This window comes from Nicrophorus vespilloides, unplaced genomic scaffold (genome assembly GCF_001412225.1).
Source record: "Nicrophorus vespilloides isolate i.1.1-1 unplaced genomic scaffold, Nicve_v1.0, whole genome shotgun sequence".
In the NCBI taxonomy this organism is placed as follows: domain Eukaryota; kingdom Metazoa; phylum Arthropoda; class Insecta; order Coleoptera; family Silphidae; genus Nicrophorus; species Nicrophorus vespilloides.
The window spans coordinates 44677-185612 of record NW_017099654.1 but is presented as its reverse complement, the minus strand read 5'-3'; the positions used below and the strand labels follow the sequence as shown (position 1 = coordinate 185612).

At 31.4% G+C, this 140936-nt stretch overlaps 6 protein-coding genes and 1 non-coding gene across 33 annotated transcripts in view; 5 read left to right on the top strand and 2 right to left on the bottom strand.

The window, feature by feature from the left end:
* Positions 1-5314: 5314 nt before the first annotated feature.
* On the top strand, positions 5315-5386 carry Trnap-ugg. Its single transcript has one exon. It is a non-coding gene; the product is annotated as a tRNA-Pro (tRNA).
* A 13859-nt stretch (positions 5387-19245) lies between these two features.
* LOC108565017 (fatty acid-binding protein-like) lies at positions 19246-19960 on the bottom strand. Its single transcript, XM_017924241.1, has 4 exons — positions 19853-19960; positions 19617-19789; positions 19456-19560; positions 19246-19388 (listed from the first exon to the last, which is right to left on the bottom strand). The coding sequence occupies exons 1-4, from the start codon at positions 19920-19922 to the stop codon at positions 19332-19334; spliced, it is 405 nt and encodes a 134-aa protein (XP_017779730.1). The 5' UTR covers positions 19923-19960; the 3' UTR covers positions 19246-19331.
* Positions 19961-23966: 4006 nt separating this feature from the next.
* Positions 23967-90521, bottom strand: LOC108565020 (fatty acid-binding protein-like). Of its 2 annotated transcripts, XM_017924254.1 has the most exons (5): positions 90118-90521; positions 89982-90063; positions 24486-24600; positions 24143-24423; positions 23967-24077 (listed from the first exon to the last, which is right to left on the bottom strand). In XM_017924254.1, exons 3-5 carry the CDS (start codon positions 24550-24552, stop codon positions 24021-24023), a joined length of 405 nt encoding a protein of 134 aa, XP_017779743.1. In that variant the 5' UTR covers positions 24553-24600; positions 89982-90063; positions 90118-90521; the 3' UTR covers positions 23967-24020. The 2 variants fall into 2 exon arrangements, with proteins under 2 accessions (XP_017779743.1, XP_017779742.1); XM_017924253.1 differs by lacking the exons at positions 89982-90063; positions 90118-90521 and adding an exon at positions 52116-52300 and having other exon boundaries at positions 23968-24077; positions 24486-24650.
* LOC108565018 (poly(rC)-binding protein 3) lies at positions 39165-91038 on the top strand. 9 transcript variants are annotated; one of them, XM_017924249.1, is made up of 10 exons: positions 39165-39567; positions 57564-57653; positions 81747-81860; positions 82472-82528; positions 82587-82703; positions 82804-83073; positions 83140-83262; positions 85263-85356; positions 85438-85714; positions 86841-87267. In XM_017924249.1, exons 3-10 carry the CDS (start codon positions 81789-81791, stop codon positions 87163-87165), a joined length of 1335 nt encoding a protein of 444 aa, XP_017779738.1. In that variant the 5' UTR covers positions 39165-39567; positions 57564-57653; positions 81747-81788; the 3' UTR covers positions 87166-87267. The 9 variants fall into 9 exon arrangements, with proteins under 9 accessions (XP_017779738.1, XP_017779737.1, XP_017779731.1 ...); XM_017924248.1 differs by having other exon boundaries at positions 85239-85356; XM_017924242.1 differs by having other exon boundaries at positions 83140-83394.
* LOC108565019 lies at positions 59841-60944 on the top strand. The gene is made up of 2 exons (XM_017924252.1): positions 59841-59917; positions 59987-60944. The coding sequence occupies exon 2, from the start codon at positions 59993-59995 to the stop codon at positions 60872-60874; it is 882 nt and encodes a 293-aa protein (XP_017779741.1). The 5' UTR covers positions 59841-59917; positions 59987-59992; the 3' UTR covers positions 60875-60944.
* Positions 91039-98862: 7824 nt separating the features above from the next.
* Positions 98863-106747, top strand: LOC108565026 (fatty acid synthase-like). Of its 2 annotated transcripts, XM_017924275.1 has the most exons (20): positions 98863-99020; positions 99080-99400; positions 99585-99785; positions 99908-100146; positions 100208-100627; positions 100688-101243; positions 101305-101839; positions 101906-102164; positions 102219-102579; positions 102629-102793; positions 102852-103159; positions 103211-103824; positions 103875-103898; positions 103946-104198; positions 104261-104440; positions 104546-105605; positions 105665-105924; positions 105984-106211; positions 106265-106498; positions 106564-106747. In XM_017924275.1, the coding sequence occupies exons 1-20, from the start codon at positions 98885-98887 to the stop codon at positions 106669-106671; spliced, it is 6462 nt and encodes a 2153-aa protein (XP_017779764.1). In that variant the 5' UTR covers positions 98863-98884; the 3' UTR covers positions 106672-106747. The 2 variants fall into 2 exon arrangements, with proteins under 2 accessions (XP_017779764.1, XP_017779765.1); XM_017924276.1 differs by lacking the exon at positions 103875-103898.
* Positions 106748-110434: 3687 nt separating this feature from the next.
* Positions 110435-140936, top strand: part of LOC108565022 (glutamate-gated chloride channel) — a 44078-nt gene continuing 13576 nt past the window's right edge. For 9 of the 17 annotated variants that reach the window (XM_017924270.1, XM_017924271.1, XM_017924265.1 and 6 more), the window contains exons 1-2: positions 110436-110728; positions 139580-139671. The gene's annotated coding sequence lies outside the window, so the exon portion shown is untranslated. Of the gene's footprint in view, positions 110729-139579; positions 139672-140936 lie in introns of all 17 variants that reach the window. The other 8 variants (XM_017924272.1, XM_017924261.1, XM_017924259.1 and 5 more) reach the window with 4 other exon arrangements.

The following is a 140936-nucleotide window of genomic DNA, read 5'->3' as shown; positions in this document are numbered from 1 at the left end:
CTCTCGAAGGAGACTATGTTCATGAATAAAGTAGAATATTAGCCAAAATTTGTTATATAATTAGTCATCCTACGAACTTAATGAGGTGTCACTTATATAAAAATAATTTCTAAAAAATACTACACACAATTTTTTTGTATAAATATTATTATAACTAATCGTTTTATTTTCTTTTATACAGTCAATGTGTGGTATTAATTTGTATCCGGTTTTAAAGTCCACTTTCAAATAGATTGAGATATTGGCGAAACCATTGATGTATTGCAAACATTAAGTTCCAAGTTTTTATAATAAAGTGTGTTAATAATAATAAGTTGAGTATTTAATTTGTGAATTTGTTATTTAAAAAATATAACATAATTAATTATAATTTTATAATTCTCGCTCAATTTCATATTTTTCATACATCAAATACTTGCACTAAACACAAGGCAAAAACGCGCGCTCCGCTTTTTGCAAAAACACTCATTCCGCAAACTACAAAGGCTGTATTATTCATAAACAAAGTAGGAAACAATTTCATCCGCCTCTCAGTAAAAAAAAACAGAAATGATCATCAAATTATATTAAAGAGCATCATATAAAAGTCCGTAAACAAAACAACAGTCGCCACATAAAAGCACAACATTAAAAAGAATAACAGCAGCAACAAAAACATATTACACTAAAAAACAACAATTGCTATATTGATGAAATACATCGCATATTAAGTTTTAATACATCAAACACTAACTGCTAAAACATAAATTTGTACCACAACAGCAGTATTAACAACGCTGTTATCTCTGCTTTGTTTCAAGAAGTTTATATAATTGGAATACCTGGATTTTCAAGTGAAAAAACGGTTTATGAAACTAAACTTAAAATAGAAAAATGAATTAATTATTAGAATTATTTGATTATAAATACAAACATTTTGATACAACATAGTCTCTGGCATATAACGGGAATATTATTCATGATAGAAACAGAAAATAAGAAAGGAATTAAGTCTTATTTTTAACTGTCAAACGAAATGAAATAATTTAGAGTTCGTGGTTCTCTCATGTGAAATGAAGCAGAGTATTGTAAAATGTTCCTTAATGTTTGAGTATCTATTAAACGTATTAGATTTATGACGACAAGATGAGTTTATTAACAAGTGAGCACATATTTGAATTTTTGTTACTTGAATTAAAAAAAAACTAAAATGAGTTCTCAAATATTATTACATGCTGTAACAGGAATTCAAGAGAGAATACAAAGAGGACTTGCGTATTTCTTCAATTTAATTCAATTTAATTAATTCAATTTCTTTCAATTTAAAGCTAATTTTGTGATATCATTAAGTTATCTGAACAAATATTATGAACATTGAAGTGACTTTGTCTTTTTAATTATTTATTGTTTTAAAGACTATTAAACCCAGTTAGATAGCATGTGAAAGTTTTTTTCTATTTCTATAAATTTTGTATGAAATACAAGGATCTGATTAGATATTCTTTCCCTTTTTTTAACTATAAAATAATATTTATTTCTTTTTTTATTTTTTATTTATTTCTCTGAAAATATCATTTAAATAAAGAAAATAACTCATTTATTGTTATTTGTTTTGTCTATAATCTATTTATTTTACTATCGAGTAAATTTTGTTATTTTATACATTATATTCTAGAATTTTAAATTTTTTTTTTGATATATATTTACAATTGACATTTTAAATCGAAAGGCAGATCTGCTAATACTCTTTTTAATTTCTTTTAATAACTAATTTAACATTAAGTAAGGTATTTAGAAAAATATTGTTTATCTATTATTAAAGTTTTTTTTCCAAATATTTTTAATGGGCCTAATCCATTTTCAGTAGCTATGTTAATGATATACGTGGGTAGTCTTAGAAGTATCTGACCTAACATATAAAACACAAAAAATGGAAATAAATATCTTAATATAGTCTTCTTTTAGATCGACAGACTTTTCTAGCGTTGTTCAATAGTTTGGATACTCTGTTTATAGTGAGAACTGTCGAGTTCTTCAAAATAGCCAGCAATTATCAGTCAATATGCGATGTATAGCACTTTTTGAAATGCCTACCATGTCCGCTATCTCACGCAATTTCAGTTGAGGGTCATCCAATACTATTTTGTAGATTTTCTTCACCATTTCTAAACCACTGTGATGTTTGTTTTGGCAGGTCGTACGATCTCGTTTAAACTCTGCCACTCTATTGTAAACGCATGTCGCATAACGATGGCTAATTTTTTCTACTTTTTTTTTACTTATCAACGGGGTCTAACAGCCGAATGGTTAAGTCGTCCTACCCATATGCCAGTGGTCGCTAGTTCAAGCCAGGCCCTTTGTAGGGCTCACAAAGGCTCACTCGATGCTTGTAGCAATAGGGCCATCCATCGTTTACCACAGATGGACAGTGAAATGAATGAGGTTCAGCATATGGATCTTCTTCAGACAAGTCGATGGACAATGACAGTGTTAAGGATAGCAGCAGATTCACAGTCAAAAGAAATCGCAGAGCATCAATATACTACTGAAGTTAACCTACAAGACGACAGCCAACCTACAAATTAAAAATCATCATAATGGTAACTATCCATCGGGAAAGATTACCTATCTAATGTCAATAAAATATTTGGACAAATTCAAATTTCGTTACATATTTTTTAGAAGAAAAAATATCAATATCCTATTTATACGCATTTGTTTGTAAATATTTGTAAAATTTGATTGTTATTACTATTCTAATTATATATATTTCATAATATTCTGTTATTTTATTATAAATACAATGGGTTTCTATATGATGTATTGTGTATCTACATATAAATGCCTATTGATTATTTACGGAATTTTCAATAAAATATTTATGACTTTTTTAACTCTATCAAGTGAATTGAATTATCATAGAGATGAATTGATTTTGTTTGTAATAGTATTAAAGCGAATGCGAAATAAAATTTGAAAAAACGCGAATCAATGAACAAAATGGACGTTCGAATATAATGCAATTCACAATTTCATTTATTTGCCAGAAAAACGTTTGATGAACTGAATGCAACCTTTAAACTATGTACTCGACGTTTCAATTAATCATTATCGAAAAGCACACTTTAATTGGAACGTTACCTAGCAACGCCAAAAGGGCCGAAACAGTGAGCCGCAGTTTGCAAAGCAGTTGAGCGCGGTAAATTTAAATCACCTCCCATTTTAAATCACAATTAGGGAAGCGAATTTGCGTTCGCCGACCGACGGTCGAATGTTTCCCAATTTTGCTTCTGGTTTTGTTGGTATTATTGGTTGGGAAAATATTGTGCGGGCGTTTTAAAAAGTTGTTAAAGCACACCGTGAAAGCAAAACCGTGTTGTATCATTTACCGACATGATATATACGTGCATCGGTAGCTGTGGCGCTGGTATAGGTCGTCCATTGATTTTCCGATCCTCCTGCAACTCCGACCAATCACTCCTATCCATATTCAATTTCTGCAATAAAATTGAATTCCAAATGCGACATCCCTCGCTGCTGCCTGTGCAGAAACAAAGAATTTGTTGAACAGAAGTTCTCTTCGAATGGAGTGTTCATACTCATTAAACAATGTAACATATAGAAGCAATTTGAAATGGCGACAAAAGATACTTTTATCGTTACCTTTACACTTTAAAAGTATATAGAGTGGAAGCAGACGTGTGAAAAGAGAGCGGGACGTAAGGGGAATTCGTATTTATATTTATAGCGTAGTCTGTATCTTATCTGTAGTCTAATCTTGTAAAATGTGTTACTCGTAAATGGATGATACTGATTTAACGGATTACCAAATAAAACACTTGTCAGGTGGTTCTAAAAAGATTACAAACAAAAAAAACGACAACAACAGCACATTTCCAATGATTCTGAGTGGATTGAATTGCGCAATACCTTTTACGACGCACTGAAACATCAATTATCAAATATATAATTCTTTAAATATCTTCCAATCCAATTTCTATCAATATAATAATAATTTTTATTGCAACATTAAAAGTATATGAATTTTACGTTTTTTAAATCTTTTTTTAAATTTTATGCGTTTATAATGTATTCCAATACATTTTATTTAGTATTGAAAATTACATCCTTTAAATAGCCATCATTTTGCTCTTTATAATGGCGCGCTGTTTCTAATGTATCTCTTGTCGTCACGTTTCTTGGCTTATTCCGTCAATTTCTTCACGGATGGCTTTCAATTGTCGAATTATCCAAAGATGTTTCTATTAAATACCCTCACTGGAAGAAGTCTGGAGTGCTTAAGTCAGGTGAACATGATGGCAAATACCTTTTTAGTAACCCGATGAAAACAATTCTTAATATACGCGACACGTGACCGAACCTAAGGCCGAAAAAGGAACACACACAAATAATGATAATCCATTTTAACTTATGTAATTTTTTATATAGATAAAATAAAGTACACTATTAAATCGTTATCCTAGTGTGATCAGTACCTTGTTGCCACTATATTTATTCTGTCCTCCTCGAATAGGTTCAAAATTCTTCATTATTTCTCGATATCTTTATCTGGTAACGTATAGTGCGTTGCCTGCCTCATCTTCAAAATAGTGAGGACCAAGAACTCCCGTATTTATACTACACCAAACTCTTACGGGTTGCAGCGCATATTATTCTAGGGTTTTCCGTTCCCTAAAATCGGATATTTTGCGTTAGTACAAATTGATTTTATAGATAAAATTCGATTATTTTCACATGTTGCTCAATCGTGAATTTCTTATATTTAATTTCCAAGAGCTACGCTTTATAGTTTATTGATTTGGTCATCCTACTATGTAAATTTACATAGCAGAGTTATCAATAATAAATATTTTACAAACATAGTGTACCAACTATTTATTAATAAGAAAATTCTGGATGAAAATACTAGTGAACATATATGAAATAAAGTATGTTTACAATTATTAATATTAATAAAAAGGAAATTCACACTAATTCAATTTATGTTCTACTCTTAATACTACTGATTGCAATCAAAGTGTTTAAGGAAAACTATTGCTTAGCATTGCATCTAACTCCAATCATCATGACCTATTTAATTGAATTAAGGATTAGAAAGTTAAATATGAGATTCAGAGATACATGCGAATTTGCATATCACTATTCTAACTATTTACTTCTCAGACTGAAGTGGTAAATATATATTAAAATGTTGTATGAGAGTTTAATTATCAATTTTACTTAAATAGCATGTGATATGATTCTTGTTTCGTCTTTTTCATGAAAGGGGAGTGGGGTCCGGGGGGGTTCAAAATTTGACGATGATATCATCACAGGCTCAATGGTCTAGGGGTATGATTCTCGCTTTGGGTGCGAGAGGTCCCGGGTTCAAATCCCGGTTGAGCCCTTCTTTTAATATTTATATTAAAGAGTGGACTTTCTAAAAGGTTGCTGTTATTAAACCAAATTTTAGGCGCATAGTTAATAAAATAATATTTTTTCATTAAGAATTAATCAAATAATCTCGGCATAATGGAATCTACTATTAACTAAAAATAAGTTTTATTATGAATTGCCTCTCGAAATCTATGTGTTTCTTTTACTCAATACTTCAAATTCAAGAAAGTTATTTATTGTAATACGTATTTTTGTGTTTGTGTTAAAAAATCAGACTTATGTTTTTTTTTTAAGTAAAATTAAAATTATATTGTTTTGTATCGATTTATTTGATATTTTTTTTATCTTTTAATGCTTATTCACAACCTGCCAACCGTGGAATATTTTCGGCCATAAGACAAAACAAAGAAACTAACAAAACAAAATAAGCGTGGAGCGAAACGATTTCCCATCGGAAACCTTCCAACAAACTCATTTATAATTTAACTATAATTTAGTGTGATAAAACAACTCAAATAAAAATTAATTCTGACGACATCAAAAAAAAATAGATTCACAATAATTCACGAATAAAAGGAACTTTTAGTTTCTAAAGAGGAGGTCGAGGGTGTTGTGTCGCTTTAGTCTGTGGGGGGTGTTACTATTGTCTAGGAGGGATACTGTTGCGATGGTTTTCCAATCTGTTATGGTAACGGGCACTGAACTTGGGGATTATTTGAAATTTGAATTGTATAATGTAAATGAAACAACAAACAATTAATTCAAATTAAAAAAAAAAGTAACTATAGTTGATATTACTGTTAGAACATAAAACGTGTAATGGTAAGTTTCTATATTTTTCTAGGATTTTCGTGTCTATTGTCAATCATTATGAGATTATAGTAAAAGTGAACTATTTTCCTCTATATTTTACTAACCAAGATATAAGCCTGTTTACGTTATATATTTAGTTTTTGGTTTCATATGGGTTCTGACGCACGAACGTGAGGACTGACATGATTTATTTGATTTATTTTCATAATAAAATGTATAAAGGTATTTGTTTACCTTCATTCTTATTTTTGAAAACAAATAAATTTAAAATATATTGGGTTGACAACAAAGCAATTGTCAATTTTCTTATACAAACGGTACATGATTTTTTTTTTATATAATGTTAAAACTTTATTTTTATCAATGACCTTTTGCTATCTTTCCGTCAATTACACCTAAATTTCAGTGTTATGATCATTGAAGGTTTTAACGTTAATTATATAAGACTCTGCAAGAAAATGGTAATTCCATGGTGCTATATGGCGAATGTGACATAACTTTCCAACCAATTGTCGATAATTTTTGTCTTAGTAATAAATGATGTGTCTTTCTTAGCGTTGTCATCCGTGGAGCTCCTTAATATAATTAGCAACAACAAACTCCACCTCTTCATTGTTGATTATATATTACCAACGAGTTTTTAAAGTTTGGAAAACTTAATTAATCCTAGGGTCTAATAGCGTAAGTTAGGTAGCAAAAAAAAAACTGCATTACACAACGGATGTAGAAACTGGTACATTGTCTTGATTGTGAGCAAATTTTCAGTCAATATGTAAGTACATCAAATACAATTTTGTGCATTTTCATCACCATTTCTGGCGTGATTACTTCATTTGATGATGTTCATCTTGGCAGCTCGTGTGACCGCATTTAAACTCTGCCACCTAATGCTTCATTATTGTAAACGAGAGTGCAAACTTCCCCAGAGTAGAATCTAGCTCCACTTTGATATTGGTTGGACTGACACTTTTCAAATGAAAGTATTGAATCACATAACGATGTTTGTCAATGTTTACAAATTCACTGACACAGTTCACTACTGGTGGTCGTCAAACAAATAGTAAAGAACGTAGCGTCTTTAAAATTCAAACTTAAGCTTTATAAGTTTTATACTTTTCATCAAGGTAGTTAAAAAAAACCTTCATCTATACTTGAGGTAATTGTAAAAAAGAACTATACAACTAAACATTATATTATTTATTGTTGAGTGTAAAACTTATTTAAAACATTAACAATTTAAAATTATTTTTTATATACATTAATAAACATTAACATCAAGGAGCAGACATTTCCCTCACCTAGACCCAAACAACAACAAATTCCGTTAACTCCAGCAACTACACCCGCTAACCCAACGACACCACGGAAATCTTATGGCCAAGCAGCGAAAAACCAAGTCGAAGCGATACCCGTACATGATGTACAGCCATCCGCATCCAACCAATCAGAGAAGCTATATGATATGATGTTTCAACTCATGGGACGGATGGACACTATGTTCGCTCTCATCACTGAACTTGTCAGGAAGTTGAAATGAACTACCAGGAATTTAAAATCGTAGCCTGGAATGCAAACGGGTTGGTCAAGCACACCCAGGAGGTAATACATTTTATAAAGTCCCTGAAGTTGAACGTGATGCTGGTCTCAGAGACCCGATTCACTGTCCAAAGCTACATTAACATCCCAGGGTATACCATCTACGAGACAAACCATCCTGACGGCACAGCACATGCGGGTACTGCTCTGATCATCAAGAACACAATTAAGCACTATGAACTACCAAAGTTTCGGAGAGAGCACCTTCAAGCAACGAGCGTTGTAGTTGAGGACTGGAGAGGCCCATTTACCTATCAAGTGTGTACTGTCCTCCGAAACACAAAAATAAGATGGTCCATTTTGTGGAATTCTTCGAAACCTTAGGCAATCGCTTCATTGCTGTGGGTGACTATAATGCAAAACACACAAATTGGGCCTCAAGATTAATTACTACCAAAGGGCGTAAACACCAGTATCGATATAATACAGAGATTCCAGTCGAAAACGCTGAGGAAAATCACCAATGCCCCATGGTTCTTCACAAACGATGACATCTATAAGCAAGCTAACATCAGTTTTGTCAAGGAATAAATAGCTAAGGCTAGCACAAGACACCATAATCGGCTAGAGAATCACCCAAACCAACTGGCTACGGAGCTGATGCATACTGCAGAGCATCGTCGAAGATTGAAGAGATTTAAACCACAAGATTTACCAAACCGATTTTAATTATTGATTATTAATGTGTCCAAGTGCATAAAAAAAATATCGTATATGTGAAGTGGGGTTGCTGGATCTTAACTTCATTAATTATTATTATTATAGTGTCCTTTTTTAACTTACTTTTACCACATTCATAAGGCTAGATATCAATGTCAGATGATTAATAGCAGTCTTCAATTTCCTAATTTCTTAGATTCACATGCGCTGTTTACTGAAAAATAATAATAAGTATAAGTATGAAATTTGAAAAATTCCTAAAAAAAAGTAATACTTACATTGATTTATTGATTCCAAAAACAATTTGATCAACTTTTTCATTTTCAATTTGGTCATTTTTAAAATGTCACTATTTTTCATAATTATCGTTAGGAAATTATTTATGTCCATACGGGTTTGTATTTTTTTTAGATTGTCGTGTACCGATGAAGACACGTCGCCCGATAAATCTTCTATCAGAATGAACTGCCTTCGAAACTTATTTTTTTTACACACACATATATCATCAGTATCCCGAATATATATAATCAGAATTTTATACATGTCTCGAATACATTCCAGAGACTTAAAAACCTTATGCCAATAACTTCTTTCTTTTGAATTAACAGTTTTGCACCACTGTTCTCTTCGATTGTGGACAAAAGAACATACAGTGCCGTTTCTTCCCTGCAGCTTCGCATAATCTCTCGCAGCTATCTCTTTTTCTTGGCGATGGTTGTAATCTTTATGTCGTCTCTTTGTTTCCTTCTCAAAAAACTGTACAAGAAACTTCATACTATTAAGAATTTCTATAGAATTCTTTTTTAGTGTGTCGATGCTCATCGAGCAAAAAATGTTTAACTAATTCAAAGTTTGGAATATAAAATGTAGTTAAACGAATGTTTGAAGCAACTAAACCATTGCACTGTCTATTAATTAATAATAATTTAATATTATTTTTAACATTATATTTGTTAATATAAGGAATTCTTTGTCTGAACTTTAAACATAATTTCAAGAAATTGTAATGTATTATTAAGTGCTACCATCAAAAATATTATTTGAGGAAATATTTTAATTGACTGCAATAAAGTCACTTTTATTGTGCCAGAAATTATTTTTAAATATACCGGTATAATTCTTAGAAAGGATCCGACCCTTCAACTAAAACATAGACAATTTTATAGCAGAAAAACAAATTAACCTTATACTTTGAATTTCCCTGCTCCTTATCCCCACTCCTTTTTTTTTTAAATATTGCATTACAAATTGAAAATGAGTAAGTTGATAAAATTGATTTCGGAATCAATAAACCAATGTAAGTATTACTTTATTTGCAAATTTTCAAATATAATATTTATTTTTATTTTTCAGTAAACAGCGCATGAAGATTGTTGTGAATGTATTGATTAAGAAATTGCAGACTACTATTAATGTGCATAAAAGTAATATTAAATTGTAAATGTTTTAAATAACCGTAAACATTGTATACATTTTTTGAAAATACAGGTTTTCAAACCCTAATTAACAACCAATTAACGCCTGTAGTAGCTAGTTCTCATTAGAGTCGTCGTTTTCATTTGACTTTTTTGAAGTTTCATCTGGTCATGTATTCTCTTAAAAAAGTCCAATATCTTATTAACAAAATCTTTGTTCTTCATTTCCAAAACCAAGCTTTCTATATTCCTTATCGTAAAAGTATCCTTTTCTTGTTTTGTATTACACCATAAGTATCAAGAAAAAAAAGCAGCACCAAAATAACACTAAAATATGAGTAGTCACATAATTAACAATGAATTTTCAATTATTCATAAATTGTTCATTTTTGATCTTTTGTATTCTATATTTTCAAGTTACAGTCAATTCCGTAAATATTAAAATGTATACGTATAGAGACTAGCCTTTTATTGTGGTTTTCTATTCGAGAGAAAGGACATTTTTATGTCAGAGTATCTTCTAGCTAAAAATAATGGTTTTTCAGATTTTGGTCGTACTGAGAATCCTAGGAAATTATTATTATTAGCATCAGTTGCATTCCCAAATGTTAGGCTGAAAAAGTTATCGCTCTCTATTTCTTTCAAAACGAAGTGACACCTTTACGATTCACCAAGTCTGTTTTTCTTGAATTGCAGAGTTTAATCTGGCATCTGACATTTAACCTTTTTGCAATCTCTCGAAGAGGAATATGATGATTCAAATCAAATATGGTTTTGATTGATCATCACCAATTTCATTTGACCACCAGATCGCAGTTCATCTTTGAGTAAAAAATCACCAAAAAGAAATTTATCAAATCAGTCACCATACATATCGCTTTACTTTTTGACAGCTTGTGTAGCATTATTTCCTTTTCGGGAATAATAAAGCAAAATACGACGAAAATGAACGCTCTTGTTCTTCATGTTAAACCCATGTAAACAAATCTCACAAAAAATATACTTAATTCGCTAATTTTCACAGCTAATAAATGCCAAAACTATATAATTTTAACATTAACAGAAATCATTAAAAAGAATGGAAAGATCGATTTTTTCGCGTAATAACTTTTATTAAAATAGGAATAAATTTATTTTATTCTACGAAAAAGGAGTGTATGAAAATTTTGTTGTTTTTGATATATTCTGCAATTTTCCTAGCAAGTAACGAATTTACCAGTAACACACGTCACATATTTGTGCAATATTTTGATAGTTCACCGTCTATTATGTCAATTTATATATTTTTTTAGTATCTGGCGAGCATAATTCTATGTTCAATTTTCCTTGTGAATTGTTGATCGCTGCAATTTTGGAGTTAGTTAACTTCGCTTAATTGCGTATCATAAATTGGCTCTACAGAAAACTGTGCCCCGTAAATGGAGAGTGATTAATCCTGAACCCCTCTCTAACATCTCATATACACATATCACCCACACACACACGCATGCATGCAACAACAACAGCAAAAAAAGCGTAGCACGGAGAAGCGTGTACATGCAGGGAGCGAGTACGTAGTATGAATTCAATTAAATTTTCACGCGATGGCGCTTTTCCATTATTAAATATATTGGCCCAAACGTGTAATGGACGACCGGCGATTCCTCACACCCATCGCACAGACACTACTCCGATTTTAAAATCGTATATGCCGGTATGCATGGGGTCGTACATCTGTATGTTTGTGTGTATGTATATATGTTATGCATGTATGTGTACGACTGCTAGTAGGTATTACACATGTTCCATTTATTTTATCATCTATGGATCCGCTGATTCCGGTGAAAACAAAACGCGCCAGGCCCGAAATCCCGAAACGAATCGAATTGTTCCACGATCACAATGGATCTCCCTCCCATCCGAATTTGACTCTTGTTCAGAGTGCAGACTTTAATTAATAATTAAAATTATAAATATAAACACGATATTATTTTGAGCGCATATTATTCCAATCATTGTTCGCTTCCATTATCGAATTTATAAATAACGCTGCGAGCTTTCGAACTGACATCCATCAGTTACAAATACTGCTGCTGCTTTTTTTTGTTGATTTGATATCGTCGATGTCGTCCGGTCCATACAATTGAAAATATTTCTAGCTACGTTATTAGTAAATCATATTTATGTTGTTTATTCAAGTCTACATACCTAAATACTTAATCTGATAATCGAGGAAATGTTCAAACAATTATATTCTTTTGATATTATTGGTATTTAGAAGATAAACATAACAATGTTTTATTATTTATTTTGTGAACATGATCCTTATTTAGGTAAAAGTGTCATTGTTGAGCAATCAATGTTAGATGTAATTACTCCATATACGCAATTAATAAATTAAAGAGTAAAGAAAATCCACGCACCTGTTGGAAACTTGATTTTGTGTTTTGATTCTACTATTATTATTAAAGTAATTAATTATTTAAAAACTAGAAGGCGGTAGTGATCTATAAAGTTATAAAATCAGGCAATGATGTAATACAGATTGTGAACAAGAACATCTCACCTTAATAATTATGTAACACGATAGCGCTCGTGTACAAAAAAAAACAAGATTATACAAATCTTCTGCTGGCTTGGACGTGAGTCCGTGACGTGGGAAGGTTCAGGGCGCCACTTGCTTTTCCTCAGAGGAAGAACTCTTACAACTGCTTCCTCAGATCAGCACACTTCTTCTCCGACGGTGGGCCTTAGCTCGTCTAGAGTACCAACACCGTCATCTTGGAGCTTATGAATATATATCAATATCTTCTTAACTGGAGACCTCAGCCGTCTTCTTTCGCGGTTCGCTGCGGTCTCCTCGAATTTTGGAAACATAGTTGCAACGTAGAGCGCACTTGCAGCGTTGTCTATTTTACCATGTTACAATGTTTTTGTCGTTTTTATTATAAAATTGTGTCTGTTACGTGAATTGAAAACAAAATGAAAACTGTTCTAATGTTTAAATAATGCTATTAGTTAATTTACAAAATCTACAGAACTAGCTATTTCTTTGACTAGCTTCAAAAAGTGAGATCATTAAGTTTGGAAAAATATTATTAAGATTGTATCCAAATTATTAAAAATCAAAAAGAAATCATAGTTTTGCTTTGAAAAAATCAATTAATAAATATCTTGTAACACGACAGGTGAGGTCGTGCACTAAAGCAATTTAACAAAATCTTCTACGCCCGACTGGGCGTGAATCCCTGACGTGGGAAGGTTCTGGGCGCTGCTTCCATTTTTTGAGAGGAAGAACTAAAACTTTCTGCTCTCCTCAGAGCAACAAACTTCTTCTCCGACGGTTGGCCTTGGCTCCTCTAGAGCAACGGTCCCCAACCTTTTTGACCTCACGGAACTCCAAATATTGTATCTCGCGGACAACTAAACTCAAAATTTTTAATCCCGCGGACCACTACAAGGACTTTTTTTTAAAATAATATTCTAAATATCAAATAGTATTTACATTGGGCCTTTTATAAAAACGAAACTTAATAATGCGAAAATTGCAACAAAAAAAAATGGATTCAGTATATAATAAAAACATAAATAACCTCTTGTTCATGGAAAGTCCATTTGATCTGCGGACCGGTACCAGTCTGCGGACCACTGCTTTAGAGCACCAACACCGTCCTCTTGGAGCACACAAATATTTAACCTACCGGAGTCCTAACCCGTCACAAACCAAACAAATTATACAAAACTTAATCGATAATGACCGCTGAAAACGATGATGTGGAATACGATAGACTGATACTTCTTTTTTGAGTGAGAAAACTCTTTCACAAGATGTGCCAGGTAAAATCGAAGCAAATATACGTCGTCCAGACTTTCTATTAAATAAGGCCTACAAAACGTGGTGAACGTTGATGAAATTGTGGAGTATTTTGTTTACTTATATATTGTACATCCCATGGCATTACCGACTACAACTCTGTAATGTTTTTTTGAGAATTTGTTTTGATCGACCTTGCTAAATCGCATAATGTATACGGATTTATCTTTACAATTCTTTACTTTGTTCAGTATGTCGCAAGAAATAACAATAAAAAATATTTTTATTTTGGGCGTTAATAAGTTGAAATGCGATTTCACCTTCTATGTAAGTTGACTGTTTATTTAAATAGAACTTTTATTTGTCCGAAAAAAGCTTTTCGGAGTCCCGCTTAACGAAGTAATTTCTTGGAACGCATTTGTTAATCGAGGTATGACTGTATATACAATCGATAAATTAATAATAAAAAAGTTTTTATGCATTCAAAAATATTTGAAAATATTTGCATACTTTTGTTAACATTTTAGATTATTGTTGGATGAATTCGCCTTGAATCCTATTTTGCGTGAATGTCAATCATATGGACAAGCGTTGTTGCATAAACAAATATAGTTCGATGTCATGTATTGTTGGTGTGAATGTATATAAAAAAAGATGGTATCAATATTCACAAACCTTCATCCGAAAATAGATTGTCAATATTTTCAGCTGATCCACTGATAAACATGTAACATACAAATGAAATAAAAGTATTTTGAAGCTCAATTTCAACAATTTTATAATATTTACATCAAAAAGCATAAATACATAATATACACAATAGGTAAACTTAATATACAATATTTTATAATACAATTTTAAAATAGTACAATTTTTAAAATCTCAAAATATTCAATATTAATTTAATAAAATAGTTAGCAAAACTACGATAGAAATCTATATTATTTATAGGAAGTATCAACCTTCAGACAACGCCTGTCGAAATTCCATGGCAATCTGACGTTTAGTTCACAAGTTACAATGGTTTTAGTGACACTACTTTTGTAATTTTCAAAATAATTGAAAAATCTAAATTTAGTGTGTTGATGCTTTTTGATGAGAAAAAAATATGGTTCTAGCAAAGCAATGGCTTGATAAGTGTTATGCGGACTCTTCTCCGTCAAGTCAAATGGTAAAGAAATCATTTGCTGATTTTAAACGCGGTCGATTAGACATAAATGATTCTGAACGCTCTGGTCGCCCAAATCAAATTCACCAGATTATGTCATACAAGCAATTCAGAGATTTGAGTGATTGAGATTTTGCTTACTTTTGGGAATGGCGATAACTATTTCTGTCGCCATTGATTCAAAAACTTTTGTGATCTGTGTTACTGTGTTCCTTAAAACTTGCCCTAGCTCCGGAAAGATGTTATGTTAGGTGAAATTGGTAGGTTTTCTTTTTTACATACATAGAAGCAATTTGGTAATATGGCACTCTACTAGGAGAAATCTTAAAATATTCACGGATTCACTTCTGCAATAATCTCAAACCACTCAAATTAGATTGCTGGTTTGAAAGTTACGTCCGGGGAATACACTTCTTCCCTGAAGTCTCCGAAGATGTAATGCCCCGGTCATGCATAGATACACCTTGCTCCTCGACGAACTGCGGGTCTATGTCGAGGTCCTCCGTGTCGAAGTCCCTGCAGTGCAAGAGGTGCCTGCTTTTCCACAGCCAGGATGTGAGATGCTTGAAGAGACAATTTTGTGGCCTGTGCTCCCGCACTCACCCAACCAACTTCTGTTGCCAAGTCGGAAGCAGAGACGAAGTGCGCTGGAAATCATCCAGCCCTCTGTTTCAGCACAGGAATTTGCAGCCCCTCCTACACTCACAGTCGTCCAGTCGACTCCATAGTGGAATGGATCAGCGGATTAGTCAGCGCCCTCCACAACGGCTTCTCGCAAGCACGAGAGCACCTCTATAGGACCATCCCGGAGGCCATCTTCCACTCGACGGGCAGGAGGATGCACATCTCCAGCAGCGGCCAGTACATCCATATCGTACTGGATGCATATCCTGGTCCCCCGCTGCCACAAACAACTTTACCTTGGCAAAAATAAACATCGCCACAATTAATGTCAACGGATGGCGAAACAAAAAGGCGCTGCTGCCATTTTGTGTATACAAAGATCTACTTCATGTCTACTTCTTCAGGTATGCTGCCAATAACTCTCCAGTTGTCATCCTCGAAGATCTGAATGCTCGTCACGTTGACCTCGAAGAAACGAGAACTAATCCAAAAGGCAAAATCCTTGTCAAACTAATTGACGAATGTCCTCTGATCCGGATTCGCTGCCCAAATCCCATATATATCTCCACCATGGGAAAGTCTATTATTGACGACATCATCGTCACCTAGAACCTAGTTGGCGACTTCGAATAAAGAGGATAGGCGATGCTACAGATAGTGAGAAAACTCTCAGACCCTGCACTTCATTTACAACGCCTGCAGATTGGATACTTTCCTGGAGACTGGAAGCATGCCAACATCCTTATGATCCCGAAACCAGGAAAAGATCTTACCTCACCTGAGTCATATTGACCCATCTCTCTACTCCCTGTGTTGGGAATAATCCTCGAAAATCTGATCCATAGAATCACTCTATCATTGTGCAGAACATCAAATTATACCGGAACATCCATATGGCTTTATAAAACGCACCTCAACCCAACATGCACTGATAAACATGTCGATACTGTCTGACACAAAGGCCTGCTGCTGAAGATGGAGAGAAACAGCTTCTCCCAATATCTAATATATCTACTATAGAGCTACCTGAAGGAAAGAACGGATGCAGTCAGCAGTGAACATCGATGCTGATGTCCCATATGGCGCAATCATTTCTCATATTCTCTTCAACATATACTGTGCCGACATACCTACCCCTGAGGATGACTCCACTAACCTTCAACAGTGCTGATTACATGGCCATTTGATCAACCCTGCCAATGTAATAGAATCTCTACGAGAGTCCTGCCGGTAACTGGAGTCTTGGATGAGAAGATGGAGAATCAAGTCAAACCCCACCAAAACACAACTAATTGGTTTCCGACATACCCGCTGCAACAGAAAATTCCGAGATTTCGTATCTTGCTTCACCGTAATCTAAATCTAACTTCACTTATCAAAAACATACTCAAAATTGTAAATCGTCGATTCTACTTAATAGCCAATTTTAGATCCAAACTGGAAGGATGTTCTACCAAAACTCTATTCCACATTTACAAACTATATATGTCATCACTTATTCCATCGCAATTCTCACCCTCATTCCACCACATCTATCAAAAAGACTACATCAATTCGAAAGTAATCAGAAAAATCCTAAAGCTTCACTACAGATATCCGTCGACTCAACTCTATGAGCACATTTCATTCCCCAACATCATGGAATTAATCAAATCACTACAAGGAAAATTTGCCCAGTGAATCCAATTGCAAAATTATCAGACCCTTTCATTATCTAAACAAAATAAAAATTCTGAACGATCGGAGTCTGACGATCCCATTTTCACTCATTTAATTGAAAATATCAATCCATGTTTTATCTAAAATTACTTGCCTATTATATATATAAATGTAACATGTGCTATGTACAAAATAAAAAAAAAAATGAAACTCTCTAGTCGCCCAAATTATTTCAGACAACATAAAAAAAAGTCCAGAAAATGGGGTTGGCCGATCGTAAATTCAAGTTGCGTATTATAGCTGACACCTTGAAGATATCAGAAGGCAGTGTATTCACCATTTTGCATGAACATTTGATCTTGAGAAAGCTCTGTCCGTGAGCTCACAGTTGACCAAAACCAACGAGCAGATGATTCCGAGCGCCGTTAGAAGCTGTTCAATAAAAGGATTTTTTCATGCGGTGTGCAACAATAGATGAAACCTGAATCTTTGGTCAAATCGGTCGTCAGCTGAGTGAATAATTTGTCCAGTTATTTCTATAGTTCTATAATTTTAAAGCGCACAAATTTTGTTAATTACTCATTTGACAAATATTTTTTTATTTGTGCTAAATTATGAATAAAATCGATACTATAAATTAAATTTAATACATAGAAAATTATATTTGTAGTAAAACGACAATGTTTCATTTTCTGAGAAAAGAGTCAAAACGACGTACGTAAAAAGCGTATATTTTTTTAAAGTATTATAGTATAGCCGCTAGTTTCGCTTTTATGGGTAGATTCAGTTTGAAATACATGTGCCACTGAATATTCAGGATTAGAAACCATTGAAGCGAATCGAAACCATTCAAGTGCATTTTACGCAGAACAGGCAATCGTCGTTTTACGGTTTTATTTTCTTGTGTATGTGCATGTAGGTTTTTGTGTAATAATGTCACTTATTGGATTTATATGAACTTTTTTTGCAAAAAAAATATTTTAAAAACTGCTATTATATATTAGTGATCATTGTATAGTCAACACAGCGTTGTATATTATTAATTTGTTACATTCATTTTTTTCGATATAACGTGTAATTAATATATTATAATAAGAATTTGATCTTATATATAGTTTTAGTATAAATAAAAATTACTATAAAATACAAATAAAAATATATATTAGTAATAGTTCTCTTTAACATTAAATCAAAATATATTAAGTGTAATATAATTTCAAATTTATTAATAAACTCAGACTTATTAGTTATCAATATAACAAAATTATATATAAAAAAGAACATTAGAAGGTATAAATACATATTTCTGAAAATGTTTACCGTACAAGATCGATAAATGTACACATTTACCGGGAAATGTATACAATTACTTCAACAAATCGTACTCATAAAACTATAAATAATATTATCAGATAAGCTTCATGTTTACATGCAGGTTTTCAATGCGTTATCAAATAGTTTCTTTTATATTTACATTTTTGTAACCGGAATTAATTAATTATTAATGCAGTACATCCTTTATCTAAATATAGCAAATCGGTTCCGCTAATATTCAGAACTGCTTCAAACCGTACTAATCGAGGACTTTAGCTAATATTAAGTGAATTTTTACAAATAGACATGCTCAAAATTTTAAAACTTAAATACTAAAGATCATTTTCAACGCGGACAAGAAGAATATATTTAACTCTTTGAGGGCGGTGGAACACGCATTGTCACACCTTTTAAACATGCCTAGATGGGAATTATTACAACTTTCTATAAAATGTACAAGAAATAGGAATTACCATGTAATTTGGTTGGTAAGTGAAGAAATGTATTTTGATAGGCCTATGTTGATTCAGTTGTCTAAAAATTTGTCTAGCAATTTAGAAATTTCTGGCCCCTCAAAGAGTTAAACACATATTTGTTATTATTTTTGCAGTATGAAAAATATTAAATGGGAAAGAAACTCTATTAGAAAAAAAAAACTCTATATAATTCTGACGTTGTTTACTGTATTTTGTAGTGAATATTTCTTTTAAAAACATATGAACGGCCTAAAAATATTAAAAAACTGCAATGTTCTGCAAACTTTTTCTAATTTTGTTGGTCATACATTAATCTTATCATTAAAGGATTATAATTAACAAAAAAGCAAAAGGTTTTAAATGAATTTGTTCATTGTTTTAATGAAATATATTTGTATAATTGTTAAAAAGTTATAACGAGAGAGATTTGCAACATTTTATTGCCTGCTGTAGATGCGCTTGGCAACGTGTGTGGTGGCTGTGGCTCCCATGGTCTAAAATTAAAATATGAAGAAGTTACGTAACGCAGTTTCATTTCAGTGAGAAGTTTTTTTGACTTACGATAACGCAACCGGAGTCGGAGAAGTCGTAGTTACGGTAACCGATTTGAGCGCCATTGAGGAAGGTCTTGACGGCGATGGTGTTACCGTTCAAAGTGGCAACGCTCTGCAAAAAGTTTAAAATGTAGTTGATAATTTGTAAATTTGATAAAATTTGTTTACCTTGAAACTTATACCAGTTGGCATTGGATCGTCGAATTCCGCTCCCAAAGTGAAGCTGAAGGTGACGGTCTTGTCTGGGTAGACGTTCTTGACGGTGTAGTTGTCACCGCTGACGACGAACTCCATGGAGGAGGTGGCGGCGTCGGCCTTGGTGGCGAACTCGGCATTCTCGCCTAAAAAAATATTTAAAAAAATGATATATACAGCACCAAACAAATACAAATTAAATTACTCACCAATGGCCATGACGAATTCCTTCAGGTTTTCATTCTTCTGATGTTGGTAGACTCCGGCGATTTGGACCATGGTGGAAGATATTTTTGATGGTCGTCGTGCGAATTTAGACACTGTTTTGCGACCATCGCACTCCTTCTTATATAGTAGTTCTCCCCAGTAGGAATACACTAACGTTATCTACCCGACTTATATAGATTACCGAAAACGCACTTCGATAATGAATGCAGCATATTTTATTGAAGGTATTCTCAAAATTTTCCATTAACATGCACTCAATTTTCGTAGAGTTATTACAATTAGAATAATATTATTAAAAAGAAAACGTACTTCAAAAATTATAACATTAAGAAACATTTAAAAACAAATATTATTTACATAATATATTTTATAGAAATATGAATAAATTAAAATAACTTACTGCACTATCAGCTAAATATAGTTATTAGTTTATTTATGAAAACTAAAAATATCCATTTGAAAAATGCTTCTTATTTGATCTAATGCTAATTAAGAGGAATCATGAGATAATGATTACATGTATTAAGACTGCATAATAACTGATAACTTATGATAAGACAAGATGGGTGTGTTTCGATCATCGCGACTTCAAAGCATGTTGTTTATTTAAATAATTACACATATAATCTAATTGTATATTATTATTGTGAGGTTCACACATGAGTGAGTATAAGATTAGAATAAGTTTAGAATAAACCGAATGTTATAAAATCTATTTCTATTCATATTAAATCTCACTTCTATACTTTTCAGTGTAATTGAAGTCTGTGCGTTCCTAATTCGTGCATATCATGCAATAATTTAATTTTTTATGAAAGGCACTAGAATAAATTTGTATTTCTATTATATTGTAAAAAAAAAGAACTTTTACAAAATAATGTAATAAGAAACTTTTCCGTAATATTAAAATAATATTATGAATAAAAACAAAAAACTAAATAAAATTACTATTTAATAAACCACAACAACTTTTTTCTGTAAAAAGATATAATTGAATTCTGTTATAATATAGACTTTAATATTTAATTAATGATAGTGCCCAACCATGTTAAGAAGTGTACATCTAACCCCAAATAAGGTCAGACGGACTTATAACCAAATACCAACTAATTGAAATAAAGCAATGACATCTAATTGACACATAATTATACTCTTATCTAAGACAGACTGGCGAGTAAACAAAAACCATTGAGATTCAATAGAGCTGCAACTAACGTGTGAATGCCCTATTAACATAATTAGAAATGAAGCCCTACTTCAGAAACTGAGCCACTACCTAGTAATCACCTTTGCAATAGTATTTTAAATGTTAAATTAGAGTTAATCTCAGACGGAAGAACACTCATTTAGTTTGTGTCTGTTAAGTAATACTGCATAGTTAAAAAACATGTTAAAAACGGAATTTCAATAATCCTATTCACTTTGATCAGTACTTCCCAACCTTCTTCACGTCACGGTATACCTCACAATCATATATAACTTCATGGCACATTGCTATAGCATAAATAAGCCCTCCGGTGCCATAATCAAGACATTGCTGGTAACATCAGTACGGAAATAGTAGCTGTTCGTTATAATACCTAATTAATTGATAGATTTTTCGCTACTGCAATATAAAATTAACTAGACTTTTACTTCATCGAAATGAATAATCGTTGTTTTTGTAAAATATTATATCAAATTCTATTTTCACATATAATGTTCCTAATGCAGAATTGTTAAAATGTATAACTGAGTATTATTTTTCTGTATAAATTTGGATATTTTTTTAAATTTATAATAATTAACTGATCTTAAGTTTTACTTCATTAATAATCATTATTTTTGGAAAATGTCACATCACATTCTATTTTCACATATATTTTTTTTATTAATTAAATGCAGAATGTATATTCGCTCAAATTTGGAACTCAGTGTTTACTTTTATAATTAATTTAGATATTTTTTACTGACTTTTCTTTTTATAGATAATTTTAGATCAATTGAAATTAAATTACTCATTAGCTAGCTTAGTTTACTTTATCTCTTAGTTCTCTTTATCTTTATTTGTAATATACAATATGTAAATTAATTATATATTTACTGCATCGAAATTAATAATATTTGTTTTTTTTTTAATTTTCAGATAAATTTAGGTAATTAATAAATATCGAACTCACTGTTTATTTCTGTATATAATTTTGATATTTCTTCTAGAAACTTTTGATTATATCGTTTATTTTATGAAATATAGTTATATTTTATATTTTTACAAAATTTATTAATCACGGCTGAATTGAAATTGCATTGCTACTAGATAATTTAGTATACTTTATTTCTTTTGAATACTATGCAATAATTCTATATTTTTAATAATACATATTCGTTAAAATGTATGATAAAAAGTGTTAAATTTTATATTTAATTTATTTTTTTTCGACAAAGTAATCTTAATACAAACCAATTGGAAGGTTTGGAGCAAAACTTTGAGAATATGGTAAAATTGTGATATTTGTGTCTTTATACAGTAATTAATTAGAACTTAGATTATGTATTGGATCATTAAGTGGTAGTCTTCGACAGATAAAATGTAGAATTGAGATGTGATTGCTTTTTAACGTTGAAATCCCGAACTTTATTTTTTATGTATACATCAATAAAACTTATATTAATTATACGTTAAAAAATACGTTAAAATTTATTTAATGAATCGAAATAAACACCTTCAAAAGAAAAACAACTCTAAATATAAATAAATAACAAAATGAAAATTATTACTTAAAATAAACAATTCGATAAAATTAAAGAAAATGCAGCTGGTCATCGACCTACGTTTTTCCGTCCAATTTCCCAATTGATCACAATTCAATTGAAATTAGATTACTCACTAGATATATTTAGTTTACTTTTCCTCTTTTAAAATACTAGAATGAAAATATACTTCAAATACTTCAACATAAATATAATAAGTTAATAATCAGATCATTTTCATAATTAATTTCATATGTTTAATAATAAACTAATAAATAATTTAAATAAAACTACTATTTGTCAGTTTTCGTTTAATTTATATAATTCTGTATAATTAGTGATATTTTCATAATTTATTAATCATAGTTCCATTGAAATGTTATTACTCACTACATAACTTAGTGTATTATTATATAGAAATTTAATGTGTAATATCACTTGTTGGATAAGGTAGCAATAAACGAATTTCACTTGCTCGATCATTAAACTGTGAAATGCAATTATAATTAATTTTACCCTAATAACACTATATAATATAATTTTGGGATATTATCTATATTTTATATTTTACTTTTTTCAAAAATACTGATGAGATTCATAAATATATATATATAAATTGTATGATGTTAATTGCTTAACAGAACGAATTTGTTAGAATTGGTTTAAAAAAATCCGTACTGAAGATTATTCATGCAAAGTCGACAAATTTTCTGGTGGATCGAGAAATTGCACAGATGTATACACATAAAAATTGAAAATCTACTTAAAATATTGTGGACTCGATAAGAAGCTCGATAATTGAGTTCTGCATAAATTGAAAGAAAGTCACTTAACACAACGAATTTTTGCTATATGCATGTGTTTGAACAATGAAATCGTTTCTTTCTTGAAACGAATTATCATTATTAGCAATGAAAAATGAAAATTGACCATCTGAAATTTTGTTTTCCTTATTGTAGCTGATATTTTTAGTTATTTTTTTGAGGTTATAGATAATATACTGAACCCTGATCAAATCATTTGAAAATAGAGATTAGTACTATAAGTTTTAATAGTAATATTTGCTAAATAATTCCAAATTCGTAATTAATGTGTTGATATTTTTAATATTAATAAAAAAGATTTTAAAAGTACAGTTTAATAACGTCTACTAACTAAACTTGTAGTTTGTAGTAGATATAATCGTGATCATATAAAGAACATGTCATTAGGAATATATTCAATGTCGAAATCACAAACGATTTGTATTGTCACGATTGTTATCAAAAAAACTTATAAATTTCAATACCAAGGAAAGCAACAATGCCGGAAATAGGGTTTGATCAGCAAAGCCGAAATAAAGTCAGTAATTGCGAATAATAAAATGTAATTAAGTCATATTAAGTCTTTACAGTGATAAATTATTTGGTGATGAATGGTTTAGATTCTCTTGAACCAACGCTTGGCGACAATTGGAGTGGACTTGGCACCCATGGTCTAAAGAGGAAACGAGAGTCATTTTAGAGAAGGAACAACGAGACGTAGAGCTATGTTGAACTTACCATGAAGCATTCGGTTTCAGAGAATTCGTAGGTACGGAAACCGACCTCAGCGCCATCCTTGTGGGTCTTGATGGTGAGTACTGGTCCAGCGGAGGAAGCAACGCTCTTGTACATCTGGCCGTTTGGCATGGGGTCATCGAATTCAGCGCCCAAGGTGAACTTGAGGTTGATGGTGTTGTCTGGGTAGACGGTGGACATGGTGAAGTTGTCTCCGTCGCAGGTGACCTCCATGGTGCAAGTCATGGAGTCGGACTTGGTGGCGAAGTCGGTGAGTTCTCCTCCTGCGATTAGCAAAGTGTAAATAAAAGATCTTTCTAATACTCGTGGAACACCTGGAACTTACCGAAAGCCATGATGAATTCCTTGAGGTTTTCATTCTTGACGTGTTGGTATTTGCCGGTGAGAACCATGGTTGATGATGTTGCTTGTAGTTTCCGTGGAAGCTGAATGCACTGAATCTGTTTGGGATGGTCTGCTTTTTATATTCGAGTTGTATCTTTGGCCCGGGCTATTATCAGTCGCCAATTCAAACAACGATTATCAGAAATGATTTACAATTTAATTAATCTAAAAGCATAGACGTGTATATATATCTATGGGCATGTACGACTTCGTGAGTGTATGTGTTCTGTCTATGTTAGTGTGCGTGTGGGCGTTGTTAAACAGAGACGTATTTCTCGATTGTAAATTTAATAGAATCTCAATCAAATTTTGGAGCAGTTATCGCATCAGAAAAATCTTATTTCAACAATAGAAAAAAAACATGCGCGCATCATCACCTAAATGCATTTATTTTATCAATACCTTGAATAAACAGGGACTTCAATTTATCAGATTCATCTTCAACGCTAATTGCATCAGATCCATTAAAGTTTTATCAAAGCAATTTAGTCTCACCATATAAGATAAACAATTTAATGTGTTATCTTTTAACATCTTCAGTCGCATAATTTTTGTTATATAATTATGAAAATTTTAAACAATAAATTTTAATAAATAAAAATAAACACGCTTAGATCGATTTCATCAAATATTAAATAACAATTTGTGTTATTAAAAACATATTTGTTAATTATTCAAGAATTCATCATTATATTTATTAATCCAATAAGCTGTATCTAATAATGCGTTACTTCATTATATTTTATTTGTTATTTTTTAATTTAATATGTTTCTGAAGATTTTTTTATGTATTTTAATTTAATTTACAATATTCTTACAATTAATATTTAGAAAACGGCGTTTTCTTTTAAGTACCAGCAATCCCACAAAAAGCAACAAAACTAATTAAATTCAATTCAAAATTAATTAAATAGTCAGCAAACTGATTTTTTTTTATCGATAAATTTATTATTTACAATCTGCCAAATGCTGGCAACGAGTAAATAAATTTGAAAATATAACAATGAGCGGAATAGTTTCCTATTGGAAACATTCCAAAATATAACATAAATAAATATTAATTTTAACAAAAAAAATAACTAAAAATGTTCTTTTAATTATACAATCTATAAGGGACATAAAGGGTATTATGAGTTTTTAATCAATGGGGAATTTCACTATTGTGTAATAAATTCATTGCTAGAGTATTGGAGTGGTTTTCTAACTTGTTTTAGTATCGCTCACTAAACATAGAGATTTCACTTTTTACTGTATTTATTTCGAGGTCATTGCGGATAACTTCGTTTGGCACATACCAGGAATCTTGTACCAGGGTACGCAGACACTTCGATTGGAAATAATGTCAATGTTTGAGTTGCTAGCTGTTCCCTAAAACTGGATACCATATGTCCACACTGCATTATATATTATCCATTCGATATGATTCAGACCCTCCTTTACGATTTTTGCGGTTTTTGGGCGCACATTTTTGTGAAGAAGGATGACTTGACCACGTGGATCGGCCCTTTTCTACAGTATTGTTTCATTTCACGCAATGAAATTGGGTATTTCACAGTAGATTACAGCTCTCCAGACGCAGATAATTGTCTTCCTGGGAAGGAGCAGATGCTATAGCGTTACAAATTTTATACTACATTTATAACATATATAAGATTGGGTAGAAAGTCTTCGGTCGAAAGGAAAGCTACTAGTGGCAATTTGTTTAGTAGGGATGTTTCTATTTTGCAGCGAAATTAATTGTGTTACATACTTCCCATGAATACGTTTTTTTTTGCGGTTTTAACGATTTCTAGTGCGCTGGAAATTTCATTTGTTTTTCCTCATTTCTCCTTTACTTAACAGCCAAATGCAATCTCTTTTTATAGGTAGCAATATAAATATTATCGTGTTAATAATATTAATTTCATGTCCTAAAATCTTTTTCTGGCACCTTATTTCATTTATTAGAACCGTTCAACTCTAATAGTATGCCATGTCGTTCTGTTATCTAAAATAAAAGAGATTTCCTTTCTAAATTCATTTATGTGGGTATTAATAAAATATTTTTTCTACTCGTCGAATTTTACATCTTCATGTGCAATATCACTACCAATTTTCGACTCCAATCAAAATATATTCATATTGACCGGTAAAACCGGTTAATCGTCAATGGAACCCCTAATTGCATTAACTAGGCGGAAAAACCTTTATAACAGATAATTATTTGTTTTCATTTTGTTATGATTAAATAAATACAGCCATACCTCGGTTAACCTTCTGACAACGAAGTGCGCAATTGTCTGAAAAATTGATAGTGCTTATAAAAGAAGTCACTAAGAAATGCTTAAATGGAGTTTGGATCAAAGTGTGATCAGAAGTTGTTATGTAAGAAGAAGAATAACAAGTTGTTATATAAGAAGAAAATAACATTTAATAAATTAGAAACGAAGTTATCCACGTGGCTCAATCAATAGATTTATAATACTTTATTTGCTTTGAAAGAAATTCTTTTTGAAAAATGTGAACAGCCAAAGATTTTAAACATGTTTTATAAAGACATCAACAACGATTTTTTTTAGTGAAAACGATTCTAATTTAGGTATATGTGTACATATTATTATTAATATTTCAGATTTAACTAAATCACGAACTTAATTACAATGTACATATTTACCCAAATAATGCCAACAAAATGATATTTAACAATTCATTTTAGCACGAAATCGAAGCATTATTTTCATTTTCTGTTCTATATTCTATCGAATTTGTCATTCCAACTTCATTTCTACTTCAGGTATAAATCAAATTTTGACTTCATTTGAAAGAATCTGATCAAGTGTCAAGTGTTCTTCCAAGTTAATAGGAACAAGTCATAATTGTGTCTGTTCATGTTAGTCTCGATAACTTAGCTGGAATATTTTTTTTACAAAAGAATATTTTTTATTACTCTGTCATAAACTAAAATTGATAAAAATATACATCAGAATGGGCAATAAATTGTACAAGTCGAGACATAAATTTCTATATCCAGCCCAAAAATACTCAATTTGATAAATTTGCAGCTCTAAACATAAATAAACCACCCTATACTAATTGTATAAGGACAAGCGCTTGTTGTGCAAATTTTACATATTAAGTCAGATATTGAACTAGGAAACAAGCCTGAAGGATTTAATAGTTTCTGGTATGAAATTCCCATTATCGTAGGTAAATATATAGTCATTTCAATGAAATTTTTTATTTAAAATAATTGATTATATATTTGGTAATGTTGCAATGTTGTCATCCCCCGAAGATTACAAGCAATTACTGCAAATTCAGCTTCTTTTCTTGATTTCATGGTTAAGTGAGGAATTAATTTTTGAAGAGGCATTGAAAGCTTTTCATTTACTTCAAAGCGTTTAACAGCTTAAGCTACCTTGAGCATTCCCCCAAATACAAAGCATGCTCTCCGCAGACAGGATCTTTATGTAATAGTAGTAGAACATCTTCACGATGCACTAAAAGTTTTAAGCAGCTTTAACGTTGGCGCGTAAAGATGTCGTGTATAAAATTTTCATTACGGCCGCTTAATAAATGACGACTTTGACATTAACCAAATCGGAATCCCGACGAAAAGGGGACCGAAGAGTAAAAGAAAATATCGTGACGATGTGAAGCAGGAGGAGGTATAAGAGGAGAAACGACGATCGAAGATGCACCTTCGTCGGAGCAGTTACGCAACGATGTTTTGGCTTAAGATCGAGCGTCTGCAATCAAAAATAGATATCGCTTGGCAAACAAATAAATACCGAGGATTTCGCAACGCGATTTGTGCGAACGCTCGCTTCAATTAAAGCAATATCACCTGTTCTTCGCACATTATTATTTGATTTTCGTCGTTGTTTGTCCCGTGATTTCTTGCAGATCACCAATAGAGAGTAGGATTACAAATGGTTCATCAAGTTTGGTCCATTCGTCTCAATTAAAAATAAAAGAGATTACCCGAAAACCGCAGCAATTTTTCATACTTAACGCCTAATGAATACTTTATATAAATACAAAACATCGTTTATCTCGTAACTCGCCTAGCTGTACCGGCACGGTCTTCTATTTCTCTTTATTAGTTTCGTTCGCCAATTACATTTCTTGAAAAGAAAAAAGTAAAAAAAAAGAGACTATATAATGAGTGAACGATGAAACGCACATAACTACTCCATCGGGGATTAAGAGGATTAAACTGGGGGGAGAGAGCAGACCAAAAGGACTGAAGAACAAAAGAAAACACAACAGAGGGGCAGGATTTAAACCCTCTTAATTGTCCCCGCTAATATTCATGTGCTCCCTTCTCCGATGATTTATTTATTTGCCCTTATTGATCGGCACACTTGATTGATATAAATAGAAAGGGAACGAGAGAGAAAAAAGTACACGTAATTTCAATTATATCACAGACTGAGAGAGTTTTCACCGACAGGAAATCGATAATCACTATCGCCGCCAATTAGTGATTGATTTTTATCGGGAGCCGAGTCATTTTGAAGCCGTTTATGAGGGGGTTTATATCGAATTATCTCTTTGGATGCTGTAGAGGACGACGAAGAGGAGGAGGAGAACGATGTCGCACACCACACACGCAAATTGGATTCAAATTGCCGCTAATCGTCTTAAAATTGCCACCGACCACCTTTTATTAGCCAATTTATTAAGCAGTACGCGATCAATTTGCAATTCGTGTCATTGATTATATCCTACAATTCGTTTAACTCAATTACCACGGTAATTAATTGAAATTACTAATCTGCATCATTCGATATAATTCATTTTTTATTGTTTATGATACTCTGCATTATATTGAATTGAATAAAAGCATGTCTATAAAAAATCGGTTCTGCTAACATCCCGAAACAGTACTAATCGAGAACTGTGAAAAAGTATAAAAATAAACCGCATAAAAAGAGTCTTGATTGTATAGAGAGCATCGTTCATTTATAGATTTTTTAATGATAATAATTATAATATTTATTAGTCATAATTCGACCAAAGGGCTAACGACCTAAGTCTTTCCTCCAGATTTTTTTTATTTTACTAAATTAAATGTAATATCTTTAATAATAAAATAAAACACTTTCATTCACAACAACAATAATAGTAAAAAAAAAGATTAACTGTTACAAAGGGCTATTGGCCATTGGTCTTTCTGCCCTTTAATATCTTTTGAAATGGATAATGAAGTCGCACTATGCGAAGTATTGCAGTATATACAAACTTAGCTGCTGTATTATATAAATAATTTGGAAATATGAGCCATTTATGTACTTAGATCACTAAGTCCATTAATATTTAAATTTAGAATTTAAGAGTTTTTGTTACAAAACAACTAAAAATATACTTATATTACTGCTTAAGTGTTTCTAAGAGAGTTAAATTTATAAATTTTATTAAAATAATAGTAAATAAAAATAACAATCAGATTTTTTATAAAATTTAAAACGGCATGTCCATTCGACTTTTTTCCAACTTTTCAAAAATACAATTTAGGAATTCTTCTAAATATATAAAGTACACAATTTTCAACTCATTTATATTTTTTGTATGTCCTTGTATTTCGATGTTGTAATTCTTCTGATGTTTCTATAAAAAGTTGTCAATTTTCTTTGTCTACCTCGACGTGGTAATAATTCGAGTATTATAAACTCTGCATTCTCGTCCGTTGATATCTTAAAAAATGCAACATTTCTAATGTAATAAATCCGGCTTATTTTTAATCAATTTATTGTTTCTCCGTTAGAATTCTTTAACCTTTTCTAAACTGCGATCTCCAAAAATCTTGTTGATATAATATCATCTTGTTCCATTTCATTTACAATAAATTTATTACCTTTCCGGTAATATTAATTACTACAAAATAATTAAAATTACCTTCATCACTGCCCTCAGAAATTTGAAGATGAAAACTTTCAAACATTTTCAATAATTAAGTGGACTTAGGACACTTTCAAAATAATGTTATTAATTATTGAACTAAGTTTAAAAATGTATATGTTCAAAATTATCATATACTTTGAATATACTTAACCGCTAATTAATGTTTATGATAGCAAACTGCAAATTATAAACTATAGTAAAGAACAAAAAATTGACAAAATAATTCAAAATAAACGTCTCATATAAGTATTTCTGAACTATAGTCTCTCACTATTTTATAATTAATTCTAAAATTAGTAGAAATGATAATGAAATTAGTAGAATTAGTAGAAATCATAAAGTATAGCTAACACTAAACAACCGACATTAATATTTTTGATACCTTATTATAAAATATTACTATTATATGAATATAAAAAACATGTTAACTCACTGACCTAAGTATAAAAAAATAATGTTGGATCCAATCAATATGAGATAAAGTGCTTGATATTTGTCGTAGATGCAATCTCTAAGTAGCGACAACATCTTGCCAATGTCATGAGAGCTCTCAGTACAAAATATTACATTGATAAGAAAAAAATAAAATGGAAATGAAATAAAATATATGGGGAAAAGACAAATCGCTCTACATGCAAAAATAAAAAAATAACGAAATACTAATATCCATCCTAAATATGAACATCCTACCTGTACACTTTTCCAATAATTAACTTCCCTTTCAGCGTGACTTCCTCTGTTCTACTTTATCCTGTTTATTTTATTTTATGTTTCAACTCTTATTTTATGTATATTCTATTTGTTTTAAATAAAAATATATTTTTATAAACTATTTCTTTTGGTTATATTTAATTTAACTCATCATGTACTTTATCGTTAAATATTTCAATTAGTCAAATCCGCCATAGATGAATTAAAAAAGAAAATGTTTCTTTGTTAACAATTTAAAAACAGAAATAAACTAATTTACACAGCAGGCTTTTTCAACTCAGACGCACATGAACCTATAGTTAAATTTCTGCGAGACACGTTAAGTTTGAAATCAAAAAGGAGCAAATTAAGTTATTTTTCATACATTATAAACTAAAATATATCCAAAAAATACTAATTAATGATTATATTAAAATAATAATTTGATTACTCTCCATATGTTTTGTGATTAATATCCTTTTATCTATATTTTTTTCTAGAAAACATTTCGTTACATAAGATGTAAGTTTGTATAGTTATATTTTTAATAATATTGATATCATTGTGTAAAAGCTTAATGCTTACTACTATAATAATTAAATCGACACAAAATATTATAGAAGCATATAAAAGAAATAGGAGTGAAAGATTAATACGTTGAAATACTTTATGGAAATACAAATTGTTATATAAAAGCGTATAATGTCAAACCAGCGAAGTGTAAAATCAGATTGCATGGAAAGTGCGAATAAAGAAGAATTATTTCACTTTCGACCTTTTTACGTTGAAAAGTACATTCTTTGTTGAATTTTGTTGTCACAATTTTAATAACAGTTATTTATTAGCACAATAAATTATAACAAAACATAAAAAATATAAATAAAAAATCCAAAAATAATAATGATAATATTTATCCAAAGATCTATAGACTCTGAACTTTTATTATTGCATCCAGGGCTATTCAACATAATAGTCATACCTCAATTAACGAATTTGATGCTTTCTACACAATTATTTTGTTATAAAATTTAACACTGGTTTGAAATATAATATATCAAGATCATTTCCGCTTAGAAAAATAATGTCACTTTAAAACACTTTTTTTACATCTTTGGGTGTTAACACTTTTCGGCAAGAACTTCTTTAATATTGTCTTGAATTTCTTTGGCTGTGTTTTATAAACCTATTTATTGAGCCATAGGATAACTGCATTTTGGATTTCTTAGTTATTTTTTTCTTCTAGTGCAAAATCTGGTAATATTTTGCGCCAAACTCCATTTAAGCATTTCTCAGTGACTTCTTCTATCAGAGATAACTTTAATCAAATTATGACTATTTATAAAATATACAATCTATAATACTTAAATACTTTTTTTTATAATTTTAGCAATCTTTTTATCTATTGAGCTATTTTTTTGGTTACGATACAAGTCGAGAAGAATTGGTCCAATGACAAACCTATGTGAGATTACATATTGATTCTCCAATTCTTGAATTCATTCAAAATCTCTTAATTCGTTAATGTTGAATAATAATATTAATAACTAATCCTTATAGAATAAACTATACATAACAGTAACTTTTGAGCAGTAAATCTTTTTATGTTTTATTATTATTTTTGTGAATATATTTGTGAACTTATTATTTATAAAAATATTTAATAAATAGTAAGAAATACAATACTTGATTATTAAATCTATTGTTATTTATCTACTTTTCTATGATTATTTATGAGAGTATTAAATTACAAATGATAAAATAAAATTGAGATAAATTTAATTTATTGTTCATCATAAAAGATTATTTCATCAAAAAGCACATTTCTCTTTGTCTCAAGTTGGTAAAGGTTTGCGTGTCTAAACTTCTATTTAATAATAATTTATTTGTTAGAAATACATAGAACATACATTTTAAAAAAGAAAATTTGTTTATAAATAATAAACCCTATAAAAAGGAACAATTCTACAAATGTATTTGAGATTTTCATTCTCTTCTATTTAAATTTTGTCGAACAAAAAAAATATTTGCTACAAATAAATGTATAAAAAATTATTTAAAAAAAGCTTGACTGACATAATAGATTGTTGCTTTCAATTTGAATTGCATGTATATTTTTTTCTTTGAATTCCCTATTAACGATGTTGCCTAGCATGTACACATGCATGTACGGGCATTTACAAAGTCTGCCGTTAAAAAAACTCAGTAAAAAAATTGTTTACGTTCCGTTGTGGCTCGCTTCGAAAACGACGATGTTTTAATATTACTTTATTGAAGCTCGTTTTCTATACAAAATAAACATAATTTAATTTAAAATAATAATAATAATCTTTATTGCAACAGTAAAAAAAAATAATGAAACATTTTCATACATAATAATATTGAGCAAAATATAAATAAATTCTAAGAAGTATGAGTACACACTATTTTTTTATAAATAAATAATCTTTTTTTCACTTTAGTCCGATTAGTCCGTTTTCAGACAATTTCTCTATTTCTGCAACTTATCAACCATTCCACATAGCGAGGCAAAGAAAATCAATAACAATAAGTTCTATGTTTTTTTTATTCTTATAAGATTCAAAAAAGTAGCCGTCGAACTGATTATTGAAAATATAAATGTTTATTATTAATATATTCGAAAGTTCGTGCCAAACACAAAACATTTGATCCAAACTAAAATGTTAAAATATCACCTTTTAGAATATATACGCAAGTTAAATGTTTTTAACAATTATATATTTAGGCATCGTCAATGGTAGAAATCGTCATATTTGCAATTTTATTATATTGTTGTCCCAGTGATGGAATTCTGGATATAGTGGAATATTGTCTAGTGTTGTTGTGGAGTCTCAGTTATCGGGAATTTAATGAAATTCGTTTGGTTTTACATAACTTTATTCGTTGCTTGGTCGATTTAAGATTGAACTATGCACATCATAATACGATGTTCATTATTTCTTATGAGGATCGATTATGATTCTATGAGGAAAGATTATTATATGTTTATAAAAGGACTTGAATTCGGAGTACTCTAAAAGGTATAAGAATTGTTTCCGCTTGGTCCTCTTTGTTTAGTTTAAAGCAGTGTTTCCCAAAGTGGGATCCACGCCCAACATAGGGGATATAGGGGATAATTTGAAAATGGACTCGTCCAGAGTATAATCGTATGTCGAATTATGTATATCTTACACACACGTCACAGTGGATAAGAGACATCGTGGATGTATCTTATACATAGTTCGTTTATACACTCTATTAACAATAACAATTATAATAATAATGGTAATAAGAACAATAATTATAATAAAATACATAAAACTGTGAAATCCTTAACTTCTAAGTATAGCAGATGTAATCAATTGGCATAAAAATTAATTAATATCAGTTTTCTAATTCTAAAAAAGTTAATAAAGTTTGTTTTCAAAACTAATATGATATTAGCGCTTTCATTACTTTAAATTCTATTGTGATATCGTCATCTCCCCATTCATTATCAGTTTCCGAAATATGTTTAGCCTCTTTCGGCAATGAATAATCATTTAATAAATATGGTGAAAATTATAACTTGTTTTAAAATTCTCTTAAATTTCCTTGAAAATTACAAATTTCCATTAATGTATAAAATATGCAATTTTCGTCTTTAACTACGTTCTTTAATATTAATCCTTTTTGTGCTCATTGCACTGTTCCAGTTGACTATAAGTAAAATATATTCTTTCGGAATTATTTTCGTTACTGAATATTTTCTCTCTCTTTATTAATAGCTAGAATTCATTTTGAATGTTTATTACTTTTTCCATTATCTCTGCTTAATATCTTATTATAATTTGATCTAACAACTTCTTGTATTATGAATTGTTTTAGCACAAATACATAGTTCGCTTACATACTCAATAGTAACAATTATAATAATAATAATTGGACACAACAATAATAACCTCGCATAGTTCGCACTGTTTGAAACTGAACTAATCGAGGATTAAGAATCAGCAAAAGAAAAAAAAGTCATTTATAATGTTGTGCATAAATTTTATAGAATTCATTTTAATTTTGCTCAATTAAATTTTTTTTTTAAATTGCCAAACCGTACTATAGTGAATCCGTACTGATCGAAACCGCACTACTAGAGGTATTTACATTTCTTACTTTCTTCGAAGTTTTATTATAACATTGTCTATACAGAAACTATGTATGTGCATATTAAATAGAATAATGTACAACATACATTTAAACTCTGGAATGGAATACGCAAAAATAAATGTATTTTACAAAGTGAGTTTGGCCGCTGCCTTCTACATTTTATTTTTTTCATGCAGAGTACCGGAAATGGGGAAATATAATTAAAAATTGAAACGCGTGTACTTTGATTTTAACTTCCATCTGTATTCCTGTTTCTCCTACATCCTTTTTAATGAGATTTCATAATTAATTAGATTTTTTAGTTACTTACTTTGTATTCCATTTGTAGGTAATAACGATAAGCATGTTAAATAGGATAATTATATGAATAACAATAAGAAAAGCCTACCTCACTGGTTCACATTAAAAGAAAACAATAAGATAAAATTGCTTCATTCTTTGATGTTCCCAATATTTTTTTAGTTTTCTATATTTGCAATGATTATAGATGATTTATTTATTTAGTTTTCAGTTGTTTGGCATATTATGCTAAGTTTATATAAAATCTATTATATATACAAAAATATCATTACAATAAGAAATGTAACTTTTCTTTTGTATTATGGCGGTAGACATTTGCTTTTGTTGAAAACTGCCTGAAGAAGTTCTATATTGAACCTCAATTCATTTGACTGTCCACCTGTGATGAACAATGGCCCTATTGCTTGACCAGGATTCGAATCGTGGGTAGGGCGACTTCATCATTTGGCTATTAGTCGCCCTACAAAAGTAACTAAGTTAATATTTATAAATTAAATTTGTTTATATTAAACTTTGCGGGTAGTTTATTAATGCAGCATTTATTTTCAAATAACATCCATTACACTTTATGTTTGATTTTGTGATCGACATGAACTTTTCCGTGAAATTCAATTTTATCGTAGTCTGCGTAATCTATTTTTTTTTCGCTAATGTTGGATGAATTCGCCTGCATTTCACAATGTAACATATCCAAATGCCAACAATGGAAAATAATGAAAGGACTTCCGCCCGCACGCCCCAAACATAAAACCCTATATTATTTTATTTTACTTTTTTTGCGCTCCTTTCCGTCGAAATAAACGTGAAGTGTTAGTTAATTCATTAAGTGAAAGATAATAGATCCTTTGTCCGCAAATTTCCACTGAAAGAACTAGAGGGAAAAAAGGAGAACCGAACGTAATCTCGCGTGCGAATTACATATAGTAAAAGCGGAAAGCACGGCTTTGTTTAAAAATTAAAAACCGAATAAGAAATGAGAAGGATAATGGGCGAGGATGAAGAAGAAAAAAAGGATATGTTTTCGTATCATATTGTAAAAAGAAGAATAATCAAACGTAAACGAATTGTCTTTCGACTTTATTTTTTTTACGTATAATATATTAGAAACGCAAAACACTGAAAAATAATTGAATTTAGGTGTTTACATAATCATTATTCAATATCAAAGACAATAATGGCTTCAAGAGTAAAGAAGATACGCGGAAGAAAGGCAGTTTCATCGTATGCCGATCTTTCGCGATAATGAACATTAATTAATTAAAACGGTTCACTTTCCATTTTATCATTTATATTTGCAGATGATACCAGACACTCTCACAAAAGCATCCTATTAACTGTAATATCGTATTACACAAGGCATCTGTTATAGTAGTTATTACATTATATATTTTTTTCTGAAATGAATATACATTCATGTAATGTAATATCAACTCGATTTTTGCAGTACTTAATTTACATTTTTGTAAATAACGTCTTTGCATACAAAAGAAGAAATATTTAATGGACATTTTTATCTGAAATGATAAATTAATTCATTAGAACAACGAAAATAGCGTTAATCAATATTTGAACATATCTTAACCATTAGAGAATGATAAAGTTTAATGCTTTAAGAAATAAAAGCAGACCCTCTTCTATATATTTTAAATAATTAAACCTTTATTAAGGGTTCTGAAATAAATCGATTCCAATGAAAAGTAATCAGCGACTGTTAGATAAGTCACAAATCTTCTTGTTTGTAAATATATTCTATGTCAAATACAAGAATATCTCGCATAGTGCGGACAGCCAATTCTCTTTTCATGATATTTATTTTTATATTGTTTTAAAGTCCTAGATTAATTTGGTTTAAAACTGTGCGAGATATTGTCAGAACCGATTACCCGAACTATGTGAGGTATTGCAGTATTTTCCTTAAAATTTATTTGTGTGGGTATCAATAAAATTTTAATCTTTTGTACATAAATTGAATTCTACTTAATGAAAATTTTCCAAAGTTAAATACAGTAGGACTTCATTTAGCGCTAAACGAAAAAGCGTTAAGCGAATTTACTTTAACACATATATAGGTAAATTTAATGATTCGATTGGATTTTATGAAGGAAGCGTTAAAAAAAATCTTCATATAGTTAAATTCAATGATTTTAAACCATGAACTATTGTAAAGATCATCAACTAACTTATTTCTTTATAGGATTCCAAGACCCAGTTAGTTTTGCAATTGCATCTTTTAAATCCTTGTCCTCTTGTCCTCCAGTCAGTGATTCCTTTGCAATAACCTCCTTTACTTAAATTTGAATATTTGATACATAATTACTAGATAAAATTATACATTTACCGAGTATGTACTTTTACCGTAACATAAGTATATCAAGATTTCTCATAATTAAAAATTACGTGTGCTTTGAAAGGCACATAAGATAAGAAGCAGTTTTCTCGAGTTTGAAACATTCTAGGAATTAATTGACTTCTGTACATGTATTTTTAATTATTTTTTAAATTAATTGTTATAAATTAGTAAACTCAAAGCATTTTCTCTAAAGTAAAATACGTATTGTTTTATTTTAACACTGCGCATTGTATAATTAATTATTTTCTGAATTTCAATGTGTACTTCGCATAGCAACAACGTTTTGTTTTTGTTATGGAAACACAATAAAACACATAATCAATTTATTTTTTAATGCACCTGATTCTCGGATACCAGAGTTCCTAAAATTATCGCAAAAATAATAGCGAAACATTAAATCATACGTGCTGTTTATTATATTATAAAATAGCATGCATTCCGGCTAAAGGGCACGCCATTAATTAATTAGTATTCCGTGTAGTATTTTGTTTAATTAAAATTATCCATTTAATATATATAATGTTTACATTCTGGTTTCAGTTACGCGAAAACTTTATTTTAGTTGAGAAATATGTTGTTAAGCTTCGCTTACATTTTCAAGAAACAATTATCTTAAAACATCTCGGTGAGTGATCCAGAAAATGTATTAAAAGGTGCATATGCTATTGCATATCCCAACTTCGGTTAGAAACTATAAAGTGTAAACTTAAAAGTTGCAAGTCACTGTTACTAATATGAGGACAAACAAACAAATTGTTGCAATAAATATTGTTAAGAAATTATAATAATTAATTACAATAAATAGTTTCTAAAATATAAGTATACATAATTTAGAAAGTAAATATGTTCTATTTTATTTAAATAAAAAAATTAAGGCATTGAATTGATTAGAATGATAATAGTTCTTGAGAAAAACATAAGTTTTTCATTACCAAAAATTCTTTCTGAAAGTATTATATTAATAATGAAAGTGTGAATTGAAATTAAATTGTAACGGGTATATATAAAAAAAGCAGGCCATGGAAGAATTTCTAATGGATTCTTGGGAACAGATTTTATGGGATATGCAGAAATAATGGAATTACGTAACGAATGTTTAAGTTGCTCTTATGGCAACCGTGCGCCAGAGTGTGTATATGTGTGTAAGAACGAAGAGAACGAGAGGAAAAGAGATGGATTGTCGAAGGGGCGGTCGAGGGGAAGCGGCGACGACGGCGCGCAGCATCCGCGATGGACCGACGTCGGCGTCGTCTCGTTAGTCCTCACTGGGCATAGCGTCTGTGCGGTCGTCGGCACCCACCCTCCTTTGTCCGTAATCTATACAACCCTGTCTCCTAAGAACTTAACTTTTGAAACGCGCTTACTCACCTCATGATCACTTAAACACAGTTTCAAATTTTAATAGAAAAAAAAATACGTTGAATAAAATTTAAAAAAATATAAATTTAAGGAAATATTCGAACTAAAGTTGGAAATTTCGCATCTCAAGAGATCAGCAGCGGAGGAGGCGACTACATCGTTCGATTGATAGCTGAAAGGGAAAGGAACAAACATTTAGAAACGGTTCATTTAGTTTGAAAAGTGTAACGGCTATCCTCGCTGAAGATCATCTTGTCGACGTCGTCATCATCGTCGAAGGATCCCAGAGTCTTTAACGGTAAGTATTTTTTTCTCTCTCTCTATATTTCATGCGCGTTGTTTTTTCTTCACTGCATTAGGTTTGTTTATTTCGTATCTACGATGTTGCAAGGGATGATCTTGGCGCGCGCTAAAACGATCTAGCAAGCACATGGCTTCGAAAGACGCGGCGTCGCGACGCATGAATCATACATACCCACACTCGCAGCACGTACGTGCAAAAGCGGTCTGCTGATTTATTGCCAGTATCGCGTAATAACGTCGATTTCCAGCTATATTTATAACCGTGACAAACAATTGATAAAGCGCGCAATCGGATGTAAAAAAAAACTTATCAATTGTATAACAGTATTTTTTTATATATATAAATATATATTATTTTTGTTGATGATCAGTCGATCCAATCAACCTTCCTCCATTAAAAACCCATCTTCTGTTTCATCTATCTTACTCTCATTATCTCACACGTACACATACACGCACACAAACGCAACAAGGATCGAATGAATACGCAATGAAGCGACATTTAATCATTTTAATTACCGGCAGCAGATCGTTGCATAATTCATCGACGTGACTGTGATTTATTTCGTTCACCTGAAGCCACAATCTTTTTCCATTTTCGAATTTGAATCTGTCATGAAATACGAATTTGTTATCGAAATGGCGCCAGCAACTCGCAATTAATCGCGTACATGATGCTTTTATATGTTCACATAAAGATTGTATGTTTTGTTTGATGTTAGTGTTAGATTATAGTCATCATATTAATTATAGATACGCACCATCTAAACTTAAAATAATAATTAGTAATAAATACTTTAATTAATACAAAATCAATGAAAACTAATTAATAGCGCGAAAAAATATAATTTTTACTCCAAAAATATAAAACGGATTCGCCATAATCCGGTATAAAAATTTCAAAATAACTAAATTTAAATTGAGCATTTTTTTCCTGCATACTCTTTGTTGTTTCTTTGAATACGGTTTTATGGGCCTTTATTAGTCTTGTTTAAAAAATACCGATTATACAAGGTATTCTTATATAATTTTCCGATTATAGCGATTAATTAAACATTAAGCTATTCGATATACGAACACCTTAAAACTAGAACAAAAACTTGAAATTCGAACCAAGAACGGATAAAAATAAATGACATTAGTTAATTAATCATAACAACTAGTGCAGATTCCAGATGAAATAATGGTAATTCATATAGAGAACTATAATATCTCTGCTACCATTAATTATTATAGAATATATTGTTTCAACGTTATATATACTTATTCATGCTTTAAAATCAATAATTACAATTTATAACTATTATGTAGAAATTTAACTCAAAAAACGAATTTCAAATAGGAGAATTTTGACTTTCTAAATTTTATTATATTAAATATGTTAACATTTTAAATTTTATAAATATTAGAAAACTATTTTCTTAGTATTTAATAAATTTGATTATACAATTAATTTATTTTGCATATTTACATATTATGACAAATATTTTCACTTAATTGATTGAAATGTTGGCAAATGTTTGGAAGGAAACGATACATATGCTGTATTATAATTATAAGCTATGATAATTGGAAATACCTTGCACAATCCTTGCACAGACTTCGATCAGTCTGGTTTGAAAAATTCAAAACAATCTAAATTTTAATTGACGATGTGTACAATTTGTCCTCAATTAATCTGGTTTTAAACATTCCGAAGTATTGGTGAAATTATTATCCGGACTATGTGAGGTATTCCTGCACTTAGCCATTTCTATAAATAACATATACTATAATCCAGACAATTATAACCTATTAAGTATAACATATTGAAACAAAAAGTAAATTATACAAATATTATATTTTAGATTATATGCAATGTATATTTTTAAATATGACTATACCCATACCTCGCTTTACGGCCTAAATACGTTCCGGAAAAGTTGGCAATAAAGCGAAAAGCCGTATAAAGTATCTATTATTTTGATATAAACATTTATTCATATTTTTGGCCGTTTAACGATACATTTTGGGTCGCAAATCCAAAAAGTTCCATAATTAAAGATAGCGAAATGCCGTAAAAAGAGCTGCAGTATAGGAAGGTATAGATGTATGTGATAAAACAGACTCGGTCACCCATCTGAGCACCTTCAGCTAAATATGTTGCTTATCGTTTGAAAGCCTTTAAATATAAATTATAAATATAGTTTTTAAAGTCACAATATAATATAAAAACTATTCGAATTATCCTGCTTTCTTAAAATAAAATAGTATATGCTTGTATGATCATTTATATATGATATGTTTTCCACCTATATTAATTTTGTTTTGAAATGTTTATTAGTAAAGTATATTTTTCGAAATAGATTTCTCTTTTAAGTTATTAATTTAATATAGAAAAATGTTAATAAACGTAATTTTATTTTCTTACTTTTATAAAAGTAAACATAAATGCCATGCACTATACATAATTGAATTTTGGCTTTAATTTACTAATGGAATTGTTAAAATCACTATCGCTAATGGCCTGTGTAAAGTTTATCATACAAAAAAAACGTTAAAGAAATATCCGCAAACTTCGGAAAGTAAATTAAACATAACTTCAGAGGAGAGACGCCTCTTTGCAAAATTAAGCAACACTCTGTGGAACTAATTTAGTGGGTTATAATTTAATACGCGTCATTATAATTCCACATGCTTTATTACAGTTATATTAGCAGCGAAATCTTAACGTGCATAGCGATTCGATTTTGATCAATATAACTTATGTTCCATCAATTTGCATATGCATTGGATATATCCAATTTGCATTGGATATATGCACTAAGAGTATAATTTTAAATAGATCACTGAATGAAATATATACTTTTTAGTACCAATTGTTTTCTAATTATTAATTAATAATAATATTTATTCTAACTGTCACATATAAACAATAAAATATATTGAATTGTTATTATTATTGAAATATAGCTAGTAAATATACATATTACTAATATTAAGTAAAATATAATTATATGAATAAATTCACAAACTTGAAAACATGAGAAATGCAACCAGAAAGTAAATGAAAACTTATCTCAGCCAACCGGCGCATCCACCGTGAATACACGAACTTCTGAATGCAGTCTTCAATAAAGAGTCAAATCAGGGCAAAGAAGAGAGAAAAAACATTTTGTACTCAAAACATATTTCGATGTGGACTTAATTCTTTATTTCATGTAACTTCACTTGTATTAACATTCAAATTTCAATTTAATATCAAGAATAAACAGTGTTAAGTTTCTGTATTTTGTTGATTCTTCAAAAAAAAATTGTTGCTTAATATAGTTTATTTCAATGAAATATTATAACATGAATGAAAATTAGTGAACAAAATATGAACTTTTATAGAATTATTTTATATTTTTGGAAAATATTTATTGATAATAAAGAATAACAATTACTTTGGTCCTTAATGGGCCTGTAAATATTATTAAATAAATAATAATAGCAATTAATTCATATTTATAGTAATTTCATATTCAATATTGTTTACAATATTTTATATAAATCTACAAACATTTTGCTTATTATAGTTTAATACTTAATATCAATAGTAAATATTTCAGATTACCTTTATGTTGTATATGTTAAAAGTCATAAAAATATAAATTTCCGCTCAAAATTGGGTCGTGTTAATTTTTTAATGGGTCGCGAAATGACAGATGTCACTTTATGTCAAAGCAAGAAAATGGTAAAGTGCTCTTAGAAATTTGGTCGCTATATAACTAAAAATAAATATATTGGGTCTCACAGCTAAAAGATTTAGAAGAGCTGATGTTTACTATATGTTTGGAAAGTATCTTCGTTAATTTTCTCCTGAAAATGAATAACAATTTCCTTTTACATGGTCACGAATGGTCGAATTCGTTAATCGTATTATTATTCAGCGATTTGTTTCAAGCAATACCTTTATTTTGTCTTCATCATCTGCAAGTACCATTCAAGAATGTGGTGCATTTAATATCAAAATTGTCAGAATGAAATTTTGACAATGTCTTTCTGTTTACACATCATTTGCAATACATTATACTTTTCAATAATAAAAAATATGCCAAAAATGTTCTCCTTTTATTTTCTATTTTTGATGCAACGTCAAAAATAAATGCAAAGAATCAATTGAACCTTGAAATTCAACTATCAAAATATAATGACAATATGTTTACAATGAAAATGCAAATAACGACTCGTGAAACGAAATTACTTTCGGAACAACTCAATAGATGAAAACTAAATATTAAAAATAAAATCGAATTGAAACATATAGAAACTGTACTGTGACAGTGCAATGTTTTATTGAGAGAAATGTAAAAAGAGTTTCAATTTGAGTGTAGCTATATTATTGGCGTATTTTTCCTCCACTCTGCCAGAAGCTTTCTGTGTACAATGCTCTGCATACATGTATGATTTTTATGTGATTTCTACATGTTTGTTCAGGATTTTATTGGCGCAGATTGAAACGCGGACGGACGTGGTGTTTGCACGGACGCGATTCGATATGTAATATAGCGGCGTGTGCAGGCAGAAAGCAGTCTATCTGTAATCCTATTAAATATGACAGGCCTTACGTCCTTCCTCTCATCCGACTACCTTCCTGCCGTTCGTCCCGAGCACACTAGATAGGCACGCTACGACGGGACTTCAAATCTCAGCTATTTAATCGGCATCTGCTTTCGCTCGCAATTAATTGCAGATTAGTTAACGCTGCCGGCTGCAAACCGCACTCTCGAATGCCATTCCAAATCGACAATGTATTACATTTCATTCCCTAATTAACTTCCCGAAATGATTGTATCATATACAGAGTGATTCTATATATATAAACACAAATACATAGAGAAGATTATATAAGGAGTGAATCATTTCGTTAGAAGAAACGAAAAGAAGCGCACAATCAACAATCTTCAGAGAGACAAGATGCAAATTTGCATCATTACTTGGAGAGCAGGATATATCAATAGTTGGAGTCGAGATGGTTGCAATTGAATTACCTTCGAGCTCTGCAATATACGGGAAATATTACAATTAGATTTCAATCAATTTCGTTCTTATACGTGCGCTTTTTCGCTTGTAAAATCCATTAGGCCAAGGTTCATTAAATTTGCGTAACAAACGCACATTGAAACTTTCAATATACTTAACCAGCCCAGGGAAATTTCGCGTGCTTCTTCGATAATATTGCAATTTCCGTCGGATGCGATGTATATAATTTCATTTCGCTACATTGATTTATTCAATTTAAAGAAAACTGTTGATTGGAAATAATAATTCTGTTATTATAAACATCGCAATCACTCTTTAAGTGGAATAGTCGATCTCATGAACGAACAAATTGGCCGCCTCTAATATAGTAGAACCACCATTGTTTGAAAGATAGCGGTGGGGAACAAGTGCATAGTTGGAAGTATATCCAACATAAATATATAGTAATCAAACTAATTTAGTTTATAAACTAATTTACTTCATAAACAAAATTGATTCTGCATTTTCTCTTGATTTGCTTATTCAAAAAACACTATGAATTTCACTAACAATTTATATTTTACCATTAAGAACTTCATCATGTTCAAGAGAAAGAGATCAGCAAGTGTATTTACACCATTATTGGACTATAATCATTTCATGTTAAAATTATGGACGACTGATGCATTTAACATCAGAATCGAGCATAATAATGAAATACTAACATTCTAATCAATATGAGAAAGACAGATGCAATAAATAAAATCTTAGAGCTCTGTATAATAAAAGACAAACACAACTGCTTAGAATTTCTCATAGTTTTGTAAAAACTCATCATAGTTGTTTTTTCTCTATACAGTCAAGCCTTTTATTGTGCTATTTATAATATATTATCAAGTACTCGATTAGTCCGGTTTCAAACAACGTAACAATGATTTAAAATTTGCGATTATAATTTGTTTTGTTTTGCTACAATTCTGGTTATTTGTATATAACTTCAACACGAAATGAACTTTTAAAATAGTTTGTAAAAGTTTGATTGTAAACTTTGTTAATTACATAAAATTCTAGTTAATTACATACAATTATCACGCATGCACACTCAAAAATATTATCAAATTTAGTTGTCATATGCAATCAGTTTTATAAAGTATAATAATTGTTTTTGTTAAATATATATTCATATATTTATATGTGAAACATATACATTGTTTCTTAATAAACAAAGTCAAATTAATTCAAAGAGATAATAATTAACAATAACATTAAGTTGTAATAACTTCTTTTCAAGAGAAAATTATTGTTGAAAAACAAAAGAAGTTTAACACATTAACAAAACAATAATCAATATTGAATATAATAAACATAGAAATTTAATTTAACTAATTTTAAGAAATTACCGCTATTTGTTGTCAAAATTTACCGGTAATTTTGGTAAAATCGGTTAAAATTTTACTGGTAATGTAATCCCTAACTAGGCCTTAGAACCAATGAAAGAAGTTACATTACAATTAAATTTTAATATTTAAATAAAAAAAAAACCTTTGACATCCATGCTTTATTTGTAATTAGTTAAAAAAATGTGATCTGCAACACAGCATATTTCTCATAAAACCGGTAATAATGCAATTGGAATTTGTACAAAGTGAAATCCAATTACTATATTTCATTTCTGACTCGAGCAGAGTCAGTTTTCCAATTAATCAAAATCCTTGTTTTTTTTTCACTCCACCTGGAGTGGATCAAGAAACAATTCCAATTTCTGGAGAGTAAACGCTCAGATTTCAATATTAAAAATTCTTCCGTTCGACTTTCGAGGATTTGCTTTTCCAGTTTCAACCTCTTTACTCTTTCAAAAGAATAAGTTCAATTCATTTTACGGATTCTGGTTTATCATGTGGCCGCATTCTTTTTCGCGAAAGTCTTCCCGTCCGTTGAAAGTTTTCCGTGTCTCCGGGGAAGCCTAAAGATTTTCTCCCACTACATAATCCTAAGTATATATAGATAGAGAGAGAGAGATATATAAAAAGAAACAACAAAATGATTACTAAGTGCGGTAGGAAAAATCCTGGCGTTAAAATTTACGTAATGGGACTAATAAAATCCGCTTTCCTTCATCTCTTTCTAACACGCCGTAAAATATGCAACGTCAATTTCCCTCTCTTCCGTAATTAAGAATATTTTTCGTAAAATATTAAATTCCGTACGTTTTTTAACAGCATCATCATCATGAATTAATTACAATAATAAATAAAATAAAATTTATATTTTTGTTATAACTTGTGAAACTGATGATATAAAGGCACACAATTGATATAAGCTTATATTCAATCAATTGCTTTTCTTTCTTTTTTCGTTCGAGATCTGAGGCTTGGCAACCTCTACTTTGGAACCTTATTATTTTCAATTCCTTTCCGTCAATCAAGATCGTTATCTCTTTGTGGTTTCCAATCTTACGCTTGTCTGGTTGTCCGTTGTAACAAAATAACGTCGGCCCATAAATATTTTTCAATCAATAACCGTTCCCCCTTCAATACAACCGGATGTGTAACAATACACACGTTTAAAGTAAGGTAAAATGTGCCCACTTTAAAAAAGGATGTAAGCTTGTAAGATTTTAACAATATTGGAGAATGTTTATAAAATATTAGATCTAATTTTCACAGTTTAAAAAAGCTTTATCTTAGAAACAGAATACTGGAAAACAAATGTGATGCATTTGAAAACATTAAAAAAATAATTGATTTATATTGGCAAATCTTTTTAGCAGCAAATGATTTTTTTCCTTTAATTAGGGGATTAACTCATTTATTTTCAAATCGTCTAAAATCTAATGGGTTTTATATACTAAAAACATAGAATTAAGTTAATTAATTTACTAAATTTAGTGAAAGTCAATCGATACTAGTTATACAAAAAATACTATAAAAAACGTTTTACAAGTTTAACAAAATATACTTCTTATTTTGATCATAAATATATCTGTTTTATATTGTTTTCGTATATTTGATAACGAACAAATAGAAACTTCGTTAAATGCTACAATATTTACATTGTTCAAATTAACTTTTTGTAAAATAGTTAATTTAGTCAATAGCAATTTGTATAAAAACGACGACAAAAAAATACAACAATTAAATTGATTTTTAGTTACTTATAACGAGGCATTGAATTGATGTTTATAAAGAGATTATACAAAACAACAGGATCTATAAAAGATATTTCTAAAGATCAAACAGAATCATTTTAATGGCGCTTAGTCTGAGCCTCAGCTTCGAATTCATAATTTTCTTTCTGTACCTTTATTATTGAATTCACATTATTAAATTGGCAAGATAATCACATTGAAATAAATTGTTTGAAATTAAAGCTGATTTAAGAGATATAAATAATGAATTTGCAAAAATAATAATGATTGAGTCAAAAATTTACATTTCATTAAAAATATTTAGTTGGAGTTGTTTATATATTTTTCGAATTATTAACAAATATTTATTGGTCCTAATTTCAGTCTATTTTTAAATAAATAGTTTACATATATATTAATTATGAAATTAATCCGATTTCCAAACTGACAGTTTGGTTTATCTCAAACAATAACATGAGTCGCTGTGTTTTAGGCTATTGTCCAGGAGATTGACAGCTAGTACGTTTGTGTGCTGTATAGTCTATTTTGGTATCGGCTACTATTTTTCATAATTTTTTCCTCTACTGATTCCATTTGAAGGTCCTCATGTATTCTCGTGTTTCCGAGTTGTTTTCTTTTTGCTTGGATGTGATCCTTCCAGGTAAATCTTCTATCTAGATGCATACCGCCAGTATTATTTTTCATGGTAAAGGTGCAATTCCTGTATAAGGAGGTTCAGGATTACTTGCAGGTGATGTGATGCAACTGCTGGGTCTGCATCAGATGATAATATTTCAGTATCATCGGCAATTGTTGCAGCTGTTGTTTTGTCCCTTAATGGGATATCTGCGGTATATAGTATATACAGGATATGTCCTAGCACACTACCTTGCGGTACACCTGAAGTGTTTGGATGCAAATTCGGCACTTCATCACTTTTACTTGTAATGAAAGTGTTTGTCCAGTCAAATATGAATATATTATTTTATAAAAGTTGTATGGTTGTATCTTCTTTAATTTATAGTGCAATCCGGTATGCCACATTTTTTCAAATTCCTGCGATACATCTAAAAATGCGCTTGAGCAATTGCGCTTCTCTTCCATGTCCTGGCTTATTATATCTACCATTCTATTAACCATTAACGATGGTACCGTGTTGACAATGAAATCCAAATTGGTGATTTGACTCATTGTTGTTTATGACTGTTTTGAGCCTATTCATCTATCGGAAGTATACTTATAGCTCTATAAGATTTTAGGTCTTCGGATACCTTTCCTGATTTGAGTATTAGGATGATTTGAGCTAATTTCCATTGAGTGGGAAAGTGTCCCGTTCTTAGGATTGCATTAAAGATAATTGTCAGGAAAACTATCCCCTTTCAAGATTTTCTTAATGAATATTCATAAGGACGAATGATGTTTTGTTATTCCGTTAATTAACTCGCTTTTGCTAGAGTGCCACTATATTTATCCCGAGTTGGTAAATGGACCATAACCAAATTGTATAATTAAATTTTTATCCCGAAAGTGCGCCCGCTGCAGGTGAATTAAAGCCGAGCGAAATCCAATTTGTTAAAAAAAACAAACAAAAATAAATGAAAATAGGAGCGGCTGCTCATTTTTCTAGTCGAATTAATTTCCACAACCCCCACATTTCGAAACAATACTACTATCTGGTTAGATTTTAATTTGTTGTTCGTAAAATGTATTCGTTATTAAATTTGACAGTCGGTTAAGCTTAATGAAGGGTAAGCGCTTTTATCGTCTTTCTCCCTCGTACACGCTCGTCCATTCCCATTCCACTATGTGGATGCAGTAACTTAATTCGCTTCCGAGTTTTAATATTACGTTACATAATGAAAATTTATGTTGCTGCTGCAAAAAAAGAAAATAAAGAATGCATGCAAAATGTTATATAATCTCGTAATTAGTGGGAATCAAATCAAAGATTGAAACTGTTCCTCTAGTGAAGAAGTGAATTGGTAAATTCGGATGTAATTTCGGATGTACTTTCGATACATCCCCCCAATTATATTTATCCATTAAAATGGAATCGATTATTTCTGTCTTTAATTCTCCTTTTTCTCGCTCGGATTTTATGACCACATTCCATAATTCAATGGAAATGGTGAAACTTTTCTGTCTCTCTAAGTAAATAACTCGAGTCCAAACATAAAGCTGTCACAACGATCCGGATCTTACATGCCCTTTTCTTTATTGCATCTCGCGACTTTACGACGTGCGCCCTTTCGGCAATATATACACACACATATATAAGGGTGATTGATTTATTATCATCATCGGCATCGCTTCCACGAGAAGCTACTATATCCAAGATCTACGTCTCGTAACAATTTATCACCGCAAATTTACGTTTCTAAATTACCATTATGAGATTATGTTTTATCTACTATTTTATTCACAACAGTATAAGGAATACAACTTGTTCACATATTTTCGATTCAATTGATTACCAATTATCTCCAACTCTAACTTACATTTAAAGATTTATTTTGTTGATAATCATAACATAAATAATTTCACTATTCATAATATTTATTTAAGAAAAGCAAAACCATATGTGTCATTAACTCCTCTGATTGTTGTAAAATAATTAAATTTTAAATACAATTTACTACATACCTTTGTATCTAATTTACCCAACTATAAGTTGAATTATATTGATTATTATTTCTGATTTAAATTTTTATTTTAAAATAAAAATATCCTTAGTAATGTAAGAAAAAAATCAATTTTCTACAAACCATTATTATTATAATTATATTTTGTGTATTATAATCTTCTGAAAGTAAATAGACAAATATTTGTGATGAATATATCATTTTTTAATGTTTCAATTCAATTTTCTATTTTAATAGAATAAATTCAACAGGATGTAATGGCTAATTGAATTTAGCTTTGGAAACTTTTCGAAATTTAATAAATTGCCCTTTCCTTATACTCTGTCGGTTAAAGTCGGTATAAAAAAATATGAACTTGTTATAAACTTTTTTAAGTACATCACTTAGAAAAAACGGTGAGAAAATGTATGAAGGAAAAAATGAAATTTATAAAAATAATAATGATCAATATAATGTTAAAATGAAAACCATAATTAATTGTTTGTTTCTTTATAAATATGATGGAACAAGAGGAAAGCTACTATTAGCTAGAAAGCAGCTAATGAGGATGTCGAAACGATGTTTGCCTTTCGCGTTGTGCAGAAACTCGAGGTGGAAAATACGAAAGTGTGATTTAACTGGTCAAACGTAGTTTACATTCCAAGTTCTTGCACTTTACACAAACTAACTATAACTAATCGTGTAACTCAAACATATCCGTTTAGAACAATATAATTTAAGTTTTGCAACAGATTTTATAATGGTTAGCTTGGCTACTATTACCCCAAAATATATTTATTTACTCTTGAGTTGAAAGGAAGATTATCACAAAATGATTTTGATATTGTAAGATGTTGCAAAACCAGCATTTCTTATTGGCTCATTTACAACTTCGAAAGCCTGCAACTCTTAACATCTAAAATATACAATATTTTAATTGGTAAATGTCCTCATTACCCAAAAGAATTTTTACCCCTGACATAGAGTATACCATTTGCAGTTGTAAATAAAACTCATTTGGCAAATTTTGGGCTCAACACAGATCTGTTTTGCCATAGCAAAGAGGCTCAATTCGCTTTATTCATGCCATACTCATATAACCTTTTTTTTTGTACCGATTGTATACTTGTATTGTATAGTGAAATTGTGAAAAGTTTGAGAATTGTTAATGCAATTTAGAAACATAATTATTAATATATTTATATTAATTTATCCAAGAGATTGCTAATTTAATTTCAAAAGATGTAGTCTAATAAAATAATTATATTATAATTTACCATTAGTTAATGAGTGTTCCGGTATAACGAACTCTAATTTGATTATAATGCTGTCAGGCGAATGAAGCCTTGAAATTGGTCTGCAAATGTAACAGATTCAATTAATTTGAGTCCTTGATTATAACAGATTTTAATCAGGTCGATCTCCGACATTTTTCAAATAAATTTCTGGAATTGTGAAGCCCATCTCATTGCTTCGTTTTCCCTTTGTTGCTCTCGTTATTGAGTATTCATTGTGGATTATTAAGTTACAGGAAATACGGAAGGAATTGAGTCTCGATATTGAATAAAAGTATTTCGTTGCACTTTCGTGTCTTTCTTTTTTGGTAATGTGCACATTTCGAAGCTGAGTTATGATATGGGGACAAAAGGGGAGAGTTGAAGCGCTCGTATCCATAGCGATATGGAGTAGACGAAACCAGGATCGTGTTGCCTGGTTACCTGCCCAGGTGGGTAAACCGAGGACCCAATATGTCTTTGTGCAAGAGCATATATATGTGTGTGTGTGTACTGAAGGAACAATAAACTGTCTCACAGTTAGGAAATCGAACGGTCTTATTTACTGCATCTTCATCTTCTTCCTCTTCTTATTCCGTCGTCTTCGTCCCTGTTGCCGCTGCAGGAAATGAGATGTTTGTCCCTGAGTCGCAGCCGCCGTCATTTCCCCGAACATAGGCATATGCCCATGGGTACATTAATATTCCGCACAATAAACATAGCCGTTTGGCTGGCGTCGCGACGCACCGAAAGAAATTCGTGCCAAGCGACGTCGCATAGACTGCCAACATTCCGAAGGCCTTTTAACGACCGGCCGCCAGGTGTGTACGCGATATTATTAATTATTCGACACACATTATTTCATTAACCCAAACACCAAACCAAAAACCGTCTGGTTGCAAAAGGAACGACCACCAGACGCAATACACACATTGCCAATAATAGCGTAACTTCGAAATAGTCCCACCTAGATTTAATCCGTCCACACAATCAAATTCAACCAAAGAAAATCTTAAATACATCCAAACAACCGCATCTTATATGTTTCCTTAAACTATATTTTTGAGCACTTAATACTTTTTTTTTCGCTTCCTCCTCATTCATAATTTAACAGCGTAATTTATGGGACGCGACACTTTGAAGTAATTTATTTGAGAAATTACATTTTGCGAGGCCCGGATTTATCGCCAATAAATTATGCTCGTTCCGTTTAATGATTTACTTTCAAAATACATTGAAAAAAATAAAACAGCAAACTCACTTTAATGGCAAACCGGACTGCAGTGTAATCATAATTAATTGCTTGTTTCCAACGAAAACAAAAATGTTAAAGAAAAGAACAACAAGCCCTTTTTTCAAACTTATTTTTTTTTGTTGTTGATGTATATTTCCAAACCGCTCGTCGTGGTAAGTTTAATGGAATTGTTATGGGCAATTTAATGGACGGCGATATGGACCCGTTTCTGCTATAAGCGGAAAATATGGCAACGCCGTTAAACATTCTGGTCGGTCCCCCTTCCATCCGACATTAATTCTCATCTGGAACATTCCCGGAAGGATTACTTGATATTGCCGTTTGGGAAAAAAGGAACTTTAATAAATTAAAACGATCTTCTCGATTTTCTCTTCTATAATATAATAGATTTGTTTATGCAGTGGAATCTTAAATCATATTTTCAGCTATTATTATCGCAGTTTTTAATTTCACAACCAATGCTTTATAAGAAATTTAAGAATTAAATTTAAGATATTATACACAAGATCTTTATAATTAAGTTATGTAATTTTTAACAATTAGTTTTTTTTATAATGTTTCAAAGAAATATATCTTATTGAATTTCATGATGGATTATTTACTATATGAACTTTATTTATAATAATGGGGCTATTAATAGCCGAATGGTCAAGCCAGGCCCTTTGTGAGCCCAGTCGGTGCTTGTAGTAATAGGGACATATTTCATCACAGACAGACAGTGAAATGAATGAGGTTCAGCATATGGACCTTCATCCAGGTCGATGGACAATGACAGTGTTAAGGATAGCAGCAGAATAACAGTGAAAAGAGATAGTGGAATCGCAGATCATCAATATACTACTGAAGTTAACCTGAAGTTAATCATAATGGTAAATCCACCGGGAAAGATTATCTATTTAATGTCAACCGCGATCTCAATCGCTCAATGTTCACACAATTAACAGATTGTGAATAAAATTATACGACATAAAAAAATATAATAATAAATATAATTATATGAAACTGTGTTGGTTTTCAATAAAATTAAAATTGGACAAACATGTGTATAATTATAATAAAACTCATTATATTAATTTAAAAAAAATACAATTTACCAAAGGATAAAATTCAAATATGGTAAATTAGCAAATGTTTTCATATATACATATTATTATTTTTCGCAAAATTAATTTTCAATTCCATGAGTTTATTTTTTAATTTTCAAATTTAAATTCTATATTTATATAAATAATTGATTTCAATTTAACTCATGAATCGAACATTATTTCGTTATTGTAAATTTTGAAAAAACGTATGATTGCATGTTGTTTTAAAGTCAATTCATATTTTAATTATTTATATTTAAAATAATAAATTCGAATTTTCTCAATATTACAAAATTTCATTAGAATACAAATACGAAATTATAAAAGCATGATATTTATTCGAGTTCAAAGGAACATAAACGAAACGTACAAAAGCACGGTCACGTTCTATCTCATCCAAAGCTTCTTCAAACGATCGCGACACACAAGTTTAGAATGTAGAGCTCGCTCCGTGAGTATTCGAACGTGAGGTTGTGCAAAACGCGTAAACATTGTACGTAAAAACATCTTTATAGTGCATTCTATTGGAAATAAAAACGATTTCAAGTACCCTTAATTTAAAGTATACAATTTTCATCTTTACAGTCTATTTTATTTATTTAATTATAGTCAATTTAGTAACAAAATACATTTTTTAAATCTCCATTTATGAGATAAATAATATAAACAGTAATAAACTTTGTTAAATATTCCGAATAATTTCATATAACTTCCGATTAGAGTCTTGAAAATTCAGATGACTGCTGCTATTCAATACAAGACAGCTGCAAGTAATATGTTGTAAATATTACACAAATTGATTTTATTGGTATAAATAAGTACATTTTAAGTAGACACTATTATACAATGTATACCACTTATTAATTATTCATAAAAATTACATCTTTGCTTATTGGTATTTAATTTTGTTTTAAAAATGATGTAGCAGGATCACAATCCGAGACTTTTCTTCTCCTCGTCACTCGTTATGCGAAGTTCCACTGTATGTGTTTTTACATAAGCAAATCCATATGTATGTTCTTAAATAATAAACATTTTTATTTCTTTAAAAAAACAGGAAATTAAATTGTAAGATTTCAATATTAAATCTTAATTATTAAAAATACTATTTTTTGTTTTCATAAGCATAAATAAAATCTTATTTAAACAAAAAATAAGTATTGATAAGTTCGTCGATAGTTTTCAGTTTCGTATGAAAATCAGATCGTTTTAGATATTCATACGCTTTGAAACATTAAAATAAAGTGAATAATATAATACCGAACACAAAGCGAAATAACTTGGCACTAATTTTAATTTAATTTATTTTGGAACATAGCCGGTTTCCTGCTACAACTTGGTTCATCTTCGTCGAGGAATGGGATTAAATTTGTTGATGACAGCTCAGACAATTAAATTTCGGGACAGTAATTACTTCACGTTCGTCTTCCAGCTCGTTTTTAATTGTTGGAGGAGCGACGACAGAGGTGTGTTGCATGCTATTTGCAAACATCGCAAATTCCGTACGTGACGGCCGGGAATGGGACCTTGCCCTAAACCCCGTTTCATCCGTGTTCCATCCGTGTAACAAAAAAAAGTAAAACGGTGACGTGAACACGGAAGACGTGTCTCTGTGGTGGAAATGAGAAGTGTAGTGTTTGGCGGCGTGTCCAGCACGTGGGGGAGAGGGTTAATTCTGATGCAGGACGCGTTGGCTGGCTGGCATTGATTGCGCCACGCGTCGAGACGCCACTGATGACGTCACGGCGTCAACGGAAGGCAGTATTGAGTAGTCGACGACGATGGCTATGGTTGTAATTGTGGTAGTAGTAGTAGCATTCCAGCACATGATTTGCTATTCCGATAGCGTTCATCCAGTGCTCTCTTTTTCTCGCTCACTTGAGAATCGCCGAGGCTGTCACTTTTAAATGAGCCCCACTTGCACCCTTCTCCAACCTCCTGGTAGCAGTGGTGCATTCACAACTTAGACTACGACGACTTAGGTACGATGCAAAGATTCTCTAAACCAGTGATCATCAAATTTAAGTATATGAATAGTTTATTAGAAATTAAGTAAAGTTACTATTTTTCGCAATATAAATGATTAATAATTAGGGCCTCTCTTTATACAGCAATTCGCTATAACGACCTCTTTTAATTTTCGATTTACTGCCCAAAACGTTTCGTTAAACGGCCAAAATAAAAGAGAATAAATGTTTGTATCAAAATAATTGATTTGTTACGTCTTTTCAATTTACGACCAACTTTTCCGGAACGTATCTACGCCGTAAAGCAAGGTATTCTCTAGTTACGAACTAAATTAGAAAATAATCGTTTTAAATAGTTGCATTTAATATGCAACTTTACAATATTGAATATTTTGTAGTATTTAATTTATATTAGTAAAGTTTTCATGTTATAACGTTTTATAACATTAATTGATGTGAGTATAAAGAGGGAAATGATCAAAGTTTAAAATTAGTGTATAATAAAAGCAAAATAATTCTCACTACATAATTTATTCGATGGAATATTGAGCAACCAACATTAAAAAATAAAACGTAACTGAATTTATTACGATAATATATATAGGTTTTAATGATAATAAGGTTACATATACTTATTATCATTAAAACCAAAGCGGCTTTAGAAAGTAATTTCCTATGCATAACATAATGAAAGAACATTTATTCCAACAATCAAAATTATAAGATTTGAAATATTAATTTTGACCAAAAGCCTTGTCTGTCCAAAATTTCAATATTAACATGTATTATTACAATTGACTATTTACCGTTTATCTTCATTCCGCCTTGCAAAAAGATTATTTATTTATTATTAAAAAATAATAATTTTTTGTAAAGATTTCAAGTACATATTGAAGATCACTGGTTTGCGCAGCGAATTCTTATTAAATCCACATTTTGCTCTTTATTAAAAAAAAACGAATGATGAAAAGCGATCGAATGCGTCGTTCCTCCACTAGAGTAGACGCCGCCCGCTATGATCGTTGGTTCTGGTGCTCCGCATCATTAAAGATCTTGTTATTTTTCCACCTTAACAACCCGTGCATACATTACAGCTAACAAGCTCGTAACACAACCATTATGATATGCATAACAACCATATTTATCCATCGAGAAAATAACAATAACAAGAAGCCGGTTTCCGCTTTCGCGACTCGCTAATTGAAAGCAAGCCAGTTTAAACGGCATATTTATTCATTTTATTATTATTAATATATATTTAAAAAAAAACAAAACAAAGCGAACGAACGCACTTAAAAAAAATAAACGCGGAATAGCGAAGAGGGTTTGCATATTTTATTTTCGAAACGAAAATATAATATCTGTAATTGCATAAACGTGTCTGATGTTGCGAGCGAGCAAGCGAAGACCTTTCATGTAGTCCACATCTACATCCTCATCATCCAGGCCTCCTGTTTTATTCATATTTAATGTCTCTCTCGCTTTCCCCTCCCCCCATTCTCCTCCATTTTATAATTCTACGTTTTCACTTTGATAACTTTACAAGGTGGCGCGAAGCAGAAAAATGAAACATTTTTTCTTGACGTTGTTTTATTGTCCGCATATTCCGTGTCCTCCCTTCAACATTTTTTTTTGTGATCTCTCTGTACTAATCGTCCCTTAATTAACTTTGCTTACAGTTCTCCCTCTCGTCCCGGATTTAATTAGAGACCCGTCGGCTTTCCAAGGTGGAACGACTTGTATCTACTAAGATTCAACGCAGAAAGAAGGTAAATGTTTATTCATGCAATCCTGAACTGTTCGCATTGGAATTTTTCACTTTTCTGTTTCAATACTAAATAAATTTAATGTATTCATTAAATTTCTTCAAACATAATCAAAGTTTACTACTTAACTATTCTGTATAGTAGAACACAAAATTGAATATATAAAATATGTTTAAAGTCATGTTATTAAAGCTTTTAAGAATAACTGTTTAACAGTAATAGTCAAAAGTTTACATTTCTAAATTAATACTTATTAAATCATCAAGTAAATCATCTCTATAATTCAAATTTCATGGAAAAGGATACAAGTTACCCTTAGCATACGATGATTGAGTTTTATATAACATAACAATTAATTTTTAATAAATATGGTCTTTATACATAAAAATATTAAATGTAAAAGATAATTATTACTAAATCAATACAATAAAACAATTACTAAAACAATACACTAGATTGTGTCATACTGAAAGCAGCTTTATTTTACGTTTTAAAGAGATCTTACGTAAATAAATAACAAATTATATAATTTATTTATGAAATATTTTCAATTAAAGTTAAAAAAAATACGTTGAATAAAAATTAATCTAAATACATTCCGAATTATGATTCTGATCCAATTTTATCCCGAAGTATCGTACTTATTTGATCAAGGTATTAATTTACGTACTAAAACATATTTAATTGAAGATTTGCAAATCAAGTCAATCACTCGTTTATTAATTTTAGTTTGTATGTAGCGACAGGTTAAGAGTTATCATAGTACACGAATAAGAAATTAATTAAGTTCGAACTAGATATTTTAACGACAATAACAGTTTTTTGTATTAATACTTACAAAGTCAGTAAAGGTTTTTAAACATATTTTAAAGATGTTTAATCTTATTCTCTGTATATTCTTATAAACTTGTTTTAACAATTCTTTTAGTTTATATAAAATGCACGACTTTTCTTGAAACAGTTGTTTGTCATTACAATTTAAAAAATAGCGTATCTTATTTATAATAATATATCTATCAATAGTAACTAATACTATAAAAAGTTTTAATTCAACAACGGGCTTGACGATGTGGTTTAAGAGATTCTACCAATTTTCTGCCATTATTATTGATGAATGTAACGTAAACCTTTTCACATTTTATGGATTTCTCTTTGCAACCTTTTTTTTATCCAAGAGCTAAGCTTTTAAGCTTCTTTAATAACTTCGTTTTATGTCTCATAACTTTTATCCCGCTATAATAAAACACATTTTCCTTGCCGTCGAGGAAGAGGCCTTAGTATACCTTCATTGAAGATTCTTTCATCTATATAAAATACGTTTTCTGAGAAATAGTAGCAATATCAAAAAAATCTATCAGACAAATATTCAAACGCTTATTATAAATATCATAATTGATTTTTAGAAGAAATTGATGGAGAAACAAATACGAAAATTTTATAATCATTTTCATGAGAAATTTGTCATGCGAAATAACAAATATTTTGATAGTTATATTACTTTTATACAACTACAAATCTTGTATAATTTAAACACAAAAATAGTAACCTTTATTAAATATAATAAATTAGTACACAAAATTAGTTTTTATACATATATTAGAATGATCAAATGTATTATTATAGCCATAAAAATTGTTTATAAATTAACATAATTAATGTTTGCATTATAATTTTTCTCTATTTTTACTTAAATCCAATGAACTGTTTTTATTGGAATTATATAAATTGTATTTTCCAATACTTTTTCCTCGGGGTTTCTACGTTTTGTTCGGTGAACCAGTGGAGGGGTTACGAAAAGAAATTAAAATTTTTAATTTGAATTAACGTCTGGCAGTCGAAATTTTAATAAAAGCGCATGGTACAGTCGAGTTGTTTGTGTGGGTTCGTGAATGCATGAGAGAAAGAAAGAGTGTGCGTCGCGACGTCGACGTCGAGAAATTCCGGCCCCATTAAAACTGTCAACTACATAAAACCACCTAACAAATTTTCTACTGTTAATTAAACTACTAGATTATTGTACTCGGGGATGACGTGCCATATAGGATTGGAGCTCGGTATGTAGCAATTATTATTATTCCATGCTGCGAAATTCAATTTGTATGCAACCAAAGCAGCGCACGAATCGGTCTTATCTTATGGGTTTTCTTTTGCCGTTACAGCTATTTTTTTGACGGCAAAATCTGCAGTATTTTATATTCATTTAAGAAGCGCACGTGTTGTTTGTTCCTTGTATTTATTTAGCCCCTATTTTAAACCCCTTATAAAAGGTACGTGTTTTCATTTAATTCTTGCGACTGATTGATCATTATATACTTTGTTTTGGCTTCATTAAAAAGAAGAGAATGAATTCCGAAGAGCAGGCGTTCTTAAAATCGTTGCTTGCTAACAAGATGTGCTCGCCCATGAGGACATCACGAGCCAAAATACCGGAATCCAAGATGATTTCGCCGTTGATTAGACGGAACATCTCCATTTTTGACACAGTGAATAAGATAAACAAGTTCAATTTAAACTCAACGAAACCGTCTGCTGATGGGGATCGGTTGACCGAATTTGAAGTATTGGACTTCCTCGGCAAGATACCAAATTATGAGAGCTACGTCCTGAAATGGTTCAAGCAATTCAAAAGCGTCGACAGGAATCTGATGGCAGCTATTATGAAGAAAATGACGACGATGGACATGAGCGATCATGAATACTGCAAGGAACTGGACAAGCAGTTGGGGCTGTTTCTCGCTGGTGCCGCTACTCAGGGACTCTTATCATCAATCGACACAAATGAACGACACATTAAGATCACCGACGATGACAGTGATGAATCCTGGTGCAAGAATGTGTTCGATTTGCAGTTTGATATAGAGGAGAGCAAGAGGCAAACGAAAATGCTCACGACTATGTTCAATACTGAAACGGGCGAGGATCATTCGCTCAAGCGAATCCTCGTCCGAATCGGCAATACCAATATAACTATCAACGCTAATAAGGTACCCTACGCGGTAGAGTATCCTCCAACTGGAATAGATGATATGACAAAGCAGAAGATGGGTTTCTTCCTATCGCCCATTTGCTTTCTACCATTGGACCTGGTGAATAAACTGAAGGGCAAGAATATGGCGTCCTTGATGCGACGCATGTTACGAACCACCAGATGGTCTTTGAATTACATGGAGTTCGTATCCAAGGAAGTAGAGAAGTTCGTAATGGCTCAATCGAAACCGTACTGAACGTATGACCCGCAATGACAATATCACATTGTTTGTTATAAAAAATAAATAAATTTTATTCCCAGGATTACACACGTCTTACATCAATCCTAATTTATCGAACCTTCATATCACCGTCCTCCCCAGACGCACTTGGAAGAGGGAACGTAAATGATAGTCATTTATCTTCGGTTGGAATTCTTTATGAAATCCGTCATGTTACATACCTACCTCCAGCTTCCCACTAGAAAGTTTTAGATTCAATTTAACTTGGAGATGAAGAACGGGCCTTGATTCACCTTTTTCTTTATCTCCTGTATTATTAACTGCAAGGTGTTTTACAATCAATCAATAGAAAAAAAAAGATCGTAATACGTTCCTACCAAGGGTGTAGGAGAGATGGAAATACACAGAAAAAAACAAGAGCAGATGGTATAAAAGCAAATTGGAATTAGTACAAAGGAATGAAAAGGCTCTCATTATAAATTAAATTATTCCCGGAAAATTTGTTTTCCGCTGCGTGCCTTTACTTCTGTTTTTACATCTTCTACGATGGTTCAGACGGCGGAGAAATATAAATAATACCTCCAAGCGATCCAATTTTCGTTCGCAAACACTGACAAACTGCATAATTAATCAAAATATTTGTATTTCCGTGAAACGCGGAACTGAAACACGCATTAACTGTTGCAATAATTAATGCACAATTAACTAATACATACATAACCTGTTCATTAAATGAAAAGTTACTGAATTAAATGTTTTAATTTACAATCTTTTTATTGTATAGAAATTTATTTATTTATACACGTTCTCACTTCTAAACAGAATTAATTAATTCAAGAAATTTCTATCGTATGACATAGATAATTACATAATTGTTTGTAAAAAATATTAATTCTATTAATTAAGAAGAAAATCAATAATAAATAATTTTACTATATTGTGTATATGATCCGCATTAATACAATAAATACGATTTGTATTAATAATATCCGCGTCTTGCGGTAAATGTAAAAAATAAATTGAAAAAATGGTATTTTCCGGTAATTATTAATAATTACTTGTGTTTTTATTCCATTTATTAACAAATTTATATTTCCTGACGTGGTTATAAATTATTTCTTTATTTTTGTACAAAAAGAAGTTTTGACAAAATACACAGTGGAACCTCCCTTAACGAGCACCTCGAATAACGAACATTTCGCTTAACGAGCAAAATTAATTGTAAGAAAAATGACTGGCTTAACGAGCGACGTTTCGCATAACGAGTGACGATGATAAGAATGTCCCGGATTGCGCGCCTGCTACATCATTTTTAAAACTGGTATACACATATTATGTGTATTTTTGAACATGTTTCACTATGCGAGTAAAAAATTCAGAAATTTTGGAACGGATTAAACTCGTTAAGCGAAGTTCTACTGCATTTTATTGATACTACCTAGCATAAACTACCTAGCAAATATATAATTACTACTGTTTGTAATGCGATGTTAAATTTCACTGTAATCGTTTGGTGCGCATAATGAGCAAAAACATGTTTGCCTGGATTAGAATACGGTGGTGCTAAGCAGAGATAAGAAGCACATAATTAGAATTGAGTCCAAAATAAACGTTACATTTATTTACAGGGTCGTAATTATATTGAAACGCGATGCATTTCAGGGACATTGAGCCCCAAATGAGTCGGGCGATGTGTGTATGCGCGTCATGTTATCTTAGCTAAACGAGTCGACACTATTATTATTCCGGAAGCCAACCCCTTTGTGTGTTAAATCTCCGACAAAATTAAATTAAGCTCCTCGGCAGAGAATGTATACTCCATTATGCACGCATTTCACGAATCGAATCTGAATCCTTGATCTGCACTTCGGTGCTCATTGATTGTCATTCAATAATGCAAACCATGAAGAAGACGCTGTAAAGTAGGGGAAAGGGATAACATTTGCTCACATCTTATTGTTAATTGGAACATCTGATGTGTTCAAATTGTCAGAGGGAATCTTTCTCGCGACAATCGCGACAGAAGGTTGCCGGATAAGTTGGTGGATGCTGCGGCATAATTTAGGACGATATTCGGGACAAACTTCCACTAACTTGCCATGTGATACCGCTTCTACGTCTATACACACGTCAATCCGAAATAGATTATCTCGAAACTCCCCCACAATATGACACGGACAGAAAGAGGAAGAGCACGGAACTTTCACATTTACTCTATTAACCCAATCCCCTTCTCTTCAAAAACCGCATAACGCTTAACCGCATAAAAGTATATTTATAAATATAAAATTAATATATCTTACGTAAAGTTTTATATTTATTTTTATGATTATATAAAAAAAATATCAATAATTTTTTAAATACTTCAAGTTCTTTAAATTTCCAAAAAAAGTAATTAAAGATCAATTTATAATATACATTAAATGAGTTAATGATTTTTAAATACGTTTTTAAGTATAAGATCTCTTCTTGCTATGTACATAAATACTAAGCTGAGTGCGGCTTCGATCAGTTAGGATTCAGTATAGTCCAGTTTGAACATTAAAAAAAAACTAAATTTTATAAGCGAAATAAAAATGAGTAAGCAAAATTCTTTGTTCATACTCTCTTGTTATGCGATTTTGCGGATTAATTTTTTGTAAATATTTAGTTCCTCAATTGGTTTTTAAATCCATGAAAATGGTTCCAAGAAAAATTCTTAAATCCTACAATAATATTTATTTTTCTGATTATAATAATTTTCCTATTAATATTACTCTTTTATATTATTATTCTGTACTTTGTGAAGTTTGATTTCGTATCTTCAATAAAGGAATATTTTACAATTTAATTAAAGCTGCATTCAGCGTAGCGTTTTTCAAATGCAAATATGCACATAAAACGAATATTTTTTCTTTCACTTTTTCTCAATTTATTTCTCATCAAAAGATCGCCCATAAAGGAGGAAAAGAATCGGGCCGGCTTATATTTATTTATGTGTTGTATAATAACCAGCGGTGTATGAATATGCATCAGTTCCATTATACTCCCACGACATTTTGTGTGTGTGCTAGTTCAGTGTTTCTTCACATCTCCTCCTTTCTTGCGAGGATTTAAGCTAACCTTATTCACTTGGTGCTCTGTGAAAAAAAAGGGGTAACATTCTTAATTCGCTTACGAATAATTAGAATCTTCTACGTTCCACGGAATCTGCAGAAAATTCTGTTTAAAGCGGGGGGCTATATTAATAAAATTGTTGCAGTCGTAAAAAGCAACGATCGTTCCGTTTCATGCGGAATTAATTAGGAGCGAAATTCTCAAAGCACAGCAACGTTAGCAGTGGCAATAATCATTGTTACACTGGGCCAATTTCATTTAACTGAGAGGAAATGTCATCTGTAAAAGCCAATTATAATTATAATATTAATTCGCGCCTCGCATGATGTGGACGTTGAATAATATTATATTCGAAGTGCTCTGGAAATTTGTTTTTCAACGAATTTTCAATAAGGCTAACACAAAGGAGTACGCGGTTTGCTAAATGGAAACTAATTCTGCCGGACAATAATGGCGACCTCGCGCATCCGCCGGATTATCGTGCACCTTTTTCGGGATTAAAATATACATTATTCGGAGCCCTAAAGTACACCGCACCAGATACGTACTCTTTTTTTTTTGAAAAAGTTTTAGCATCAATTAACAATGGGGCTTTTGTTTGAGTTTCGCAATATAAATATAAAATTAAATTAAACTTTTTCCGCGGCGGCCAAACAGCATTAAACATTGCTCACTAAAAGTTAATTGCAAAATCACTATACACAAAGCCGATTTCTACGGCCTCCTGCATTGATTCGTCGAGATATTCACGAACGCTCGTATTTCTGCGGTCCCCATTTGAATGGGAATTAATTCGCGGCTCCACCGAAACTTTCCCAACTATGCTGTGCGTGTGTATGTGTACATACACACACATAAACACGCATACATTGGCGGAACAAAATGCGGGAATCCGTGAATTATTTAAATATGCCAATTGTTTTGCCGAATAAGCCCAACGCCTCTCGCCCCACCAGTCCCAGTTCGAAGCCGAAAACCCAATTGAGGCAGTCATTAAACATTCATCGCTGCTCAATTTTCTGGATTGCTTTCCCTCTGAACAATACCCGAAAGTCATTCTTCCCTCCTTCTACAAACTTTCCTTTGTACGTGTTATTATAAATTCTCAGTTGTTCATAAGAATATTCTAACATTCAGGCAGTATCTATATTTTTAATTAAATATCTTATACAAATTATAAAATTGTTATTATTTTAATATAAACCAACATTAATAACAATATTAATATGTAATAGGAAATTATTTGTAAAAGAATATTCATTTATATTTTATTTATAATTTATAGCTTATTTCAATTTTCAGTACAAAAAAAATAGAATTTTTCCCCAAGAATCACAAATTCAAAAAATCCCGAGTCAAAATCATCCATTAATAAGCTTTGTCATATACAGTTTTTCAAATAGTTTGATATATTTTATTATTTAATAAAAAAAAAGAATCAAACATTAAAATAGAAAAACATTATTAGCAATCAATATCACTCTGATCTGCCAAATGTTCCCGTGAAATACAACCATTTTCCATTTCTCTCCATTTATTTAATTTGCAATTTTTGCTCTGCTCCTTCCACCTTTCAACAGAGTTATAGGGGTGGTGACTCCAACTGAGGGGGTGGTTGCCGAGGGGAAAGTAATGGAGTTCCATTAAGGTTCGAGGAAGGGTGCGTTCGAAAAACGGTGTGCAGGAAAGTCTCAGCGTATTTTCAGAAACCAGGTGGGAGGGTAGATGGACAAGTATAGGTACTCCATAAAATACATTCAACATTTGGAGAAGAGAAACGCTGTTAATAAACGAAGGTTTCGAAATGTGTCTTAAAAGATTGGACGGACGATGGATGGGGGCGACAACAATTGAATGAGTAGAAGAAGGTGTTTGCTAAATATTTAAATCACGTCTGATGGAGTCGGGAGAGATTTGTTGGAACATTTTGGTTCCAAACGTTTATTTTACGTTTAGTCAATTACAAACAAACTGAACGTATTATTTCGTAGTTTCACTGTTGATATGTCTATTATTAGGTACATATCGATTAGTCTGCCTACCTTGTTACAACTTTTGCTTCGCTCGTGTTATATATGTATAATAATTTCCACCTCTATTGATTATGTACTGATACATCTATTAGACTTGAGGGGAAGGCGCGCGCTCAAAAATATATAATTCAATTTCCGGTTTCTCAAATATTGACGCAACGGTAATTGGTCCATCCAAATAGCAGCATCGGCTATTTGCACAAAGGGCTATGCTATGCTACTGGTGGGAGAAATCGTCAAAAGATGGCGCTAATCGATGTATACAGGGCTGCTCAGGAGAAGAGAGCGGATGTAACGAAGCGGAAGTGACTCGCTATATATCGGACTGGCATAAATCAATAGGATCGCGTTGGGTGGGGGAGTTAGGCTGTAGTAAAATGTACTAAATGTACAAGCTTGGTCGCAGCCTACAGGAGGACCTATTGCTACTTCTTCATCGCCTTCGCAGTGGTAGAATAATAATCATGTACGTGTTCGTGTTCATGTTTTCGATTGTAGCCACTGTAGCGCGAACATTCCTAACCAGAAGTTTTCAAGTTTTCTGAATCGATTTGAAATGAGACGCGACGCCGGCCAATAATTTGTACACCATCCCTCCACTCCCAGCAAACCCGAAACGACGTCTCGGGAAATTGTTGATTTTTATCGGGCATTTCTTTTCCATTCATTCCTCGAGCCCGGCCTCGAGAAAAGATATTTCATATTTTCATTACAGCCTGCTGCATTAAAATGAAAAGAATCTCAGAAAGAAAAGGATCAAAAGGAATTCCGGAAACATTGATTTAGAACAAAAAAAAAAATTTTTTTTGCATGCAACGATTGGCTGGAATTTATTTCGGCCTCCCCTTTTTGGACAATTAAATGCTTAATTAACGAAATAAGAAATGTAAATTACTTCTTTCAATATTTCCAACCCCAGATTTCTTTTCGTGACTTTTATTCGTTCCCCTTTTTTCGTTAATTCAATGTATTTCCTTTCCGCTCGCTTTTTTTCCTGCTGATTGCTCAAAATCGATTTCGGTGCGAAATCGAGTGGGACGTAACAAATCGTGCATGACGTGAGTCCCAATCGAATTTTCTTCATTGTGTTTATTTTCACAAATCCGTTTTCACTTCGACCGCACGCAGTTTCCAATGGACCTTTTTAAGTGATTCCCTTTCAATCATTTTGTAGAAGTCGATTATTTAAGTGCATACTTTTTTGTTCCTTTCTTATATCCATTTTGTTGTATATAATTTGTTTTATCTAATTATATAAGTTGAAATTAAATTTAAATCACTCAATTACAACTTATATAATTATCCACTTTACTTTAAAAGGAATCGTAAAAATGGAAGATTATTAAAAAAAGGACATATTTTCATTTTGTCAGTTTTAAAATAAATAACAACTTTCATATTTTCTAACAATAGCGCAAAATAAGTGGAAGAAACAATAAAGAAATTCTACTTTCCTTAAACATTGGATTTTTTTTATTCAGTTCACAGTGTTTTTCTTATAGCAATTTCAATTTCGAGAATAAAATGCTAATGCATGCAAATCTTCAAAAAGATGGATGCTATTTGCATTTAAATCGAATCCTTAGACACACTTCGTTTTGAGAAATAAGTTAAAATACGTAATGACGATAGCCTATTAAAATACATATATACATTTATATTTTTTACAATTATTTTGAAAATACTGTTTTATTGGGCAGAAAAACCTAACCTTTGATGAAATTTGCAAACATTCATTCTATTATCATTGTATTGTAAAATACAACAATACCTCCCTTAGTCCGGCTTCGATCAATTCCAGATTTAAAATTTCAAGAAAAACTAAATTTTATTTCAGCAAAATGAAAATAAAATTTTAATAAATCTTTTGTGAAAACATATAATGCGCTGTTAGTATGGATATATGGGTTAATGCAATAAAATACATTAGCATTTGCATAGAAAATAAAAGGAAATTGTTTCAAAAGCTCATTAATTATTTGAAAATACATATTTTATTAAAAAAATAACAATGAACTATATTTTTCTACATTATTTCTTTTAAATATAAAATATTATGTTAAATAATTTGTATTTGTGTAAAAAGATCTATGGTCAGTATCCTTTTCTAACTGAATATTATGTGATAAATTATTGTTATTTATTTTAATTTTATAGTATAAATATAAATAATAATGTTACCTGGACGTTGATATATTAGTCCAATATTGACAATTGATATATAAATTGAAATATTAAATTAATTTTATAGTTGAAAAACCGGAATAATATTGTTATCGGATAATTGGAAATTACTCCATTAACAGGTAATGAAACGTAAACTGAAAGTTCGGAGTCCATTTCTAGTTAGTGTATTTCCTCTCTAATCAATTTAGCAAAAGTGGATGAGAAGTTCTCGCAAAACGCAATTACACGACCCCGTGTTGACAATCTCCCTCCGATGTTCCATTCAAGAAAATCGAAGAAAGTTGGTATCGTAATTTCAAATTAAACTCTTGCCATTGAGATTCTAAAATACGCCGAAGGCTCTTACCATACGAAATTGATTTTTACAGAAAATAAACAAACTGATAGTGTCTCGCATTGCCGCTGCTGTTGTTGTTGTTCTCGTTTGTAGAAGCAGAAGTTTAATGGAAGTTGAACAGTGAACGTGCGGAGTGGTGCAACATTGGTCCCGGCGCCGCCACTAAATTGTACCCTTGGGACGCGACTGCACGAAAACCAATAAGGAAGATATATACGCACACATGCATACATTACCCTTGAGCTCGTTATTATCTCGGTTATCAACAAAAAAAACACATAAACATGCGAAACAAAATAAAATTTATTGAAATTAATAAGTCATTAACATGAAACAGACACGCAAATTAATCCGCCTAATTGATTCTCGCTGGATCGTAATGCAAAACGTCGCCTAAAAGAGAAATTTCATCGACTTCAACTTCACGCTGCCCCGGAAAAAAATGAATGCAAATCCAATTTGCAGATAATTTGCATTTTTATAAACTGTAAGGAATATTTCGTCGTTCAAACTTTTCGCCGAGAATAATAATTTCGTCCTTCTTCCAAACGCGAACTTAATCATTTAAACATTAATTAGGACCGCATTGTTCCGCGAAAATATGGCTGTCAACTAATTAAAAACAACACAGAGACAAAAGAAGGATTCAGCATAATAGCGAATGTGAACCAATAATTCACTGCTGCAAAAAGATGAATTAGTTTAGTTTAATTAAGGAAAATGCTATGAAGCAAACGCGCTATACTCTTAATTAGTTCTTTTTAAAAGGATATATCGTATAAAGTTTTACTTCTGCTACAAAATATTATATTTACTTCTGGAGAGCAACTTTCTTTTTGAATATTTCTCCAAGAAAGTGTATTAAATATTCGCAGTGGAATATTATACAGTTTATATTAGCCATAATTGAAGATATTTTCTTAAATAAATCATCAGCAGTTCCAAAACTATTTTTATGGATTAGAAAATAATATTAATTGATTTTTTTTAAATCAATAATTAACGCAAACAAAATATCAGTATGGTTACTACATAAAAATATACAATAATTTTTTGACAATTTTTTCAAACTAAATGCAACAATACTTCGCATAATGCGGGTTCAATCAGTGCAGATTCACTATAATACGGATTTAAAATTTCAGAAGAAACTGAATTATCATTCAGCAAAATATAAATGAAATCTAAAAAAATAATACTAATTTTGTGTACTATTTTTATATATAATCTTTTTTTTTCTCTATTTATTCAAGTCTCTTTTTTTGCTACTATGTGTTTGTATGTGATTTAATATCCTCAAGTAGTCCGGTTTCAATCAGTGTGGATTCGATTACGATATTGCGGGTTGTATTCCTGTAATATACAGTGTATATACATTTTGTATAAAACCTATTTATAGCAGTAAGAACTATACACGTTTGAAGTGTCTATCTCTTTCATTCAATAAGGCATTAATAATTCTTAATATTTTCAACTGGTACTTTACGAGGAAGGCGTTTCAATTTCGTGTTAGTATTATTATTTAAACGCATCCATAACTTTTCGGACTACGCATAAACTGTGCATACCTGTATTTTATAACTTTTTTTATGGACGCAGGCAGTATGAACCACATGTTTTCGTATTTGTTGTTCCTAGTACAAGTTTTATTTTCGCAGCATAAATTCCCATAAAATATTTAATATTATGTAATAATTTAAAAAAATAATTACCAATTAACCCATTACTGTTATTATTTTATTAAACCCAACATAGAGTATTTTGTTTGTTATAGCTTTTTGAACAATAAACTGTTAAAAAAAACTAGATTTAACAAATATAACAATACCTCGCATAGCGCAGGTTATCGGTTTCGCCAATTTCAAGGACTTAACTGCATAAAAGAAAAAAATGGTGTACTTAGTTTATAGAATTTATTTCATTTGCATGATTAAAATTTATTTTGTTTTAAAATTTACATGTATAAAATATATGTAAATACAACAAAATAACAAATAGAGCTTTTCTTTATAAAATATGCATATTGAATATGGGAATTAAAAAGTATACGTTTATTTATTTGCACATATTGAAAACTTCTTTATAGAATCATCAGTATTATATGGATAAATATGTTACATACAAGTCAAAATCCAAATGACGAATATAAACGTATACATGTATAGCTTGAGTGAAAAAGAACTGTTGTTGAAATAAATCTGGGCCATTAGGGAATAAACAACGTTCGACTGTCAAGACCTAGAGATCCTGCAAAATGAATGAAATAATTAAAGTTTAGTGAAGAGGGTTTCGGTGTATTTGTATTTGTGTCTATACATAATGCATTGGGTATAATGCAAAAAGGGTTTTCTGTGAGTCTGCAGTCGGTCGGGCGCTTGAATGCCCGTCGCAGCTGTCACGTTGTCACCGGAAACCCTGAATGTTGCATTACCGGAGTAGCTTGTATCGATTACATAGAGATCAATGTGTGTATACATCATCGTGATGCATGAAAGCCAGGCTATTTTCGCCGCAGCCACGTGATAAATGTCACACGTAAACACACAAACATAGATATGGATATATATATATAATGCATATTCATATAAAGTACCCATTCTCCTGCCCGACGCTCTTCACAAAATCTCATCAATTTCAATTGATATGCTGGGCTAACAGATCTAAAGAGAGAGTAGTAGTCCTCAGAACGTACGGCAAGTGATCTAGAAGGGATCCACTTCCGGTATGCGCATAATTTAAAGGGTCGTCGCTTCAAGCAAACCATCTTGGCGATCTTTCTGACATTAATTAAATCCACCTTACACACCTAATTAAATATTATCTTATTTAGTGGAAAATTCTCTCCCAGAAATAACAAAAGCTGCCAGGCATGGGTCCCAATTTACTTGCACAAAAGTTTCGACCGCCACCAAAACTCCAGTTGCCGCGGGCCCTAGAAAGAATACTTCCCTTTACATCCGACGCATGCTCTTCATCACATACTTATTGTATTTTAATGATACAAAATAACGAAATCGATAGGGTCGACGCGGATGAGGCATCGACCTAAATAATCAAGGAACGTCGGGATTTGTCAATGTCAGGCGGCAGGAAGATTCCCACTCTCCCGTCCCATCACAGGAGTAAAGAAGAGTAGAGTGGAGTGGAGGAGTCGAGTGGTTCGGTTAGGGGGAACAAAAGTTTATCTTTGGAATTGACGCGAGTTTATAACTCTGGCGGAGATGTCGGAGGAGGAAGAGAATAAGAGAAGACGAAGTCTCCTCTCCGTTCCCGTGTTCCGACGGAGACTGCTGTTCTGTATTCCACCACCTCAACCTCTCCATTTGGAAGCTCCGAAATAATTAATAATTATTATCGTTCGAGTCATGTGCAGCATGAAATATCATTTCTCTGTAATTAATTAGAATTCCTTCCTCTTGCTGAGCATCATGTGCGTTTCTCCTCAGGCTGTCTACACCACTGCACTGAATTACTACTCTTTCAAATGCTAATTTAGAAGGTCGGTTCCTGACAGTACATACAAGATGAAATAAAAGATCACGGGAAGCAGCTAATACAATGTGAATGTATTACGAATAATTCAACGTAATTAAAACAAAATTCACTTGTTCCTTGTTGATTCTGGTCAAACTAATTACAGAAAACATTATTGAACTTATTTCTAAATTATTATTTCTTAATGTTACATTGAAAATCATTTGCAAATTTTATTTAACAATTATCAAATTAGTAAGATACAATTTTATCAAAAGGGTTAGGGTATGCCAGCACAGCCGAGGCGGCTATTTCTCCGACATAGTATTCCATAATTTATCACTTATGTCTACTTTATAAATCAATAACAATTTCCCAATTAAATAATAATTTACTGTGTTTCATTTCAAAATTAAATCCGGCGTATCCGATGGGCTATCCTATAGCATAAAGTATTTTTGATACTCCACTAATATTTGATTTAATTGTCATGGATAAAATTTATTATTAAATCTAATAATATTTAAAACTATATAATAATAATATTTTATTGGCCAAAATGTAAAAAAAGACACAAACCTATAATTCGTAATGATGAGTTATTTCGTAGTCCGTCTGCGTTAGATGTGATCTCGATAGATAATAAAATTGCAAACCATTTGGAATCGCTTCATCCTCGATGAGGCGTTTAATACAATTATCAGATTTAATGCGAGGGCATAAATGCGATTCGAATGGTAGCGGGCCAAAGAGAAACGCTATTATATAATGCCGGTCGCGAGTTATATTTATATGCAAATAATTGGCCGTCCTCCTGGACCCGACCGAGGGACTTAATGGGATGACCGCTATCCATCTATCATAACGACGGTTAAGCCTTGTTAAAGCCTGTTGACACAATACACGCACATATCCATAAGATAATACACTCATCATCCATTATGTGAAGGTACGAGCACTCGTCTCCCAGCTTTTAATTACGTTACAAGACTAATTTATCAATTAATAAGTTTCTTGATGGTAAGATGAAGAGGAGAGAATTCGCATAAAAATAGCTCAAAGTAAGGGTTCACAATATTAATCTTAACTTGAATTATGTCTGATATATATGTAACCCCTAAATATAATATAATACGTTTTCTATTTGATATTTCATCTATTACAAATAGTGCAAATATAAACCAGTTATCTATTCTCTACTACAGGGTTTTCCAAACTTTTCCTGAAACTGAACGCTTCATAAATCTTGAAATATTTGCGTATTCCATATTCATTGTGTAGGCTAGGTAATAATCAATAAAATGTAAAAAAATGAGAAAAATCAAAAATATTAACATAGTTTGGGAAATTCTACATGCAACTGAAATCTAAATAAAAATTAATATTCACAAAATTTCCGCACTGTTTTTTAAGTGGTAATAAGCGGTGAGTTGTCTCATTTTTTATTAGGTTTGATGGAATATTTTTGTGGGAAAGATTGCAAAAAAAAATACTTTAAAGTTGATATATGTGTGTACAATGCCTTTCAAAACGTTCGGTGTGTCCTGGCTTTGGAACAATGGGCCGCAGGCTGCACACCTATTGTTCAAACTCAAATAATATATAACCATATAGATATGTGAGTGGGAATAAAACATAATGGGGGGATTATTCCATGTAAAACATCCCACCTAGCAAACATTTGTTTAATGGACGCGGATTATACACGAGCATACACAGATACCAGACCAAATACATACAAATGTTAATAATCCCAGTATGCGTTTTACATTAGAATGATTGATGGAGCATTACTGGTGAAAGGGCATTACAAAAATAATGAATGATCACTGTTTTCATTCATTTTCCTCAAATTTTATAATAAAAAATAAAGGATTTTCAAACTCAACAAATGTGAATCGAAAAATATAATACGAGAAATTTGATATTGATCACTATTTATATACATTTTCAGTCGTATTTATAATACTATTTCTTTAAATAAAAAAAAAGAGAAAACAATGGTAATAGCGTTTACAATTATTACCGTTGGAAATAATGCAGCGTTTTAGTTCCCATATGAAACAGCAATATAGGAAATTATATCCCATGCGGGATGCATATAGTAGTTGTTGCTTGGTGTATGTATGGTTAAACATGATTATGTGTTTGTGAATATTTTATGGGGCTCGGAAACAGCTAGTTTATATTAACTGCATTAATTTGCTCATCACACCGTCACCATTGAAGTAATCCATAAGCAAATATTAATGTACATTGGTCCCTTTAGTAAGACTCGGCTGGGGACGCTAATTAACAAAACTTATTCAATTCAAGTAAGTTATTTCGTTATTAAAATATTAGTCACGAAACTTTGCTCCGATTCACAGTTAATACTCTTTTTTTGTAGATTATATCTTTGGATAAAGATACTACTAGTTGGAGATTAATGTAAAGACTATGACCTCATACTTTACTTCTTAAATTATAAAGAAGAGTAAAACTTTGGACTCGTCATATTTAGTAATTGTCGTATTTTTAAGTTTCGGTACTCGATGAATACTCGGAACATTACATTCTCAAGATTAATGTAGATGACCAATTGTTTTTTTGATGCCCACGTCTTAGTTTTATTTATTTAAAAAAAAAAAAAAAATTAAAGTACAATTGACAAGTAAAATGCAAAGATTTCGCTTAAATATTATTCATTTACATTATTTCAACCGGAATCAACTTTATATACTATAAAATAAAAGTTCTATATTTTTTTATATTATAATACAATTTCTCCAACACTAATTAACATAATTATTACGAATATAAATGATTTAATTCTAATATCGTCATCAAATCTCTATATACATTTCAAAATAGTTATCAACTACATTTATTTTTATGTCTACATAAAACCACAAATTTCCGAACTAATTATTATTACTTATCATTGAAATCCTATACGGATACGTTGATTCCTGATAACCACCATCTTTATCTTCTCTTAATTTATCGAAATATAAAACGTCATAGATACAAACATCTTCAATAAAGTATAAACCTTATATGCAAGTGTTATCAAAGCAAAACACAATTAAAAATCATTTTTAATCATATACCTTAAATGTAATTTATCGCTATAAACGTTTCAGCTCGCAATAAGTAATCTCCAGCACGTTTAAATAACTATTTTCAAACAATAGGTAATTTTATTGATCCCACTAAATGTCACCTAAATTTTATAACAAACAAGTACACATTAACGATATGATTCAAAGCAGAACAATCGACGAATTGAATAACATAAAAAATTGATGATTCATGATGGAAGAACAATAATAAGAAAATAATGAATAATAAAAAATAATAGTCAATTGTTTATTTTAATATTGAGATATATTAAGACTGAGAGAGGCAACTACCCATATGTGTCCCCTACTACATTAATGTAATCTTTTTAAAAACACAAATAAGTAAAGTAATGCACTCACATAGTGCAGATAATCAGACTGTTTGAAACTGGTGTAATCGATGAACAAAATATATTCAAAAATAAATCGCACAAGAAAAAATAATTAAGTTTTTTAGATTTTATTTTGCAAAATTAAAAGTTTGGTTGTTTTGAAATTTTCAAACCGGACTATAATAAATCCGGACTGATCGAAGCAGCACTTTTTAATTAATTCGTAGTAACAAAAATCTTCATAGATGTAGTTAAGTTTATTAGTGTTATAAGAGCATCGGAGGTGTAGCAAGTAATAAGATAGGAAAAGTAGCTTGATAAGTTACGACGAGTAAGGGATATCGTCCAGTAATACAAAGTGATTTAAGACTTGGAGGAGATTTTCATATATAAAACAATATTAAGTTATCCAGACAATATTATTACAATAGTAATAAAGTTCCTTAATTTGAAGAAAACATAACGTTTATATTATGTTTTCTTCAAATTAAGGAACTTTCTTTGAAACTAAATATGCATTTGGAGCACAAAGCAATAAATCCTTCAGCACCGCTGCCCAATTATAATTAAAAGTTAGTAGGCAATTATAATTGTCAATGTAGATACTATAATCTATATAAACCTAAGAAATAAACATGCAGGGTACATATACCCTGTATGATTATTGTTTTGGTTAGAATTTTCCATACTGGCATGTCTCCGTGCCATTTTCCGGAGGCGTAGATTGTCTGTCGCCATTAAACGTCCGCTTAGATTGCTGAAAGCTTCGGGAAGCCCCCCGTAAGAAATGAACGCGGCCGGAACGAGTGTTTTTCATTGCTGAAAATGAGGTTTATGGGTAAGAGCGTACGTGATGTTGCGCTCCTCGTGGCCTCCTTCCTTCCCATCTCCCGTCTTCGCCGCCACCACTCACTACAACATAATGGATGTCACCAGTTTGAGATATTGCTGCCATATTTCCCTTTTATTTCTATCTCAAGATGCAACACATTTCTTCATGAATCCTAAAGTTGATGAGTTCAAAGGCCATGATTTTAATTTAAATAATTAATTGATCCAGATCATACGTACGCTTAAAGAGAATTATCTTTTGTCCATCTTCTACTTCGTCTTTTCTCTTGATGTTGGTCGTGTTATATGTGTGACAAATCCCACATCTGTTCTTAAAGCTTTTAAAGCTACAGCTTACATTGTCCGTTTATAGTTGAGACGTTTGAAGCGTTTAAAGCCTTGTCAGTAGAATTCTCCAAATCCCGCATGTTGTATAATAGTATATATCGTTTTCTGTTTGTTTCCCTGATAGCAGTAAGCATTCGAAATCTGCGAACGACATCAATGTTTTTATTTTAATACCCAAATTACTGGTGAGAAAGGAGGCAGAGGCAATACATTAAGCTAAATGACATATTGACGTGTCGCCCGAAATATATCATATAAATTTGAAAAGTCTTGTGTATTCTGCATAAAAGGGGAATGAAACACCTGCGCCCTTCGCATCTCACTTCAAAGTCCCTTCCGAATACGCCTTTGGGGCACAAAGCGATAAATCCTCCACCACCGCCGCCGTTGCTGCTGCCGCCTCCGGTGTGTTTACTAATTTATTTTAAATTAATTTTCTGCGTCTATAGTAAATAAAATAGTTTGGAAATGAGCATTCGCCTTTGAAATAGCATTCACAGAAAAAAAATCTGCGATAAGAATATGAAAACGTTTTCCAGAAAGACCTTTTTATTCTTTACCTTTTTATCTACTTTCTTTTCCCTTCAGAAATATATCTTTTAGTGCTGCCATTAATTCATTAGAAGCAATTTATCTGGGCAATTCTCTGCTTTCCGTGTATTCATGAGGCATGATCCGGAATTCTGATTCCCATGAGCGTACCAGCACGATTTTCTCAGGCCGACAAATGATTTTCTTTTTTTCTTCTTCCCTCTTTCCGTGTCTCAAACATAGTCCTCCCCCTTTCCTTCCGGTATATACTATCATTAAGCATTCGGTTCCAAAGCTTTTCCCTTTTTTTGGAAGATTGAAATCAATGAATCTTATCTCCATTAAAAAGTAGAGCGATAAATGCACTAATGAAACAGTGTATTCATCTTCTGCGAGAGGGTTCTAAGTGCATCTTTTATGGGCTTACTGGCCGTAATCTGCATGTTACCTATTCCGTTTGGATGCATTAGGATTAAGTCGTATAAAGTTTAATGTAGCTGTTTTAAACTTTTACAGTTTACATTTTGTTTATACCACATAATAGAAGATTTAATTTAATTGAAAAAAGGATTTAGCACATTTCACAAAGAATAATTTAAAAGTATTGTTAACGTATTCCATAATATAAACAGCATCAGAATTGCAAGGACATTTTCTTTCAAATAATTTTAGCAATGACAAATACTTCGCATAGTGCGGATAAAGGGTTTTGCTAATATCCCCGACTGTTTGAAACCGGACTAATAGAGGAACTAAATACAAACAAAAATAAAGTTTAGTTCGTTTTAATATATTAAAATAAATCCGTACTATTTGAAACAGCACAGTGCGAGGTATTGCTGTATATAATTTTAATATTGTTTTACATTCATACACTGTAACAAGATTTATTTAACCTTACGTGATTGTTTGCGTCATAACACTATATCTTACTTGCTGTTTGATTTTTATAGAAGCATTTTATTTTATTGTATAATGCATATCATATAAAATGCAATACGGGTAACGATTGATACACTAGAAAAGAGCAGTACGACGTGACATTGATGCGCGTTACGAATTTTATAAAATTGCTATCGAATTCTGTTTTTTTCTCAGCTAAATATTTTTAAATTATTTCTATTTAGAATTTATCACGATAATATAATAAATGTTTTTAACATTACAGAAATAAATTAATCGAGCAAAAAATAATCACCGTAGGTTGTATCTTTTTACATGAGATTACTGGGGATATAAATAAAATAATAAGCTCCAAATTTATTGTACCCTTTAAAATAAAAACAAAATGTTTTAAAACGAGCAATTTTTGTAATATAATAAAATAATACATTAGGTCTAATTTAATTTTGGAGTTTAAATTGAGGGTGTTATAAAATTCATAATTTCACCGGAAAACCGGGATTCGGGCAGCATTCCGGTCTTTAAAAGCCGCCCCGGACTGAACATTAACTAAACAGATTTATGAGGATTCGGTCGTAAACGTACACACACACAATAAAAGGATTTGAAAATCCAGTCGCTTTTACCGACACAGACGAAGTTTCTAATTTAAAGAGAAAAATTCACAACTTAAAATAATTTATCAAAATGTATAATTTGGTTTTAATAAAATAATTAATTATTTAGTTAATGATATTCAATGCTACTTTATTTTAAAAGGACAAATACATCGAATTCATGGAGGTTTCTTGAAATCAAATTTTGTATTAAAATAGAATCTAATACCTTTATAAACTACCAGAAAACACTTTTGAGTTTTATTGTAATATAAACAAACTAAATCAATGACTGAATAATATTTTTAAGTTTACCTTTAATGTTAATTCGTAATCTAATGATGCAACCTAACTAGTTTGTTTACTTCTTTACTACTCTACCTATTTAAAATTAAAAGAAACATATATAACGTGCGGAAGATAAACTGGAAATTGTAAATCCTAAGTAATTCTTTACTAATGCTTAATTTTTGAAATATTAGGGGTGGAAAGGTTTAAGGTAAATAGCCCTATTCAATGGTTGTTATTAATTGAAATTATTTTTATATTTACATAATTGTTCTACATGACTATATTATTTAGTATTTATTGAGCCGAATACAAATAATTTAATTACTCAAGAAATAATTTTGAACGTATGCGTACGTTTGTAAAACACGAACAGAGATAAAAAAAAAACTGGAATCTATTTGGCGGGATTCAATTACGAAGGTGGGTCGGGTAGGTTTGGATCATAAATCTTTTCCGGTTGTTGCGCCCCAACCACGCAGTCCCTCTGTCTCACTCTTTCTCGCTACAAATTTTATTGCTGTTTTGATTTCGTGAAAACTTTGGGCTGCAATTCTCTAAATCACTTTATAATGGGACATTGATAAGAGATTGTTTTTAATATTTTTAAGTGCATTATGTTCGACAACTATACATTTTCATACTCAAACTCAAGATTGTATTATTTATAGGTATTTTCAGTAGTGTTTATTATTATTTATTATATTATAAATATATCATAGGCTATACAAATATTATATTGATAAAACCTTTCGAATTGGAACAATTCAAATAATAATCGCTTTAGTATGCAAACCATAGTCGTATACAGTTTTCAATGAGTAATAAAATAAAGGATTTTATTGCGTTTTGCATAATAGTCGATCGATAACATTCTTATTGTTTTAAGTATTTTCACTGAAACAAATCAACAAACAGTCAGTTACACTTAGTTCGTAGATGTAACAATGTTTGTCAAGTGTATAATTAGATTTAGCAATTACCTCCGCTATTGGATTTAAACTTCGATATGGTAATTCAGTCGCCGTGAAGCCACCGCCCCCAGTTTTCATTGTAGCCATTGCCTCCGCACGTTCTGCAGTTCAACCTTTTGACCAGTGGTAAATATGTTTCATTGTTGTACTTCGGAGAACGCTTAATAGAATTTTTGATGACCTCTAAATATTTCACAAACAAAATAAAGTTTAGCCGACTAATCTGAACTTGATGCCGAGGGGTTGAAGTTGCTTTCGGTTTAGTTCTTCCCGTATATTGAAATACAATTTTCCAATTTAAACTTTCCATGTTAAACTGCACAATTTCCGGACACACTCTATTCAAATTACAACATCCAATTATTAAATTAAATTATAAACTCGTTCTAAAGACATGATGGAAATCCATTATTAAATTAAATATAGATATATACTCACACCTCTTTTTACACGTTTGATAACACGGTTTATTATTCCCATAATCTTGTGCTAAATATTTCCTTTAAAAAATCCTCTCAATAAAAAAATTTAACTCTTAAATCGTCGGATAAAAAATATAAACTATTATTTAAGTTTTCAATCGATTTTCACAACTGTAGGAAACCTAATTTCAGTAAGAACCATTAAGAAATTCTATTGTTATTGGAACTAAATTAAATATAAAATCGTTACCATACACAAATGATATTATTAAAATTAAAATTAAATAAGATTTTTCATATAATCGGTATATAGTTTTACTTTGTTTTTACACGGATTCTTCAAGTATCAATCTACGGTCTAAAAACAGGTTTGATTGTTCATGCATAAGTCCATTTTAACCATTAAAAGTCATTACAATCAAATAACAAAAATAAGCAAAAATTTTCTACATTAATAATTTGAATTCTAGAATAATTGCTGTTTGTTTTATCACTACTGTTATATATAAACAAATAGGATAGGATACAAACATAAAGTTCACTATTTGATCATATTTTTTTGTTACTTAAAAATGTATTACTATTTAAATAGTAATATAAAAATGATTATTTAGTGCTTATTATTTATGGAATAAAATATAATGGATCATCTTAAAAGTTAAAAAGAAGTTTCAAAAGTTATGTTTTGGCGGCAAGCCGGTAATGGTAAAGAGAGTGGCGCGGACAGCCAGCGTCGTGCGTACCGGCTTCGGTTGGTTTGGGTTGGCAGCATTGTCCTGTGAAGCAAGCACGTGGTCAACGGCATTACTCGGCGTAGCGTCATTATAATTTTATTTTAGTTTTATCCACAAGGTTCAGAAGTAAGTATATTTAAATTGATAAAACGAAGGGAATTGTTGTCGAAATACGAGTTTTGCGTTTGTGTGTGGTTCCGGTCGTCTGGTCGTTTTCTTTAGTGTTCGAGGAATAAGCGTTTCTTTCGCATCATCGTAGTGAGCCAAATAGCATTGAAACACATACAGGAAGACTGATATATACAAACTAATATAAAGATAACGGACAACGGGAGGGAATTGACCCGCGTTTTTTTCCTTTGTGCTACTCTTTTTATCCTCTGCGCACTTTTCTTGTGTGGCGTTGCACGTTTAAGCTTTATTTATACATCTTGGAAAGGTTAGAAGCGCGCAGTTTACAACTTTTGCCATTGCTCAGAGACGATTGACAACAACATAACCAGAACGCAATGCTATAATCACCCCGCTCACGAAGTAGACATTTTTGTTTACTCATTTATTGTCTATTGCACTTACAATTATTTTTAATCATTACACTTTTGTTTTACTCCATTTCATATTTTAATACTTCAGTAAGTGACTTGGCGTTATTCTTTTATTGTTTCTCATTTTTTTTCTTCATTTGTTTCTGTTTCAGAGCCCTTCCCTCTACCCCAAACCAACACATACACGACTAAACATGGAATTGGACAAATCACAAAACGATGACCCAAATGTCACACTCACGATCAGACTTATTATGCAAGGAAAGGTAAATATGTGTGCAAGTGTGTGTACATGTCAAAGAAAGAGTGTGTGATCGTGTTTAAAATTAGTAGTTAAATTCTAATTATATGATCTTTAGCATTGCTTCCTAGTTGACCAATATTTTTATTTATAGACACACACATTACATGGTTTGTGTATTTGAAAATACAGTTTCAGCTATATGCATGTGAAAAAAACTAAAGTGAATTGGATTACATTTAGCTTATTGAAGCCATACAATTGCAGTTGGAGTTTTCTACATGACAAACAGACAGGAATTAATTACAAAGAAAATAAAAAAAAAGAAGAAGTAAAATGAAGCAAGTGCCAACTAATTTCAGTTTATAATTAGTAATCGAGCTGAAGTGTGTCCTAAAACTAAAAGTATAGAGGTCAGGTCAATTATGCACTTTGTAGTCTGCCAATAAATGGCACCAGCTCTGCAATCTGAGAATGAATGTGTCTGATTTTAGAATACTTTAAACACTCTTTATTGTCATTTGCCTTGTTGCGAATTCTGGATTAAAAATACATCTGCTCCATTCTTTGACTGTGAACTAAAATAAATCTGTGGAGTATTCTTGGTGCTAATTACATTTGTTCTGTTATTTTTAGGAAGTTGGAAGCATTATTGGGAAGAAAGGGGAAATTGTGAAAAGATTTAGAGAAGAGGTATTTCTGTTTGTTTTTTCTCTTAAATAGTTTTATATTTACGTAACCTTTTTTTTAGTCTGGTGCTAAAATCAACATATCTGATGGATCATGCCCAGAAAGGATTGTCACAGTCACTGGATCAACAAACTCTATATTCAAAGCATTCACTTTAATCTGTAAAAAATTTGAAGAGGTAATATTTGTTGTGCTTTTGTTTATCAATGGTTCCTACTGAATCATTTCGTATATTTTGTGACCATTGTTAATATATTTCATTATGGTGGAACCCTCAGTGGTGTTCCCAGTTTCAGGATTTGAATAGTGGAGGAAGCGGTGTACCAAAACCGCCTATCACATTGCGATTGATTGTACCAGCCAGCCAATGTGGGTCTTTGATCGGCAAAGGAGGTTCCAAAATTAAGGAGATCCGAGAGGTCACAGGTGTATCTATCCAGGTCGCTTCAGACATGTTGCCTAACTCGACGGAGAGGGCGGTCACTATTTCAGGCACGGGAGAGGCCATCACACAATGCATCTACCACATCTGCAATGTGATGCTCGAGGTAATTATGATAAGGATTGTTCATCTCCAAGTCCAGTAGCTAACTTTTTGTTGAATCTTATTGCAGTCCCCTCCCAAAGGAGCAACCATCCCCTATCGCCCCAAACCCCAAGTCGGTGGCCCTGTGATCCTTGCCGGTGGTCAGGCTTATACCATCCAAGGCAACTACGCCGTCCCTGCCCATACAGACGTAAGTAATACTTTTCCTCCCTTACCTCTCGGCCATCCGTTGGCTGGTGCTGTAGCACCGCTCATGCCTCTCGAGCCCCTCAAGAACGGACACTTGCAGGCCGCCCTTCCGCCCGCGCACCTCATGCCAGATGTAAGTTGATCGTAATGGTGACCCCCCTCAACCCCCTTTACAAAAAAAATTATATTAAAAGATTTAATATCGACAACGATCCTAGTTCACTTAGAAATTTTTATTTCGTTCCGTTGCCTGCTTTGATTATTTTTGTTATTATTTTCTTTCCGCAGTCATTATTTACTAATATCCAATCAGTGTTGTTATTTTTTGCATGGAATATATGTCTATCTTGACGTTGTGACGTGCGTTTATTTTACAAGACTTTTATGACTGAAATATTATGCACAGATTAATGCATAATGAAGCAAACGAATTTAAGACAAAATTATCTGCCAGTAAAGGTTTACTGCCAGCAATAGTAGTTATTACGTTTAACTGATATGCCTCATTTATTTTAATTGAACATTCATATTTGTGACTAAACATAAAGCTAATTATTGCAATATTCTATCTATTTTTAATTTTAGAATTATAGTAATTCATAAGAAGGTAGGAAAACTACTCACTCATGAAAGTCTTGTATATGTGTGTTTTAAACATAAATAATAGTACGCGAAGGGCAGCCAAATCTTATTTCTACATTGATTTTCAAAGCAGTTTTATGTCAAGGAAAGAAAATTCAGTAAATATACTATATTGCACAATCGGATAACATTTATCACAGTTTAATATTTAAACGCGAATTTCAATGTAATTTAATCGGTAGTCGGCGAAGGCTGCATTTTCATTTATCGCGAAACGCGCAATTCAAACTCGTTTTAGCGAAATACCACACTATACATTAGTATTCGCTGGTAGTGTGTTCCGTCTTTTACAACATATTGATTACTTGTGTTTTCGATTTACATAAATATGGATTTATTTATGTACGTTGTGAACCGCATATTTGTTCATGTAACTATTTATTTTCATATAATACGTTGAGAACAGAAATGAAAGAAACAAACGGACGACGGAATTGAATGATTCGTTTAAAAGGGGGCACCTTACGATTAATTTTATGGTTTCGCTATTTTACAATTGGATTTAGATGGTTCATTATGCAATGACACATATTATTAGATGGAAGAAAACCTGTGAACAGAGTTTCTATAGGCAACGCTAATTTGTCTCGAACGAACGATTATTGCTGTTATATATGGTTGCTAATTGAAATCATCGTCTTGCTTTTAATTTGATTGTTGCCAAGAGACATCGTCCATTTTGATTCAGAAATTCAAAGTTTTAAATGCATATTTCAAATATTTCTTCTATATATTAGTGATTTTCCTTCTAAACAATATTAGAAATAATACGTCAGTGTTACAAATGCAACTAATTTGTTTTTTGTATTCATAAAGTACAATTATAGATATATTAAATACGGATAATTAACTTTTAATAATTATTCATAACATTATTTGTTCTGATTTAATCTTTAAAGAGTCCTTATTTATGTATAATTACTACTACTAAATATATTATCTAAACATGTCAAATTCGTAAAACAAATGATATATCAATAATACGGAAGAGCTATAAATTAAAGTTTTTAATTTAAACATAAAACAATTTGATTTTTGCCGATAAAATTATATAAGTTTACTAAATTGTTATTAATAGCGCTATGATGAACTATAATATAAATCCAATTGCAAATTATGCTTATGTCTGGAACTACAGCCTTTAGCTTATCAATTATAAAATGAAATATTTAAGTTATTTGCTCGGCACGCTACTTGACTCTAGATTTGAGAATGTCTAAGAAATAATATTACTTGCTAATGATTTTTTTCTATTTTTTTAATGTTGTATCGATGTATAATTATTGATTTTTTTTTGTGCACGTCTTCTACTCTTAATTCATTGGGAATGTTTAGATGGATGATGGCCATTTGTTGCAGATGGGCGCTCTTGGTAAGAGTCCATTGGCAGGCTTGGCCGCGTTGGGACTGGGAGGTCTCACGCCGGCCAACACTGGTGGATTAAACCCTGCAGGTAAATAGATTGCTTTAGCAACAATTGTTCGCTGATTGTCAATCCTCGCACTAACCAATTTCATTTACTCGAATGCTTTAGCACTAGCTGCATTGGCAGGATCTCAACTGAGGACATCAAACTCGAGGAACCAGCAAAACTCAAATCAGCAAACTCATGAGATGACAGTGCCCAATGAGCTGATTGGATGCGTGATCGGCAAAGGCGGTACCAAGATTGCCGAGATTCGCCAGATCTCTGGAGCAATGATCCGGATCTCGAATTGCGATGACAGGGAAAGCGGTGTCACAGAGCGCACCATCACGATTTCTGGAAATCCCGATGCCGTCGCTCTCGCTCAATATCTCATCAACATGAGGTAAGTCCGTTCTGCCAAAAATATATTTATTATCGGTCTCCCCCCTCTGTACAACGAATTATTTTACTTTTACGTAAAATGTAGAAAAAAACACAATCGTAGTGTTATTTTTTTCTAGAATATTGTCTGGCATATTTTTATTTTATAATTTAACTATACGAACATCCCATATTTCATTTACTGATAGACTTTCTTAGTTAATCTACATCCAAAATAAGATTCATTCATCCTGAAACTTTGTTCTTCCGCCAAATCAAAAATAATCAAAACGCCTGATATGCGTTCCCCAATTTGCAAAACTTAAAAAAATCAATCAATTCCCTATTCTAATGCTTTTCGAAATCTTTGTGTGTGTATATATATTATTAACCATCAATATATATATACAACAAAAAAGGATTAAAAAAAACATGTAGTGTGATTGAGAATGTGTGTGAATGAGCAAGAATGAATGTGAACTGAAATTGTAATTATTATTATTACCATAACATGATTGTTATTATTATTTATTTTCTTAATTTCTGTACTGCTTTTGGTGGATGCATGTAGGTTTTACAGGTGTAATTTTAGTGTTACCCCAACAAGGAAGACGACAGCAGTTCGTTAATTAATAGTATTGTTTTATTATAATAATCCAGGCAATATTGCTACGATATACTAAAACAAGAAAATGAAATCAAAACTCCTCCCCCCTCGATACACCTGCCCCCTTATATAACTATCATCTGATGTGTTCTTGACTATTCCTAAACTATGCATATTCAAATACGTTCCAAAAAAAGATATCCAATATAAATTAATTTATTTTATTATTTATTTTTCCTATATTATTTCAATAACACATCACTTGATCCAAACTATAAAAAAACAAAAAATGATTTCCCTTTTTTTTTTATTTCTTGCAATTAAATTGTCAACAATTTATTTATTGTACATTGGTGGCAATTTAACTTGTTTTGTTATTTATTTAATTTATTATTTTATTGCTGATCCTTTTAAAATTTGTTTTTTTTACTTTTTGTTTATAATATTACACGTATTAATTATTATTGTTAATATGATTTCCCTTGAAACAATATTATCTCTTTCATAAATCATCCTTTCTTTCTTCTATGTGTTTCCCCAGTGTTGAGCTGCAGAAAGCTAACCTTGAGGCCCAAAACTCCCCGAACACTGGCACTTCCAGCCAGTCATCTGCCTCTCCCTTGGCCAGTGCTATCCCCCTCGCCCAGCTGTTGGCCAAACCCGGCGCTCTCAACGCCCTAACCAGTTTGAGCGCCCTGGGGGGTCTAACAGAGCTCTTGGGCGCCCAAGGCGGCTCTCCCCCCGTACAAACGACCGGAGTGCATCGCAGTCACAAGAGCAGTTACACGCCGAGGTTGAATTCGTCCAGTGGACCATCAGAGAGTTCCAAATTAAAATCAGAACGCAATAAGTTCAATCCGTATTAATTCAGATAAACAACCAAGCGAAATCGGTGAAACTTATAATTAGATATTAGAGAAGAAAAAATATGCAAAGGAGCGACAAAGAAAAACACAGATTTTTAAAAAGCAAAAATGAAACGAAACGCAGATCATGAAAACTAAAGCAAATAACTAATTATTGGTTTATGCGTAATATTCTTAATGTTAAGCGCACCCACGTAACAACCAACACACACATTTATAATGGAGCACTATTATTAATTATCCATATATTTGAATAATATTTAGAATACCAATCGCGTCTTCTTAATTTTTGGTATTGTATCGGTTTATTTTTTTTTGTGGCTTTATTGATTTATATATATATATTTTTATTTTGTACATTTTTATTAATTATATTTGCGCGTCGCTCGTGTTATATTATATAACCATACACTTTTTACAATTATTTTTTTTAATCGAATAGCTGGCTATATTTTTTTTATATACATATATCAAATGAATTCTCGAACGTCATGTGTGTGTTGCTTGCTTATTTCTTTTTCCAAGTCTAATTATTAATTTCATTATTATATATATTTTAAAACGTAGTTTATATAATTAGGAGGAAGATGGTATGAAAAAAAAACTGAATGTTAGTAGATGGCGAAGTTTTATCAATTCATAAGGTTTCTTTAATTCTTGTTCAATTGATCGATTGTTTTTTTTTAATATATAAATATATCATTTAACTTTCTTTAAGACAAATACAATATTATACATATATAATCCAAGCTTTTCTTTAGAAATATATTTGTATACATATTCATATATGTATGTATATATATATATATGAAACAAATTACATTAACGGCATTTTAGCTAGCAGCTTTTTATAGCTAGTTAATATTGCAACTTATATCACGTCGTGTTATCTATTATTAATAGTATGTTTTGGAAAATATTTTAATTTATTGGTTTTTTTTATTGATTTGTGAATAATCATTTGGTTTTTCTTATATTGATTTATATTTTTTTTTGCGTTTCGTCAAAAATTGATTGGGCCATAATATTCGATAAATATAAGAATTTTGAAATATTTGATATGAATAGAATGATAATAATTAATTACAAAAATTACGTGAAAGAATAAAAATAGAATTAGTTTTGTACAAAAATAATAAATGAAACACGTGAAGAATGTTGAAATGTAAAATTCGATGAATATGGCGGCTTTATTTGACATATCAGCCAGCAAACAAATTACAAATAATATTATATTAATAAAAAAATATAAGTAAGCAAAGTACATGCAAGTCTCGATGTTTGTGTAAACTGAATATATATTAATTGAATAATTTAGAGATCGCATTTAGTTTATGTTTCTTAAAAGCGAGTAACAATTTGCGGTGACAAATTTATTATGTGTATACACGTACACACAGTAAGAAGTACTGAGTATATCTGACGATGGAACAAGAGGAGACGAGTTGTAGGCGAAGATGATTAGTTATTAATTGTAATTACTTTGTATTTCCAAATTTGACCACAAACTTTTTGTAATAAAAATACTTATATACTTATATACAATGTGTGCTCAAATTGTAAAAGAAAAACTTGAAAACTTACATTAAATTGGATCAATACATATGTACTAGATGATTTTATTTATTTAGCTTTTATTATTTATTTTTTTTCTATTTCAACGTATTGTTATTTTAATGCAATGCAAACCGATTTGTACGTGATCTATTTATTTTATTTTTTTTCATTTACGCGATATAAATCCGAAACCAATCTATATGAAAACTGAGTTTATTAATAGAGTTACGTAATATTTAGATTAATCAATTATTTTATATATTAATTATAATATCAATGTTCACACCACCTACAGATCCGTTTACTTGCTTCTACCTATTATTTTTATTTTGTTGCAAGCACATCTTCCAGTATTTGTTAGTACAAGGTTATCAAATAATTCATTTTTTTATTGGATCATCTGTTATGTCAATTTAGTTAGATTTGCGGAAACATTCGGAGCTTTGCATCCAATCTTCCCAATGTTTCTTACATAATTTATGTTTTTTGTGCACGCGTCTGTTGTGTGTGAAGAAAGGAACGAGAAAGTTGTCCAAATGATGCATATATATATATATATAAACAATTGCACAACTTTCATCTCCTCTAGTTTTATATATTGTCACATGAACATAATTCGAATAAGCTATTTTTTTTATTGAACAACAGCCAGTACAAATTCTGAACAAACAAATAATAAATCTTATTCGAGTTTTGGCCGTGAGTGCATTGACGATAACAATTATTTTATTTATTTATTTATTGGTATTAGTGTGATTGATAACATGGTTGTGTGATCCATGTCCCTTAAGCCTGCTCTCTAACAGACCAAGCCTTATATAAAAAACAAATCAACTACCACCAAATCCATCAAAAAAAAATACACCACCACCAACCACCATACAAACACGGATGAAGACCTTCCCGGTAAGCTTAACCATATCCATTTAATTTATCCCCGCAAATTAAAAAAAAATGAGAACAAAAAATATATCCGTTCATCATTTACTCTTATTATTTTCTTATGTATATTTTTTGTTTACTTTTAAATGATTTCTTTATTGTCAGTATATTATCATTAGGAATCGGATGTCTACCATTCTTTTATAATCGAATATTTAACGAGTGCAGACCGTTTCATTTTAAACTGGGTGTTTTTATGCAAGGTTTCTAAATATTTCATCAACTATTATGTTATAGTCTAAATATTATTGTTATATCTTTCGTTAATATGTATTATAATTGACGGTTTAAGATGAAATATGTGGATTAAAACTTACCTTATCATTTGCGTCGTTGAAATCGATGCTTTCTCGTTATTCATGATAAGGGAATTCAGTGCTTGTCAAATTGAAGAATTATCTGAAATCAAACGTTTTAATACATTCAGTTACTTTTATTATAAATTATAATTACCACAATTCCGGAAACTGATTTCTCCAAAACGCAACACGATCAAATGACGTTAAATTAAACAACATNNTTTGTCAAATTCAAGGCATATTTGATTTCATTCGTTTCATAGTTATGAGGTAACTAAGTTAATTTTGATTCTCTTAGTATGCAGGTTTATATTAATCTTTTAAAGAAAACTTGTTTAAAAATGACCATTTATATTGCATTCTTGGTCCCGTTCTCTATCTCTTGAACTGGAAGACATGACTTTACGGATAATTTATGTAACCAATTTGGAGTTCGGTTTTATATTTCTTGACTTGTATATAATGAAAAGAAAACAGTATTTTATTTTTTTGTTTTCTATGCATGACCGCAGCCTCGGGTTATCCCGAGGGACATGGGACTAACTAATGTGAACTCTGTTGTTCTGTTTAGGATATCCATGGAGACGGCAGGACTACCGATGCCAGGCTACCATTACATTGCGCCAAATCACATTGTGAAGGCGCCCATACATTAACTGAGCTGGCAATGGCACCTCCATCCCGAGTGCCAATTGCCAGCCGCTGCCATCACCGATCATCATCCCCCACACGTCTGGTATTACAGATAATCCAAAAGTAACAAAAGAGAGGGACGGCGAGAACTAAGTATAGAGCAAGCACGTAATACCACATATTATATACATACAAAAAGAAAGAAAAAACACTTGAAGAATTTGTTGAAGATAATGTATATTTATTATTATTATTTTTTTCGTTTTTCGGTGTTGTAAATGTTGACAATACAGGTGTCAAACGCGATTGAAAAGGATACAAAAGAAACAAACAAAAAAAACATTACAAAGTAAGATTGGTAATGGGGAACAAGCCAAAGATTTGTTATTTTTAATTTTTTATATATACATATTTATATATACATATATGATATATATTTAGATAGAAAAAAGAGGGAGAAAGAGAGAGAGAAAGAGCGCGAAGGTGAAAACAAACCAAAAAAAAAGATCTTTCTTTTTGTTTTGAACTTTTGTTTTATGTTCGTTTTGTTTACAATAACATATCTCCAAGCCATCCGCGCCATCATTCACATATAGACAAGTTTAAGCTTTATTTTTTTGCTGGGATTCACTTGGAATCGCATAGATTTGTGTTGTTCCTTTTAATCGTTATTTTTGTTATTTCTCAAGAAAATCAAGTAACGTAATTAATGGACCAAATTATTTCTTATTTCCAAGAGAGGAATGCACGCTGACGGCTTGGATGATTTTTTTTAATCATTTTGTTTCGTTTATTTGTAATTATTTAATTTATTTATTTATTAAGTAGTCGTAGTGCAATAATTCATATATTTAAAATAATATTAATTGAAGAAAGTAAATTTGAGAATACATTTTTGAGGAATCCGGGAGTGATATGGGAGAAATTTAATTTATCCGTGGAAGAGAAGAATTTATGATGATGATAATATAAATAGTTAAAAGTATAGTGAAAGAAAGAGATAAATTTTATTATATTTTTATTATTAATGTTAGGCTGTGCATATCGATATATGTGTATAAAATCTAGGAAGTTATTAATTTATTTTTTACTTGTTTTTTTTTTGTTATTGTTTTTTATTGTTTACCATTTTCGTTTAACATGATTTCTTCCTTCCGAAAGAAAAAAAAACTGTGCCAAAATTGTTGTTATCTTCCTACTTTTTGCTCATTACCAGCCCATCTTTCACTCCAAAACTCTTATGTGTAGTGCACGTAATAATAATAATAATGAAATAATCATCTTTAAAGTGATCTTTGAATTTTTGAGAATTTCGAAATCAGTATTTTGCAATTTAATTAAGCGTACTCGACGTAACGAGTTATATTAATAATAATTAATGAGTAAATAAAGAAAGTAATTATGATATATGTGGTTAGTTGTAGCTAACTGTGATCACGAGAATATATTGTAAAATATCTAAGAGATGAATTGAATTAAAGAAAATTTGAAGAAACGAGAGGAGACAAACAAAAGTAACAATGTTATAACTTAGTGCACTGTCGTTGAGACTTTAAATTTAATAAGAAAAATATTTGAATATTTATAAAAAAACTTTAAAAAAAAGAAATACAAAAATGTACGGATATCATTAAGAGTATTTTGTAATAGGGCTTAATTTATTTCGCTTTAATTCTAGTCTACGTTTAATTATTATTCAATAGAATAGAATTTGAGAAGGCGAGAAAAAAAATTGAAATCGTACAAACATTCTTTCGATTTGTTAACATCTCTAAGAGAAGATTTCGCAAAGAACCATATATATATATAAAAAAAAACAATATATATATAGCCTGCTTCTATTATTTTTAAGCGAATACAATTTTTACATTTCCTGCTTCCATTAAAGAAAAAAGAACATATTTTGATAAAACAATATGAATATTTTACTTGTGCCAAATATGTTAAATTACAACAATATTTATTTACGCCGCTAATAAATAATTAAATTAGTACAAAAAGAGTGATATGTATTGCAAAGATTGTGTCAAATTGTATCATTCTAGTAAGATTTGAGCTATTAAATGAATTTTAGTAATTTGAAATTGAATAAAACTTTAAAGTAAATGTGATATCTTGAATACCTATGAATTATTTATTATTATAATTTCATTAAAATGAAATAATTTTAATTAATGTGTAAATAAATTTACTGGATATCATTGTAAAACTGAATGCAAGTAGTGTTTAATTATAAAGTATTACTTAACTAAAGAAAAGCTCATCATATAATGTTTTATCAAAATTATTGTTCTATATTGATTTGATTCGATTGTTTTATATTTGTAGAAAATATTTTCGAAATGATTATTGCTCGAGAGTAGAACTAATATTATGACAAACGTCGGAATCTTAATAAAAAAAAACATATCACCACTTTAGAGTTTGCTCAGTATATCTATGGCAAAGTGAAAAGTGATTAAAAAGTCGATTCGATTTGCTCACAGCGTGTCAATGGTGAAAAGGGAAAACAAAATCAACATTCTCAATGTTAAAAATGACCAAAGAAAGTGCAATAATTCAATCATAATTAGTATTTGTAAAAGGTGTATCGGAAAATTAGGAATAATTGAAGCATGCGTATGGGTTTCAAAAGGAGGAAGAGGCTCTCTTGGGATTTCTGACTATGACTAAAACAACAAAACGGTACTCCTAAGTTTTGCGATGGCTTGTTACTTAGTGAATAATAGTTCTTAAAAATGGAAATAAGAGGAGAAACAATAAGTACACGTATTGAGGACAAAAAAAATGATATATAATTTTTTTTTAATAAGCTAACTAGTCTTGTTATAATTATATACAAAAATAAAAAGTTTTTTAAATGTTTCTTTCGTATATAATATTAACTATATATATATAAAGAACAAGGGAAGAACAAACAAAAAAAATTGATATAACTATTATAAGATGGATAGATATTATTATTGTAGAATATGTAATTACTGATGAATCACTATTGTTTTCTGATTTTATGTACATTTTTTTTATCGATCTATTTTTCATAATTGGGAGACTCGGTGGAGAAAATAATCTTATAAACATTTGACTATAAATGGGGACAATCTATTGTTATCCCTTTGTGTTATAATAATTATTATATAAAAATATATATATACTGAGTGTTCTGAGAGAGAGATAAGAGAAGAAGAATATAGGTGAAGCGTGTTTTTTCTTTTTTTTTTTTAATTTTGGATTCGAGTAACCAATAATAATAATGTGCCAAAAAAAAATATGGAAAACGTGATTGGATCAAGAATTTTTCTAGACTTAGAAAAAAAACAATGTACAAAATTCTGATTGTAAGCAAATAATAATTAATTATTATAATGATGATGCGGAGAAGAAGAGAAGGCGCGCGTTGTTGAAATGTTGTTGAGGCGCGCAGTATTGATTATTTCGTTTATTGATTGATAATCCAATTATTTATTTGACTTAGGTGTTGAATTTAGCGAGTAAGCTTTGACAATTGAGACGGATAGAGAGAGAGAGAGCGGCGAAGAAAACGCACGAGCCGGATAAGCAATTGGTGCTCGTTACATATTGGGGACAGTGCAAGAAGAAGGCGGATGCAACGCGAAAGCATGCTTCCGTCGAAAGTTAGTTGCAATATTATAGTGAGTTAGCTGCGGCCTTAAGTCGGCTTAACACTCTCGATATATAATAGTTGTCGTGTTGTGCGAGAAGAAGGCAGGCAATCGATCAACTTCAGGTTGTTTAGGCTTGCGTCTCTTTTAACTAAGTAGCTGGTGTTGCGTCGATTCATTTTTATTATTGTAATTTTCTTTTTGTTATTATTTATTATTTTGTTTGTTTGTTTCCGTTTATTGTTATGTATGAAACAAAGAAAATGCTGTGACTGAAAATACATTATTATTTCGTTTATTTAACTTTCATCTTGTTTTCTCGTTATTTCGTTTAATGATTAAGTCACGCCCTGAATTACACAACCACACACATATAAAACCAACCCCCACACAAGAACAATCATCCTGCGATCCAGAGAATCCCAAAATCATCCAGCATCCTCCATACTTTCCTGAATCCAACTACAGACACAAACACTTACATACACAATCAGCTAATGTGAGATTTATTATATTATATCATATATATATTAATAGCCTTTAAATAAAACAGGGTCATTTTTATTAAGAAATAAATTTTAAGAGTATTAAGGTTAGGTAGAAGTTATGTATAAATATTTAACAAAACAAAAATAACAAAGAAGAACTAAATATGATGCGAAGATGGAGACGTTTGTGTTTGAATCTTAGAACAAGTGAATTAAAAAAAATCAATTATAAATGTTTAATAATGTAATATTAATTAAAGAACAAAGAAATGAAACGTGTTTGTTGCCAAGTTTATGAATTTAAAAAAAAATACACGCAAATGTGATTTAAATACTAATCAATTAATAAATGAAAAAAGACCTTTGACAACAAAGGGTAATATATTGTAAAACTTATGGTATTGTTGGCAACAATTTCTTCAGGGTAAACTCGGAATCTGTTTATTATTAATGAAACAATGTTTGTTTGTTTTTTTTTTCGAGTGTGTCAATCTTATTTTTTTTCTTTGATTACTTTATCTCTAGATATGTTAAATAGATGTCTAAGTGAAATGATAATTACGAGATGATTATATGTATACATACATAAGTGGATAATAAGTTTTCTAAAATAATTTTATCAATTTTAATTACTAAATTAATATATGTATACTATATTCCCCTTATGTACGCTATATTAAACTGAGTATATATATAGTGGCTTTATGCTTATGGAACACAACACGACATGTAAAGAAATGATGTTGAAGAAGAAAAAAAAAACTTATGGTTACATTGTTCTAGAGGGTAGTTGATTGTTTTAGTTTACCTCCCCACAGGCACAACTTAAAAATAAGGTCTGTCGTTCGTGCGGATTGTATGGACGAACAATAATGAGGTCCGCGGATCTTACGCAATAAAGTCATATCATTGACACAACATATCTTTGGCAATTTCAATCAATCGTTGTTATCACTTGTGCGTATTAATTAGTCCCCCTTGTTTATGAATCCTGATTATTGCTCAATGTTGTTTGTAATTGAAATGATGTCAAGAAATCTCTGCACGTACGACAGTGCTTTCACACCATCTTCCCAACCATCCCACACAAAGAACAAAAGATAATATTATGATACACATAAATATCACACACTATTAAATATTGTTCAGCTATTTATGTTTGTTAATATTATGTCTTTATTCCTAGTCTAAATAAAAAAAAAGGAAAAAAACAATTGTACTAAATAAGGCAATAAATATGTATTTGTAATTGAGAATGGTTTTCAATTCATTAACACATTTCTTTGCACCTCACAAAACACTACACGTATAATGTTCTTTCCTACGCAAGAAATTTTTGTGACAAAAAATAAATATATAAATACAAGTAATGTAATGAGATAAGATGTTTTTTATCATCATTTAAATTATTACTGTTTCTTTTATTTGCTCTTATATATTTTTTGTTTAATAAAGTGTGAATATTATGAAAAGTTATTTCATTTGTCTTATCCTCTAATTGCAATCCTTAATTTCATTTTATTTCAAATAAAATATGGGTTACAGGTAATTATAAATACTTTATTAACATTTTCATTTTATAATTATTTGTTCGATAAACCAAATTACATTGTAGCACAATACTACAATTAGGAAATCTAAAATTAGAAGAGAAATCCTGACTCGATACTAGTTTTTTTTTCTATGAAAAGGTGGATATGTTATTTGGTTTTTCTTCAATATTTAAATTACTGAAATTACCGGTATTTGTTAACAAAATTTACCGGTAATTTCGATAATCATATTGGCCAGTTTAATTCTATTATAATTGCGGCTTTGATCAATGCGGATTGAATTTTAATGAAAATAAATTCTAAAAAAAATTTACACAAAATTAAGCATGAATTATCGTTTTTTTCTTCTCCTATACAAGTCAAGTCTGTTTTTATGTTATTAAAGTACTCTATTAGTCGAAGAGTTCGAGAAATTGGCACGAGTTATTGCTTTATATATATAATTAGGATATTCTAATTATAAATTTATATAATTCGGTGTCTGCTTAAAAAAATATATGTCATATTGTTGTCATATTATGAACATAAAAATAAACATACACGAACATGATTTTTAAAATATGTACATTTGACGCACATATGTTTTTTTTACATTTTAAACAGATTTTCGTGGTTTTGTTTTAATTAGTTCTTCGTATTTTTTTCTTAAGTTGGAATCTCAAATTATATTTGTTGATGTATGTGATGAATGTCAATGAGACTACAATTTTTCTGATGTCCATGATCAGAAAATATAGTCTTTATTTCGACTTTTATAATATGTCGTTTAGCATATTGTATATAATCTAAGACTTCTTAAAAATATGACGAACTTATATTTTTCTCAAACCTTCTTTTATTTCATTCGAAACTATCCGCAGCTGTTTCGATGCGTTGGTTTTCCACATCACTTTGTACTAAATACAAATATCCTATTGTATCATTTGTCAAAATATGTGTCTGTTATTTATATTTTTAACTTTCTTGACATTAATACATTTCTTTTTCAAATTACCACTTATAACATCAAATGCAATCTCATCTGGATTTATAAGACTTTGCTGTATCATCCAAATATAAGATGTAATAACAGTATAAATACCTGTTGTGCATCTTTATTTTATATCAGCTACCTGTATAATTCAGACTATTTGTTTCTAAACTCATTATGTTTATTTTGTATCGATTATTTAATTAAAAAATAATAAGTATTGACAAGTTTTCAACCGATCAAATGGACTGGTCTCGGTAGCCAACTGCTATATTTTTTGGAAAAGCCATAAAAGATAATAGCAATGGAACCTACATCCTAAAGATACTGTTCAGCTGTATTCCTTGATTTGTCATAGGCAAAGTTGGGCATACAGGTTTACTCTACAAGCTGAAATGCAACTTCCACATAATTTCTATGAAGTATTGAAATCCCACCTAAATGATCGAAAGTTTTTTAACAAATTGGAGGAAGCACAAACTGGGCTGAGTCTTAAACTCAAGGTAGTGTCTTGGGACCAATTTTATATCGATGGCAATTGCAAGCCCGACAACCGAAATCCCGACGTTTGAAATCCCGATTGCATTGAAATCCCGAATGTATCAAAATCCCGACTACATCGAAATCCCGACTATGTCAAAATCCCGACAATCCAAATCCCGACTATATCGAAATTCCGACAATCTAAAACTTAATAAGATTATTAATTGTTGTTATTTATTGTCAATAACATAAACTAATTTTATTATAGAATATTTCGTATTCTTAAGTTTTATAATGAATAAGACAACGAAAAAAAAAAGCAATACTAATTAATATTATTTATTGTTATTAAGAATTATTGGGATTTTAATCTAAATGTATTAGAAGAATCTTGGGTGCACCATTTTACATCACTAATAAGAGACTGCACCAGGACATTGGAATATAAACAGTGAAGGAAGTTGCCAAAGATTTCTCCAAAAAATATACGAATAGGCTTGATTCGCATTCGAACCCGTTGGCGGTTAACCCTCTCGACAATAGCGTGACAACTTCCTAATGTCAACAGCGAACAGATTTGATAAATGTTCAGTAGAATAGATTGTAAATAAACACTGACAAACATTTTTTTTTCTTAATTCCAATATTATTTGCATATTCAAAATTATTTCTTCGCCACACATTACTATTTTTGACTAGATATTTTTTCGTGATTTTAAATGCAAATGAATATAAATTTAAACTGCATTTTTCAGTAGAACTATTTATACATTTTATACAATGCGCTCCTAAGTTTAAATCCACCTTTGAACTATTAATATTCTAATGAATGATTAATCCAAATTGAACAAATAAAATTTACAATGTTTCAGTTATTTTTTTAGCGAAATTTAGATTCATAATTGTGTTTTACCAATAACATTTGCGTTTGTTTTTTTTAAATTCAGGAATTTTAAATATTTAAATTTTCTTTTAAAAATAAGTGGAAATAACGAGAATGTCAATTGTATATTTTGAAACAATAATGCAGACAATAAAAATTTAAATCCATTGTTCCTGTTATTGACATTCGATATTTTTGAATATATACATGCGATATAAAATGCATGAGCATTTCGCAATTAACTATATAAGACCGGTACGGTTCGCAATAAACTCAAAAGAAGAAAAAATGTCTTCGCAACCGAACCAAACCGAAGTTGTCATCTCCGGAATCGGGGGTTTCTTCCCGAAGGCGGAGAACTTTGAGATGCTCAAGGAGGCTTTGCTCTCCAACGAGTCCTTGCTCGAGACTAGATGGAAAGAAGGTATTTTTATATAAAATTAAATACATTTAGTCGAATATTATAACTGAGTTGCATTGAAGGCGAAAGGGGGGTTACAAATAAAATCGGAAAATGCCCATCTATTGAGTTTTTCGATACGGCCTTCTTCGGAATACACAGGCAGCAGGCGACATTCATGGATCCGATGCAGCGTCTCATGCTGGAAAGGACCTTCGAAGCACTCGTCGACGCCGGAGTGAATCCTCAGGATATCAGGGGGAAGAGGATTGGGTGTTTCATGGGTTCATCCATCGGAGAGAACGACAATCTCTTCTTTGAGTCTATTATTAGTGGGTTTGGAGTCACTGGCCATTCACGTGCTATGATGCCCAATCGTATCTCATACTGGCTCAATTTGAAAGGTAAAAATGTTTTATGTTTAGCTACTTACTTATAAGTTGAACAAAAGTGTTAGTTGACCAAACTAATGTATCCTTACGAACGATATTAAATCTTCTTTGTTTCTCTGAACAAAAAACATCAAAAAAAATGCGATAACTTAATATATTATGTTAATTAACTTAATAAAATGGTATTATGTGTTAGGTCCAAGTTGTGCATATGACAGCAACTGGATCAATGGCATAGAGGTGCTCCAAATTGCTTTCGATGCTGTGAGGGAGGGCCACTGCGAAGCTGCCATAATTGGGACGGCCAATTTAGCCCTTAATTCGGAATTGTCCTGGCTGTATAACGACATGGGCCTATTGTCGTCCGATGGTTCAACAAAGGCCTTTGACGCTGATGGTTAGTGTTTCGTTACATTTGCATTGAATGCTGCTAGCAAGCACCTCCTATTTTGCATAGGTCACAAACACATTGAATGGAAATTATAATCATATTTATTTCTAATTATGTTTTCACTTAAGCGAGCGGATACGCGCGCAGCGATGGTATCATCGTCATGTACATCCAGCGGGCGGAGGATGCCAAAAGGGCGTACGCGACGATCGTCGGCACCGCTACGCAGTTCAACGGCCACAGGGAGGGCACTTTGATGGAAGTCGACAGACCAAGCATGGTCTCATTCATGCAGGAATTCTACAGCAACTGCAAAATTGATCCTAAAGATGTGGATCTGGTCGAGTGCTACGGATGCGGCATAAAGGTCTAGCAATTTAAACATTCGAAAAATTGAATATGCGATATTTATTATTTATATTACTTAGTCAACGGACGAAGCTGAATTGAACGCTATTGACGAGGTCTACTGCAAGAACAGAAATAAGCCTCTCATGGTCGGTTCGGTTAAAACGAATTCGGGACACAGCGAGGCCTCGGCCAACCTGATCAGCATCGCGAAAGTACTCGTAGCAATGGAGACTGGAAAAATTCCTGCCACCTTGCAATATTCCAAACCAAATCCGAATATTCCGGCACTTGTTGATGGTCGCATCGAAGTAGTCACGAAGAACAAGGATTGGAATGGCGTTTATGCAGCGGTGAACGGCATCGGGTTATCCTCCTCCTACGCTCATTGCTTACTCAAATCCAACCCAAAGATCAAACGCAAGACAAACAACGGCTTACCAAATTTGATCGTGGCTTCGACAAGAACTGAAGATGGTATTCAGAAGATTTTGGATACGGTAAATTAATATAATTGCATCAGAATGTAATTTTAATTTGAATTGTATTGTTTGATATAGGTTAAAGACCAACCCGAAATGGATCAGGAGTACATCGGGCTTACGCAAGAGCTATTTTCGAAGGCCATTCCAGGACATCTGTACCGTGGTTATTCTGTATTGGATACCGAAGGAGAAGTTAAAAGAGAATTCGAATATTTTCCGGGGAATAAAAGGCAGACCTGGTTCGTCTTCTCGGGAATGGGAAGTCAATGGAACGGAATGGCTTCAGATTTAATGCAATTGCCTCTTTTCGCTAAATCTATAATGGAATCTCACGAAACTTTGAAACCATTCGGAATTGATCTTTTGGATATTGTCACTAGCAAAGATCCCCAGATGTTCGATAACATTTTGAACAGCTTCGTTGGCATTGCGGCGATTCAAATCGCACTTACCGACTTACTGAAAGCTCTGGGTATTACACCCGATGGAATAATTGGGCATTCCGTGGGCGAGCTGGGCTGTGGCTATGCTGATGGCTGCATGACCTCCAAGCAGATGATACTATGCGCCTATTCCAGAGGTAAAGCTTCTCAAGACGTGGAACTAATACCAGGAATGATGGCAGCAATTGGTAAGTAAATTAACAAATCTACCTAGAGAAAAATAAATATGTTTGTTCTTGTTTTGTATAGGTCTTGGTTATCAGCAAATAAAATCTATGTGCCCACCATCTATAGAGGTGGCGTGTCACAACAGCGCTGACTCTTCTACCATTTCTGGACCGCGAGAAGACATGGAGAAGTTCGTGAAAGAGTTGCAGGACAAAGGAATATTTGCTAGGCTTGTGAACGTTGCTAACATCGCATATCATAGTAAATACATTAAACCAGCTGCTCCGTACCTTCTTAAATACTTGAAGGAAATTATTCCGGTGCCAATTGCTAGATCTTCAAAGTGGATCAGCACATCAAATGCTGAAGATAAATGGGACACCGAAGTGGCAAAAACTTCCTCCGCAGAATATCATACTAATAACCTTTTGAGTTCGGTGCTATTTGAAGAGGGTTCTAAACATATTCCTAAAGATTCAATCTTAATTGAAATAGCACCTCATGGCTTACTGCAAGCTATTCTCAAACGATCTGTGAAACCCGGGTGCACGAACATTCCATTAACACAGAGGGGCTCCAAAAACGGTATCCAGTTTTTGTTGGGCGCGATCGGAAAGTAATTAATTACTCTTACATATTTTCATAATAATCAAATTGATGCAATTTTCTATTTATATTCTAGAATGTATTTAGCTGGAATAGACGTAAACGTCGCTAAAATATTCCCTAGCATCGATTATCCGGTAAGCAAGGGCACGTGCGGACTCGCTCCATTGGTGCACTGGGAACATGGAGAGACTTGGAGAACTGGACTGGAAGATAAACTAAACTACTTGGTCAGCGTAAAGGACTTGCATATATCTTTGAACAGCGATGAATTCCGCGACTGTGCTTCCCATCAACTTGATGAGAGAATAATTCTTCCATTATCATCTATAATAGTAAATTGAACATAATATTATTTCAATACGAATCAATTATTATTTTATCTTTAGGACATACTCCTCAGAATCTTGAGTACAAGCCGGTCCACGGAAATAACTGAAGCGATATTCGAGAACGTGCGATTTAGAAACGTACTTGTTATCCCAAAAGTAGGAAATTTGCCTTTCTACGCTATGATTCAAAAAGGAAGCGGCGAATTTGAAGTACTTTCTCAAGATGAAATCGTGGCCACAGGAAAGATTACGATTCCCCAACCCACCGACAAGATAATGCTTCACACTTACGACATAGGAAACGTCGAAGGAGGACTGCAGTTAAGCACATCCGATATTTATAACGAATTTGGCCATAGAGGTTACAAATACTCTGGCAATTACAAAGAAATCAAAAAGTTGTCCATCACAGACAATGGTAATTCGTAAAGTACTAATAAATATTATTACTAAATTATATTTTTCAGGATCTTTGGCTTTAATGCCCGGCAGTAAATCTTGGCAAATATATTTAGAAGGAATGCTACAACAAAATCTCTTCAAGGAAGGAGAAAGGAATCAAAACGTAGTAGTACCTACTACCATCCAACGCATTAATATCTCTATTCCAAATATTCCTAAGGAACAAGCAGGTAATCTATAACGGAAATACATTAATTATAATATATTTTAAAAACCTTTTGTTATTAGATGTTGAAATTAGCACTGATTTCTCAACGGGAATATCAACTATGCCTGGCTTACAGATGTCTGGTTTAGTGACAAGTCCACTATCATTAACCAGTAAACAAACTTCCTATGATTCCATCGACTTTGTGTCTCTTGGAAAGTGTGTCTGTGAAAACATGGAAAACATCCTTAGCTACAGCATTAATTTAATAATGGACAACTTTATCGATCCACTTTGCAAGAATATTGATATAATTGAAGTCGCAGGGAAGAATGAACCTTTGTTGCCAAATATCAAAATGTTCTTGGAGAAAAATATTCAAATACAAGTAAATTTCAACAATCTGTTAAAATTAAATAATTGTTTTAATCCTTAATAGGCAAACTTATCATCAGTGACTGATCCGAATATAACAATAGTTTCGCAAAGTGATCCTGTCTTGATAGTGAGCAATAACGAGATAATTGCTGATATCCTGAAGCCAATTGGTCACAGTGTTTATGTTCTGGCTAGAACTGGAAAGTTAATCGACTCCAATCCGAATATCATAACTATGATTCAATTCGACATCAAAGGTGTTAAGTACAGTTTGCTAAGAAAAGTCGAAACCAGCAAACCGGTGCTTATTTTCGTCAAAGCGGACACTTTAACAGACAAAGACCTCAACAAGGATTCACTGCCATGGGTTAATGACTTGAAGAATAAATTAGGGAACATCAATGTTAACGACAAATTATGCTTGGTATCAAGTGTAATGCCGACGGAAGGAATAACGAACTTTGTCCACAATATTCGATCAATAAACGAATTTGTGAATCTAAGATTCCTATTCGTCTTAGATAAAAGCGCTCCAAATTTCAGTGAGGAATTTTACACGAGGCTCTTCAGAAACGATAATGTGTTAACGGTGGTCAAGGACGGCACTATTGGCACTTACCTTGCGACTTGCATTGATTTCAAGGGGTCGACGGAAAGCGATTTACAAGTAACCAGGTAAATAAGTATTTGTTAAGAAATGTAGTTCTCTAATTGAAATATTCAAGTTTGTATTTCAAGGCTTCTCAACGGTAAGAAAATGAATTGATGTGATAAAAGACTATTTGGTTTGTTGCAGCAATGTTACGATAGGCAGCGGCAATTTGGTGTACCTGGGAATTAACAGTAACGACGAGACGTTACATTCAACTATTGCTGGATTGGGTAACATAGATTACTCAGCAACAACAAACAATAATAAGAGAATCATGGGTCTGGCCAGGCTGGATAAAGATACTTATAATTTGATACCGGACGATGATCTCAGTTGGACAATTCCAGATTCTTGGAGTATGGAGGACGCGTGTACCGTACCTCATGCATATGCAATTGTAAGGTTTAATCTGATATTTTTATGGCGTTATATTAATTAACATTGCATTTGATTACTCAGGCTTATTACTGCTTAATACAAAAAGCAAGGATGGAACCTGGAGAATCCGTGCTCATACATGCAGGATGTTCAGCAATTGGATTAGCAGCTATATCGGTAGCTTCGATGCGAGGATGTACAGTTTATACCACCGTTGCCACAGACTGGCAGAAAGCTTTCCTAAAGAAACAATTCTCTTGCGTAAGTTGATGTTTTCTTTCCTTGAAGTATTATTTCTCAAGCAGACATATTTTATTAATTTTATAATGTTTTACGTTTTAAAGTTATTAATTATTTCAATTACAGTTGAAAGACCGTCAGATTTTGAGTTCGGAAAATACTAGTTTTGAACCCTGCCTTCTTGCGGCAACTGGAGGGAGTGGTGTCGATGTTATCATTAATTGCCAAGTAGGATCGCTCTTGAATGCATCCATTCGCTGTTTAGGTGATTACGGTAGATTTGTTCAGCTGGGAAAACTAGATAACAAGCAGGATAATACCATCGGGATGAGCGTATTCCTTAGGAACACTTGCCTAATTGGCGTGATTCCAGAGAATGTGTTTGATGGTTGTGCAGATGACAAGAAGGAATTGAAGGCCTTAGTTCAGGAGGGTATCGATAAATACGTGGTGAGGCCCTTGCACCGAAAAGTAGTAGAGCACCAGGCCATCGGAAGCATTCTAACCAGTCTTCAACAGTCCAATCACATAGGAAAGGTGTTGATCAAGTTGAGCAAAGACATAAGCTTGAACCAGTTGAACGCAAACAAACCAAATCAATTTATCTGCAATAACAAAGGATCGCATCTAGTGTATGGAGGCACTGCGGAAGCATGGATCGACTTGGTGGAGTGGCTGGTGTTGAGAGGAGCCAGAAATGTTGTGGTAGCTTCCGACGCTAAACCTCAGCAACTTTCAATTAAACACAGACTATCGCTGCTGAAGAAGCACTTCAAAGTGGAAATTATTTTCACACAGAATCGTCCTCAGACCAAGGATAATGCAATGGAACTGCTCACAGAATTGTATCGATTAGGTCCCATACAAGGAGTGTTCATCCTTCCAAATAAAACAAGCGTTACTAGAGTTAGTGATATAAAATCAGTGCAATACATCGAATTGGCATTGAGAACGACAGCTCCGAAGGCATTGTTCGTTAACTTTTGGTTTTCCTCTGCGGGTATCTGTCAGATCCGCTCCGACTCCGGTTTTGCCACTTTCAATATCCAGTGGGATTCTGGTCTTGAATTTATTGACGGTTTATACGCGCTCGATGATGTCCTCAGCTTCAAGGCGAACAACATCTTTGTGAAGAATGACAAGGTTAGCGAGATCGATCAGGAAACACCGCAAGCCCTGTACAAAAGTAAGACTTACAAAAAACATAATGTAATTTGCATACTAAACAAATGTTTTGAATTGAAGAATTGATGCTGTTACTGCCGCTCTCGAGCGACGAACTGGTAAAACGGTCGTATTACATGAGCGGAGAACCGGAATTGGTTCAGCTGCCATCGGCGGGACCGAGAAGAATTCGCGAACTTCCACCCGTCATCTTGGTTCCGGGCCTTTCAGGTCACGAGACCGTTAAGGAATTCGCCAGAAATCTGCTCTACCCCACGTTCTGCACGCAATTACCGAACACGTTCATGCCCATTAAAACAGCCGCCACTATCTTTGCCGATGTAAGCCCGAAAAATAAATTAAATCTATCACAATGATTATTATTAACAAATTGTTGCAGAAAATTCATAAGTTGTTCCCGAAAGGTCCATACAACATCATCGGTATTTCGTGGGGTGGAGCTTTAGCTCTAGAAATATCAAGGATCTTACAGAAAACGGCAAACACGCAGGTGACCTTAATGGACGCCGCACCTGAAACTATTCAGGCAGCCATCAAATACCTTGGCAAAGATTCAAGTAACGAAGTAAACTTATTAAACCGCATATTGAGTATAAATGATGCTGAGGTATGTACTCTCAATTCCCATTGCATAATATAATTTATCCAATGCAATTGTAGGTGCTGAAGAGCTTAGGAGCCGTGCAGAACTGGAACGCCCGCGTGGATGCGGCGCTCAAGCTTTACAAGGGTTCAGAGGACGACAAGAAGATTCTAAAAATATCTCTGGGACTGTTAAAGGATAATTTGAACGCTCTAATAGACTATCAACCGTCTAATGAGCCGCTCAAAGGAGACATCTACTTCGTGCGACCCGCAGCCTCCAGTAAATTCGATAAATGTGGTCTCGAAAACGTAAACTCCTCCCTTCTCATATCATATAATTACTAAATCTCTTATTTTATTTTTTTCATATGAAGCACTTCGTCCAGGAACCGCAGATATTCATCAGCAACGGCGATCACTTGTCTTTAATGAAATCGGAACCGACAATAGACTTCATCAACGAGAAAGTCACCGTTATTTAGATTCAATATTATAGAGTCACAAATATATTCGCTATTATGTAATAAATAAATAAATAAACGGTTATTGTGCACTTTTCATGGACGTTTCATTGAATCACACTTTTGCAGATACCAAAAACCTACATCATTTCCACTAGGAAAGTGGACTTGCTCCAATTATGTAATATCTCAATCATCTCTATATAATAATTCCTGGCGACCGGCAACCAACGAAAACAACATGATTAACTTCAATTTCCTTTAATATGTTCAAGGACTTTTTTAACTGTTGATTAAAAATTGATTTCAGACATTTGAAAACGAAAAGCAACGCACAAAAATGAGGATCAAGTTCAGCGCGAATGCAATTTGGTTTTGGCAAGCCCAGATTTGTAGGACTCTGCACATGGCGCAGATAAATCGTAAGCAAACGTAACGGTTGTGCATTGTATTGTTGTTGTTGTCTGCATGTTTATTTTCGTGTAGTTGGATACGAAATGTCATAGTTACTACGCGATTTTTGGTGACGACACTGCGAGCAAATAGGAGAGACGTACTTGCTCACTTACAACATACGTGATACTTCGAAAAATAGCCAACTAGTCGTAACAGATTTATATGCGTGACAGCATATTGCAAACACTTTATACATTTCGTGCTTGATGCGCCGTAGAGCCAAAATAAAAACGTTTTGAAATAATATCAAACGTTTCTACCAGACTAAACGCTATTTCATACAAAAACAAATCGATAGCTTCAATAATCGACATATAGCGATGCTTCTTACATTTCAAATATATTAAACGGAGACTACATCAGCAATAAATAAGAGATGAAAGAACTTGTAAATCTTAAAACACATTAAAATTAATCATTAAAATAATATTATTGGAATGCAAGGTTTCTAGTATGCTGTTTTATGGAATAAAATTGACTGTTTTAAGGAAACAGTGTAAACTTCATTTCTTAATTAATTCTAAAATTACTATTGAATAATCAATTAGATTAAATAATTATAGTAATTATTAAAATTAAAAAAAAATATTTTCCAAGTTCAGATAAAAAATACAATATAATATTTTTGTATTATTTGTTTTACAAAATCACATTTTAGAAAAAAAAACACTTCCAATTCACGCGATTCTTATTATTGGATTTACATATTTGTAATAAGATTTCTAAAGAAAACAAAATCGATAAACCTTCTTTTAAATATACTCTTAGTATGCGCTGTGCTTCCTTCAATTATGGTTTCTTTCATTTTCTCGTACATCTACAAGAAAATGCAAACTGTTAAATTATCTAATGAAACGTACGATATCGGCGAATCAATTGAAACAAGAATTAAGAGTAGAATAAAAAAAATATATATCTGAGAATAGACAATAAATTGGAGTTGCATGACAGATAATTAAGAACAATTCCGATGAACGGTTCCAATTTGTGGGAGCATTCAAAATCCATTCACTAATTAAGCGCTGCTCCATGCCACGGCTGCCTTTTATTTATGTATTCTCAATTGTTATTTTATATGCAGTGAATCGGTATGACCATGCGAATGAATGAATCCAATACACGCCACTCGATTTCGCTATTCAATTAGTAACATTGACAATTTATATAGTTGTCAATTGTTTTTTTTATCAGTTATTTGTTACAAATATGATTAAAGTGGATTCACTACAGCAGAAATTTCAATAAAATATTTTATAATTAAGCAAAAGTGGAGACTAACTAATTAAATTTTAGTATGTTTGTGCTTTTTTTCAACACTTAACTTAAAAAAATAATTGAATTAGAATATAAATATGCGTAATAATCGTGTAATAACAATGATTTTGAAAAGAGAATTTTTTTTATCGCTATAATTATTCACCTTTATTTTCTATGCAAATGATAAAACCTTTTCATTAATTAGTTCATAAAGCACTCGATGTGTATGTTAATAAAACGACATGCGTTTGCCAGAATAACCATGTTAAACGCAACTCAAATATGAACGCTACCTGAAGTATGTTCTGCGAACGAGAGTAGCTCAGATATCTGAAAGGGATCGAGATGCTATAATATACCACTCTTGTTTGTACTTTGATATACCTAACAATCTTTATTTATTGGAGAATTGAAATGATATGTGATATATTCAAATTTTATCCCAAAATCCTTTGAATCTCAATATTCTGAGTGGAGTGGAGAAAATATAATTACTTTTTAAACTAATAATTGTTCATTTTAATATTCATTAAAAATGATTAATTATTTAATCTTAATAAATATATAGATAATTATTTGTGTATATTATTTCTAATATTACAGCAATACCTCGCATTGTCCGGGCAATCCGTTCGACCAATATCCTTACTCTTTAAAACCAGACTAATCGAGGAACCAAATACTTATAAAAATTAACGGCTTCAATCGAAATTCCGACAACAATAATACCGACAGTATCTTTTATTATAGTCTATATATGATATAGACTTATTAATAATAAATCAATAAGAATTAATCTAAAATACAATTAGATTTTATACTCAAAACATATTTTTAACAAACTCATTATTATTTTTTTAAAAATTGTTATTATTCTAATACTTATAATAATAATTTATTGGCCAAAAAATATAATATAAAATAAAAAATAAATTCCCGGGCGGAAAGACCGTTGTCGGGATTTTGATATTTTCGGGTTTTTTATGGTTGTTCGGATTTCGAATGTCGGGATTTTGATTGTCGAGATTTATAGACCCAAAAATAAACCTTTCAAACAGAGACTTAACTGTATAAAAAATATCTTTGTGTCACAAAATAATTTTGTATAATATTTTTGTCAAAATTTAACATTATTTTATCATTTAAAATTTAATTTGTTTGTTTTGAAATTTTCAAACCGCACTATGCGAGGTATTTATATATTTATAGATTGTTTTATCGGTTATTTCTATTTATTTACGATCTCGTGTTCCATTGTAGTCATAAAACATGGATTTTTATAATATTATTATTTTTTTTATGAAACGTTTCTTGAATGTATGTTTGTTGTCCAATTATATATTTTAAATAGTATTTGGATTTCAATAATACGTTTCTATTTATTCTTAGATACGTCAATTTGTTGGAAGGTCAAATTATTTTGATGCTGAGATGAAATCCTTTCTAATTGTAAATGGGACAAGAAATTGGTAGATTATTTTAATACCTACAAATTGAGGAATTATAATAACGACGTTATTGCTTGTAGTAACTATTTTAATACTATTGATTTTATTTCTTATGTTAACTTTCACATGTTTATCATTTGAACCACTTTCAATTTGTTATGTTAATTTCTTGATTAAAAAATAATCACTGGACAGTGGTCGTCATTTTTTACAATTATTTTCTTAAATCTATCAAAGTGATTATTGCATATTGCGAATTGTATAATATACTAGAATATTGAATCTCAGTATATTGAATAAAATAAACTGAACTTTCATCAATTCATCAAATTCAATAGTTTCTGGGACGTAACTAATTGGAATCAGTTTCGGTAATTCCAAAAGGAGTGACATATGTAAAGAAAGGTTTAGAAGTGAAATACTAGAAATTTATTCATATTTTCTACGACCCTTCCTGCCTAATTTTCCACTCGAATTTTGGTTCTATATTAGGGAGACGACCGAAATGTATGTGTGTGCGAGTGCTGCGTCCGCATGAAACTATTGAATGTGTCGAAGAGAGAAGGGAATGGAGAGCGCACGGCGCCCGCGCCAGGGATAACGCGCGGTCCGCGTTTGCGGTTCTTCCTAGTTGTTCCTAGTTCTGGCCGTGCTTTTTCGGGGAACATAGCCCGAAGTGTTCTAACTTTATGATCTGTGTCGCGGTGTCGCACTCCGTCATACGGTCCTCGACATAAACAAAAAGCTCGCCCGAAACCGCATTTGATGATCAAATAGCAGGTACACAAATAAGAGCAGAAACAAATTATAAAAAGGTCGCGAACAGAAGGAGGACGAGGAGGAACCAAAGGCGGAGAAAAAAGTTTAGTTTTATGGAAGAACTTAAAAGCCGCCTCACGACCGGTAGTGCAGACAAGGTAAGAGGCGAGGAGCGACAGAGCGAGAGGCGATTGTCCTGAACTGAGCGCACTATAAATAATACATAGCTAATGTGCAATCCCGTTGCGAAATCCAATAGACATTCAAAATACACGGGACTTCTTTGCGGACACTTACCTACCAAACTGCCGAAGACCACCTCTTTCGGTCGGAATTGTTCGATCCGCAGCGTACCCGAAATTTAATTTACCAATGCACCAAAAGAATCGATTCCTTTGGTCGTCCTCTCTACTTGCCAGCAAGAACCAGCCAAAGCTACAAAAAGAAAACACCTGAAAAATAAATTTATTGCTTAAAAACGTCGGCACAGCAAGAAGAAAAAGTCAATAAATTAACTAGTTTTTGTTCTAAAAATAACGACCATTTTATAAAATATAAATTATTCAATTCATGTTACAAACGTCGCGTATGCACGATACATCATTCCATCACAACAATAACAATATTTGCAGTTTTCCAACTCGAAGGGTGTACAGAGATCGATTATTGCGATTTCAAGTTTTCTTAAGGATTAGGTCAGATTGTACGCATAATAAGTCTTACAAAGTTTCTCCCGCTTATCGATCCGCCACACATAGTTATACACACTCAAGGGAGTTAGAAAACAATACAAACAAAAATAAAAGAATTGTCAGTACATGTACTTCACAAAAATATATTCACCGAATTTGTATTTCTCTCTAACGCACTTATTGTTATTGGTTGTATATACTAAACTAAACAGAGACGCAATCGATAATATATTTAATAAGCGTATTTACTTACGCTATATTTATATCACTTTGATGTAAGCCTAGGTGGCGATTGCTACTCTCTCCTCTGGACAAACAAACACTTGGCTGCGCCGGAAATTAAGTGATATTATATATTACAAAAAAAATGTAGCCTCGAAAAAATTGGATCAATGCTCTATCTCCAAGTTTATCTTCCGGATCTATATTCAATGTGATTTAACTGTTCTTAAATTCGTTATATACTTATAATTAACTTTATCGTTTTGTTTACCTACATCCCAATGTTATTGGTACAACAAACATTATATTGCTATAATACATTTCAGATTTCACATTGTTGATTTGATTTATTTTTCTCTTTTAAATAGATTATTAACAAAAACCATATGTAATCGAAAAACCCATGAAAACTATAAAGTAGTAAAATTTATGTATTTTCCATATTTCAATAATAAGAAAAAATATCACCAAATAAAATATTACAGTTTCGAAAACATTAAACAACTGAAAATATGAAATTTAGTACTTAAATGAAAAATGAAAATATTCTTTCAAAAATTCTGTTAAAAATTTCATGTATACCTAAAATATACAATATACGTATAATATATTGTTAAAACTTGATATTGATCAATACATGAATATTTAAGTTATGATCAATATGTTTATTTATATTTATTCTTAAATAATTAAATAAGTATTTGTGTTTAAACATTCAAGTTCTGACAATAATTCTAGATGAAGAAAGAAAAAAATGGAACTAAATGGGAATCAATACAATAAGGGTAGATTTAATCTGATAATAAAAAAAATCTGCTATCGCAACCATGGACGTTGCGACACACATACACAAACATTCGTACACACCGTGCATACATGCATACAATCACATCGGATCTGCAGAGGGTGAGTCCTTTTTTATGACGGCCAACTATGTACGTACGTATTTCCCCGCCCCTCATAAATTATTCAAAACCGTACAAATTTCTATTTACATTTTACAGATTATTTCATTTTACATATTTATTACGCGACGCCTCCGAACTGTGCGTTTTTCTGTATGTGTTTCATTTATGTATTTATTTATTTTCTTTCCCTCTTCTCGTTGTTGCCTTTACTGCGCGCAATTTTAATGAGGGATTAAGAAATCCTGAAATACCGTTTCGTTTCGATCTCTGCCAAAGCTGTCTCATAGCCAGATGAATTATATTCGACCAAATACATTCATGCATACATAAATTCCTTCGGATTTAGTATCGACGTGCCAAACGACGACGAAAAAGCTTTTCCGTTTCGTACAACTAATCGAATGGAAATCAATTGCTTTAGTGGCACTGTTCTATCTACTCTAGTGCTCTATTCCATGAGAGTTGTAATTACTTGGGTTTAATGTTTTTCCGATTTTCCAAGTCGTCCATCGTGCTCGGCGCACGCGTTCCATTTAACATCGGTTAATACAATTGTACAATTTTACATTCACCAAAAACACAGCTGAATGTACAAGATCAAAACTCACTTTATTTTATAAAACTAATCAAGTCATATGATAAAGTATTTTATGATCGTATAAGATTTTATAAACAAAATATTAAATGATATATAATATTTTTAAAAAGGTTATGTAACACCTCGCATAGTCCGACTTCCGATTTTAAAATTTTAAAACAAACTAAATTCAAATTTAATTCTAAAAAGTACACATTTTTTTCTTTTAAATTATTTAGCTTTTAACCTTTTATACAGTCCTCGATTAGTCTAGTCTCAAATAGTCCGAGATTGTTATATTATTTTGAAATTTCTCTTTTCGTTTAAATTTGATAATCATTTTATTAACTTTTCTAAAAACTAAACAATGTATTATAGTGTATAAATGAATAATTATTTACATATATTTCAAAACTTTTTTTATTTTAAATATCCTTTCAAGTCTAGTGTGTATGGTGTGTTTTTATTTTAACAAATTGTTTATTCGGAGATTCTTTCTATTTATCCCGAGTTGGAAAAAGCTACGATTCTATCCAATTACCATTCAGTGTAGAAAGTTGCTTTACATTCGTGAAATATGATGAATGTTACTCGTAGTACTTTTAATTCAATTTATAAAATTTATATTTATAATAAAAATAATTCTATATATTTGTAATTTTTGTTTTTATTATATATGTTTATAAAAGGCTCAATGTAAAAACAAGTGTAATTTTTTTTATTTAAAATCTTTTTTTTACGAAAAAAAAATAACATGATTTTTATACAAATCCGCTGAAATTAATATTTTCAGTATAGTGGTCAGTGAATTTAAAAAGGTTGGCGACCGCTGGTCTATATCAATCAATGCCAGATCAATCTGGGAAAGTGACAGATTCTAATCTCACCAACTTTAAAAATCTGTTTAGTGGTCGACAAGCATAGGAAAAGTGATAGAAATAGGAGAGTAGTGATAAAAAATATTAATAATATTTATTGAAACAAAAAATTACACAACAAAAAACTCAATATAATAATATAAATATCATAAATAAAAAAAAGTCAACTACTTCAAAGGGCTATTCTGCCCTAAAAATATTTTTATTATGAAATATCTGTGTATATTATTCATTAATTAAATCGACGAAATCAATAATATTTTACCTTAGACTATTGGAATTTAGTGGCCGACTATGAAATTATTTATGACGTGTCTAATACAGTGGAACGTCGCTTAACGAGTTTAATCGGTTCCAAAATTTCCGGATTTTTACTCGTATAGTGAAACTCGTATAATAAAAAATACACATAACATGTACACAAGTGTACACAAGTTTTAAAAATGATGCGCAATCCGGGACTTCTCTTCTCATCGTCACTCGTTATGCGAAACGTCCCTTGTTAAGCAAGTCATTTTTCTTACAATTCATTTTGCTCGTTAAGCGAGTTTCCACTGTAATTTATATAATTTTTATTATAGTTATTTTTTGTATGTCTTGTAATTTTATTCACAATCTGTTCATCAATGTTTACATTGAGTAAATTTAATAATCTTTCCCGGTTAATAGTCACCATTATGATGATTTTTTATTTTAGGTTGACTGTTGTCTTGTAGGTTAACTTTAGTAGTATATTGATGCTCTGCGATTTTCTTTCACTGTGAATCTACTTGTATCCTTAACACTGTCATTGTCCATCGACTTGGCCGATGGTCCATATGCAGAAACCTAATTCATTTCACTGTCCATCTGTGATGAACGATCGCAAGCACCGAGAGGGTTCACAAAGGCCTGGTTTGACCAGGATTTCAACCTGCGCCCACTAACTCGTGGGTAGGGCGACTTAACCTTTCAGCTGTTAGTCGCCCTTTTCTTGATCAATTATAAACAAAGCTTTTAAGCCCGCAAATAACAATTTATTCGATTTAAAATTTCGTGAATTGGATAATGTTGCAAATCATTAATTTATTTTTTTAGAAAATTTAGTGCAGCATATTAATTGTATTCCTCTGAACAAACGTTCGGAATATCGAAGTAACTTAACTCTTGTATCCAGCGAACAATGGTTTCCATACAATGTACATAATTAAATGTTAATGAAATGTTGAATAATTGACTTGTTCCTGTATTGAATGAATAATTCTATAGTTGGACAAATGCTATTGAGGTCAATCTATTATTTGCGTTGCATGGTGGTTACGCCGGGCTATGAATTCTATTTATCAGGCGATATCCAGAATATATATTTATAAATGCTATATCCCGATTATTTCTCATAATTTAATGTTGTATTATCATTATAATGTTACATAATCAAAATAACATACACATATTTAGATTTATACTAAACATATGTAAAATAAAATTGTTCTTATAATATTTATATTTCATTAGAAACTTTATGTAGTTTGGATACAAGTTATTGACATTAGCAATATTATTAAAAAAAAATGCTGCTTCTAAAAATGTTAATAATAAAAATATTTTTTTTTTTTAAATGAGGTTGTCTCCTAAGTTAGTGGTCTCAAACTCTAGTTACAAATTGAATGAACTCACGATCTTGTTGTAAATACGGACAAAAAATACACGATTGAAGTGTATGCACGCGCCTGTAATATTGCACCCGGCCCGCGGGCCCTTAATTTAAGACCACTGTCCTAAGTATAATAGTAAATATTTTATTCAAAAATAGAACTCGAAATATCTGACTAATATAATAGTTTTTGAAATGTAATAGTATGTGGTACATTTAATGATAGGAAGCAAGAGTAGCCAACTTGTTTGACGTTGAGATGAATTTTTTACTTAAAAAATGATCGCCATCTACCAGTGAAATTGTTGATACTTTATTCAACTGTTCGCTTGTTGGCCATCTCTGTTATAAGGTATTTTCCATCCACTACATATTTCCATAAGTTCATGAATAAAATGTTATTTATATAATAGTCTCTATTTCATTATTACAAAATTTTATTGCGTTATTTTTATAATATAAAGATTCTTGTTTTTTACTACTTATAGATAAAACTTGAATAACTATAAACTCTTGTAACAATCGAATATACTTCAACTTATAACATGCAACTGTGAAGAACAGTTTCCAAATATCTAATAACATTACAAGTCCACCATTTTACATCACAAATAAATGATTAAAACATATATAATAGTATACATGAAGATAAGATCAACTCTATTAGCTACAAACTAATAATACCAACTAATAACAATGAAAATCAGCCAGTAAATTCCAACGCAATCTCTCTTGAACATTCTGCAGTGTTCGCAATTAGAGTGGACGCGCCGGGCATTATTATACAACTTTTTATATCACAATAAACATTCGTTTACGCATCTTCTGATAATTCTCGAGGCAGTTCTATTTTTGTTTGTTTTTTTATTTGCGTTGCTGATTAAATTTTCAGATCGAAATGGCACATCCACTTTACGGTGCTGATTTAAATATCAGCCTACACGGCGATAGACAGTCGTTTTCGCTTTTAATGTCTACAATAAAGGAGAGTAACCGTGTTTATTGAATTCGCCGTGAAAGAGGAGAGGAGAACTGCGAAATGGTAGAAATGCGAAGAGACTAATAAATATTTGCCGAAAGTTTGCCAATTCTAAAAATACGCGATGGAGCAATATTAATAGGCGAAAAATGCACACGGGAAAGTTTTTTTTTTGCTATATAAAGGGAACAGGAGTTCGCGCGATTGAACCGAGGAAACTCCGCCTGTTTGTATTCTCTGGGAGACTAATAACTGAGTTGAATGGTAATTGTTTTCGTTTATTGTAACATTTCAATTGCACTGAATTACTTTAACGGGGTTGTTTGTTCTTTCTTGAACTTTTCATTTATTATATATAAAAAGCGAAAAGATTTTTTTTTGTTGCGTTATTTTAGAATCAGTTTTTCATCAACAGCCGTTAACTGTTAACATGTCGCAATTAGTATCGTTGGTAGCTCTATAAAAAGATTACAGATTATTAATAAATCAGCATAAAATACCGAAAATGTGTGCTCAATTAGTAAGTTTAAAGATCAAACTGCTTAAAAATGATCAGTTTTAATAAACAATGAAAGAATCATTCTAATAATTCAAAATATACCATAAATTTTAAACATTGAGAAAATTCAGTAAATTTCATTAATTCAAAATATACCGCAATAACCGCATGATAATACAGGACAAGAATTACATAGTAGAAAATAAGAGAGCTAAATTTAGAAGTTCGGAAACATCACATTTATTAATTGGTCCGAAGTCACTTGGAGACATATATAAATGAAAAACCACCAGAATTTTACGAAAGAAGTATTAACAAACTTTGAAAGATCATTAATTAAATTATTTTCCAATGAAGTCTTAAATATTCCGCGGATGTTTAACTATAGTTACCTTGATCGATATTCGCATAGTATTTTGTTATACAATATATTTTGTTTATTATTGTATTCGTTATTTAATTTATTACTTAAACTGAAAAGCATGTATTTAATAATAATATTTATTATAACATTACAGAAAATAAACAAAAATAAATTCATATTTATTATTTAGATTTTATTCATAAACTTTTTTCGTTTATCATTTGCAAAATTGTTCATTTGTCAAAATGTTGTTATTGTTCCGTTATATCATGTTCACTTCGCTGAGATGATAAAACACCAAGAAAACTATTTTTTTATAATTACTCCTAAACTGATAATAAACATTTTTGCAGAAAGACATATGGTCAATAGCCCTTTGAAGGAATTGACTTTCACGATTTATGATATTTATATTATTGTATTGAGTTTTTTTTTTTAATTTTGTAATTTTACTGTTTCAATAAACATCATTATTAAACATTATAATAAAAAAAAAAGAAGATAGGAAAAATAAATATATGATTAATATTAATGTAAGTAATTCTATAATAACGTAAGTATAATAATAATAAATGCTCAACCGTTTCGCTCTACGTAGACTATTTGTTTCCTGAAATCCTTGTCTTCGCAGAATGATAAATTAACTGAACTTAATTTAAAATACAGATAAAAATATTGGAATGTATTTAACCCGTAAGTACTACGTACGGGTCAGGGTGACCCACCTGATGTTTGTTTTCATTCGCATTCTATTGTGATTTATACGGTTGACCTTGAAAATACAAACAAAAATTGATATACATTTCTATAATAAAACTAAAGCAGGTTTGGATGTACTAGATGAAAAATGTGCCAACGGCTTTATTTCATTGTATATTAAATATAGCTGGTGTCTACTCTGCTGTTATATATGAATCTTCTCCATTGGAAAAGAAGAATTCTACGTATTCTTTGATAAAATAAGTATGAACCATATATGTTTTACATCAAAAAATGCCCAGANNAGAGGTTCATTTTGACCCTTGTAAAATACATGTCTTTCATTTATGTGTCCGTAGTAGTTACGGGTTAAAACAGAAAAATACTGCGGATAAACATTTCTGTCAATATCTTGGTCTGTTTAAAACCGGACTAATCAATGTACTAAATAAAATAGAAATATATATATTTATGTTTTCTTTTGTATACAATAAATTATATAAATGATTAATATTAAAAATTATTTACAAAATAATGTTGCATATAAATAAGACCATTAATTCTATTTAAAATTAATAAGTATAATGGATGATGGATCTTTTTGGTAATAAGTCTCAAAAATTAGATTATTATTATTAGAACTAAAATGAAAATATCAATAAATTAATGAGCAGTGGTTCGAGGAAGCTATCTGACGATATTCTTCACTGTATGAATGACAGATCGATTTTGGGGCGTGTGAGTGTTGCTATTAATGGATGTGCTATGGTCTTGAAACCGGAAGTGGAAAGATTTGATGAACAGTCTGTCAGTCCTCTGGTGCAGCATTTGCGACCGGAACCATAAAGGAGACGTGTGCAATTACGAAATAAATTTCAACGAGATTCATCGTCCTCTTTGCGACCACCGACAACAGGTATTCTTTTGTTCTATTTTCTTCGCGACGTCCTCGACTGAAATGCATGGACATCAAGTGTGTTTTTTTTCCATTTACGTGAAGCTATCTTCATTCGAAAGTCAAGGGTCAATAGTCTTTTGAGGAAAAATATATAATTTATATCATAACACATTTAATTTGATTGAGTCATTAGAAACATATATAATTCATTTAGATTTAAATACCAAACAAATTTATAAAAATCGTTAGTGGAAAACATTTTTTTTTTCGATCGATTCGATCAATTGTATGCGAAATTATTTAAATCGCACTAGCTTTTAAATTATTAATTATCCGATAATGTCAAGAATTCTATTCCTCTTTCTATCGAGGTTGAATTCTGAATAAGACAAAAAAAATCAAGATTTATACAGAAAATATATGAGCGAAAAGTATCTGTTCTATTTTTTAGTCATGAACGGATACCAACAGGTCTTCTTTTGTACTATTCTTCTCGTGCCGTTCTATACGGTTCGCGGTATATTTCTTTTGGTTTCCGTTGTTTAATTCTTGAGCTGCATTTTTTCTTCTCCCTTAAAATCCTGCATGAGAATTTAATTAATCATATATAATAGGCGTGACCCAGAAAGGGTCAGGGGTCTCATTAAGTATAAAAGCTGCGAGCTCTTTCAGCTCGAATGTTAGATATACATATATGTTGACTGCATCTATTCGCGATGATGAACTCTAAACTTTCCCATTACCACTCTCTCTCTCTCTCACTGTCTTTCTCTCCAACGGAAGCAACACCTTTCATTCTTACCTCGCAAAATTACACCTACATTGTATTCATTCTCGACAGTATTCAAATTATTTAATGGTTTGTACGCATATAAATACTAAACTGCGAACGAATCCGCGAAATTTGCAATTCAATTTCGGAGATCGTAACAGTTTCTTTCCATTGTCCATTACTGTTAAAGGCCGAACGAGGGAGAGAGTATTTTCCCTCAGTTTGTATATATGTGTGTAACGTGTACAAATCGCAAGAATAATTTATAAATTTATCAAGAAATCAATATGCGCGCTATGGGCACCACGTTGTGCTCACGCCATTGCATATTTTCTTACCCGCGACGAATTGATTTTGCTCTCAATTTTTTTTTCTTTACTTCCTTTTTCCTTTTTGAATTTATTTTATTTCTAACGCAATAAAGTAATTTAGAAAAAAAACGTGTCTGCTTGCAGTCAAGTGAAAACCTAAGTGAAATTCTTCGGATTGTATGTTTGTTAAGTCTACCACCTAAAAATACTTTATAAATATATAGATAGGTTTTAAGAAAAAAGCGAGGGATGATTTTTTTTATTGAATTTCAATTTATGCACTCTCGTGTGCTGTTGGAGAGAAGGACCTTGACCAATATTGTAATTTTAACTGCAGCATAGTGAACTCGACCCTGGTTTTGAACCAACAAAGGTATGTTATGGGGAAGGTCTCCGGTTGTGAAATGGGCACACGCAAATGCAGTCTCCAGCAGTTATAAAACATTGCCGCATTGAAACCTACCACGAATATCGAATTAATAATAACACGTAGGTCGTACGTAGCAAACATCTTTATGGCTCGATTTGCAAATGAGCGAGATATATGATTGTTAGGCCTTTATTCCCCCCGATTGAGTTTCGGGACCGTCCAAGTTCAGTGCCAATTGTTTATGATCCACAGTATTTCCATCTCCCGGCTCTCGCCGCGCTGACAATTAATAGTGTGTTCGCGTTTTATTTCTGATCTGCATAAATATTGGCCGGCCGCCAGTCGGTCTGGCCAATCCACACTACTTTACTATACAATAAACTATTTAAAATAATCAAGTATAAAAACGAGTGTCTCATTACGCCAGATTTTGTGCTGCGATGCTTTATGGGCATCGATTGATTACAGTATAGATTGATCTCATTAAGATTTTACAACGTTGTAAATCGTGAGGAACGCTTCCGACACCTATAGGAGAACCTTCCGTACCTGGCAGTAAGCCAAGAGAATAGCACGAAAAACCATCTGCCGCTGACAAAATATTTAGAAAACAAATAGAACGAGATTCGGAAATTATAACATTAACGATGTTATGTTTATGATTACAAATGATCTAAAAAACACACATTAGCATTTTTATTTCTGCCTATTAAATGAATACCTTATCGTGTCATTTATCTTCTTAACTTTTCTTTTCAGACATTTATAAAATCATTAGTCAATCATCTGTATTAAAATAAACTAACTAACATAAAATCTGCATTAGATTTATATTAATTAATAAATAAGTATACAACAAATTCTGATACTTTTAGACAATATCCAACTGTTAAGTTCATATTTTAGTTCTTAATTTTGAAATTAAGTGCATACAATAAATAGTAAAATATAAATATTCATCAGTTGCGAATGTAGTTGCAAATAGTGGATGTTAGCCAATAAATAGATTTATATTTAATGAGACTGATTTTCGTCCCAGCTACCTTCTTGTTAAATATAGCTGTGAATGTGATGAAAAGAATATATAAAAATACACTATTACTCTTAGACATATAGTTTTAAACACTATCTTAATTAGACATTGTATTTATTTAAATTATTATGTTTAGTAAGGAAAAAATTACAAAAAAAAAATGTTTGAATATTTTACTTATATAAATCATTTCTTATAAAAGACTACATGATTTTCAACCTAAACCGACCGATTACATGAAATTATTCTTACTGTAAGCGCATGTTAAAAATGTTTACTTCTCTTTTCGTAATATGTAGTTTATCATATTCTATCAAACCTAATAATTCCCTAAAAACACTGTGAACTGTTATTACCTTCTAGGTTTTAAATAATTTGGATTTCAATGAGTGTTTCAAATATATATAAGTACAATCAAATCTGTTTCTACACAGATTATTTCTACACGATTTAGAAATAACACTGTTATTTATATTCCTCTGTTTAAATGTGAAATTACATCTGTGGATGAACTTGCTGCTTGCTAATAACATTTTGCCACAACTTGTAAAAATTATTGTAGATGGTTGATTTGCCAATATAAATGGTTTTCTAGTTCACAAACCTCTTGAGGATGATTAGATAATGGAGGTAGTCAAATCTTCTGGTAGATAATTGAAGATAATGGCTTCAACAATTGGAAAACTATTTTCTTACACATGTTACTCTTGCTGAAAAAGCTATTCCGTTTAAACGTGTAACGATAATGTTTATATTTTTACACGAATTCTAATCTAGCGGTCGGCCTTTTTGACCTCACGGACCACTAAACTCAAATTCCCTTGTAATCCCATAGACCATGATGTTGTAACACGACAAGTGAGATCGTGCACTAACAATAAAAAAATCTTCTACTTCCGACTGGGCGTGAGTGCCTGACGTTGGAAAGTTCTGGGAGCCAATTCTTTTTGTTGAGAGGAAGAACTCAATACTTCATCTCCTACAGTTGGTCTTGGCTTCACTAGTGCAGTGATTCTCAAAATGTTTGGTCCGCGACCACCTATTGGACGTAAAAAGTTTTTGCGACCCCCCGAAGAATGGGTATATGTCATTAAATTTTTGCGACCCCACATATTTTATGCGACCCACACTTGGAAAATCATTGCTCTAGAGCACCAACACCGTCTTCTTTCACGGTTTGATCTGGTCTCAGTGTTGTCAACTTTACAACGTTACAATGTTTTCCATAAAAATGAGATTCTAAATATGTAATAATACACACACTTCTTTTTACATTGGATATTTTATAAACATGCGATTAACTAATTTACTTCAAAAACTATTCTTGCTACTTTTTCTTCATTTATTTTAATATGTTAATTTATAAATTTTAATAACTCGACATTAAAAGTTATGATATGACGAGGAAAGTGCGTTGAGTGCTAGTATGAAAGGATAGGAAGCAAAAAATTTAAACAAAGTGGTCTGCTAATGCTATCATGTTTCTTTGTCAGTTTTAGTATTTCTCCTCCCTCAAAAGATATTAAAACTGATATCACTTATTATATATTTCCGACGGACTATTATTATGAGCTTGTCAGAAACAGTGCATTTCATCATCCCGCTTTAATGACTGTAATTAGTTTTGGAGCCGTAATGAAGTCCGTTTGGCGATGAAGTCGCGCTGCGTCGAATCCGAAATAAGGGTCGCGGCTATTCGAAAATGTTGATGAGATGGTGGAGAACGAGGACACCAACACCGGTCTGTGGCGAAAGAGGAGTGCGGTCATCGCAGAGATGGACCCCCGAATTAATGCAGAATGGCACGAGGGGTTGCAGACCTGTCATGTCTGGGAACGTGCAATAACTAGCCGAGAATTCATCCGACGACCCCTCGGAATTTCACTCCTCTCACACCGACACGTAACATACATACATATCTGTTCAATGAATCGAGGAACCACACGACACGTAACCACCCTCATACGACTAATTGAATCGCTCGCAATGTACAAATAAAAATATACTCATGGGTCGCTCAGATTACGTTTAATTAATTTAGTAATTTAGATCTTTATGCGGAATGAACGTTGTATCATTCGTTAAACGTTTTTTTTTTGTTACATCCACTTAATATAAAAAAATGGAAGAATTGCCGATTTGATTTTTCACGGTGGCCACTCCTACCGGTGGATTTAGATAGCCGATCGATGGGTTGGCTACGCTGAAAACAAGAAGGGAAAAAACAAAGCTTTGTTTACCAGTCAATAACCGCTTTTCCGTCGCGGACGTAGAATCAATCGCAAATAGAACTAGCATCGTTAAAAGCGAAATCCTCAACTGCAATTGTTCGTCGGGCGATAATCCCGAAGGCAAACACAAATCATTTAATTGTGAATTGGATTAAGCCATAAACTTTGCTTTACTTTAACGAGGCCACATTCAATCTACCGTAATAACTTTAATGCAATAATCGAACAATAAAATGAAACATTATCAAACAATATATTAGTGTAAAACATCATCCAAACACATCATTTAAATGCCACAAATTTTGTAAATAATATAATACAGTTATACCTCGATTAATCTTCTTTGTTATCACAGGAAGATTCGATATAACAAAGTTGTACTAGAAGAAGATAAAAACTTCAAAGAAATTACTAATACAATTATACAAATGGATTCATTCATATGTGAATGAGAAGGATGTTAGAAATTTATTGAATGCAATGATGGTTTTTCAGTGAAAGAATTAAAAAATATTGTTAACAATAAATAAAATGAAGAAGGTATTAAATAAGTTCTTGCCAATAAAAATATGTTAACAACCAAAGATATATATATAAAAAAACAACTATTTTAGCAAAAATACTAGAAAAAGTTGTACTATAAGAAGGAAATAAAGTCTAAGAAATTGTAAATGAAGTTATCTACATGACGTTTTAATAATGTCAATGAGGAGGATGTTTATTAAATTCAGAAAATTATTTCTGTAAAAGATTTCGATAACATTGTTAGGAACGAAGACAAAGAGAATTAAGACTATATAAATAAGTTCTTGCCAAAAAATGTTAACAATCAAAGATATAAAAATAATAGTGAAAACTATCCTGATTTAAGAAGGAAGATGTTTTATTGTTACATGCCATAACTTTAGACTCATGTTTTTAAATGTGATTTCACTTTGTATGTAATTAAAGTTTTCTTTGTTCGAAAAAAATACTTTTATTTTCCTGTCCATTACTGTATATCTTAACGAAGCAATTTCGTGGAACGCATGCTATTTGTTAATAGGGCAATTAGTATTAGTAGCATTATTTATAATGTAGGGATGTTTAAAATTAATATTATTGTGCCAACTTCATTAAATATGTAATTATTACAAATTTGAACCGAAATATATCTACCATTATTTTTTTATAAGACTTCATGAATTTGTTTCAAATATACTTAAGTACATAGTCTTGAGAGTATTTTTTTTTTGAAATTGCAATTGAAGATCTATCTCATTCACTATATAAAACTTCTTCAACTTATTTCATCCGGGCTTTACCCATGTTTATTGACCAATCAATCTTCCTCTACAGTTGCTATTTTTTCCAAATATTACAGCAAATGGTTAATTTGTTAAATAGTCAAATTGCTAGTTGCTTTTGATAATGATGAAATTATAGGGGTTGACGAAAAGACTCTGCCCACTGCAAATATAATATAAAAGAGGGTTTCAACTAGCGAATTGGGAAACCTTTTATACATAATCCTCTTAGCGAAAAAAGCTATGCAGTTTAAACGTGAATTCATTGCCCATTACCATTTTTTAAAGAATTATACGATGTCTAAAACTGTATATATTTGTATATGTTTTTTTTGACACGGATTCTTCATGAACAGTATAAAAACAGTTTTAGTGTACAGATCTTTAATAAAAATAAACATAATGTATTGTATATATTATCATTGTTTTTATTTAACAAATATATCAATTCTTTCAATACACATATTATCAAGAAAGTCTGTTAAAATGAAATGAAATAATTGTTTAATTTTTATAATTACATATTAACAAAAATAGAATGTAATAAATATATAAAACAAAGTATTTTTGTACAGTATTTTCGTCTAATAAATATAATAATTTTAATCATTTTTACACACCGCTGTATCTCATCTACATACATTTCACGAGAACATTCATTAATCGTCTTTGTTATTTATGCAGTTGACATTTTTCTTGAAATAGTACAACTTTTACAACAAACCAATTATAATAATATTTTCTCTTGTACATCTTTAAATACCTAAATATTGATTTTGCAATTATTTCTTTCTGCCGAGCATAATGATATATCGATTTATTCGTTGTTTCTTGTGGTTCGTTCATTTATACTGAATGTGGGAACACTATATTATTCGATTGCTCATATTTCACTTTCACATAACAGACAAAACTAAACTTTCCTCAATATTTAAGCACTTAAATAACAAAACAACACATCAAAGATCATGACTTTTTAGATGAATGAACAATTTGTGTGGCCGCATTCATGCAGTCTGTTATTTAAACGACCTATGGTAATGTTGATTTATTGTGCAGTGCAATGAATATTACAGTAATGAACAATTTCTATTTAGTCTGCATAAGTCATCATCGATCGTGCATTTCCACTGCGTGCGTACAATGCAAATGTTCAGCATTTAGCTGACTATACCTGATAATGTTATATTTAATTATAAAGTTGGTCTAGAGAGCGTCGATGTCGAAAATTAACATTTGATAAATATCAAGTAACCTCCCATTTGGTTAACAGCGATATCTTTTTTGTAAATAGAAAATAACTATTAGTATTATCATAAACAACAATAATAAATAAAAATGAAATGATACAATCAAATGGATCTTGAAATTAAGTTTAAGAAACTCGAAAAGTTTTTTATGTAAAAAGTTGGAATTATCGAAGAAAAAGTATTACAAGGATCTCAATAACAATCTCAATGACGTGTGTCGCGATCCATAGTGTAATTATTCGACCCACATATTTCACGTCGATATACTTTTATAATTACTTGCTACATTATACACACTTTTTAAGTATTGAATATGGAGGAAGTTGTTTTAAGACTTAAGTATTTAATGTATATTTGTTTCAAATATTGGCTCATTATGTTTGATTTTCATCATCATATTGGATTATGTTTGATTTGCATCGAAATTGCTGAACTAAACAAATCATTAATGAAATCATTTTCTATTTTTATTACCCACATAATATTGATATATTTTCAATGATTGGTATATAAAATCATAAGGGATACGTAACTTGGCAGAGTATAAGTAGAAGAGACAAAGTAGAAGATAAGAAACATCTAAAGAAACTCTCAAGAAAAATATTACAGGTTGATAAATAATATCAGATACACGAGAACTAGATTTTAGTAGCTATATATATATCTGACAGAGAGTAGTTGAGCGCCGCATCGTTGAAGTAAAGCAAAGTTTATGACTTAATCCAATTCACAAACTAAAAAGTTTCAAACCGCTGGATCTAGTTTTAAAAATGGGATTAACACTTAGCCTGTGTCGAAAGGGCACTGTCGTTGGATACTAAAAATATGTAAATAACATCCTACTATAAACATAAATATTTCGCATAGTGCAGCTTCAATCAATTAAATGAATTGATAACATGAATGATCGTTTTTAAGTTTATACAGTCAAGTCTCTTTTTGTGCAATTTATTTTTATGTAATTTTAAGGTCCTCTATTAGTTCGGTTGTTTGAATCTGTCTAATCAATTATCCGCACTATACGAGATATTGCTGTATATCAAATATAATCATATCATCTTGCTAACCCACAAAAAATCTATTCTATATTTTTTTATTAATCTTTATTACAAATTATATAAACCAATGTATCTTTTTGTATCTTTATTACACATTATTTAGTAGATGTTGTTTAAGATGCGCATCAAAGACAATAACAAAGAATAAAAAAAGATGTCACAAATCATAACTATTAAATGAAATTAGCCCATCTAGTTTGCGATTAATTCCGTCCAGTTTAGATTGCTATGGCTCGATGTAGCATGGAACATCAATTCCATTTTTTGGACAGAGATATGCCGTTTTATATTTATGGCTGCTCAGACTCGAATCTCATAAATTACACGAACGATGATCACCCCGTGGCACGCATTTAACGAGACGTGGGAGAGGCGGCGGTAGAGGAAGGCCGCTCAATTTCCTTCGCATGTACTATGAATTAATGAAATTTTACCTATGCATGGAAATTGCATCCCAAATATGAGCCCAGAAAATAATCCAATAAGCACGATCCCCAGAAGAGAAGGTGGGCGATGGTTGGTGTTGGGCCAGACAGGAAAATCGTGAAATGTGCTCAACATCGATATGATGGAATCTGTCGTCCTTTTATTATTTATTTTTTGGTATGCACCTTCGGGAAAGCCTCCGGTCCTGAATTTACGACGCGCCACCGCCCATATAGATAAGTCGCATGTTTTAAGGCACAGTACTTGCGAGAGAAGCAAAAAAGAAGAAATCCCAACTAAGTTTATTTATGTAAATGAAAGTATTGCAAGTTGGAAAGTAAGTGTGCCTTCGGTGGGTGGTAGAACCAGCAGCAGTAGCGGTTCGCAATTCCGTTTGACCAAAATCAATGATAGGCGAACTCTGGGCAATCCTTGTTGTTGCCAAATGCACTCTGCGGTATCCTATATGAAATTAAGTTGCGAAAACTTGACCTCCAATTCTTGCTAACGCAAAGAAAGGTATAAACACTAAAAGCAAATAATTTTTATGAAAAAAAAATGAATTATTGTCTCAACTATGTTTTGTTGCCAAGAACAAACAGATGGTAATTTATTATAGAACTTTATTATTTAAAAGGATGAATGCGTAGCTTATAAAGCTGACATGCACAAATGTCAGCTTTATAAGTCAAAAATAAATAGTTCAAAACAAAGGAATTTTATTGTTAACATCAAATAGTTTGAAAAAATAAATAGATTTTTACTTTAATGTTTATGTTATAATTAATGCCCCCGCGTTTTATATAATATAAATATTAAATGAAATTACAAATTGTTTAATTAGTTTTTTTTTTATTAACAACTTTCATTAGCAATTTCCTTCTAGTTCGTGTTCGTAGAGTCACATTGTTTTCGTATATGCTTTCCAATATCCATTTTATAGTCGAAACTTTATAAATACAGAAATACCGCAGTGCGGGTTCGACAGTCCAAATTCACATTTTCATAACAAAACTAAAATTCCATTAACAAAATAAAAATAAATTGTAAAAATCATTTTTTTTAGACATAGTTGATCTTTTTTTCTTTCTTCCGTACTATACGATGTATTGCATTTTAGTACTTAAGAATTTAATAGAATATTCTAATATTTGAAAATTCAATGAAATATAAATAAAATTAGGTAAACTACATATTCAAATTTCAATATCTTAGTTTTACATATCTCGGAATTATAATATTCGACACAACTTATAACATTTATTAAGTTAAAATTTGTGTCGAATATTATAATTTCCTTCAATATCTAGTGAAGTCATACCTCAGTTAACGTTACTTCTGATAACGAAGCTTTGACGTTACGGAGTCAGCAATTTCAAGACCCAATTATAATATTAAAAATATTCAATCTAAGGCTAACGCCCTACAAAATATGGTAAGATTTTTACCAGAAGAAGAAAATATAATTTCTTAGAAATGGAGTTATCCAGATGGCTCGATCAATAGGTTTCGAAAATGACGATGAAGATGATGTTAGAAATGTATTCAATGCAGAAGATGATGTTTTTTTTAGTGGAAGATTTATAAAACCTTGGTTACCAATGAAAACAAAGAAAATAAACACGAAATTAAATATTTAAAAAAGATTCAAATTACATTTTTTTTTTCTAAAAATGATCCTGATTTAGTAAGAAGTGTTATTGTTAAATACAACAACTCCGTATATGTAATCTTTAAATGAAAAAGAATCATAAACAATCAACTTCAGACTCATATTTTAAAATATGATTTTAATTTTATTATTTATTTAATAAAAACTTTTCTTTGTTCTAAAATATAAAACTTTTCATTTTCTTTAGAAAGGGAACGTTTCTGGCTATAGTATGTTTACCTTTCAAAACAAAGTTTCGCTTAAGGAAGTTATTTTGTGGAACGCTTATGACTATATATATAGTCATAAGTGGTATAAATACTAACATAACGCTACACACTTTAAAGATGTACCGTTTGATTATGTAGGGTGTCCCAAAATTAACGAAAGATTTGAATTTGCTGTCATTTGTGCAGTAAAGTGTTGGCAATCCCAAAAAATAAAAAAATTGGTAGCTGAGAGGTTAGGGTTAATAAAAATGGGGCGTTGGCTGGATGCTCAATAAGCATCAACAATTGGATGCTGATTTTTCGAGCAAAATCATCATAAGCGATGAAGCACATTTTCACCTTGATGGCTTTGTTAATCGCCAAAATTGCCGCATTTTGGGTCCGGAGAACCCACATGTGATTGTCGAAAAACAAATGCATACACAGAGTGTCACTGTTTGGTGCGGATTTTGGGCTGGAGGCATCATTGGACCATACTTATTTTAAAATGAAGCTGGTCAAGCAGTGACTGTTACTGGTGCTCGATATCGCGACATGATAACACACTTGTTTCTGCCCCAGTTAGATGATATTGATATAGACGACATGTGGTTTCAACAAGATGGTGCCACATGCCATACAGCCCGTGAATTCAATTACTGCATGAGACATTTCCTAGTCGAGTACTCTTTCGTTTCTGTGATCAGAATTGGCCCCCTATATCTTGTGATTTAACATCAAATGAATTCTTTTTATGGGGTTATTTAAAGTCAAAGGTCTATGTCAACAAGCCCACAGCCATCCGTGCATTACAGGAGGAAATTAAACGCTGCATCAACGATATTCAACCCACATTTATGCCAAATGGTCATGGAAAATTTCGATAAAAGAGTGCGTATGTGCCAGCAAAGCTGTGGAGACCATTTGCCCGATGTGTTATTCCATAAATAACCCTAACGTATGTATTTTATGATTCAATAAAAAAATCACAACTTGAAGACTAAAAACTGTGTTTTCTATTTAATTCAATTCTATCGTTAATTTTGGGACACCCTTTATATGTAAACACAATTGCTGCTATTTCATTAGAATCTCCTGTATAAATTATATTTTCAAAGAAGATTAATACAACAACCAGAAAATCACAAACAACAATTCAACGTTTTATTCCACGCCAGATTCCGAAGTATATATGTTATCATGCAACAAACGTTATCTCTTCGCTTCCACTTCAGGTGAGCTTTGGGACAACCGGTCCAAATCCTTATATTTCCTTGACTGAACATCGTAAATAATCTTAACATCCGGAGCATCCCTCAAGAATTCTGTATTCAATATTTCTTGTTTCGAATGAAGAATTATCGTAGATGTAGCTTTTATCGCCTGGAGCGTTTTTACTTGAAGCAGCGGTCGTCAGCAAATGCCAATACATACATATATGAAAATGTTGGGCGTCTGAGAGTTCAGCATTTTTTTTTAATCAATAATGAATAATTTACATGATAATATATATCTGGTGATTCCTAGTTCATTTAATCTTTAAATCATTTTTATCCTTATAAAATTAGAAATCATTAAAGAAGTAACGAAAATATAATTTAACTCAACAAATTAAATGGATTTTAATTACTTTAAGTAAGTTCAAACATAAAAAAGTAATAATAGTAATTTTAGACAAGAAAATATTTTTCTATATCTGAATTCACTGGATCAATACTTACTACTATAACGGACACTCTTTCTGTTGCATACAAATCGAACTCAATTAATGGTAAAAATAAACACACATTTAGTTCATTTTATGACAATCCGCGTTATAATCAGACATTTATAAATACAACAGAATTTAATATAATCCACTTATTTCTGGTAACAATAAAAATACAGCTTCGATCAGTGCGGATTGAAAACTTCAAATCTAATATAAAATTTGACAAAATAAAAAAATTAATACACAAGATTATTTTTTATACATAATTTATTGATCTTTTTCCTCTATACAGTTTTTGTGCTGTTTATTAGGTTGCATGTTTAAAGTCCTGGATTAGTCCGGTTTTAAAGTATGCGAACCATAGCTAAAAAATGAATCTGTTTAAGAAAATCTCACGGCTAATTTTGATGGAAGCTACTGTATGAAAACGTTATTATCATTTATAAATGTACGAATCTCGTGAATACTCTATGACCTTTCCTTCTACAGGCCTCCGTACATTTTCCATTGTAATTAATACACCTTTTGTGCATGCTGCTTTCTCTACTGTTCCTGCTGAAGTTCAGAATACGAGATGAAATGCAAACGACGTAGACTTGCAAAATTGTATTTAGTCCTGCGAGACTCGCAAAAGCTACTCTCGTAACGTACACAAAAACATTGTGAAATCGGTGAATGAGTAAAGCAGATTATAAATACTCTTCACATTTTAGTAATTCAGAGAGACGCATTACTTTGTGAACAGCGTAAATTTTGTTCATGAATTAGTATTACAACATTGTTAACTGGATCAATTGTTGATATTTTGCCATATACAAAACTTGGCGCTTACTACATCTAATAACTATTTAGAAACAAAATTAGTGCCAACATTGCTTTATTATAGTACTAATAATAAAATATGTTTAAACTGAACTATGACATGATAGAACTTTCTTATAATTATTTGTACAAAATGTATTAATATTACTCTCTTCATATTTACACAAATTTTAGTTCATTAAATAATCCTTAATTAATGTTCTTGATAGAAGTTTACTTATTGACATAGTTAAGTCCTGTAAGTTAAACCATCTGGAAATATACTCTTCAATAAACTGCAAAATTAATTAAATTAAGGTTGCTGACCAAATTTAATTCCACACAAGCACTCTCTTCTGAAGTTATAATGGTCGTCGGTTGATTAGTTATAATTAAAAGTTTAATAATTATTTAGTACAAGAATAATACAAAAGTTATACAAGAAATGCAATATGCAACGTTCCCACGGCACATCAATTAAAGTGTCTGAAGCAACGGTCATTGCCTTCGTCGATAGCGTGAACACAAGGTGCTTCAATATTTATATCGATTGCCCGTGTACATGGATCTGCACCCTTTACACTTCGATAAAAGGAAGTTGTTTATTCTTATATAATCGACATGCTATTACATGGAAACTACAATAATATTCACCACATCAAGTTACAAAGATAGATATATTCTAATTGTATTTAGCATTTTTTCTACATCAGCAGTTGCAATATCAATTGCATACAATTCGCCATAGTAGAGCAAATATAATATTTTACTTTCTATACCGTAAACTTGGTAAAACATATTTTATGCTTATCACATAAGACAATTTATGTATATTTACTATTTAAGTAGAAAATGTTCGTATAGTTTTTGTACATAAATGGAAATAAATAAAATGGCAGAAATTAATTGTGTATTAAAATGTGATATTTATATAGATTTAAGAAATGGTATATCAAAATTTAAAACCTTGAAACCTCAATAAAATATAATTTAAAATGGACTATAATTACTATAAAAACGTCGATTTAAGCAAAACTTACTTCATAGGTATAAAATACCATTGCTGCAACGTTCCTTCCTAGATCCAGGATCATTTTCGGTATTTAAATCTTTGATTGTTCACAGACGAGTAAAATATATTTTTTTAAGAAAATTTAAAGTTGAATTTTTACACTTCCTTTGGCAATTCATTATCCTTAATTAGTATATAACTGAAGAAATGCTAATCACTACATTTGTTGCTGCATATGTATTGTTTCTTTTACTATCATTCCAAAAAAAAGTCATTATTCATTACTTGTTATACATGTTAGAAATATATTCATTGCTGAAAGATGATAGTTTTTCAGTAGAAGATTTAGAATTTGTTTAGCACAAAGACGAGTTTCATTTGAGCCTAATTTTCTCAAAAAAACAATTCGTTGATTTCTGCAGCAAATGGCTTTATGTTTGGAACCTCGCAAATCATTTCTTCCATTATTTCTAAGGAATTTTAAAACTGTTTTACTTGTTTACAAATATTTTTTAATGTTTTAATTACAAAAACGCATACGAGCATTATTATTATTATTGCTTTCCAATTTTAAAACTTAATAATTATTATTTTTACCGTGTAAAATAAAAATTTGAAAATAAATTTTAAACGCCTGGGACACAATTTTTGGCAAGAACTTCTTTTAATTCGTCTTTATTTTCTTTGTCTTCGTTATTAACAAGGTTTTCTAAATCTCTTCTTCTGACTTTAATAACATCGACATTTTCGAAACATATTTGGCTCAATCACCACCTGGAAATCTGCATTTCTAACTTCTTAGATGTTATTTTCTTCTTTTAGTATTATTGTTGTCACATTTTGCGTCAAATTCTAAAGCATTTCTTAGTGATCCCTTTCTAAGAAAAGTAAATGTTTTCAATTGCGTTTTTAATGTACTAGTAGTGTAGTTTTTCCAACGAGTCGACGTTAATCACCAATCGGATGATTGTCGGGCGTTGGCCTCAAAGTAGATTTTTTTTATTTTAAATTACGTACTTTGTTATATCGATGCTTTGTTATCAAATGTAACGTTAACCTAGGCAAGGCTGTAGTTTTAATTAAGAATAAAATAACATAAATGAATGTAAAACTCTAACCATTTTCGTTGTAAATATTTACTAAGATTATTTATATTAACAATGATTTAATGTTAGGTTTAATTACAATGATAAATGTTCAGAAATCGATTTTGGACATACGGGATATGATTAATATTTACTAAATCGTAAATATGCTTCGAACACATTAACGTAATTAATATTCACTAAGCATATTGTATTGCTCTTATAAATCAATTAAATTCGGCAGAAAATATCGCTAAATGTGCTCGTTTGAATAAATTACATTTTCTCCAGCAGCAGGTTCAGCACACGTTCTGCAATAAATCAAGAACGGAGAATTTTCTCTTCGAAATTTCTACTCTTTATTCCCATTTAATTGCGTTCATTTCGAAAGAAAAAAGTTACGTGCGCAGGCAAGTTCACAGTGCCCGCGAATATATTCACCTAATTGTTTCCTGGTTTGCCCGTAATGACGAACGAAATCTTATTAAAAGGAATAAACATAAAGGGGTTTTCATTTAATTAAACCCGGAAATACCACCGGGTTGCGGCTTCGGCAGACCGTAAACAAAGGGAAAACGTTATTCCCCTTTAAATGGATTGGACGAACGGAGATGGGCAGAGTAGCAGAGATAATAATGGTAGCTGGTAGATAATGGATACAAAGCGAGATAGTCGATGTGCACATAGCTCATTATAATCGAGTAATACTTACTGGACCGCCTTATTACTAAACTATTATGAACAAACTAAACCGCGACGCTTTTCGAATCAAATTCGCACACGGGAAAATGAATCGATATTTCCTTCGGTACTTCAGCTGCCTTCTATTCCAATATAAAAATACTTAGTGTGATACCTGAGCACGAAACTGGATATAAAACATTATTACTTGCACGCTTTTCATTTAATCTCACGCACATATTTTATTTGGAAACTTATATTGTATTTGTTTTATATTCTTAACATATTTATTTGGCAGTTGAAATTTTTGATTATAATTACAATTTCTAGTAAATTTCAATTGCAAAAAATGTACTGAATTGAAAAAAAAAACTCAATAATATTGAAATGTTATAAGTCAGAATTTTACCAAATCTAACAAATTTGTTACAAATTATAATCAAAATTATTTCTATATTAATCTTTAATGATAAAACATATATAATATAAAATATTTATCTAATCACCGTTAGTCGACAGTAAAAACTTTTTCAAATAATAAATATCTTCTTTATTTACAGACAATAGAATATAAAATATTACTACTATTTCTAGTATCATATTAACAATTGTAAGATTATAAACAATTATAATGGTACCTTGTTAAATTTTTTTGTCAGATGCAAAAAAAATGTTTAAAATTACTTGGTCTAAGTGTTATAAAGAGTAATTAAAAAAAAATATGTATCCAAATCGGCAGTTACTTTGAAAAGTTCTTAAGCCATTATCAATTGTCACTATAATATCTATAATATAACAGTTATTAACCTTCTATTTCTTAATTAGTTGCTCCAAAATGTAATAATCTGTTGATGAATTTTACATTAACTTATAATTATTATGAGTTTACGAGTTTATGAGTGAAGGTCAAGTGAAACTGTGAAAATTAATAGATGTTACAAACCACTATAAGAAGTTGAATTACTGTAGCATAAGACATTGGTAAAAGAACATTATAATCATTGCCACACACCTCTTTCATACATAAGTTTAATCTTATCGTGAATTTTCTTTTTCATATAATTTCCGATACTCAGACAAATATACTGTGTCTATATTATATTAAGTAAAAACGTCCGATTTCGAACTGAAAGTTTGGTTTATTATATCTCAAACAAAAAGCAGTATAATTAAACAAAGTTTGTGCTTAAACTATTAGTACAGTTTTGCCATCTTAACGATAGTTTTTTAATACCGGCAACGCAGAAATCTTAGGAGCGTATTTTTTACAACTTATTGTTCATTGCAAGAAGTAGTCCTATCCCTGGAAACAATGACAGAGTTTCCAAGTACAGCTCTTTGAGCGTTTGACGTTATTCGTGCGACATGTGGTCGTGCATTGTCCTGCAAAAAGTTGTGCTCTCTATTCACCAATCTCGGCTGTTTAATCCTTAGCTCCCTCGTCATTTCGTCTATTTAGTTACAGTAGACATCATCCATAATCGATTGACTTGGTCCCATGAAGCTGTAATGGAAAATACCAACGCTGGATCACCAAACAGACATCGTTTGCTTTTTTTCTGTTTTGTAGTGTGTATCATGTGTGTAGTGTGTGTTCCATTATACAATCATTTTGCCGAACGTTTGTCGAAAATAATCCATTTTTCGTAGTACGTAACAATATGATGTAAAAATGGTTCGCCTTTAGATCGCGACAATAAAGAAAGACAAGCTGCGAAACTATTTATCGTTCGATTAATTAATGCATAACCCACCTATCCAGCTTCAGAGATTCCTAAATATCAGGTTTACTTGATGTAATCGGATATTTCATACTTAATGTCCTAATAGTTGTATAGAATATATGTTGAAAGAAAATTATCGATTCCTTTTGTTTATTAAATTATTATTAAATGACGGATCTATTAATTAATGTTGAATTTTTAACTATATGAAATTGAAATGTGTAATAAAGTGGAAAAATGGTTTCGGTCTGATATGTTGTGAAGGATCAAACATGAGCGTTTGTGGAATGAGTCTCCAAATGAGTATCGACTAAAGTGGAAAAAGCTCGATACGAAAACGGGCGCAAACGTTAAACGCGCAACATTGTTTGTAGTTAGAGAAACGAAACATGAAACGCGTTTTTTTTTAATTGCCTTTCTCTGAAACTATTACAATCATTATCAATTAATTTACTTTAATAACTTTATATTTTTTAACGACATTTACTTAAAATGAAATACATTAATACCTCCGGTTGCGCCAATATTCCGAACTGTTTGAAATCGGACTAATCCAGGACTTTAAAACCGCATAAACATAAGCCGCACAAAAAGAAACTTGACTGTAAAAAAAATCAAATACGATATTAGTGATTAAAAGTCGGACAGTTTAGAAAATTTTGTTTTCCCAATAGCGAATTGTAGGTTTTGTTTTGTTGAATGCACCAACAATAATGGAAGTTTCATATTGTACGCTATTTCTGTATTATTTTTTTCGCCATCACGAAAGCAAACGGCCATTTAATTAATATTTTATATTATAGTTCGCAAACAAAACGCTTTCACCTATATGAAAGACTCGTATTTATCGGGAATTGAATTTCACCCGACCGCGCGGCGCGAGACGGAATAAAACGAAGAAATCTCGTTACATGTCTCCACTATTCTCCTGCCAAGAAGTTGACAAGCGCGAACTTGAATCTGAGAAATATCAATACTTTCGGCATGTATAATCAATTGAACAAAAAAAGAACGATTTCATGGTGGATGGTGGATGTCCAAAAAAAACTTTTTTTTTGTCCTGCCTATCGTGTTCACAGTGAATTTGAAGACAGGCTATTACCAATCAGGCATTTATTCTTACACGAGTTTTTTTTGTTGTTGTTGTTTTGTTTTAATGGTATCTAATGTCTGGAGGTAACACGAAGGTTGCTGCAGTACACATACATTCAGTAAACACAACTGTGTAACTATATATAAACTTATCCCAAGGGAGCCATTAGGTTCCTCAACAGACACGATAATAATAAAATTGCAAATTTTATGACGGCGCAACGTGAATGTTTCGAATGAACCAAGTATTTTATGCATTTTCCCCATTGTGCCCAGAACTCGATCAATTTTGAATCGTAAATTGCTTAAATGAATTAATTAATATCACGAATAAGCAGAGGCACAAATTTTGAAACTGTCTAAAATTTATAGTGGCATTGAGTTAGTTATACATTCAAAATAAATGTACACTCTTGTAGTTTTTATACACAATCTGTTCACCAATGTGAAAATTGAGTAAATTTAAGATCGCGGTTGACATTAAATGGATAATCTTTCCCGGTGGATAGTTAACACTGTCATTGTCCATCGACTTGGCTGAAAAGGTCCATATACTGAACCTCATTCATTTGACTGTCTGGTCGGGACTATAGGGCGACTTAACCATTTGGCTATTAGTCGCCCTACTCTTGCAGTTTAGTATTCATTTTTAGAGTTAATTATATGTACTTTTCATTTACTGATGTTTTTGAATCAACACACTTAAAATAAATTTTAGTCACCAACTAGAAGATACTAAAATTTATTTACTGTATTAGCATATACGCGGTGTATAAAACATTGCCATTTTTTATATTTTAAACTGAAAATAGTACTATTTGTCCCAAATATTTGTAATTAAATTGGTGATTTAGTACAAGTTTATTTATAGACGTTAATAGTAAAAACTGTATGCATAAATTCAAATAAATCCATATAACCTATTTGTTGCAATAAAATATTTGATTTAAACTGATCGCTGGATAATAATTTGAAGAAGATTTATGGGTCGATGGACAGTCACAGCGTTTAAAATACCTGAGTGCGAGAGTGTGCGCGTAATTTATAAATGAAGGGGAATGGATATCAGTGCGCCAAGCTGAATTTGATGTGAAATGCGAGACACTTGGGAAATGCAACGTTCCAACAATCCTCATGAATATAACATACGTATGTGTGTGCTGCGCCGCGTTCTGCTCGCAGCGAAAACAAAGGCCCATTCATCCTCCTTTTTCTTACCACCCATGAGAGTCCCTTCAATCCTTTTTTCATCATCATTCACATTAGTTTACTTTTCTCTTATTATGCTGAAAGTATTAAAACGTTCTGCTTGTCTACTAGCGCTGTTACAACAGTATGTCCTATGAGATTCATATAAAATGCTCATGTGAAAAAATAATAAAAAAACAGATTTAACTAATCGTCAAATTACTGGAGAAGCTTGAGTTTTAACACACTTTTTTATTGCTCGAAACCTTTATCAAAGAATTTAAGATTGTCTTCAGAATTGATTTGGCACTTGCCAAATACTAAATGAATAACAGTTTTGAATATACAGCTAAACCGGACTAATCGAAAACTTTAGAACCACCAAAATATAAACTGCAAGAGACAAACCGTATCAATAGAAAAAAAACGATAATTTATCTATAATAATTTTAGTTCCTTATGCAAACAAGTAACTTGCAAATCGTGTTCATGGGGAAATTTTGTTAATTTCAATTAACTGGCAAATACAAAGAAATATCTATTTATATAACTCTGTATACGCAAAACTTAATAATAGAGCATCATGCATATGATGTAGTTATCTTGTTTTGCGCTTGCCTTTTCAACGCAAGATTGAATGTATAGTGGACAAGGCTTGTCACACATGCGAGTCGCGAATCTCATTAAACTAGTTTTGAGAATAGATAACGTCACTTTAGGTTCTCTTCTCGTCCCTGCTCCTATCTTTCGTTCTTCTTTCTGTTCGCAGGTGATGAGTGGTGAGATTAAACACCACGAAATGCTGAAACATCCCAGTCACGTGGGCTGACCTGACTCGCCCTCACCACAATCACCGGGAAGGTAAACGGAGTATATTAACTTATATTTATTTTATAAGAAATTAATCTTTATTCAAATAAAAAATGGAATTAGTAATATATTTAGACTAATATTCAGTCATATTTTATGATAAGAACTATTTATTCACAATATAAATTACTATTTATAAACTCTAATTCACACAAATTTCGATAGCTAAAATAATAAAATCTACCCCTTTGGCCAGCCTATTAGTATATATATTTTTATTGTATGTTAAAATTTATTTATGTATAAATTGTACTTTTTTTCTCTTCTTCTTATGTATCGATGTTTGGCCAATAAATTATTATTATATAAAATCTACAAATAAAACAAATATTTTGATTAAGATACTTAAATAATATTAACTTGCTGTTTTGTCAAATACATTCCGAAATAATCAATATTTATCAATGTATTAAAGACATAATCAATTTATACAAACTTACTTTAAGTTGTTGCAAAACATCTCTCTTTCATTTGTTTTATATTGTTATCTCTTCCGAATAAAATTAAAGTGCAATATTTCTGTAATAAGTCAAAAAGGTCGTTGTTTTGTGTTTATTACTATTCAAGTTAGTTCGAAAATATCTATAAAATACCGAACCGAATCAAACATATTTATATATCTACTTAATAATAATATTATGCAATTATGAATCTATGATAATATTATGATCTAATGCAGTTTGCAAAATGCAACAATTTATAAGCAATGCAAGCAATCTTCAAGATCTGCCGGTCCGTAGATGCGAAACCGCTGTGTAGTGGCGTATTTTGATAATTCACGAAACGCTTCTATAGAACTAACGTCAAAGCTTAGTCAAAAATAAACATTCATAACCTCAACGTGACAGCTCCGCCTGAATAAGACTAGTGAAGCCTCGTTAAGGGTTACCGTTGAATTATGATTTGATGACTGCGCCACATCAATGATCATATTTGACGACACTCATCCGTAAAGGGACGCAAGAAGAAATAGGTTTATTAACCTAATATCATTTTTGGTACCATTGAGAAATTCTATCTGCCATCCATGATCAATATAAGCGAAAAGTTCTATAGACGGTTTTACCTTAAAGGAAATTTAATAACGTTGAAATTCAATGCTGAATTTAAAATGAAAATTAGATAATAACTGACATCCCCCAGATTGTTCTCGGTTTGAAGTGAATTATTCAATTTTTTATAACAAAGGAAAACGGATCAAGTTAATTTTCAGGAACAATACCATTGTTTTCTTTTTGTATAATACATCCGTTTAA

What these genes read in the sequence shown, in the direction of transcription:
- LOC108565017 (XM_017924241.1), bottom strand. Translation starts at nt 19,922, where the DNA reads ATGGTCCAAATCGCCGGAGTCTACCAACATCAGAAGAATGAAAACCTG. An exon ending in CAACTGGTATAAGTTTCAAG is followed by an intron (nt 19,561 to 19,616) that starts GTAAACAAATTT and finishes AACTTTTTGCAG; the next exon opens with AGCGTTGCCACTTTGAACGG. An exon ending in CCGACTCCGGTTGCGTTATC is followed by an intron (nt 19,389 to 19,455) that starts GTAAGTCAAAAA and finishes TTTTAATTTTAG; the next exon opens with ACCATGGGAGCCACAGCCAC.
- LOC108565020 (XM_017924254.1), bottom strand. Translation starts at nt 24,552, where the DNA reads ATGGTTCTCACCGGCAAATACCAACACGTCAAGAATGAAAACCTCAAG. An exon ending in GGAATTCATCATGGCTTTCG is followed by an intron (nt 24,424 to 24,485) that starts GTAAGTTCCAGG and finishes TGCTAATCGCAG; the next exon opens with GAGGAGAACTCACCGACTTC. An exon ending in CTGAAACCGAATGCTTCATG is followed by an intron (nt 24,078 to 24,142) that starts GTAAGTTCAACA and finishes TTTCCTCTTTAG; the next exon opens with ACCATGGGTGCCAAGTCCAC.
- LOC108565019 (XM_017924252.1), top strand. Translation starts at nt 59,993, where the DNA reads ATGAATTCCGAAGAGCAGGCGTTCTTAAAATCGTTGCTTGCTAACAAG.
- LOC108565018 (XM_017924242.1), top strand. Translation starts at nt 81,789, where the DNA reads ATGGAATTGGACAAATCACAAAACGATGACCCAAATGTCACACTCACG. An exon ending in TGAAAAGATTTAGAGAAGAG is followed by an intron (nt 82,529 to 82,586) that starts GTATTTCTGTTT and finishes CCTTTTTTTTAG; the next exon opens with TCTGGTGCTAAAATCAACAT. An exon ending in TCTGCAATGTGATGCTCGAG is followed by an intron (nt 83,074 to 83,139) that starts GTAATTATGATA and finishes ATCTTATTGCAG; the next exon opens with TCCCCTCCCAAAGGAGCAAC.
- LOC108565026 (XM_017924275.1), top strand. Translation starts at nt 98,885, where the DNA reads ATGTCTTCGCAACCGAACCAAACCGAAGTTGTCATCTCCGGAATCGGG. An exon ending in TAAAGAAACAATTCTCTTGC is followed by an intron (nt 104,441 to 104,545) that starts GTAAGTTGATGT and finishes TTTCAATTACAG; the next exon opens with TTGAAAGACCGTCAGATTTT. An exon ending in ACCGCAAGCCCTGTACAAAA is followed by an intron (nt 105,606 to 105,664) that starts GTAAGACTTACA and finishes TTTGAATTGAAG; the next exon opens with AATTGATGCTGTTACTGCCG.